We start from the raw sequence: 144,179 nt of genomic DNA on the forward strand, positions 1-144,179 counted from the left end.
TATCAAGGATGCTTCGACTTGTTATAATCAGCTCCACATGTATAACTCAGTGCTGCTGCTCCACCAGTGCAATCGGAGGTTCAGTGTCTTTTCCACAAGCATCCCATCACCTGGGCGGCAGTTACAGAGAAAGCAGAGACCATTTCTTATTCACTTTCAAATCTGCTTCGAAATTCCAACCATAGTCCTTCCAGTCACAAATCTACTTTTCAAAGGTTAGCGAACCTCAGGGAGAAATAACCATCTGTTTCACAGTTGTCTTGTGTACTCTGCTCGGAGATGTGGGGGGAAAGAAAATATAAGAGAGAAAGCTACACTGTCAGGTGCGAAAAACCGAGCTGGAATTCAGTCAAGCGTGAGCCTGGGCTCTACTTCACTTTCTGATAATGAGAAAACCCCCGTTTTTGATCTCTGCCAACGCACGCTTATCTTCTAAAGCATAGTCGTGGCCCTTTGATTTTTGCCTCATGGAAACATTGTTTATGTATCAGATCACCATACTGTATGCTGTGTATTGTAAGTTTTCACCGGGTGACAAATGTGAGGGTGGTTGTTTATTTCAGAAATCTGTTAACTAATAATGTCAAGAAAAGGAGGTCGCTTGATTTTTTTTTTTCCTGCTAGTACATCACCTGTGCATGTCAATGTCCAAAACCCAAAAATCCATCAAAGTCTCAGGATACATTCGATGGGCTGAATGATTTTGAAGTTTAAAAAAAACAAACCAAACACCTTGACTTGTCCCAGCATGTTGGCAGCATTGCTGGTGAAATGAGATCATCTGTGATGGTCTCCTGCTCTGCTGAGTGACGGGTTTCATCTGCAGGGGATGTCACTTAATGTGACGGGAGGTGACACCCTGGAACTAATTGATGCTGCTCTTAAGGGAGATTCCATCTCTTGTCTGCCTGTTGCACTCACACTAGTACACATCACATAGTTAGCAAATTATACAGACATCTCGGCGGCTGACCGGAGTGAGAAATGAAGTGCCGGTGTGGATGCAAGGAATCGGCCTTGGCGGTGGTGCAATTATTCCCGTGTAACGGAAATCTGAAAGTCATACTTTGAATAAAGCATGAGGCAGTCGGCTCATTCTCCAAGCGACCGCAAGCGGGGGCTGATGGCGACGCAGGTAAGCACGTGAATAAATGGATGTCACTTTAATAAATGTATCAGACTGTGAAATCAATTATAATTGATCCCCCATTTATGAAACTTGGCAGGGATATTTATTAAAGCTCTGAGGGTTTGGGGTTTGATTAAATGGGCCGAGTGGCTGTCTCTGGTTGTTTTCATGTCAAAACAACACTTAGTTTTGTAACGTGCTTTAATAGTGTGTCAGGTAACATTTGTTTGCCCGAGTCCTGTCAGTTTGTTGACAGGTGTCATCTCCAAGCAGTGCTGCTACTGTTCACAATCTCAGGTATCGTCTCACATATAGCATCATACGTTAACGAGGATAATTGCTCATTATATCACATGGGCAGTCAACTCAGTCTAGTCAGCTCGGTCAATCAAACGCAACACGTTAACGCTACGAACAAGCCGAGATGTGAGTGTAGCAGCCAGTCAACGGCGAGCACATTATTTTGTTGGAAGCATTTGCTTTTCGAGAGATGCAAAATGTCAGACGGGATTGACTGTATTTTCTGTGCTTAAACTTGAAAGAATTACTGTTAACATAAGCAGCGACTTGGCTTTTAGTGGCATTAGATTTGCATTAGTGCATTAGATTGCATTTGGGTCTCTCCCTCCCATCCTCTCAATCTCTCTCTCTCACACACACACACACACACACACACACACACACACACAACCTATAATTCAATTTTGCTAATCAGATTTATTTTCACCATAGACAATGTTGTTTCCGCCAGAAGCCGATGTTGGAACTTTTCGTCCGTATCTTGACACAATCACAAGTCAGTTGTCTAATTTACATTTGGCCACATGCCACTAAGCTAATTAAAGATTTAAATCCATTTGGATGGTGAACACAAATCAATACTTCTTCTTTTTAGACACTTTAGTGGAGTCATCAGTTGGAAAGTTTAGCACACGAGTTTGGTTCCGGGCCGTGAATCCCCTGTAACTTTGGCTCCTTCAGTGTGAAAATGGCTTCACTTTTCCGTGTGATCTCACCGTCCCACATGATCAGCAGCCTTTTCTACTCTTTAAGTGAACGTTGGTGGGTGTGCTTTAGTGACGGCCCCCCTTCGGAAGCTCATTTACTGGCTGTGAAAATGTCCGTTTCAGACTCAAATTAAAGTCAGCAATATACACCGTGTTAGTGTTCTTTCATTTTGCATTCGTTCGCTCGCCGTTAATTTGTTCTTTGCGTTGGGACAGTTGGTTTGTTGGCATACGGCTTGCAACGCGTAACTATAGGGTTACCTGAGAAATATACAGGTTTTAAAAGTCACAACTGTGGAAAATATTGGTGGAGGAAGTGACTTTTATTCCACGAGACTCTATCATGCAATGCCCTCGTTTAAAAGCCTGTAGGGTCCTCGAGGCTGCAGTGTGAATTTTTGTTATGGTCATTTCATGTCAAGTGTGTGTCCAGCGGCTAATGGATTTCATACTGTGGCCCGCTCGTGGGACGCGTCTCACTTCAGCTCTGCTCACATATGTGGCTTCAGTTTCAGCTGTTTGCACTTTTAGACTGGCCTTTATATTTGATCTCCGCGGCGCCTTTTGAACAGCGACACTGTGAGCGGGATCAGTGCGTCCTCAGCACCTGCAATTACTGCATTGATTTGGATCATGTTGTAGTTGTGCTTTGTGCAATATCGGGCCCTATGCACCAAAGTACCAGAGTGGTGTAACAAATGTGTACTTCCACACCCTTAGTCGAGACTGTAGCCTGTAATGCTTGAGTAGTTGGAACACAGAGACTCAATCCCTGCAATCTGCGCATCATTAAAATGTCTTACGTTTGATGTCCATAATTTAAAGACCAAAAAAATGGCTTAGGGCTTATTTATAAATGTGGAAAAGCCCACAGTTTTTAGGATGATGCAGACTCAATGGAATACAAACCCAGCCAATGTTTTTGGAAAAAAATTATAAAAGTTGCATTTTTTTGATTATAGGTTAAACATTTTACTTATTAGCAATAACTAATGTTATTTTTGAAGAAAGCAACACATTACATTTGTTGAGCAATGCGCCAAACACTGTCGAATGCAAACCTGCATTTTAAAGAGCATTAGCAGGGTTGTGTGGTGAAATCCGTTGCGTGGAGGCTACTTCCACTGTGTACTGTGTTGCCATTTTAGGCTCCTGTCATATTTAGCATCATCCCAGCGGGAGAAGAGCTGTGCGGTGTGTTTTAGTTTTGACGGACGGATTTTGCTCCAGAATGAACAAACATTTTTGACCTATCGTTGAGGCACATCAGGTTTTTTTGCTCTTCACTCCAGATTTACAGAACTACAAATACCAGGCTAATCAGTGTTGATTCATTCGTTCGGGGTTTGAAAGCCTGCTGATGAAGACATTTTCATCAGGACGAAGAACAACCTCTATTATTACTCAAATGTTTGTCAGGTTGTAAGGGCATACATCCCTGACAATTATTCCCAAAAACAAATAACCACCTAGCAAAGATTGTCCAGCTTTGTGCACATTAAGTTCACACGTGGTTTGGGCTGGGAATAAAGTAGTGTTTACAATAAACCGCCTATTTGATAAGAAGACAAGATGGCACGGCAGTAAATAAAGTCAAGCTGATCTTTAACTGTTGAGCCCGTCTTGATATAATTCGGAGGCTTTATGTCTTTATGTAAACGACCTGGATGAGCAAATTTATATAGAACAGCTGAGATTTATCATTGCTTATTTTGTGAAGCTGTGGGCTTGACCCTTCGATAAAATACCAATATTTCTTATTGGTACAGACTGTTCCCGTGTCCGTATTTAGAACGTGTTCTACTAAAGCTTTGATAAACGAAGGCCCTGGTTCATACGCACTGGAAGCATATTAGACAAATAAGCCAGTGCACGACCATGAAGTGCTTGAAAACAAGCAACGATAATTTTAAAATCAATACAGTAACTGACAGATAATCAATGGGGGGGACTTTAAAACAGGTGTAATGTGTTCTCTGTTTCTGGTCCTGCCCAGCAATTGGGCAGCAGTCTTCTGAATCCATTGACAGTGATTTATAACCTTTGTTTGGGTAGATAACATACAGTAGGAAAGCATTACAATAGTCCAGTCTGAATAGAAAAGCCGCCATTAGTTTCCCTGTGTAACTCAGACAGAGAAAGAAATATATGAAAAGTAGATTTCATGACAAATCCCGGACGAGTCTTGAAGTTCCAGTGTGAGTCAAAGATCACACCGAGAATTTAACCCTCTCTTAGGCTTTGAACCAGTTTGGTTCGATAGTTGTAGCTGTAAAAAAGGTTTGTGACCACTGTTATCTCAAATATATTAGTTGGTCATGTGTGATCAAAAAAACATAGCCTCATCAACAATAGGACAAGATTATTTGTTATTTATTAGTATTTATCCTTAACACCTTATGGTTATTAGCGTTGCTCATCATTATCTAGGCTATGTTGGGCCACCATCGTCTACTTTGTGCTGCACTAATCTTAAAGTCTTCAAATGAAAGAAAAAAAAATGTTTTTACTAAATATCAACTTAGTTTGTTGTATTTTTTTTTTTTTTTTTACAAAATGCACACTAAACATTAATTCTTCACTTGTGTGAACTGACACGACTGAACTTTTGCAGGGAAAAGCAGAAGCATTGTTGCCATGGCTACAGAGTTAGACTGCAACTCAGCTTGGGTTTAAAGCAAAGTTACCAAGCTTGTTTACATTTTGGAAAGCTACTGTAAGTACAACGACCATGGCAACCGTCCTCCATCTGTATCCTTAATGTATCTGCGTTGTGGAGAAACGCATTGATCTTCTTTTCACAACATTGGCATCTTGAAAAGGGACCCCCCACCCCAACCCAACCTCAGCCACGAATTTGTAAAATCCTGCAGAGATAACACGGATGTTGTCTGAGACCCCTTTAACACTCATAATCAAACGGGGCTGTTTGCACTGGTGCAGGAGGACCACGGACTTCAGACGGGCTTTTTTCATAGTCTCGAATAAACCCCTTCGAGGTCCGAACACGCTCAAGCCTCCAGCAACATCGACAACAGTGGTATCCAATTTCTAAACCTTCCCAGATGTTTTTATTTTATTCACGAGCAGCATCCTATTGAATTAGTTGCACGAGAAGAACGGAGTAAATGTTGCCCTGTAGTGCTGCACGAAAGCGTTGCAATGTGAGGCTGCACAAATACATAGGTTTTACTTAATCACTTGGACTCTGTGAGGCTTTTCATGGCACACAAACTAAATGCAGCATTTTATTAGAGCTCACATGTGACATTCTCATCTGTGGCCTCCTGCAGGGTTATATAACTCAAACATCCCTGAAGCCAGTGAGACAGAAAATGTCGTCTTCAGTTCACTGAGGCATACCAACCCCTGACAACCATTACTGTGGCCCCGTGCTTCCACTACATAGCGAGCATGAATACATTTCAATGACTCCCACATGCTCAATCTTTCATGACAGGGATGTGTGTGAAATCTTAAGCCGGCCCTGCCACCTATAGCGTAGTGTGAGGCGCACGGCTAGCAGCGGCATCAGGATACTAAGCTGACTGGCAGAGGAAGAGGCGTTTCATTTTTACACGCTGTCACAGCTTTCTCCACTTATATCCTGTGAAATTGTTTAAAAGGAGTCACCTATCTTTTGTGAGGAAGTGTCAAAAAGAAGCGCAGGATAAAATCTGGCAATGACAAAACCAAAGGGGGTGTAGGATTTGCTTCAGGCCCCATTGAAAAAGAAAAGATCCTTCTACTGATAATTACATTTTTGGTGAGTTTTAATAGATAGATAGGAAATGATATTCAACAAAACATTATGCCACTGGAGCATTAATCATCTCACTGTGCGGAATCAATTGTAATGTTGTCTCTTGCCACATGGATGGTGCCAGCACTAAATATGCAAGAAAGAGGGGAGGCTAATGATGCTTGCCAATGGGGGCTTGAGTTGATATTATAACAGATTGCACTTCAGTCAGGGTCTAGCCAGTGGGAGAAAGGGGCAGCTTCTTTATTCATGTAGAAAATTGCGAGCACAAAGAGGAGCGGTAAACGTCATGGATGGGGGAGACTTGTTTACACTCTGAGGGAAATTTTACACTTCAAAGCGTTGACTGCGTCTCGCTTTTGACAGTGAAAGATAAAGGTTATTTGGAATCCGTTTTTTTTTTTTTTTTTCCCTCCTTTATAAGTTCTAATCCAAGATGCCATTAATGGTCCTGTAGCATCGTGGTCGTGTGTGTGTGTGTGTGTGTGTATATTATCTTTTTTCTTTTTCTTTTTTTTTTTCAGAAAGCTCCTGTGACGAGTCTGCAAATTTGAACAAAAGTGTGTCCTCATCTGGGAATGTCAACTTCCCTTTGTCACTCCTCACATCGTGCCTAACACGCTGTGCGTCGCGTCAGAGAATGTGGATGTGTGATTCTTATTAAACGCGATGACAAATGTGTAGGGAAGATTATAAGTTCCTGAATATACTGTCGCTGGCATAAAAGATGATGCAGCGGCTGACAAGAGCAAATGAAAAGGTTCTAGATTTATGATCAGAGTGATGCCTACATACATTTCGGGGAGAAAAAGCGACGTGTTTGAATACATCCACCACTTGCTGCACATTTTCAGTGATGCAAGAGACTGTCACCTGTGACTCTGTCGCCCCTCAGCCCGAATTTCAAAAGCAGGACTGGAAATTCATCAAAATATTACACCAATCAAAGCGGTTCAGGAGACTCTGCTGACACCTGTCATAAAGATGAATTTGCCTCTAACGGACGGCTCGTAGACAGAACACACTCTTCAAATGATTATGACCCAAGTCTGAAAGTGCGTACGCTTTGTATGCAAAGCACTTTATCTCAGAAACTCAGTGCAGTATCAAGCTGTTACCTGGATGATTTGTCAAATAAGTAGTCCCATCCCTTCTTTTGATGTGCAGTGTTTTGTCGTCTTCCTGTGAGGGCCCTTTTCAGATCTTGCTTTCAAAATGTTCCGTCTGTGCTAATAAGACGAAAAGTGGTTGGAGGCACAGCTAGCATAAACATCCTCTTTGCTAAGATTAAAGCAGTGTTCCCACGATGAAAGCTTCACTTAGATGTGTTGCTAATTTTCATCTATTTTATTCTCAGCACTGTCAGCTCCTATTGTGAGGATTGTGTCGGTGTGGCAGATTTGGGTGTCTGGATGTGATCAGGAAATTATGGGGGGGGGGGGGGGGGGGGGAATACACAGTTGCTAGATCGGCAGAAATACTCAAATTCTTTTAATCCTAAAGTTAAGTAATGGCGCCTAATTGAGTTTGGGACAAAGTGCTTCAGGTTGTGTGCTTTCATGTTCCAGAGTCGCTAATGTAGCGCTGGTCCCCATTTCTCTGATTAAAATGCTTCGAGAGAAAGCAATTGTGAAAAGCACTCTCCTTCTCCACAGGGGTCCGTCAGGTACTGACCTCTGGGTTTGTCGGCCACTCGCACCGATTTCCACCCTGTTCTCCTGAAGTGTACACGACTAACGCAATCTCTTCCCCTTGTGTTTTTTTTTTTTTTTTGTCTCCGTCTTAAACCGTCTTGTATATTTGACATAGGCAAATGGAAGAAGAGAGTAATGAGCATGTTACAGTTCAGTAATTTCTGAATGTCTACCAGATTTCTTTTCCTTTGTCCTTGAGCAACATCAGCACGAGGCAATAAAACATCCAGGTACACCTGAGAGAAGTAAAAAGAAAGAAAGAAATTGCTTTGTGCTCGCTGGACCATAGGAATGAAACAGCAGCACATCGCCGCTGCCTCTTTGTGTTAGTAATGTGTGTTTACATATACGCCCTCTCATCTTTGGGGGTCAATCTCCTCAGCAACTGGAAAGCAGACAGGGCAGCTCCGCCCACACATCCTCCCACATGCTGTTACACACCAACGCATCATGGGAGTTCTTGACCTGTCAAATCTCTCTTGGGACTCGGTGTCAAGTCATGGTCGCTGTGTGTTCATATGCCGTCAATGACACGCGTCACATGTGGCGCTTTGCATGATGAATAAAACGGAATTGTGCTGTTATGCTGCTATAGTGCCATTAAATTGTTGCTCACACACTTGCAACAGATAAGTCACTGAAGCTAGAACTAAATGAAAAAAACGGTTGTGGTATCTGCTTGTCGTGCTTAATAAACAACATAGAGAGCTCTGAATATAAAAACCATCTAATTTTGAGATGATTACAGTTAAAATTTGAGCGCGGCTTGAGCAGCATGTAGACTCTCGTACGAGTATTTGCATTTGTGTCTGTACTGGGTGCGAGAGCATAGAGGAGCCTCCAGGAACTCAATAGACGTGAAGAAGCTGCTGTTCAAAACCTCAACAGAGCAACAACAGTGTTATCAGGAGGTGGGAGATTCTTCTGTTTCTCTCTGTTTGTTTCGTGACAACATGGCTTAACAAAACGCTGCGTTCATTAGCAGCACTGAGTAGAAGCTAGATTATTCGCTCCAGTTGTGTTTGCTAGATGTGTTTCTCGGTGTTCTGCGGAAAACCATTGGTTCTGGGGGACTTTTTGTAAATGCATTGTGTGCACGTAGCCTCAAAAACAGACCAGAAGTGTAAAACTATGCTTCAGGTCACGCCTACATGTGCAAAGCCCAGGCTGCACGCACACTGACACATGGGTGGACACTGCGTTAAGTCCTGGCATAGAAAAAGCTTGCAGGAGTGGAGCTGCCTGCGCTTTAAGCCGAAGGGGAAGATGAAGAGCAGAAACAACATGCATCCCCATATGGCTTTTAAAGTGACTTTAGTATCTCCTAAGACCTCTAGATGCTATAGACAAGGAAGTGACAACATTTTAGCAGAAGCTTTACACACGTTCACTTCCTGCTGTCGGTGAACAAAGCATGACTGTACTATATAATGTAGACTGTGTTTTTCTTAAGGTCAGTATTGATGCATGCACAGATCTGTTAAGGAGACTTTAACGTGTTAATCAACTGGGTGTAAAAACATCTTTGTCTATTATATATTCTACTTATCGAACGGAGGTGCTCATTTTCACACTCCAGCCCATTTATTACCGTGAAAGCCAGAGCTGCTCATCAGCATTCTGAAAACAATAGAAGCTTCCAAGAGAACATGAGGGGGCGCGTGCTCTCACTGTATACATCTCTCTAAAACTTGAAACATGCAAGGTAATACTTTAGTCTCTTGATCATCTTCGGTGCTTCCTCAGCGAGCGGCAGTTGACCCCGGGGGGCATTTCAAACACAACTACAGAGCAAACAATTCCTTTCTGTGAATTCTTCATCCTTCCTGGGAGTTTGCTTTCACAAACGGGCTGTTTAAACTGGCCAACGGATGCTTTCGTTTCGAAAACGTGTTTGTGCAGCGCAGCTCCACTACGGCAACGCGAGGATTATACTTTCATAAAAACGTATTTACATATTGCATTTTAATACTTCCCTATAATTCCGGTGAAGTAGAACCTTAGTGTTCCAGCAGGATACTTTTGGATCCCGCAGTATGAAATGATGTATTTCTGATTTTCACACGTGCATAAATAGCTTGGAGTGTGATGAAGGCAACCTACATGCGATGATGGACAGTTGTTTAATATAGCGAGATTCATTTATACAGAGACACCACCTGCCAGTTTGTGGCTCCTTTCAGCTCCCACTGTCTTTGAGTGTTATCGAGGGGAACGGGTTTAATATTTGAATTGACAACACGAAGCAGCGAAGTTATATAATCAGGAAATTTAATGTGCACTTTTGCTCAAATTTTCTCATTTAGCTGAGTTTACTGAATTTCATCAGGACACATTTTGGGCTTGTTCAGTGGAGGACTAATTTGTGTCTTCTTTCTCATTCGGTCGCCTTTGTTGAAGTTTTGCACTTCAGCAAAAATGATTTAAAATCTCAGCTATGTTGAGCTTTTGAAGTTTATATGTTTGATGTGCAGTTGAGGTGGAAGGAATTATTAAAATAGAGAGCTTTGCATATGGAAATCCCTGTTAATGAAACTGTAGTGACATGTTTTTTAGAAAAATGTTTTATTTGGTCTGTCGTGCGGCTTCGGCGAGCACCTGTCCCCTCATACACCTCTACAGAGATAAATGTTGCTTTACGTTCCATACATTCACCGCACACTTCTTATCCACAGGACGCCAGTCGTGGGCTGAAGAGCAGTGTTCCATGATACCAGAAGCTGTCATCATAAAAGTGTCTTTGATTCCTTTATGGATATGAAATGATACTTCTTTGTAGAGAAGAATAATCATTATAAAACATTCTAAAAATCATAAGGCCTCCTCACCACAGGGTCAAGCTGTGTTCCTCTGTCAAAATGCATCTACTGTACATTTCCATTTCCAGCACATAAAGACTGACATTACTTGAGTTCCTCCTACTATTATTCAGATAAAACCTTCGTGTCAAGATACAAGGATATTTTACTCTCCGCTGCTTCCTGACATCACTTTTTTGTCTTCGTAGGCTTTGTACCTTTTTTTTTTCTTCAGTTTTATAGTATATTGCTTTACATTCTCATAATATACAAACAATGTTCTCAACAGCTCAATTAGGCCTTATGTGATGAGTGCTCATGCCAGCTCTCCCCAAAGAGACAAAAAATGTCCAAGTGAAAATAGATATTGAGTTAAATGAAGATCGGCTGAGTGCAGAGTACAAATACACCTGTTTCTGGACCTGTGTCCAGCAAGAGCTCAGTTGAATTTCAGCCTATTCATGCTTGTTTTTCTTTTAATCCCACTTGTTTGTAAGGGAATTCAAACGGGGTTTGTTTCTGATTGCACGCCGCGTTACCTCTGAACACACTCAGCGTTGGTTTTAGTTTTCGTTAGGACAACAGTGCACAAGGAATTGAATTTGCATTGTAAATGCCTCCGGCAAATTAATCGGAAAACACCATAATCAAATCTACAGACCACCGAAGTGACGTGATTTATGCTGCTCTGTGTTCTGGACTGCGAGAAATCTTGTAAATAAGGCCCCACATCAAGGTGAAAATCAGCTTCTTCATGCCAGTGGCTCTGCTTAATGCAAAGCTACTACAGGAGGATGAGATCCTGCAAGATATGACCTTTTTGATGATGTTTGTCGTGAGAGAGGCACGGCCCCTCTCTCTTGAAGGTAAATGATCAGGTAACTATGTGGCAGAAGGAACCATGTTTCTTTAGTTGTGCAAAAAACTCGAGTATCTATTGCAATTATTCAGAAACCAGGTACAGAGAATGTAATTATGCTTTTAGCTCAACCGCTCAAAACCTTATATAACTTTAAATCTCCGTGTGCAGGTGTAAAACTAGAAAAGTTAAAAACTTGTAGACAGGCTCATAAATTTAATTTACACATGTGGACACGTATTTTGTTTATCTTGACACAATAACTGGGTTGAGCAGCACTAACAACTGACTGAAGCAGCACTTGTGCATCATCACATAAACCTGCAATTTACTTTCGATGCTTTGGGAGGTGCAAACATAAATTGTAAAGAAGAAGTTATCGCAGCATAGAGCTACGGTGGAGACAAATGTGCCGTCTCTCTTGATTCTGATTTTCCCTGCATGAATAAAACAAAACCAAATCAAGACTAAAAAGTGGAATCTAAGACTGTTTCCTGGAGCACTTACTCCAAACTCTGTAATGTCAGCTCTTCTGCCTCCCGCAGTTTGTCTCGGTATCTTTTGGTATAAAGTGATCATAGACCAGCAAGGCTGGTAAACATGAGTTTGCTGGGTGCAGTTCACTGACAGGATTTTGGACATTTTGGGGGTTTATTGGTTTATGGTTCATTCAGAAGTGCTCTTACTGTTGCCATTCAGTCAGAAATGTTGCTTAGCAATGGGTTCATGTCAAAACCTAAATTGGCCCCTAAAGGAAAGAATGACAAGGACTGTACTTAAATAATCCATTAAACACCAGCGCACATGTGAAAATATGAAATGGCATCCACGAGCCTCATTGTGAGCGGAGAATGCACCCTGCAAAGAGTATTTGGCCTGTGGGCAGGGGTAGTAGAACCCTCCATTACACATTAATTTGAGTTTTCGTTCAGGTTTCCACTTTGCGGGAAGACATAGCAAAGCTAGAGAAATGAGAAAAAGCTGCCTATTAGATGTACAGATATCTGAAGCCACACACCTCAATATCCTGAGATGTTTAAAGGCGTAAGTGTAGTTTGTAGCTGTCTGTGTAAAGTCCAGTTTTAAGTGCAAACATATCACATTTTCACCCTTGACTGACTCTCTCGGGGCTGCAAAAAGCTCCACAGTAGCTTAAATCAAAGGGCAAACATCCCCAGCCAGTAATTGCAAGGCCTCATCTGATCAGCTGGATGTGGAATATATTTGCTGCTGGTTCTGTCTCATCGCACTCATCTTGCTCATTGTTACAGGGGCAGCGGCGAGACGGAACCAGATTATGGTGTCCTCTGATGAATGCTGCTCAGATACCACCTCGCCGCTTTTTACGGAATTACAAATGCGGCCAGGCAGCCTGTGACAGTGCAACGGTGTGGCTAGTGGTGTGCACCCAAGTGAGGCAAAATGCGGCTAGATAGTAAATCACTGGCTTTGGCCCCTGGGCCGAGAGCACCAGTGGCAGTCACACTGTTGAGCTGCATTGGGGGATGAGGCACTGTATTGGCTGAGGATGTGTTTGAAGTGATGAATAGTGGAACCCAAACACACAACACATCTGGGCGCATCCCGTCTTGCTTAGTCAGCCAGGGTTTGGTTAGCGGGATGAAACCGATTCATCTTCTCAGCCAGACGCAAAGCCTCTCTGTTTTTTCTTCACGTCTCATGTTGCTCTTCAAATGCGAACACTGTCTGCACCTTTTCAGATTTGGAAATCTATAGAAAGGCTGTCTTTCAGATGTAACACGAGGACTGACTCTTGGATTATCCTTTGTTACCATTTTGCAGTTTGAAATACCTTCCCATTTTTGGCACAATCCATTTTCGTAATCCACCGTTTAGTGAAACATAAAACAAAAGGCAAAAGCAAGAATCTGCCTTTTGTTAACCTGCCAAGCCATTTCCCACTCGGTATCTGCAGAGCTCGCTTTTGTGATTGGTTAGAGCAAAGAAAAAAGAAAAAAGAAAAGTGTCTGGTCATCACAGTCATTGCAAACACAGTCAACGACGTGGTGACCTGGTCCTTCCAAAAACCGAGTCACGTGTCGAACTTGGCTCTGTGTCAAAATTCTTACTTCGAGTTCCCCATTGAAAGCTTGCTAGCATTTTGCTTGCTACGGGGAATAATTAGAGAGGAAAGACTCTGTCCATATCTAAAACTTTTCTGAAACTGTAATATCTTAGACCAAGCCTCAAAGGAAACCAATATCCAGATCTGTCTTGAGTGTTGAGTCTGTAATATATGTAATATAATGTAGGTGGTAAAAAACCAAACACACAACGAAAACACCTACGTCTGCATGAAGCTTACGGTTTGTGATCAGGCGTAAATGGTCTGCACTTATACGGCGCTTTTCTACCTATCGGCACTCAAAGAACTTTACACTGCTTCTTATTCACCCATTCACACTCACCATCACACACACACATCAATGGGGAGCCAACGCTCACCAGGAGCAACTAAGTTGGGCTTCAGTTTCTTGCTCAAGGACACTTCGACATGTGACCGGAGGAGACGGGGATTGAGCCAACAACCGCGAGATCGGTGGACGACCGCTCTACAACCGTAGTGTCTGTCTCTTTAAAGAAATAACAGGGAAAATATGAAAGGACAGCGTACAGACGTCGTCATAAGGGATTTATCCACAAATACGACATCCTCATGATAACAGGGACACGATGGAATTGGAAATGTTGTACCCAGTTTAGACATTTAACTAGCATATCTCTAAAATACCAGCCGTCAGATTTCAGTTTTTGACTCCGTTAGAAAACAAGCGCCTGAATCCTTAGTACTGCAGCACAGACTTCTGTGTCCTGGTATCCAGCTGTTACCACTGATATCTTCTTTCTTTGAACAACAGCCTAGCTAAAAAGCGCCTGTGTCTACCTTTAAAAAAAAACAAAAAAAAAAACACATAAAACAGACCCGAGTGCCTAACTTCACATTTATTTTTTAAAAAGATGATGATGTCTGCATGTGGGGAGAGTGTGAACCTCCTTGCAGGCCCCGTCTTTGGCCGCGAACACCCTCTTGGTAGAAACCAAAGTCCCAGGCACAGCATCCTAGCATCTGGCCATCGTATCAATGTGGGTAGCAAGTTTTTTTTTTAGACTTTAAAGCAATGAATACCTGAAGGGCTGTGCAGAGTGTGGTGGAGTGTAATGAGTGAAGCAGAGCTGCAGTGGAGTGAGGGGAGGGGAGGGGAGGGAGGGAGGGGAGGGAGGGCTGGGAAGAAAGTGAATTGATTTTGAGCCTTGTGCTAAGTGGTAACACTAGCCTAAGTTGCACATTGCAGCGTTTTAATTTGCAGTTCGCATGCGTGCAGGACCGTGGGTGGTGATCTGTGCAGATCATTGATCGACTTTGATTCGTTACTTCACTAGATAACATCTTCAAGGCGGAACTGCGAAACGTCTGAAAACCTTTCTTTAATCACATCTGTCCTGACTTCTGCTCTCTGCTAACGAGATAAGGCATTGTGTCATTTTAACCTCCATCGGTCTGTCTCTCGAAATTTAACTCAATTTAAATTCCACGCTATATCTCAGATTTACGTACACAGCACACACGCGTCACTATTCACGCCTTGCTTGGGTTTGACACGTGATTCATTCAGCTTTTTGCTCCAACATGTTGTGTGTGATTCGTATAAATCGTGTAAATCAGAAATGTGTTTCACAGATAAGTCCAGACACAAATTGTTAATACGGTTTCCCTCTATTGTTCCTGGATTATTAAAAAAAATGAAAACGTTCAACGCTCCCCACATGGGGCTGGGTGAAGGATGTACATTATCTTACGACTCTGCAGTCTGCTCTCTTGGCTGCCTCATCAAACAATGCCATTATCCCAGATCAGCATGTGCTACATGGGTAGATAAGAACTAGTAAATTATACAGCGGTTACATCCTGCAAGAGGCAGACAGTAAATTCTCCGCAGCAGCCACATTAAATCAGCTCCTCTCAATGGAAAGGTGTCTCCTTTGGTTTGAACTTATGTATAAGTCTTTTGCCGCATGGTGCCTCATCTCCCTTTCAAAATACCTCCCTTTTGTCCTCTGTAGAGTTTTTCCAACGTCCTGCAGCACATATTACTAAACACTGGAGCGCATGGACATAGTCCCTTGAAGATGCAAATTCTAATTATGTAAATTAACAAGACTGTATTTTAATATTCAATGCTGATAGCGAACTTTCCATCTTTTGGTAAAACTTGATTTTGCTCGGCTGGAAGGTCAGCCTCTTTTTTTTTTTTCATTAAATGTCCGGCCTTGAGGTGTTGCCGACAAAGTATAATCACTATTCTGCATTGATATGCTGATCAAATCGTGGCTTCCAAGCACAGACGTGGCTTTTCATCCTTGCCATCCTGCCCCCACATTTCCCATCGAATATTCAACATCAAATATGCACGACTATCATCAGTGCAGTTTGGGGCACACTGTACCTGCTACGACATCACACAAAGGATCATGCATCCTGACTGCCCACTTATGCATGGAGGGATGGCTGTCGTGGCTACGCCTGGTTGCAGACATCATCTACAATCTGTTCGGGTCGGAGTTTTATGCATTTTGCAGAGGGAAATTACCTCCTCCTTCAAAACGCTTAGCACACAGTCGCTCATTCATTTTTCTCTACAAAAACAGAAAAGTCCTACGGTCTCGACGTGTAATATGCGCAGGCTGTTGCTCTGCAGTGGGGAGAGCCACCGACTGAGCTAATACAGCTATGCAGTTAGGTAGAATCAATTGCCAAGATACAGTACAATGGTAAATAGTGCAGTTTGGGGGGAAAATACTTTTCACAAATAAACCACGTCTTGCTAAGCTTTGCATGGAAAAACGACAGCATGTGGTTGCAGTCACAACAAGCACATCGCGCCTTGTGACATCTCTATCATACTCGTAATGTAGGTAAAGACTGTCCTTTCTGTTAACACTCCTGGTGAGAATTGTGTGAAGGAAGGTTTCCCAACATTGCCAAAAAGATTTTGCATATAATATCCACTTAGATTGTATCACCTTTTGTGTAATTTAAAAAAAAAGTCCCCATCGTGCACAAATATTAATAGGGATGCATGAAATGTGTTAGCAAAGTGAAGAAAGCCCTCACAGAGACTATAAAGTCATTCCAGGTGTCATTTTCATAGCCACGTTTGAGTCAAGTAATATTGAACATATTTACAAGGCTTTGTTAAAACCTGCAGTTTTCCCAGATTTGTACTTTGCAAACCCCACAGTACACACAAATCCCTGAGCAGTGATGACTGTCATCGTGAAGGTCAAGGTTTTCAATAGCCTGTCTTCAGAATTCGAGATAGCCAAGGTATGAAGAGATGGAGATGGAATAAGAAAAAAATGATTATAGTGGAATCTGGCATTTTCTGGATGAATGCACTTTGGCACTCGGAGACTGATTGTGAGTGACACTGTATGACCAGCCTCAGCCTGTTTGAGCATCTGTGCTGTCAGGGACAGAGAGGGGGGTCCGGTTGTGTTATCCTGGGGCTGAATAACTTACAGCTCGAAGATTAGAGGCGATAAATATACACAGAGAATAAAGCAATTTTGGCGTAGTTTCCATTTCCAGCACAGGTCTGTCAGGTGATTTAATACATCCCTGGCAGCCATGTTTGGGTTTCCTTGCTTTCAGCTTCAGTGCTTTTCAACAGCTGATCATGTTTCTAAAAAAAAGTGATTTGCTGCTAATAAATGTGATTGATTTTGTATTAACGCGATGTCAGTTTGTGTGTGGTGGTGTGGTCTGTTACCATCACTGGCTCAACGCGTCGGATTGTCACTCCAGACAATTACGACTGCCACCACAGACAATTGGCCTCAATGTCCTGGGAAGGGAAAACACTTCTGAAATTGTCTGACTCATGGATCTGGGAAAAGAATTGCGTATGTATATTGTTTCAAAACAGAACTTGGGCAAATTCGGTGTGAAAGGGAACCGTTCCTCGAGTCACATCTCATACGTGGGATATGTGATGTCAAATTGAGTCACGGGTCTTGTCAATGTCCTTCCTGACTATGACTTCTAACACAAATGTACCATTTCCCCTCCGCACCCTTTAAAGTACTTCCTTTAGTTACGTAGACACGCAAAGATCTAATATGAGAAGTCTTAAGAAAAACAAAAAAACTTACAGTATGTAGAACTGATTCCTTAATAAAATTGTTCACGTGCTTTTAACAGTTACTGAGATGAAGAACACCGTCTTTACGTTTGCCTTGGAACAGAGTTTCCCCCCCGTCATCACTTCATCCTCAGCGAGCACACATTGGCACTTTGTTGAGCTGTGAGAGACTGGGTGTGGACAGATGTCTGCTGCTTGTTTTGTTATATCGGTCCACTTTCTCACAGACTAAGAACAGATCAGCCTTATATTTACGGCCGTTCAATACCAAACCATGTGGTTATTTCTCTGAGTGCTCTCACCCACTTGATGCTGTTGGACAAGATGGAAAAGCCAAAGGACCCACAGCACTCTAAAGAGCGGGTTAAACTGTGCCGGTTTTCAAAATAAATTAATAAAACTATCCATTATTATTTTACTGGAAGCCTTGGACGGTGCCACTGGATGGATGATGTTTAAAGAGCACAATCCAGGTATTGAGCTGAAAATGTTAATGAAATCAGATTAATGATGCTACACGTGCCTCTTATAAAAATACAAACCAAATATTCCACAACTATAGCTCGTGGCCATAACATTGAATTTGCCCACTCATAACACTGGGTGTCTTACATCTTTCAGCCGTCGATAGAAGGGAATTCTACATGACAGCAGTCTCTTCAGGTATCGTTTTCTGATCTGGCTGTTTGGACAGTTCTCCAGTGAATCTCCGCGTGTGATGTTGTCAGTCGTTGTTGCTTCCTGGAGATTTGTGATGCAATCGCACAGCCTGCGAGCTCAGGAAACAGTGAAGACATCGTTTAGCTTAAATTTCAGCCGCCTTTTGTTGGACGGAGACAAAGTGACCGTGAAATGTCTGAAGATATCACGTTTTGGCTCATCAAAGAAATATTGATGGCCTCTGCTGCTACATTGTGGTCTGTGGAGATAACGAATTTCCAAATCCACGATCTGATTGGAGAGCACGTAAGCTGCAATTGTAGCCGGCTGCATGAAACAAAGGTTTTGTGTGGCTGAGGGAAGCAGTTAGGCTGCTTTTGTTCTCTCTGCAAAGCTCCTGTTGGCCTGACCTAAGTCAGGATGACACGTTCACCTCCTATCCTCAGTACCTATTTCTGGATGACTGTAACTTACTCTGACATTGCTAGGGGCAGCACTTCCTCTGTATTACTCACAATAGAAAATCTCACTAATGTATTTTGGCTGTTATTTATCTCAGGCAAAAAAGCCCAGGAAAAAAAAACTCAGCAGTAAAAAGGGGGGAAAAAAACATGTTGTTGTACTGTAGCTGATATTGTGCTATGCATAAACGTTTGATCTGCATCTTTGAATGCATAAAAAGGTTAAAGAGGAAACAAATTAGAAATCAAGTTTGTTCACATTCAACACCAATTAGACGGAATTATAGAACACGAAGCGAAGACTGGGAAAATGTCACACACACACACCCCTCCCCCTCTTTGATTGAGCAAAAGTTCAGGGTCTGAAAAGTACAAATTATATACTCTATCGCAGAAGATGAAATGTTCATTTGCACAAACATGCACTAAAAAAGTAAATGATTCTATCTGCAAAGAATGCAGCTAATGTGCTGGTGTGAAGGTAACAGGACGGCTTTGTTTATCAGCTATATCACCGAATGCTTCAAATGCTCAAGGATCTTCATCCATTGTCAGCGTGTGCAAGCGCTTCTTTTTGCTACTTGAATACAATGGCATCCACAATTTATGCAATTAGAGTAGGAATAAAGTGCCGAAATGAACTGAAATTTCCTAGAGTTTGAGAAGAGCTTGTACGATTAAACACGTTATTGTGTTATTTACAGAACGGTCTGGAAACATAAAGTATATCTTTGCTACTTCCAAAAGTCTGAGGAGGCCTCGGGGCAACGTGCAGTGAGGGAACAAGAAGCTAGAGGGAAGGAGGAGGGAGAGTGAACTCAAAACTAATTTTAATCAGCCTTTTCTCACCACACATAATAGGCTACATTTTGCTATCTAGTCCATCAGGATAATCACCTTTGGTCTCTCATGGTGCAATCACTTTGACTCTGTATCAAAATTTGAATCGCAAAGCGTAGCACAAAGAAGTCTTTCAGAGGTCTGATAGAGAAGGTGGGTCCTGGCCACATGATCGTTTTGAATAATATAAGCCCGAAGATTAAAACCGGCGTTTGCCATTTGAAGGGAAACGGGGTCGAATTTCAATAAGCAAATGTGCTCGTATGAATGGCGCTTTGCTTCGGATTCCAGCTGAATCTTTTTTATTTTTCAGCACGAGGAAATTAGATGCAGATAACGTGCGACAAAGGCAATCACTTATGAGAGCGTGTGTTGTTTCCAGCCGCACAGCATCCGCGGAGGATTTTTCTTTTTCGGGTGCTCTCCATCTCATCATCGCGAGCAACGATAGAAAATATTGCCAATCAAGGTATTTCAAACAAAAAACCACTGAGTCAACAGCAAATCTGCCTTCAGCCGGGATGCAGCAAACACCATTTCGTGTTTGTGAATTTCGCAGCTTGTTTTATAATGTCGACTTATCTGCAGGAATCTAGAAGTGAGAGGCAAATTCTCCCGTAACTGAGACTAAAACCAAGTAAAACTCACACTTGTCTTTTTATTAGGCCGCGTTTATTGTGCCCTGGGTGTTGCTGCGTTTCGGAGAGCAAACCTGTAGCGACTGGCAAGATGCAGCCAGATCCTGAGCGTGGCTGAGAGCTCTGTTCTATTTATAATGCACAGGGCACTCGCCTGTCCTCATGAATAAACCTTCCCGGGATGAATACTTCCCACTGGGAGTACAACATGGAAGCAAATGGGAGGGTAATGTCCGCACTTCCATCTCATTGAGGCAGAATGCATCAACAACTTCAGCATGGAGGAAATTAACAGATTCGCTCACAAGTGGACGACACTGCCAGGTTCCATACACACTGCTGAGGTGTTTTGTCTAAATGTTAATGGTGTTTGTACAGAATAATTAGAGCCATGAAAAGCTGTTATCTAAGTAAGGCCAGTACATTTTTCAGCAGCAACAATAAAAGCACGTAGAAGATTGGGGGTGGGGGTGGGGGGCTTTGAGCTCATCTGACAGGGCTGGTGGGGATGTGTCAGACAAAAAGAGGTTGGGAAGCACCAGTTTAAATGATTCATGGTTTTAGGTTGTGCACTCGTGTGCTCGAGACTTTCACTGTCCTGAGTTCCACAGAAATCACCTCCGTTGCGAATGGAGTGAAGCCGTTCCGAAGACGTTCCCATGCATTGTTTGTGATGATTAATGAGCTCAATGACCTCCGGAGAACACGGTAGCAGGAAAGTGATGACTCAAGCATGCAAGCGGCACGATTCACTAGGATCCAGTGTCTCCAGCCATGAACTGAATATCCTGGTTTTGCCCCTTTAGTTCGAAGGGTGTGTTTCTTAGTGGCAACGTGTTAATTGCTGACCTTCAACTTGCAGCTGGTACCTAGTTCAAGTGGGCACCCGTGCATTTGTGGAAGTGGAAGCTCAGGCACTAGATGTCCAGTGGAATTATGGCAGTTATTTATTTATTTTTTAATGTCATGATCACACATTTTGAAATGAGACAACATGTCACCCAGTGGAGTGGCGTGACTGGCGGAAGTGTTCAGTAATATTGGAAATGAGATACTCCAGGTTGCAGACTGCCAGACACTAAATGCAATTCAGCGTCGGGTTTTCGAGTTTGAATGGTGGACTGCTAAAAAAAATACAACCAGTGTAGAGACTGACCAAAGTTACCATTTTAGACGGACTTGAGAAACTGCTCCACTAAAGTCGAGCCTAATTGATTGATGCCAACGCAGTGCTGATTGTTGTTCAGTCCAAGGAAATGTCCGTCAAAATTCACAGACACGTCGCTTCATCTTCATGTTTAATGCCACAACAGCAGCCCCAATTTACTTTTTAATTTCCATCCCCAACAACCGGCGAAACAGGCGCTTGAATTTGTAAACAACTGTCTGTGTTTTTTCCAAGTCAGTGCTTTGATGCGACCCTAAGGTGATGCCAACGGGATTGACAACACACTCCTGCAGGGCTTTCGGATTCGGAATAAATCACCGAGACAGGCTCTACCCTCTCTCTGCTGTGCTCCTGGACACTAATATATCTCCCGTATAGTTCCTTGCCCCCAGTCACTCTGTTCAGATGAGAAAGACGACAAGGTGCCTTGGGGGGAAATGAATTGCATGCATACAATTTACTAATATATTGGAGAAATAACACCTCATAAAGGTTGGTAGGTAAGGGAGCGGCGATGCAGATTTGACAGCAATTAATTTATTCCCAACGACGACGCTGCTTATAATGCAGAATGAAGAAGCCATCCCAAGCTCAACTCAAAGCAAATCGTGTAGAAACTGTCACGTGTGAGAGACACAACAGTCAGAAGAGCTCTTATATCATAGTTCAAAATCAAAAAAGAGTCCAAGAAAATCATTAGCATTATAATTCTGTGTGATTCATATGCAGCTCTGCTGGAATTGCCGTAATCTAACGTACTCAAACCGCAACAACAGTCAAAATCGTATTTTTAGCCATTTTCCGCAAAGGTGCATGAGAAAATTAACCCTTTTTCGTGTGTTATGTTTGATTAGCTTTCGCAGCAGGGGACTGCATATTGCATTACACCCAGATTAATGCAAAACCTGGCTGGCAGATTATGCTGTGGCTGCATCACATCTTCTTTCACGGGTAAATAAAGGATAACGAACACATTAGAGACTACTCTCGTATTTAATTAAGTTACAGCTGAACATTATTTGTGCACATGACATAATAAAATGTTTCGTTTCAAGTGGTCGTTAAGTATTTATGCTACGAATCACATGGCCGCTCAAAATATCTCTCTGCCTTTTTCATATTTTATGTCTCCTGCCTAATTTAAAGGGAAGAATTAGAGCATAAAATTACTTAGTTCTCTGTGGGGGCGGAACAGTGGACGCACACATGACATTAAGCTCATCCTTTTCCTCACCCCAAGCTGATAACAAAGGGGAGGCGTTCTTTATTGGAGGGGGTGTAGAAATATTCCATTTAAAGGCTCATATGTCTTGAAAGTTGGGGCCGTTTGCATTCGTGCATTAGGCTGTTCGGCCGCACACATGCAAAAACCCAGAGAATTACGCCTAAACAAATGGAGTCGGTGGTGAAGGATGGCATGTTGCAGAATTGCAATAACTCGATTAGTTCAGATGTAATCTGCTGACAAAAATGGACCCGTCTCACTTTGAAAGAGCCAATTTAATTCATAATGCACAAATGGAATTTTGAATTATACGGCCGTGAACACAAACAACACCGTTCACGCAGCGTCTCGTAATACATTTTAAGAACTTGTCCGTTTTATCTCCAATTACCCTGGCAACTAGTTGACCCGAAAGTGACAGAATTCAAATTATATGGCGACTTTGAGTTGTGCAGTGAATTATGTAAATCCATTTACAGACGCCGCACTGCCTAAAACCAGATTAACTGCATCTGTGTGTTTTTTTGTTTTGCTTTTTGTATTTGGAATTATGTGTATTCAGTTTCGCACTTAACACACAACTGAAACCAATGGCCAAAAAAATCCCGGCTGTCTTTCATATTGATGTCAATAGTCATCTGTACTGACACGTAGAGACAACATTATGAGTGACACCTGGGAATATTTTGAGCAGCATCAGTTGAAACAGTGCTGACTGTGTTTGTATAGAAAACACCAAAAGCCTGTGACACACAGCCATGATTTGGCTCAGAACTCCTCATTTCATTCACAACCGATATAAATAGTGATCACAGTGTTCACAACATGTTGTTTTCTTCTGCGCAGGCAGACCAGCCGAGAAACACACGCGCTTATACACACTGTGATCCGTCCAGTATAATGACAACCCTATATTCCCAGTGACAAATGATACATTTGCCGCCTGATATGCTACAGCCCCGTAATCTGAAACTCACTCTTTCAGACTTCTTTCATGTCAGACACGAGTGCAACTGGCACACTGTGCAGAGCGTACATGAGGAAATAAGCTTTTATTATGAAGATGGGAAGAAAAATACTACCTGCTCTTTTTTTTTTTTTTTTTTTTTGCTGTTGTCTTTTTTTTTTTTTTTTTTATCTCTAAGGAAAAAAACGATCAGTATTTCTGAGGATACGTGTGAAGCCCCAGGATGAAAACAAAACAAAACAAACAAACAAACAAAAAAAGTGTTTATATTCTGTAGATTGATTGTTGTGGATCTTTTTCATTTTTTCTGCTGAGTATTAGGTTTACACCCACTGACACACACACACTCGCAAGCAAGTCCACTGGATACATAATATTTAGTAGTGTAGGAGTCACCTCTTAGCTGCCAGAGGTTCTATAGTCCAATCTCAAAAGAGTGTAACGGGATGTAAAACACGCCTGGGTATGTCGTCGCATCGTGGGGCGTGTTACTTAAGCCGGCCTTGACACGTCTTATATAACAGGGACATAATAGGGAATGCAGTGTTGGGATGTGACTAGTCTTTTGGTGTCTTGCGAGCGCTGACTCCCTCACAGCTATTTTAACCAAAAATACTCCAGTTTGGCATCTCATGTAACTCGGCCGGGTTTGTCGTTGTTGAATATTTGGTTTTCGTTTCATAAATAAGCTACAGCAAATGACCTGCGCGCCTTAAGTGAACTTAGATGCACTGTGTTGCTCATCCCAGATGCACATAGTGCTCATTGCTCAGTCAGTCATTTCAAATGCGGGAAATCCATTACACATGCATCATTGATTTTTAGCTGCATTTGCATTGTGTGGAGCCTTAGGTGTTGACTGTGCTGGGGGGAAAAAAATGTTGTTTTTTTTACTAGCAAGCAAAACTCCAGCAAGAGCAGACACTAAACACTTGTTTTCCAGCTTTCCTTGAGTCTCTCATAATATCTTTTATGAGGTCGTAAAAGTAGGAGCAGATGAAAAGTGACATTTTACACTGGCTTTGATTTTTCTCAAACCGTGAGCAAATCTGCAACATCATTGCCATGGTGATCACAATTTCTTAAACTTTTTTTTTTTTTTTTTTAAACAAAGATACTTTTGGCAGATTCCCATATCAGCTTTTTATACAGCATATTTCTTTTAAGCTACAATTTGTATTTGGTTGCATGCACTGCTGGAGCAACACTGATCACAGCATCAGGTTGTGTGGGATGTTATGCATTCATTTGGAAGTCGAATGTGGCAGAGCCTGCAGCTGCACCTCTCGCCCTGTCTGGCTCGAATCCTCCGAAATCAAAGTAACAGCCAGCACTTTGGTGCTATATAATGAATTCCCTTTCCCCAACCAAGCTTATTTAGCTGAAGCAAAACTGAAACCGAAGGTGCGGGGGATGTAACGGAGAGCTGCTACCCGAAGTCCCAGACATTCTGCGTCCTGGTTTGCAACATTCCATTAATCCTGTCCTAACACAGGAAATCACTTTTAGAAAGCATTAAAACACCTAAACTATGATCGGCTCCTGGAATCAACGTAAAACACTAAGAAGGAGGCTTAAATCGTGGGAGCATGAGGATTATGCCGCTGATTGACCCCTCTGTTACGTCTTCCGCTCATGCATCAGCACGAGCCTCGCTTCCTGATTGCATCCACATACTGTAAGATTGATTTACATTTTGTTTACAGCAGGCATTAATGATGGCCCTCCAGTGACCATGACATTGCCTCCAAGAAGAGATGCATACTGGCAAGTTGGGAAATGAGACTTAAAATGGGTTGAAACCCCCGTGACGGAAAGCATGCGAGCTACTGAAGTGCACTTGAGCAAAGCTCAGCTGCAGGCGTTCTGTTGTGTTGCGGGAACCAGACTCTGACCTCCGTGATAAGACTCATTCAGGGATCTGTTGCCTCTTCTGCATGAGGGAAATTTGAACTGTGACAGCTTTTCCCTTTTGATTATAGGAATAAACTAGAAAATGTACAGAGGTGTCAGTAACTGAACTCATTTCATGAGAAAGAATCTTTCTTAGATAAGAGAAGGTTTTAGCAAAACTGTGGAAATTGCTCTCGACTGTTGCTGCAGTGATTAGTCTAAGTGCTATTCAGTGTCAGCTGTAATTACTGAATGTTGCAATGTCTGTTGCTTGGTGGTTTGATAAACTGCTTTCCTATCTCTGCCCACACCCATCACATTTTATTTTGTGTGGGGCTGGGGAGGACATAAAAAACTGGGCCGTTCCCAACCAGAGGGAGAGGACGGTCTCCAGAGGGAGTTTGCGACAGTCGCGATTATCATCCATCTGTTCAATTAACTGTCAGCTCTCTCAGAAATGAATGGAAAGTGTGCAAAAATAAAAGTACAACGATAAAGTCGGGAGACAAATTGAAACAGTGGCCTCATGCATTTGAAAGCGTGAAGTACAGAAGTGGACACATACAATGCAAACCGGGGGGGGAATCGGATGGACTTAGCTCATTTTCGACAAGAGCCTCACAAAATATGCAGAACATCGATATCGTGCCACTCTGACAAGTGATAAGGATAATGAGCTTTTCTTCTTCTGCTGCTGGATTCAAAGAAATCACATTCTCTGTGTTACAGATGTAAGTTTCATTATCTGACCTGAGTTTCTTCACTTCGATTCCCACAGTCTTTGCTCACTAAGCACATCAGACTGATTAAAGAACTTTTCTAGGAGGCTAAGCCTTTTATGCGTGGGTCCTGCGTTATCACACCACAAGCACAGCCCTCTGCTCTGCCGGCCAAACAGATAGTGTAGCCTACGCATCCCAAAGCTGGCTTTTGCTCAGGCAGCAGCTCATCACCCTCCTTCATTCCTCAGGTTCCCTCTTCTTCAAACAGCATCACACACACACACACACACACACACACACACACGAATGCATCCATGCGGTGAGCCGCAAAGCACCTCTGCAAAGCTTTACCAAGCACATTCACACAATAACAGCTCCTATTAGAACGAATAATATTTTGGTTCTGGAGCAAAAATCTGACAATTAATGATTTAATCTTGTCCGGGTAGAACTGTGCTGTGCGGTAATGGGATAATTGGTCCCCACAATAAAAAAATGTTGTCATTGATAAATGAGCAGTGTTGATGATGATGAGCTGTGTGGTGACGTGGTTATGTCCAGGCCATGACGAAGAGTCAGGGTTTAACATACACAAAACTGCAAGTGAAATCGGCCGTGTGCACTCGAATAGGATAGTGTTCACACACACTCCATGAAATAAACAGTAGTCAGCAGCAGGAGTCCGGCGATTGAAGCCGCGTTTGCAATTACGACGCTGTGATGTCAGCCACCTGCGACGGACCATGCCGTTGTCCACCCTATGACCCTAGGATCAGCTCCAGCATTCCCTGCAACCATGAATGCATCCCTGAACTAGCACAGGCCAAGAGTCCCCTCGGGGGGGGGGGTCCAAACCACAAAGAGACACAAAAACTACAAAAAGAGGCAAAACCACCACAAGAGATGAATAATTACTACGACTACTAAACAAACGCTGACACCCCAGAATGTCCCCTCACCGTATATAGCTGGGCCCTTTTTTCACATGTGCCGAGGGGCCCATTGTCTTTATTTTGTTCATGCCCTTATGAGCCTTTACTTGACCCTTAACATTAAAGGATCTAATGCGGTTCCTTTAATGGACCATTCAGGCTTCTGTTGTTTAAGGCCGTGCTGCTTTTCTAGCTTTAGTGTGAGCAGATTGTGGGCTTTTGCAGTGGTTTCTTCGCTTGGAAAGGTCGTTATTTAAAGGCTGTTTTCTAATCTAACTCTGGCTTCCGAAGACGACTTTGTGTCAACTGGGAAATGCTTGAGACTGTGTTTGATGAGGTTTCTGTCATGGCGTCTTCCCAATTCCACGGGGAATTACGAAATATTGTACGGTCAACTTATCATCAAAAGGAGCCTCAGACCAGCGGCATCTGGCAGCCTTGTGGGTCTGGCTCTTTGCCATTACAACAGAATATATGTATACATTAATAATTTGTTTAGTTTTTGGGGGGGGTGGCAGCACATTATGAAACTATCACTCGATATTCTGTATAGCCTGCAAAGCCGTGAACAGTTTCCAGCACATTGATTTCTAACTCGGGAGATTGGCCACATTTGAAGGCTGAAATACTTTTGCGCTTAAGTGACACTGTTTTCAGAAGTGAAAATCCCTTTCTGGTCATGTCAGATGATATCATCCTATTTTCAAAAGGTGATACAGTGCTGTGTTTGTCTCCCCTGAAGCTTTAGGACCACACATTCACCTCTCATTGACAGATACAGTTGTGTAAGCCAAAAAGACCCCACTTTGCCCCTTTTTTTTTTCAATAGCAGCTATTAAGTCCATATTTTAATAAGTTCAAGTTCTTATGTTCTAGCGACAAGTTGCTAGGCTCAGGATCTGGAGGAGTCCTGGTTGGACGAGGCAGGTGGAGCTTTAGCTCTCGGATCATATAAACTACACTTTGAAACTACTGTCACTTTTTAAATATTGCAAACTGTCCAAAACGTTCCTCCTAGAGACAATATGAGACAAATCTTAGAATATTAAATTTGTCATTTCTTAAGAATTTATCCTTAAAGTTAAGACTCGATCTTGGTAAGAATAAGTCATTCACAAACTTTCTTATGAGGCCAAAACGTTGAAGTGGTAAAAAGAGGATAAACAAAGGGGTAGAAAAAATATTCTTGAATCAAACGCTGACTGACAGTGAAGTGTGTTTGTCCCAACTGTCCATCAGCAGTTATCCCACAAACTATTACGATGCTTTTCCAGTGTCACAGTGACACAGTTGAGATCTTTCTAGCAGACCTTGCACAGTGGGCTGGTGTTGTACGTGTAACTTATGGGACGCACTTCTGGGTAAATCGCAGTGTTGACAAAAACAGGTTCAGTACCGCGGCATCGGTGTTCAGATTGTTTTCACTGTAATTTACATGCCCACCAGTGCTACATAGACCAGAAAGCACATCAACTGGTGAACGAAGTTGATGAGAAATATAACAGCATGTAAATTAGGCTACTTCTGAATTATATCTTGTACTTATTTCAATTTATTCAACAGAAATGTTCATTGCATAAATAGACAAGTTCTTAATGTACTTAATGTTTTCTGGCAAGTTTTCCTATGAGTCTTAGTTAAAGTCATAGTTTTGTAGCAATTCGCATGCCCTTAACATGACACAGCCTCAGGAAGATCCAAACACAACAACTGGAATGATGTTTCCAACGTGCGCACGTTGGAACTAACAGCCTGAACCACAATATAATTTATGATCAACCAATCACAGCTTTTAAAACAATGCATCATACGTAGCATCACATCAGTGCACATCACTCGCTCTCCCTGTCTTAGAGTTTCCTAAGAATATTTGTGAATACAGAATACTGTGCACAAAGGAGGGTAAACGGAAATTCCAGTTTATTTTAACTTGGTGCAGTCATTGTAAACAAAGGTGTCATGATCATTTTGAGCTTAGCAGAGATTGTGTCCAGACATGCAGGCCTCAACCTGTTGAAGCTTCCAGTGGTATATCTAGATCAGCTGCCAGATCTAGTCAGGCTCCAGACTGGAGAGCACCCTCGTCTCGATCATCCCCAGCTTGCGTGCTTCTCCCAGCAGGTTAGAAGCTGGGGAGGATGTGTGAAGAGCAGCAGGTGAGAACATGCCTCACGTCTCCTTTCCATACGTGTCAGACACATGGAAAGGAGCTGGATATGCTGTGGGATCAGTCAGGAAAACCTGCAGAGCCCTTCAATCCGCTCACATGTGATCCTAGAACGTATTTATTTATTATTCATAAGGAAACATTTATTCTGATTTATTCTGAATATTCTGTATAACTATCATAACATTTAACAACAGTGTTTTCGGCTCAGTGTTGAAAGGCTTGCATTGAGTTTTGTCCACTAAACTCCTGTCGCGTCCCAAAATTGGCCCTTGAACTAAGCTACTTGGCTCTCACAGATCCAGGATGTTAGAAGTCAAAATGTGTTCCTTTCTATTATATTGTTGTTTGCTACGTTTTGTTTGGCTCAGCAAAAAAATCCCATGCTGAGGAAAACGGGCCGTAATCAATTTCACTATCCTGAAGTCTTATCTGCTACAGCAGATCCTCCTTTTTTTTTTTACATTTATTTCAGCTATCTTTGCATTCTCTAATGTTGCCGCCACGGCTGGTAAAAAAACAAACAAACAAACAAACAAAAAAAAAACGCTTTTTCCACAACAACTTTATAAGACAGGTTGTTACCAGGAGGTGAAAGCTGATAACCCCCTGGCATGCTCACGGGGCATTACTCATGCAGGCGAAAAGGCGTCGGAGATACGCTCGCGGACTGCTGGCGTTTCAAACGGGTGCATGGGACCGACATGACAGGCTCGCGTTTTTGCCGATTGAGGGTGTAGATTTATTAATCGGCGGCTGTTGACTGGGTTTTATTTTCTGTCAGATGAGTTATATTCCTGCAGCATGCCTGATCTCCCTGGATCAGATTGTGCCTTATCACAGGAAACAGACTGTGCGGAGCTATCTTAAGATACTGCAGCAGGCTGAGCTCTCAAGTCATGCGTCGTTCGATAGGCACATTAGCCACATCATTATTGCAGGCCCGGTTACGCTACCCCTACTTTGAGGTACCCCCCTCCCTGTTGTTGGGCTTGCTAAATATCTAATTGAAAACCAGATGTTTCTCTCGCATAAGCGTTAAAGAGGATTGATCTTGAGCTGATTCAGTGCCCCCCACTGTGATAATATGAAATAAACAAGATGCACTAGAGAACTCCAGACACCAGCAGCGTTCAATCTCTGTCGGAAAATAAAAGTTTTTTTTTTTTTTCTAATCTTTTGCAAAAAAGATAAATGTTACACGTAAACATGTTAAATCTTTGTGTTTTTCTCGTAAGTGCCATGACTTCGTTTCCTGATGTTTCATCCTTGTTGCTCACAGCTAGAATGTGCTCAGAGTAATTTGGTCTTGTGTGCACCTCCAGAATGGTCCCTGTGATGAGCCCTGTGTCACTGCCCACCCATTTGCTGATAGCCCACTGGTCACTCACCAAGTCTTTCATTTTCTCTCTGCAGGCCTTTGAAGCTCAAGACTGAAATTAAAGATCTCCTGATATACTCTTTTCCTTCCAGCTCTTGGGTCTTTCACCATCTTTGTCAGCAGTTTAACTCAACCGAATTGCTGCATAGTATTTTTGTACAGGGTTATAACTTGTACTCTATTGTATGTTGAGGGTGTGAGGGTGAAAAATAGGAAACACCTTTGCCCAATTTTATTTTGATGATGTCATTGGATGCTAAACTCCAGCTATGGGAGAAGTTGCTAATGGACAGGCTGCTGAACTGAAAGCCGTCGGTTGAGCTCCTTGTTGCTGAGCGGACACCAAAGTCCCTTTCAGACAGGCACCGGAATTAAGACATTATCCAGACTTTATCTGTGTGTGATATATATCAATCATGTAACAGGCATTATTGACGGAAGAAAAAGTCAGACACACTGACCGGGGGCTGAGCTGCAGACACAATTTAAAATGAAATAGCCACTGACAGAACATTACATTATAGACTGTATGTGTTGGGTTCTGACAACCACAGCAGCGCTGATTACACCTGGAAATACAGTTCAACAACAGTGAAATAACACACAAGAGTCGACTTTTGTCTTTTACTTGCACAAGCGGAGCCCGGCGGGGTCTTAGTGACTTAACACTTCACCTGAACTCAGCCAACTCCACCGGGCTCTTCCTTGTTCACACTATTTATTGGCAAACAGAGATCAAAGCAGATAGAGAGCAAAAATGCAGAAAAACAACTCCTTATAAGTATAAGCCAATGAAAAATGCAATTCATCACATAATGATAATATAGCGTTGCATAGTTTCCTTGACCACTGTCAACAGACTTTAAAGGTAAACTACAAAGGCAACTATCAAAGGCAAACTATCAAAGCTACATGATGTCACTAATGACATCATCAGTACATAGACACATCACAAACATACATTACATTTAATGTTGGAAACAATTAACAAACCCTAACAGTATGAATATCCTTTTTCTATTGTGGCTTTAGAAATGTTACCCATCAAACTGTTTGGGGGGGATCTGAGCCCCTGCCCCACTCCCATAATTTCAATGCTGACATAAGTGATAATACAAACAAATACAAAGAATGCATTTTTACAGAATGCATACGTTAGATTATTGTCCAGCAGTAGTTTTGGGCTCGCTGAGATGAAAGTTACTTCTTGCCAATACATAAACTTTTTCATGTGACCAGTAACTACAGATAACAATCCCACTGAAATGACACAATCAAATATATCTCCTGTCTGCAGTGCATTTCCTGAAAGCTTAGCATAAGATCTATTGATTGAATTTGGATGAGCATCTGGTGGCTTTTAGAATTGTTAATATTGATGGCAGTGCCGAATATTACATTGAAATTTATAAACAGTGAAATTACTTTGTCTGCTGTCATGCTGTTAAACGCATTAAAATGTACTTATGGAGTGCAGACATTGTCTGTCTGTCTTATTATGTGTATGAATCATCAGACGGTCTCCTCTGAAACATTAAATCATAGCTTTTCCTTATATTCTACATGCATTGAGTGGCCACCAGCCTTTCCTGTGTTATTGTATTGCTGGAGAATGAGACATGGAAGGCGATTTTAGTTGGTTTTAATGATATGTAAATGCAGCCGCACAGAGAATACGAGAGAATAAAATGATGTAAAGGAATCTTAAAATATGTAAAATACAATGAAACAAACATGGCAGACTTTGTATGAGTTCGGAACCCCATGTATTTCTAAAAGTGTATTGTGTGGTGCGAAACTAATGCATGCAAAGTAATGTAATAAAACATAACACCTAATTGCATATTTTGACAGCCCAGGTGCCCTCTGAAGACTCCTGTCTTTGTCCATAAGGGAAAAGTGTAAATGCAACATCAAAAGATGATGTGCTGCTTAGTCAAAAATAGAATGAGGGGGAAAATGTGATATAATAAAAAGTGCTCCTAGAGAAATGGGGTTAGACCAAAGGGCCACTCTTTTGCATAAAGGTGGTGCAAAAGAATGGAAAATGCAAAACCATTTGAAAATAATCAGTGGCCAACTTTTTTCCGTGAACTGTTGGAGGAAGAAACAATTCAGCTGTATTGCAAACCCTAGTTTTTTAAAGATGGTCATAGGAGTGTGTACAATCCTTATTATTTCAAAGGCAGATTATTCCTAATAAATATACTTTGTATTAATTACCAGGACTGTGCCTAATGGTATTGTCTTATTGAAGAAAAGAGTCTCCTCTGTTTTTATAGTTTGTCAATCAGATGCAAATCACAGATGTTTGATTCACAAGTTCTGTCAGAGACCTGATCATATTTGTTCCACGAGCTCAAACACAAACATCACCAATAAGGAGGAGATCGTGGCAGATGTCGGAGCAACATCACGTTATGGAAATATTAAGATTTCTTTGGGGCACTTCTGCCTTTGCTAGACACCCGTAAAGGAACATTCAGCAAAGGGCCTGAGCCAGATTCCACCACAGGACACTGCAATTTTACAGCAGCCTGAAATCTTTCAGCAATATAATAATAATAATAATAATAATAATAATAATAATAATAATAATAATAATAATAATAATAATAAAAGTTTTTATTTGCAACTCTTTATTTGGATCTCACTTAGCTTATAAAGTGCTCACCAGTCTTTCTGGGATCCACTGAAACAAGACATAACCGTTACATTCGGATTAAGAAACAGCAAACCATTCAATAAAACTTTTTTTGTATTTAAATAGAAAATTGTTATTGTTTGAAATATCCCATCACATAAAGTCAGATTATTAGGTTGTTGAGGTTTTAGTACTAGTAAAAAAATGAATAATCCTCAAACGTGAGGGCACATCGTCAGTGTCTTTTAATGTAATAACACGAAACCTGTGCACTGTTTCCTGCCCTTCTGACCACACCCACCAACACAGGTGATTATCTTAGGTGTCGGAGCCTGTGCATATTTGATCGGGCTTTACTCGAAGGAGCAACCATGTTTTTAGCGTGATGCCATAACCTTTGATCAGTGGGTACAAAACTCAATCATATAATCAAACGTCAGCATGAGGTACACGCCAGCATCAGGTTGATTCCTGCTAAACGTTGGATTTGATGGCGAGCGCCTTAAAAGTTCATTTTCATTCTCTGCTCCCATTTCCACCTGCCAGCTAATAAGTGTTTTTTTTTTTTTCTGTTGCATCAATGCAAAACCAAAAGTGGCCTTTTGTGTCATGCCTCCGTGATAAATTTATGCTAATAAGCTGCTGGTAAATAAATCATGAAATATAAATGGAAGTTAATAGGCACCAACAGAAAGCTTGTGTCTCTCTGCAAACACTTTTAATGATGTATTCCTTTTGAAATAAAGAAATGAAATCACCCGCCTCAGGCAATAGACTGGAATAGCCTGAGCACGATGCAGCCAGCATTTCAAAAATGTCCAATCTAGTTTTTTGTACATTTACTTTGCATTCATTTACATACTCCGAGGAAAACAGCCTTTCTTACACTGTAAATCCATTTTGTTGTCATCATCCAATCTTTGTTGGTCGGTTGGCTTATTAAGTCCCTTCGCATTTGTGTGCGCGATTACTTCAGAACGCACAGAGATGCCGGTCTCTCCAAAATAGAACAGTAAACAAACTCTTTGGCAATAACTAATATTTGTTTCATACAAATAGCACAGTGGGATTGCAGAGTTCTGGAAACTTCCACTCAACAAGGGGTTGGGTTTAATGATCATATTGTAGGTGACACAGCAGATAGACAACATAATTACCCAAACACGTAATTTGGTTAACTTGGTGCAGAATCAGCAAGCATCACAACAGGAGGATGAGGACTCTGATGGTAACCGTGGCAGAGCAGCTGCGTCACCTTTGTTGGTCCTCAGGCTCTGACAGAAGGAAATTTCATTTCCAGTTATTACTTTGTAAATTTGCTGATGTAGCCCTTGTGCTGACAGCACGGTGGAAGTTTCTCCACATCACTTTTTGACCCTGCATTTATTTGCGTAGACTTTTCCCTCTCTTGAAACTGGGTGTAGAACCGTCGTCCAGACAATGTCCTGACCTTATTCTTTTCAGGATTTGTTTCACACATGCGGGACATTGTCAGAGATAGATGTGTTCTCACATGAGGAGGAACCGTGGAGTATGGTGCAGAGACCACAGCCTTTTGTTTCCGTTTCAAAAAAGTAGAGCCACTCACCCAACAGAAACATTGTCAACATACCCACTGGTTTGCTTTAAATCCTGCAGACAATGCGCTGCTCTATTTGCACTCCGGCTTACTCGAACATCATAGCGTACACTCAGACTTTGTTCAAAGGGGGCTTGCAGGATAAAGTTGGCCGGGCTGTGTAACTCAGACATTTGCGTTCTCAGATGCAGCTGCTCCGGGTAAAGGCTAGAAAAGTTTCATGGTGGCTGTGCATGTGTCCAGTGAGCAGCTTAGAAGTGTGTGGGTTTGAGGGTGTAGCTGATTTTAATTTGCCCCCCCCCCGAATATTTCTGTGGCATCTTGACGCAACAGAGGAGTCTCCCAGCTTCACTGGGGTTTATTTGTCAGCGTGGCAAATTCTTGTTGTATAAGACCCGGAAGGATGGCAAATGCATTTAGGCATTTCATCAGACAGGACAGGCCTGGAACATTTTCTGCGAATTTGTGAAGCACATGTGTTACACCGCGTCTTTGAATGCCTGCCACAAAAGCCGGATTTCAGTCGTTCTCCATTCAGCAATCAATACAGCAAAGTGAATATTCTTCAAAATTCATAAAATTGAAAAGCTTTTGGCATGAGAAGGTACACAAAAGCGGAGATGCCGGAATGAATACTTGACCATTAGCAAATGAGGCCGATTCTATTTACGCGTCGAATTGTTTGGACTGAAAGCCAATCAACCTCAGCTGGCACACATGGACACATCAGTGACAGTAACCTGCCGCCTGCTTCTTGAGAACGAACCCTTATGCTAAACCTTGTCTATTTTTAGCACTAATGAGTCAAATAAATGTGGCTTATTGCCATCAGGAAAAAGCACTCTGATTATGAAACCACGAGTGATTTAGGAACGGATGATAGCAGCCTCTGAATGCTAATTTATTTTTAATGGGGGAAGGGGTCTTGGCTGATTGTGTGTGTGTGTGTGAACAGAAACATACACATTTAAACAAGGCAGCCAGTCAAAGTGGAGACAGGGCTGTAGGAGGTTGAAGTGGCTTGAAAATGAGCCTGTTGATAGATGGTTAAAACCACGTAACTTAGCGAGCGCTGCCACGCATGTGATCCGCCTCATTATCCTCAGAGCCGAGATTTTATCTCGCTGTGCTGAGTTGGGGCTGCAGGATCCACAGTTTGCAAAGAGAATGCAATCACAATACTTTCAAGGAGAGCTGAGAGCCACAAAAATCAAGTGGGAACCGGTTATTATACCTCCGAATATGAAAAATGTAAATACCATTCCCTATTGTACTTGGTACTATTGAATTTGTGCTTGGGAAATAGGGCAGATTTCGGTGGTGAGAACATTCCTTAACATTTTAGGCAAATAACAGTTGGGCTTTAGATACTAAAGAGGAAAGTCAGCAAATAACAATTGTAATTCCAGCTTTATTTTGCGATGGCACGTACAGATATGGAAACCCCTCTCTTCTGTCGGCTCAGCTTCATACCACACTGGCTCTTTCTTTGCTTACAAGCAGATAAGGCTTATAGGCTAATGTTGAGTCATTAGTGGCAGCCAGCAAGCCGACAGAGGTCAGCTGTAAACCCCGGCAGCTCTGCAAATACCAATGCAGTGGCGAGTGGACGCTTGTTTACTCATTTGACAGCTACCTAGTTTGCTCGTCCACCGGAGCAGGTGACTAACAGGATGTGACTTAATCTACTTTATTACACATTGATTCCCGCTTTGAGTTGGAAACAGTGGCCTTTTCCTAAATGTTCCCCAAAGAATCCTCCCCCCTCCCCCCCAACACACACACACATACACGCACAAGTACACAATCTCTCCTTGTCTTGGAACTAAAGCATATAAACATTCATAAGTAAAAGACCGAGTACCAATGCTGTAGGCTACAGTACATCATCTGAGTTTTTCGGTTGGCTGTCGTCTTTGTGCTTCAGCTTGGTTTTAAGATGGGAGGGAAAAATCACAACCCTGAACTTTAGAGGCGCAATGCTTTTGGCTTGACAAAGACAAATACCCAGGTTTTCGCACGGTAACAGGGTCTTTTGTTATGATTAGGAGATATATAAGTTTGTTTCCATTATTAGGAATAAAGAATGCGGTAATATGTGTTTCTCCACATTAATAAGCACCTATTGTGATCCTTATGTTTCTGTCGTGCCCTATAAAACGTATCAGTGTGTATTGCTGCATCAGTTTCAACAGTTTTAAAAACCTTCCACAAGTTTTGGACGGCTAATACAGTAGTACATGTGTGTGTGTGTGTGTGTGAGTGCAGTTTAAGCATATGGAAATACAATTTAACAAAAATATTTGAAATAAATCGATGAAGGAAACCAGATCAGATGCCATATAAAGATATTAAACATGATCAGCTTAAATGTTTCTGTCTCACATCATGCACCAAAATTAAAGCTGTGCTAGCAAATCCACGGCTGCCTGGCAAAGGTCAAATTTACGTCAGTTCATTCCACTTTATTACAGCACTGCTTAATCTATATGGGACAGTTGCGGGGATCCCGTTAAATATGCAAGCGATATTAAACATGACACGTGAAATATATTGCACATTTCACATGACTGAGCCGAGGGGTGTTTCTATTTGCGTATTCGCCCTATCGCAGCACAGAACGTGGGCATGTAATTTCAAACTTTATCTCTGTCCACAGAGGTTCACCTTTGTCCCAACAATGGACTGCTGGAGGTGCAAGGAAGTTAAAGAAGTTTTCTGATCTTTTCCCGGGCCCTACTGAGAGTTAATCTCCGTAGGATTTCCTCCTTTCTTCTTGCGGTGCTCTTGGATCACACGCTGGCAGTAGCAGAGAGCCAATTTCAGATGATATTTGAAGAAAAAGACGCACGGTCAATAAAAAATAAGGTTGATGAGACCTTTCCACTCGCTTTGAAGGAGATTAGCTGCCGAGACCTTAAGTGATGAGAACATCACTTAAGGTCCTGGAGAAAGAAGACGCTAAGTGATGACAACATCATCTTTACCGGCTTGAGATAAACATAACATACATGAACAAATAATCTAGAATCATGCGAGTCCGTCCACTAACAGTTTAGTGAGACGGGCTGAAATGTAGCAACGCCTTGTCACTAGAAAATTAAATTATGCCACAACTCGGTTTAGGCTTCTGTGGCCATCTCAGAGGGAACGGAAGACATTGCCAACATAACTCAGTTCAGTAAAACAATTACCATCCACTGTATCAAGTCATTAAGTTAAATGGTCGCTAATTTGTTTGCTAGAATATAATTGCATCGTATTAAATGCAGAGGGGAATTGGTTAACAGGAGTCTGGCAGGGGTGTTTGTTGTTTCTAAATGTTAATACGGTGCTCAGGAGGACGTGTGCTCTCTGCCCGAGCATCGTCGCCTCGGTAGCAGAAAGTATAAGTGTTGGGTTCTGACAAACACAACAGCGCTGATTACACCTGGAAATACAGTTCAACAACAGTGAAATAACACACAAGAGTCGACTTTTGTCTTTTACTCGCACAAGCGGAGCCCGGCGGGGTCTTAGTGACTTAACACTTCACCCGAACTCAGCCAACTCCACCGGCCGGGCTCTTCCTTGTTCACACTATTTATTGGCAAACAGAGATCAAAGCAGATAGAGAGCAAAAATGCAGAAAAACAACTCCTTATAAGTATAAGCCAATGAAAAATGCAATTCATCACATAATGATAATATAGCGTTGTAGTAGTTTCCTTGACCACTGTCAACAGACTTTAAAGGTAAACTACAAAGGCAACTATCAAAGGCAAACTATCAAAGCTACATGGTGTCACTAATGACATCATCAGTACATAGACACATCACAAACATAGATTACATTACACACACACAGGCAAACATTACATTTAATGTTGGAAACAATTAACAAACCCTAACAATAAGATTAACACACTTTGAGATGAATTTAACATTGTACCGTACGTCTTTGTTCGGAACGACTGCAGATAACTGGAGACAGTTTCTCTGGAACACAGGTTTCTCTATCAGATGTTTTCCAGGCCAGGGACGCTAGCAGTTTTGGATCAAAAGAGCTGTCTGCTCTCCAGGGAGGCAGACTTGGGTCGGACCCAATGCAGATTTCATGCTATTCTGGACTGCTGAAAACCTGGATTCTGTTTTGCTCATAAGCACTTTGCCAAAGTTCTGCCATCATTTCTGTGCTTCCAATTACAAGTTTGTGACAGTGTACATTAGGTCACCGAAATGACAGATGATGTGTTGCATAAATCAATATTTGCGTCAGGGGTCGCGGTGATGACAGACCGTGGGACTGAAACCGATTTGACGCTCACCCTATGTCACAATTACTGGCAGACTTAAGTAGATTTGCTTATTTCTGCATGTGCGTCTGGTTAAAATGGGCCAAACGAGTTTCATGGTGCTCTAACTTACTACACTTTCCTTTTAATATTGTTTACGTAAAATAGTGAACAGCTGGTAAATAAGAACACGCAGTCATCCGATGAGAAGTACCAGTGACGGGAGGATGGAAGGAAAGAAGTTTCTAACAGTGCGTTTTAAAACCAATTCAATGCATTTGTGGTTGGAGGTAAAAATAGTATCGTGACAAGTAGCTTTACCTGAAACAGTCAAGCAAAAACCACATTGCTGCATCTATATTTAATATAAATGCCGTAATAATACTGTCATCAGGGAGAGATCCATTCCCTTGTGTCTGGATTGAAATGCATCATCACCATTTCTCTGAAATTGACATATTAATCAGAAGAAGCTTTATTGGGCCTAACCTACAATTTAGCCATCGCTCCTTTTCCTTATGCATCTCCAGGTTTTCATTATACAGGACGGTTCCTAAATCTTTACAGCGGCCCGGGTTTCGCCTTGAGCTCTGAAAAAAGCTGCAGTTCAGAACGAGTGTATCAAATTTCATCAGCTCGCGTTTACGTAAATCAATCGCCACCCCGGGCGCTCGATGAAGGGGGCACCGGAGTTAATGCGCCCAAAGGCAAGGGGGCCGTCCTGGACCTTCTTAGCCATCATCCCACGCGGGAAGTTTTTCCCCGAGCACGGAAGCTGATGCCGAGGTTTCGCCTCAAACGCACACGCCCTCACGCGCCGCCCAGAGCGAACCAATGCGCACCTTCTACGGGAACAGTTAGTGGTTAAGTGACTTGCTCGAGGGCACATTTAAAGTAGTCGCCCTTGAAGTAGAGGAGTTTATGTTCCCTTTTCGTCAGGCCCAAATTTCCAAGTCTATCAGTTTAGACTCTTACTCATCTCTCAATACCTCCAGGGAACTGCTGCTCTGACCTTTAAAGGTTCATGAAGTAAAGTGATTATCCACCAAATGGTAATATGTAGTGTAAAATTGGCATAGGTAATTCATGGTGTATATTTTATTCATCACTCTGGAAATACTCCCACTATCTTGCATGATACCCATGAATTTCCAGTCTCCATGTTTGGCTTGTCAATAGACAGTAATACATTTCAGCTGCAGACTACACAGTGCATTCACTTGGCATCATTCCATTTTTGCTAAGACCATTACTTTGGGATAAGCGTGCAGAATTTTAAGCAGCAGCACCCTTTTTTTCGCTTCTCTTCGCAGCTCTGCGTCTGACAAAACAAAATGTCAAGTCTCGAGTTTATCTGTATGCTCTCAGTATGAATGCACTCGTCTGCTTTTATTTGCGTTTAACAGGATTGTAGGTGTGTTTATTAACTGCGCATCCTTCAGGAAGAAACGCTCCATGTTAAGTGTGGTTTTCCACTTTGCGCGCCGTGATTTATGTTGCCGTGCCCCCAAACACACTCTGACCCTCGCGCTCTCGTGACACGCCGGGTAATTGCTTTTGCTGTTCAGCAGTGAATCATTATCAAACACGGGATTTTGTTCTCATGCAAACCTGCAAACTGGACCCACTCTGTGTTATTATGCATTTTGGTCCTTGTCTGTTGTAATTACCTGAAGAACGACCGTCCACAAGAGGGAAGTGTTATCACATCCGTCCTCATTTACAGTCTGTACTTTCACAGGCCCGATCCTGCTCCTGGAGAAAAAGGATGAGGTGTCTGAGGAGTGAGCGTACAGGAAGGAAGGAAAAGAGGGGCAGAATACGGTTCGTCATCCCTCCCAGCTGGCTCAGGAGGTCAAAACCAATCGTTGAAAACGTCCCCCTTACTTCTTTCTTTGCTATTTCTTTATTTCTTTTTGGCTGAGAGTCCTCTTAAGACACATCTCCCAAAAGAAGATGTGTTTTTAATTCAAAACACACATTGCCTCATTATGCAAATATGTAGGAACACAGGGTTCACGGTCCCACTCGGGGTTTTGGCCTACTTATAAGGGTTGTAAGTTTAAATGAGGTCTCCTGGTGTTGGGGGGGGGGGGGGGGGGGGGTCATTAGTGGATTCCTGATGGTGCCCTGCACTACTACTTTCTCATTGATTTGGTTATTGACGTAAATTATGTAATCATTTATCAGTTTTGTTGTTAGTAAGTGTTCCTGAATATGTGAGAACTCTTATATTTTACTTGGGCAGCACATAACGTCTAGTATAGTACAAGTCTATGATTTTATTGTTGGTGTAAGCGGTGAAGCTTAAGGTTATGATTCACATTTCCCTTTTCCCATAACACAGAAAAGCAAAGCAAAACTCCTCAGTTTCGGTGGCTTTGTGGGCCCCTCAAGGTATTTCAGCATAGGGGTTGTGTTTCACATTGCACAATTTCACTTCAGCATGACTGTACTTGACATTTTGTCATCCTCCCACCCTGTCTCGTCGACGGATCTATCGGTGTCTTCGTCCAACTGGTTTTCTTTTGCACACCGGGAGCTCAAATTAAAAGACCATTAACCGGTAGAAGAGCTAAAAAAATTGTCTTTAAATAAAATCGCCACCCAGGAAGGAGGCTTCCATGCCGCTTTCGTCCAGGCGATGCTATTGCTTTTTGCAGGACAATCCAGGCTCCTCCCTTGCGCAACGTCACCCGATCCCGATCTTCTCCCAAAGCGTCAGCGATAGTCAGCAACACACTCTGGTGGCGGATCAGCGGGGCGGTGCGCAGAGCTGGATAAAGCTTCGCTGTGTTTCATCCAAAAGGGGGAAAAAAGAAGGAAAGTAAAGGGGGGGTGGGTGTCTCCCAGCATTTCTAGAGTTGCACCAACTTCACCGGCCTGGTGTGCTGATCTCTGTGGCTGCAGACAGGGACAACCGGGAACTTGAGGAAATAAAACAGGAGCGGTGCCGGCAGATTATCTGTTAGGTGCTGGGACAATTTTACAGACGGAAGATAGAAAAAAAAAAAAAAAGGGAAACGTTTTCCCGCGGAGGAACTCTGCAAGTGCTGGAAACTTCCCAGCGCAGCATCGATCGAGGACCTCCCGCCCACTTTACCTCTGATCCACAATAGTGGAAAGAGGGGGGGGAGACAGAGAGAGAAAGAGGGAGAGAGAGAGAGAGAGAGAGAGAGAGAGAGAGGACTGCAGCCGCTGCGGTGGACGGAGCAACAAAGGCTACATGGTTAAAGTGGAAGAGCTCTTTTGATAACTCTTCGCTTGCCGTTTCCCTCTGAAAGACCTCATCGCCTTAACGGCAGCCCGGCAGCCGCGTGGATCTCGTTTTTTTGCGTCTTCGGAGGACGCCGTCAGGTTTTACTTAGTGCAAACTCTCTCCGCCAACCGCCGCAGACGTGAAAATTGATGCTCTGGCGCGGCGCGGCGAGGCGCACCACCGACCCCTCTAGTTTTGCTAAAGTCTGCTGCTGCTCAGTGAGGAGAGGTCGACTAGTGGGATTTTGCAGAAGTTGCATGCTTGGTCTTTGTCGTCTCGAGTGAGCCCCCATCCATCCACTCAAGAGAAGACCCCGGATAGTTGAGGCAACCATGGCGATGTGTGTGGCGATATGGATACTGCTGTTGGCGCTGCACATTCAAGGTAACCCGCAGCAGACCTGAGCAGGGAGTCATCTGAGACATTTCTGACTCAGTGACACATCACCTTCAGTGTGCGTGCGTGTGTGTGTGTGTGTGTGCGTGTGTGTCCGCGGGTTGCATGACGGACGAGTGCATCGTTGTGATAGTTGCAACAACATTGTGCAAAGGACTGGGGGAAAATCGGAAAGTGTTTGCAGTCTTAGAATCCAGCTCTGCCAAAACGGCTGCAGAATACTTATTTGACAGCAAAAATGAATGAACTTACTCGGGCAGCAGGCAGATGGCGATGTGTGCGAGCCCTGCAGGCCAGCACTCTCCAAGTTTCCCAATATCTCATTGCAATGGCAACTCGGAGACACAGAATGCTGTTGAATCCTAACTGAAACCTGTGGCCTGACATCCTCAGCTCCCCCGTCGGCCGAATAATGTAAATAATTTGAATTGAATGTCCAAAGAACTTCGTGCTTTTGAACAGGCCTGTGCTGTTTTCCACTGGAAGAGTAACACAGGGAACCGCGACGTTGTTCTTTCAGTGAATTGGCTCCAGTCACACTTGAAGAAATTGTACTCGATATATATATATATATTATAAGATTTTAGGAGGCTGAAAAACAGAGAGTGTGTGCTCTGGGTGTTTTGAACAGAGGTGCTGAGGGATAAATGAGGGATGATTCCACATTGATCATCCTGACATTACAGCTTCCCAAAGTGGGTCTTATCATTTGAACACAAGCTTAATTAGTAAGGAGCATCCGTTTGGTTATATGGACATCCTTATAATTAGAAAGCACGCCATCAATGAGACAAGGTGTGTGTGTGTGTGTGTGTGTGTGTGTGTGTGTGTGTTTAGGCTACCATAATGCCCAGGGGTTTTAAGGCTTAACTAAAAGTTTACTGGCTTGTTTACATCCTGGACTGGTAAAGTCTTTGTGGCGACCCCGTTTAAAGGAAGAGATGGAAAAGGGGTCAAGTGTGGTCAAAACCTGTCAGGAAAGGTTTTCAGCGGTGCTAATGTCCACATTGTCTCTGACGGAGCCGTTGAATGTGTGTTTACTTCCTTATCTAATGTGTCTTATGTGCGTTTCAGATTGATGAGTCATAAAACTGTTATTATTTCAGCTCCTTCGAGCCCAATAACAAGTGAAGGTGTTGGCCTTGTTTGCTGTGAGGCTCCGTGTGGTGTTACGAGTTCAAGACTGATGGAATACTTTGATCAAAAGCTCTGTCTGATTTACATTGAGATGATCCCTTTGCTTGTGGAGAAGATCAGGATTAACTGGTCCCCTTGGGATTCCTGGTGGAAATCGTTTGAAGCTGTTCAATCAAGGGAGTGGGAAATGTCTCCGAGGCTGCTCTTAAAGCATCCTGGAAATGTCTCATTTGAGAAAAGCGGGCCGCGTTTTCCAAGCCTAATTAGACATCATACAAACACATTTTGCTCTTAGTTCTGTTTTATTGCGGCCGTTTATTTAAGACCGAAGCAGCTGCATAATTCATTCTTTTTGACATCTCCATGCAAAGAACAGCTTGGAAGAGCTTTACTTGTGCAGTTGTTCGGGCCCATTTCTTTTGACGTGCAAAAACAAGAATTTGGTCTTTCACCCTGAGGTTAAAGGGCGTAGCCATAAATGCCCACCGTCTTTGATGGCTTAATTGATATACAACATGTTCCAGGCCCTACCCTCATTATCCAAGCGCAAACAAGTGGGAATGGGCCTAACACATGCAAGTTGCAGCAAACCCTGGTGCAGTTATCCGTCGGGGAAAACCATTTGTGCCTGTCATGGCAATAACCATTTGTAGAAAACACAGGAGTGCCAAATTCATAAACAGAAAATATTCAGAGCCGCTCGCCAAATAAACGATCAAATTAAAGGAACACTGAGAATAATGGAACTGTGAATAATACCAGCAGCTCTGTTCCTGCTCCAGTATTGCAGAGTGATATTTAATTGAGTGTGGATTGAGTTAGCAACCAGGTGGTTGTTTATGGCTTGGCTCCATCCGCAGGTCCTGGTGCTGCACGTATCGCCCTCAGTGGTGGGATAATTCCCCATCTTAGTTGGATTAAACATTTGGGAAATGAATGCTGAACGGTGGACGAGCACTGAGTTGGAATTCACCATTATTCAGGACTGGGATTGTGTAGCTGTGAGTTATAATCTTTGTAATAGCTTGGCAGCATGCGAGCTAGAATCACTGTGCTCCAGACCCCCGTTGTTCAGCCCTGTCAGTCATTTCACGCAGTCTCTCGTGTGAGTTTCTGCTGAATGTTCAGTTGGACGCCTCTCTAGTAATGTCACAGCACAGCTGCATTATTTTGCGTGGCACTGCCCCTTTGCCGTGTTTATTCGCCGTTTGATTTTCACGTGCCGCCTCCCAAGATACGTACACCATGGGTGACGTCTCCCGTTTCGCTTTGATGGACAGCTTTGTTGTTCGAAGTCTTTAGGGTTAATTGCGCCGCTAACTGCCTGATTTCTGTGCCACAGGCGCGTCACCGAAGCCCGACACAATCGCTGCCGCGTGCATTTGTTTTTCCGCACTCGGCTGAAGCGCGTTGAAGTCTACCTTTGTGCATGAATGTCACGTAATTCAGTTGGATTGATTGATTGATCGAACAGTCGAGGGGTCTAAAGGACATTTACAGGCTCGTTCATAAATAGACGTTTGATGTCGAGGAGTGAGAGCAGCAGTACATATTTCCTCAGAAGGGTCTCAGAAAGAATACTGCTGTCCCCTTTGGATCATTGTAATTAGCATTTTGACTTTACTCGTTTTTTTTTCTCTCTTCTGAAGAGAACTGTAATTGCTCGTCGGTGGCATTCTGCATTTCATTTGGATGACAGTTGGGATCTTGTGAAATGGAGAGAGTCACTATGGGATTGTTGGGCCTTGATGGTTTGAGTGTGAATGCAAATTGCTCTTGTCCTCATTCCTTTGGGGAGTCTCCCTTTGGTCCCTGCTGGGCTGATGGATGGGAGAGAGACTTCTGAGTCCTGGGAGACCAGCTTTAAGAGAGCTGACAAGAGATTAATCTTCACTTTTGCCATAGGAACTAATGGCGGCACTTGGCCACTCAGATTCGTCTCTTTAAGCATTTAGCTCATTGTGGTTCTGCTGTCAGGCCTTAAGCAAATCCTCCTCAAAACACAGTGTGAGAAGTTGCTTTAAAGCACAGTTTCTCTTTCTGGAAATTGAGTTACTCTCCACTAATTGTGCCTCTTCTCTCAAACAAGCAATGTCCTTTTCTTTGGCAAGATATTTGAAACAGCTTTGTTTCGTTCCACAAGCTACCGCAGTTGATCCGAGATGCACTTTGTCAGGTTCTTTTGTAAGATCATGATGCACATTTCCAGCCCCCGTGGTTTGTGCACAAAGGCAGTATATCACAAAACAGATGAATAAAACATGACGATAAGCACTAAACCTAAATAATGGAAAGGTTATGACAAAATGGAGTGTTCTGCGTGTAGAATGCTGCACAGGTGGTGTTACAGAGTGAATAGATGTTAAGTTCACCTCTCCGGTTGTTTGTAGTTTGTATGGAGATATTTTGTGTCATGATAAGGAGTAAAATGAATGTTTCAAGGCCTCACCAGGAGCATATAGCTATTTTGCATTTATCCGTGATGATGAAATAGCTTGGATTTGATCTTCATCACGGATTGAAGCTATTTTAAGGAATAAGGAGGTTCAGTCAGATCACGTCTAAGGTTACCAGACATCTTGTCGTGTCACAACATGCAGTGCGGTATCATATGCAGTGTTTTCCTTGGCTTGTTAGTTGGAGTGCGGTGTTTATTGGGTGTCACCCCTTGCTCCTTGGCTTTCTTCACGCCAGTCACCATGTTGGGCCAGGACGAGGGGGGGTGGGGGGGGGCGTGTTATCAGCAAACTGCAGCTACAATTTCATGCTTTAAGTCCTTAACATTCTTCTCACTTTCAACTCAAATCGCAGAATCAGCAAAGTAAGGGGGAAAAAAAAAGGGGGGGGGGGAGATCAATAAAAGGGGTTCAAATCTCGCCCTAAGCGCTTCTGATTTGGCATTAAGACGTCAAGTCGCTTTTCTTTCTGTTTAATCGATCCTTGTGAAGGGATTAAATGGTTAAATTCCTGTTGTGTTCTTGAGAATGAGAATGGCATTGACTGACTGCACTTGTTCCATATTTTCCTTGGCGTTAGTCAGATAGCTGTTCCAGCATCTGAGGAAAGGCTTATTATGCTTCCAGGGTTGATGTAAATCTGCTCCTTAAGAGAAAAGTAAATAATCTCACATGTTGGAGGGATTCTGACAGCTTGCACTGTTTTATGCTACTTGGCTTTGCCAATAGCTTGTATATTTTTTGGCACTACTTTTCCCTGGGTGTTCAGTTACTATAGTTACTACTCGTAAACTAATCATGCGATTTTTTTTTTTTTTTTACAGAAACTCCATCCGTTTCTGTGTTTTTTGAGCTGCTGTATGGAGGGAACATGGCTTTTAAAATGCATTGTTTTAATAATTCTATGCAGTCCTCCTGTATTTTCTGCTTCGCTGGTTTATGAACGGAAGCCAAATTGGAATAACGTTCATTCTCGATGTCTGGGTTCACAACTGGTGCATTTACTCACGGGCTGATCTGGGATTGAGAGGGGATAATTCCTAGTCTTCCCAATATGGCTGTATGTCTTTAAAATGGAGAAGATCTGATAAGTGCTGCTCTCCCACCCCTCTGCGACTGACTGAACAAGTCAATTTACAAGAGGCAGCTGGGCTGATGTGCCTCCATTAAGGAAATCCTGATAACCGGTCAGCGAACAACCTGCTGAGTCTGAGGATAAAGCTTGATTTATGGTCCTGGTTAATCTACACAGAGGTTACAACGCCATGGGCTACAAAAGTGCCCCCCCCCCCCAATTGCGAGCAGGTTATACTTGGGTACTGGTGGTCTTTGTCGCACGGCAATTGCATCACCAAAATGGTTTCTGTGCCACCATGTTGTTTGCTTTGCCACTGTGGTTCTACAAACATGGCAGATGTTGTTGAGTTGGCGCTAGCAGATGTTGAAGAGCAGTTACTTTTTATGGAAATTAAAAGATGGTGTGTACAACCACTGAACTGATTAAGGCAGAAGGCTCACGTGGACCAATCACAGTCATTATTATTTATTATTGGGGGGGTGAACATCAGGCTATGGCACAGGGGTCTGCATAGGGGCCGTGGCTATGAATGAATGCGAAGATCTGTGACATATGTTCAGCGCACAAGTATAATACAAGCTGAACGGGGGGAAATGGATAACGTAAGGCCGAGTTTTTACCTGCTGCTGGTGCTGCAGAAAAGCCACAGAGAAACACTGCTTGATGGAAACCTGACTGACTTGATTAGTGTTAAGTGTTTAAAGTGATCCTGGTCAGCTGTGTAAACACTTCATTCGTGGCTCATAATTTCTTCAACTTTTATTTTACAACTTGACGGACAAGTTGAAGCAGTCTTCTGCTGCTGATCTCAGTCTGTGAATTCTGTCTTGACTCGTGCAGTCTGAGCTGTCCATGTTCTGAAGATGAGCTCGACCTTTAGGAGGCAAAAACATTTCAATTAGGTAATTTAAGTATTATCACATTTTTCAGATCAACAACAATCGACTTTCTTCTTATGTTTTTAGTCGGGAGTATGTGTATCTATGATCCGGAGTTTTCAGTTCAGATTATGTAATCTGACTCTGGAGGAGCAGGTCGACCGCAGATGACAACCTCCATAGCATGAGCAACCAGATTGCATCATCTGAACTAAGATTTTCTTCCAGATAATGTGATCTGGAGGAGTTTTTTCAGCAAAGAAAGAGCAGAGAAATGTTTGAAAACATGGATGTCAGATGGAAAGTTAATACTATTCATATGCATGTGCTGTCCCAACTAGAACCATCGAATGAAATCTGCATCGTTGTCCTTTAGGTATGTGAACGAACCCTTTTATGCTGGTTCTGCAGGAGATGTGTTTTATTTTTAACACTCCACTAAATAAAAAAATAAATCGGGTTTTCATCCTTCTTGAGAAAAATTCTGACACTTTTGTAATCTGAGATAGGTCCACATGGAATGTTTGCAGAAACTATCTCCAACTCTGGCCTAAAAACATCCGCACTGCCTTAAAAAAAACCCATATCTGTCAATCCCATTACAGGCCTCCCAGCTTGCCCACTGCACACACCATCCACGGATAAATACTCCGGCAGGCATGAAGCTGAAATGGCATATTAGCTTGCGGAACACATTGGAGTAAAAAAATATCGAACATTTCGGAAATTTAGCAGCTGCTTCAATCTTTCGCTACAGAAACATTCAGAATCAAAGTAGTATCGAACTTTCCGTCATTGTGACAGAGCACCGGGACTTTGACAAGGCTCAGAGCTGATCTCCTGCCAGAACCAAACATTTTTTTCTTTTTTACTTTGTACAAACTTGGGTGTACCCACCCCCCCTCAACCCCCTCCAGCTTTTCGCTCTTCCCCCCCTCCCGCCTCTTCGCTCCGTCTTTGAGGACGGTGCATGCTGAGAGTCGACTTGGTTAGCACTTGATACAAAAGGAGGATTGTTTCATGAAATGTTTCCCTTTTTAATGAGTGATGGTGTTCGCTCATTTAATATTCCGCACTGATATCTCACTGGGAGCTGACTGTGCTTCAAAGCAACAGCGTGGTTGTAAATGGGAATGGGTGAAGGGGGGGGTGCAGCAGTGGTGCTGCTATGAGGAATAGGGAGGGGGGGGCTGCTTAGAAAACACAAACACAGGCTTATTTATTCTCCCTGACATATAGTTAAGCTCCCAGTGTGCTGCAGCGTGGTGCAAAGCTCCTTAGTGCCCTCGTCCTGTGCAGACTGACGGGCAAAATATGAGTGATAACAGGTCAGCTCTGTGTCAGTCATATTTCTCCCCGCGTGGCTCCGTGTGTGCATGGCTCCCCACGGTTTACACGCAACTTTAACCAGAACAACTTTACCCAGAACAACTTTTAACGATAATTGCTCATTTCTCAAGGATTTCAACAGCTTATATGGCAACGTTCCCGAAAATTATTTCCGCTATTATTACTTCCCTCCACCTGCGCCGCAGCTGACGTTGACGGTTTGTCAGAGCTTGACATTACAGTGAGATTGAGGTCAACACACGCGACTGGAGGAATTTCTTCATTTTCCCCTGATTTCTAGTGCACATGGCTCAACTTTGCCGCGAGAGCGATGAAGATAAACACAGCAATGTCCTGCAGTTTGGCATTGATCCCTCTGTTTTGTTAGGAGGGTCTATGCCAAAGCAACTAATGCAGGCTGCTATTGATTCCCCTGTTTCATGCCTGGCTGAATCTAACTCTGATGTTGCATTGTTTTCAGAAAGTCAGGTGTGCCAAATGACCTCTAGCTCCTTCCTGTATGTTTCTTTTTTTTTCCATGCTAGATGTGGCTATCAGTAGATTTGGTTTTTAAATGTGGGGGGAAAGAGAGGCGGGCGGGTGAGTAATCTAACCGCTAACCCCACCTTAGAGCAGGGGAGGGGTCCTGCTTATCCCTTTATCTTGAGTTGTAACAGAGTGAATCAGTGTCAGCGCTGCACCTATTTAAACTGTTGACTTGTGTGCATAAAAGCAAAGCTGTAGGGTAAAGCTGTGCTGTGCTTATATTTATCCCTCCGAATGCAATGCATTGTGTAACAGCTCCAGCACATCAAATGCCATTAAAAGGAAAAAAGAGGGGGAGCATGCATTCACTTCCCCTTCTCTTCATGCTTGACATTTATTAGGAGCAGCTGAAAAAAACACGGACCCCCGTGATACATACAGTTCCCTCCAGACGTGTGGCCCCTGTTACAGAGAGTCCACAGAGGGCTGCTGCAGTGTTTGGGATTGACTGGCTACAAATCAGGTTGTCCTCACGTGGACCTCTCACTTCCTCTAAGTCTCATTGAGCTCATTTAACGTGATATTCATGTCTGAAAGTAGACGACAAGTGAATTGTAATTGAATAAATCTGCTGACGTTTGTCTCTGAGTCAACGCTAACAAATGACGTGCATTTTTGCTGACGTTCCTTTGGCCTCGTGCTAAAAATACGCCTGGGCAGGACTAAACAATAATAAAGACGTCAACGCCTGTAACATATTTAAGCAGCGGGTCAGTTTAGAACATGGAAAAAGCTTTGGTTAAAGAACAATCCGGGTTGACCTTGATCTAACTACTGGTTGGCATTGACATTTTATCTGGGTTACCTTTTACCATTTCCCCTGAGGATCTCTAATGCAAAATAGTTGCATGTAAAATGATCCTCTCTTCCTCCTCCTCCTCCTCCTCCTCCTCTTCCTCCCCCCCCCCCCTCGTTACTTTTTGCCTCTTCAAGCCGAGTAACTTTGCCAGGGGTTCCCACATGGGAGCTTCCACTCTGGCAGCACACGTCTTGCTTGGCCGGGGGTTTGCAAGTGTAATTAACCAGTCAGGAATCTGGAGAGAGTGTTTACACCAGTGAAGGAATCGCGCGGGGCTACTTTGTAGTATGTCAACGTAACTGTCAGCTCAGCCACGAAGATGCCAATTGTCACATTTAGGCCAGAGAAACGGGAGGTTGGGGGAGGTCGAGGGTTCCCCCATCGCTCGCCCACACGTTGAACATAGGAGCTACAACATTTATATGATAAGTTATGCAGGTAGAAGTGGCCGCGTAAACACCCACTCGCTGACCCCGCACCCACGTAGCTCATTGTCTCCGATGAAAAGTGAGGAGGAACAGTGCATTCTCCTTGGTTTATCGCTCCATTTGAGTTGAATTTCTTCTCCCACTTTAACCACACGCTCTGTTCACGAGCACAAGCATCGTAAATATTTATCTCAGACGGATGCAGGGGCACGCAGTCGTTCCCAGCACTGTGTACCTTCTTTGTCAGCACTATGGAACTGAAAATAGAAGCTAAAGAGGAACAAATGTAGGAATGAGAAACTTGATATAGAGGCTGTTTAGCACCGCAGCAAAACCCTTAAAATACCTTCCCTCTTACAGCCTGCAGACTCATTCCCTTCAGGTTGCCAAGTTTTAAATTGTTCTGCAAAACGGGGTTAGGGACTGCACCTTTCTTCCCTAAAAAACATTTGCAAGTGGAAAATAATAGCTTAAATGTAAAGAGGAAAAGGGGAACTGCAGATTTCCATGTAGACGCTGCAGGGGATTGCAGTTTGCGGAGGGTCCTGCTGTTACTGAATGATGCTTTGTTTCAAGGGCGAGTTTAGTTTGCCTTGAACTGGTGGGCTTGGCTCAAGTTCTGCTTAAAGCACACAGGGAAGAAAAAGACTTGTGCAAATAAAAGTTAATTCAATTTTTTTTCCAGCTCATTACATCTTTTTTCTGTTTCTATGCGGGAAGCCAGTAGACCCCCAAACCAGCTCATATTCTCCATTAAAGCTATCTTCAACAAACGCGTTGCCTCTCGCATAATTGCGAGAATATTATGATACACAAAGCAGTAAATTAAATTAAAAGCTCCATAAAGTGCTAAAGATCATATTGTCTAGTAAATTAGTTTAATTAAAGCCTGCCTTAATTCAAGTAATGAGTGATTCAGAAGCTCAGTCAGATCTTTTGTATTAAGTGGGTCCAAGTCTAGATGAAATGGAAGTCCCACGTTTCAATAGACCACTCAATACGCGATAAAAGTAGTGAGGGATGAAACTGATTGGATTTTCCTCACATTGGCAAGCGAGTGTTTCATCCCTGCTGTTTGTGGAAATTTGGTGAAGCTAAAAAAAAAAAAGTCATTTGTGCCACAGTGAGTTGTGTCCCAGTGAAAGTAAGTCAAATAACAGGGGGCTGATTCCGTACGTGGTTATATGGGATTTGAAGGGTTAATCCTATTGGTTTGGTGGCGGGATTTGCTCGTGTAATTCCGGTGGAAGTTTCCCTGACCCCCTCGCCGTGCGGATGTGGCGCGCGAGACTCCCGGGGCAGTTTGTTTTGCGCTGCACAGCCCCGGTCTCCCCAACCTCCCTTTCAGTCTCACACTAATGACGCTTCACCACTAGCAAGGGGTGGGTGTTTGTTTTTGCCCAGGAAGGAGTGCACTGAAGCGTGGACGGGCGTGTGTGAGCGCCGCTCCGTACGCAGATACGTACGTCAGCTTCACGTTGACGGCCCTGCTCCCCCCCCCCCACACACACACACATACCCCGATCCTGACCCACTTTCTTTCCCCCGCTTGTGCTCCCTCTTTAATTGCCGCTCAGCACACTGAGGCCATCTGCTCAACCGAGGCCCGTCGCCATGGAGATGCTGGGAGGCTTTTAGGATTTGCCGCGGACTGACCAACAGGGAAATAGAGGTCAGCGGAATGGGGGTAGGGTGCAGGACTGTCACAGGGGCAACAGAACGCTGTCATTCGATACGTGTCCGACAGGGCAGTACACCTGTATGACACCAAATACATACAGTCAGATCGTATCCTTTGCTGTTTTAACAATCTGTATTTGTCTCTGATAAAGCAAAAAAAAAACACACTTTTCCACAAAGTCAGCTTTACAGGATGTATGATCCAGTTCTTTCCCTATTGGTCCTGACAGGTTTTCTAAATCAGAGGAGCACAGAACATTGTAATCCCTCAGTTTTAATTTCCTATGACACCAATGAAAACAGCCAAACAGGAAAACAAAGTTTCCTTTCTTTTTGCGAAACTTCTTCACATTTCTCTGAATGTTACGTGTCACACGACGAGGACATTGTAAACTAAGGGGCTATTTGTTTTTGTTAAGATTACTGCGGCGCCTCCGTCAGATGTGTAGTTAATGTTGTTTCATCTGCCTGCTCTAATCAAATTGAGCTATGTGCTTTTATCCTCACGAGTGTCTTTGTGTTTTTCGCTGCTCCTGCTTATTTCCTTTCCAATGACACGCCTCAGTGAAAAAGCATTTGTGCCGTGTTTCCAATTAACAATCGGGCGTATTTCAGAGCCGCAGTCTTCACAGCTAGGTCACCGCTCGCTCCTCAGTCTGTCAGCTGCACTCGCATCAAACCTGTCCTGTTTGTTGTTCGCGCATTCAAACAGTTCATGGCTGTGGCACAGGATCAATTGTCTAAATAGGTAAATGTGCCATTTTATTCCAGGAGAATGTCTTACTTAAACAGCTCTAATGGAGTCGGGGTATTGACCTCTGGCACGTGCACAGCGCCGGGCTTTCGGAGACACTGTATATTTACTCCTTTAAAGGTCAATATTGGTAACTGTCATTTCTGAAGTGCCATTTATAGGTCAATACCTCATTAGTAATCTGGTGGAGTTTGGATCAAATGCAGCTGCTGCCTTGTTTGTGTCACTAAGCTGCAACAGTTTCCCATCTCAAGTTCAGAGCAAAGCATCCGGATTGGGCACTGATGCAAAACCTGATCGGAGTACTGTCATTTAGACAAGAATTCCTGGCTTATTTTATTGTACCTGAGTAACTGTTTAACTGATGAAGCAAAAGACAATAACTGAACACCATCAAATTGCACGTTTTGTTCAACCGACGGTTCGTAGCCAAAGGTCTTCCCATTACATTGCATAATCTTTGCATAAAATCCTGCGTGAGAAGGTTGAAATATGTTGGCATTTTTGAAACGATGATAAAAAGTTCATTAGATTTCACTGAACTAAATTACAGCACCCGCTACTACTCGAGCTTTAGCAGGTGCTGTGACCAGGAATGTAGTCGCCGCGTCACGGCGGACAGACTAAACCGTGGCGCCATGTGTCTGTGGACTGCAATGTGATGTCTGAGTTAGTGTGTTTATACTGAGTTGCCTAACAAGAGCCAGACCTCCCATGAAGGCTGTCAGAATCCACCAACTTTGATGCCGTCTCTATCTGCATTGATGCCTCAGACGGCGTGTTTTGCTCCTCCATCACCTTCCAATGACATAGTAACACGGGAGGCTGTGACAGTGGAATAGGTAGCGCTGTCAATTTATACTGCAGCGAGCGCTTGATCTCTGAGCTGCCCAAATGTACAGTCGGAGACTCAGAGTTGAAGTTAACAAGACAATGTACCCAGTGCCCGTAATTGGACAGGGCCCTTTTCAGCAGTGTGAAAAGATAGAGGGGCCGTCTGTCGGCCGGCCGGCCGCCCAGTCAAGGTCGTGATGTCGAGTGCTGCCTGTGTTGTATTTGCTAGCATGCCCTTCATCCTATCGCAGCTTATCCAGCTGCTGCTGTGCAGGGGTGGGGTGAGAACTGCTGCCTTCTGTGTGCATCACCCTAGATTATATGCTCAGAGAGATTAATCAAACTGTATGATGTTAGGCTTTGAAAGAGGGACCAAGGAAGGCTTGTTCCAAGCAGCCCTGCCAACATATGTCCTTTAAATGGCGCTGAACATTGTTTTGTTTGTCCTTCGAACTGTATAAGGAACATGTCCTGCTGTGAGTATAGATCCATTACTCGGACCATAGGCTGGTACTGTGGACATGGTTTTCAGCAAAGTGGTGCAAACAGCGCTTAGTGTCTTTACTCTGAATTCTCAACTTGCCGATTCTTGCGCCTCAACGCACAACACATTATCAAAGAGCACAGTTTTTCGTATCTTGTTACTAATTATTGATTATTGATATTCCACGGTCTTTGTTGTGCCAAAGTACTGATTGCAGTTTGAATGGAGGCCACGCTGAAGCAGGACTCTAATTACCCCTCCGGAAGTACACGTGCTGACTGGAGGGACGGCCGCCTCCTTCTTGCTCCTCATTTGAACTGAGCTACATTGCTCCTTCTGGCATCACCCAAACCCAGGATTCTTTTCTGTAGCCCTGTCCATGCCTTCTTATGCTCAGACGAATTTCAGGGCCTTTTTTTTTTTTTTTTTGGACAGCAGGGGAAGAAAGCCTGTTCACTGTGCAACAGAAAGCCATCCACTCCACCATTCAGTGGAATATTTATTTACCCTCGCAGTGCCATTTTGGTCTGCAGATTCCCCGGAGAGGCAAATGCATTAAGCCACTCACTGTATTTACTTGTGCTGGATTGATGCTGATGTGTGAGGGCAGGCCAGAGGATGGAGGATGGGAAATTGATCATCAGTGAATGAGTGTCAGGGGAATCTTGACATCCACAACTGTTTTTCACACTTTGAGTTTAGAGAATCCATCAAGCAGAAACTCAGTGCCATCTGAGAATACAGCTACTTACCACATAGATTAAGACATTGCTGTTTGTTCCGGCATACACGCTTTAGTGGGGGGGGCTTTGTTTGATTGTAGAGGATAATTTACTCACCCTGCATGTTTGTACCTCCCAAGTTGTCATAAGTTGCCGTAAGCCCAGGCGTACATCCATCCATCTGGGTAGTGAACCCTGCTACAGCTGTTGATGTGATTGTTGTCATATTTCATATATGATGGGAACGTGTTCATGCAGTGCGGAAATCTAGACATTCCCCGTGTTACCCCCTGCACTTGAAGTTTGCATTTCTAAACAACAGCATTTGTCTCATAGGTCCCTCCAGTGTTTTATGGCATTGATATAGGAAGACATGCAAAAATAAAAAATCCGAAATGTTTTTTTTTTTCCCCAGCACCGTGCCCTCGCTAATGGTTTGCAGGAGTGGCATTTTCCGCATACAGGTTATCATTTTCATCAATCTTTCGCATTATATCCACTTGGCTGACTTGCAATAATTGCAAATATTGGGGATAAACACACAATGTAAGATGTCTTTCAGAAAGGACCTTCAGAAAATCTGTCCTTTTCAGTCACAATCATTACACAAACTAAATAATCACAGCAGGAGGTGAAGTACAGCTAGTAAGGATGGATGGCTCATTATAATTCCAAAAAAAAGTGGCCTTTTAGATGGTTAGTGATGGGTAGATTAGTAGTTTTTGCAAAAAAAAAAAAGCCCTGTACAAAACACTGTCATTTATATGATGGTATTATAGTAAATGTGCTTTGTGGACAATCTGTTTATTGAGTATGGGAATAACAATCATGCATTTGCAAGGTAATCCCTGAAGCAAAGATCTGGTTTATTTAACATTTACACAAAGAGCGTCTCCAAAACTAAGCACAGCTGAGTCTGTATTCTGCAAATACAGTTTGAATAATGAATGATATCCTTTTAAAATTCCCTGTGAGATAAACAAAAGCCAGGAATGAAAGGCTTATCTGTGTGCCTTTGAGGTCTGTCTTCCCACACACCTTGAACAGAGTTCTCATCTTACCATCTTCTTTTTTTTAATTTTTTTTTTTTATATTTAAAAGGCCTGCAGAAATTTAGGAGGAGAACCAATGAAAACTACCATTAAAGGATGTGTTATATTTTGAATTAGAGGCATTTCAAGGATGGGGAGCAGGATCTCCCAGGCATGAATAAGCCCTTTGTGTTGCATGTGTAGACTCATTTGTTTAGCTCGTCTAGATGCAGACAGTACTGATTTTCATGTGGTGAATGTGAAAGTAGACTTTATGAATAACGAGAGGATTACAGGAATTACTGTTTCATGATAATGCAAGTTTATTTGAATCCACATAATTGTTGATTATTTCTCGGTGTGTTCAGGAGTCTAAGACCTGCTCCTGCAGGTTTGATGCCTGACTATGCAGGTGGCACTTTCCTTTTTATTTTATTTATTATTTTTGGTTGAACTGCCAAGTCGATTTCGTTCCCAGCTGATTTCCATGGCTAAACAAAGGTTTAATCGATGGGGGGAAAAAAACGACATGCTGGATTAACGCACATATTTTGACGCAGTTCACACAAGTATTAATATTTGGGAAAGAAATCATGACTCTTCTCTGTGTCAGGTAAATGTAGCCATGGGCGGTTGAAGCAACTTCCTCTACGAGTTTATTCGGAGGATTAATTAAATGCAGTTAATTAATATTCCTGACTGGTTATGTCTTTCAGATTATTCACCACCGTGATTGAACATTAGATTTATGATTAATATTTATAGGAGACTGCCAAGAGCTGTCAGCCTCCTATGAATCAACAAGGCTTCAAGACCCTAGAACCAGTCGATGTGCTATAAATCAAAGGCTGAGCAGGGGGAAAAAAATCCCACCAAGATGAATAAAAATAAAGGAAGAGGGAAAAAAAAAAGGATCTAATTAGATATGCGTAACCTTTCTGCAAGAAGACTTTGAGATTTATTAGTTCAAAGCTGTTTGCTCCTCCCCTTCATAATATATGTTTTAAGTACTGGAGGAAATGAATATGTCCACGGAACTGAATACGCTCGGGCACCGTGACCACAGCTCATGCATCACAAAAGAGTGTGTGCAGGCTTCTCTTTCATGTAAAGTTGCATCATGCACTCGCCACTACGCTACACAATCCTCAGGAGTGCTTGCATGTGTGGAACTATTTTTAGCAACTCGCATGCACACATTGAAGCCCGTGTGCCCAATGCAATGTGTCAGGACGGCATCATGTTAAAGATTCAGTCAGATGGTCCTTAACACATTGCCCAGAACTCTGCAGAAGGGATGTGTTTGTGCCCAGCCCTGGAGGGGGTCACGTGCTGACCTCATTGTGTGCACGAGCGAGTGCACTCTGCAGAATCACTGTGCAGCTTCCCTCCACATAACGAGAAAAGGGACTTATCTCAGCTCTTATAGCTAATTGATTGATTTCTCTGGCACAAATATCCAAGACAGAAACATTTTTTTTCTTATCCGCTCAAGTCGGTTAGCGACGGCAGAGGGAGCGGTGAAAAATGAAAATGGGCCCCTTCTCTGAAAACGACAAGATTTAATATTTTTATCCCTAGAAAGGAACTGACACGCTTTATTACTCTTTGCCTTACCACCCCCGCCCATCCCTCATAGGGAGATCTGTGCCACGGTACTACGGCACGGCTACGGAAAAGCACTTTGCAGCGAACAAAACCACACCGCTCCTTCATAAACACAGAGGTTAATGTCTTATTTACAAGCTGCAGCCTCAACGGTTCACGTGTTTGGCACAAATGTCTCGCTGTCTTTTGGAGACAACGCAGGCAAAGGTAAATCCAAGACAGGCAGATCCATCTTAACGTCGTCCCCCCCCCCCCCCCTCAGTGTCCTAACCTTACAGGAGTCCAATATCCCCCCTCCTGGACCTTCAGAGATTGCAGCTGGCCCGCTTTCTTCTCTGGTACATTAACTCTTGCAGCCTGTGCTGCTTCACTGGAGCAGATGCCGCCAGAAGAAAACAAAGCTCGCAGGCCAGGGGGTTAATAACACTCATCTAGGGGTCTGTCATGCTGTTGCCAGGTGTGTCACACTCAAAGTACACTTGGCTTCCATTTGTTCCTGCCTTTTGACCTCTGCCTTTCACACAAGTGAAGGTTTGTGTACATGTTAAAAACCATATCTATTCAGGTCCCGAGTCTGAGAGATTCCAGTAAGCACAGACTGTCCAGTTTATGTATTACGTGACGCAGAATGGACCGAAATTAGACACACGTTTTATCGATGGAAAGTAAAATACAGCGCTAACAAAACACAAGTATTCTTTTGTCCGCTTTGAAGCAAATCAAATGGCTTCAATTGTCATAAAGGGCTGAGCTGCACAAACTGACAACAAAATACCAGTGTTGCCAAAGAACTACAAAACACCTTGAATGCGAATCTCAAATCTGTGTCATTACTTTGTGCCAAATATTGTGCTTGGTCTCGCTGATTATATTTTCCATCGCAACATTGTGACATTTGATTTCACATAATGTACCATTATGTGATCACGCTGTCTTTCATAGATCGGACGACAGTACACCAGGGCTGCATCAATTCATTTTTGAAAAGAAGAAAAAAAAAAAAACAGTCATTCCTGCTCCTTCACTGATGTGTAACGTTCACATTGTAACTCACATGGTATTGCTTGTGACAGATTGTGTGCGAGGAAGGCCAGGGTTGTACATCAATATGTCAGTGAGACTTTCTGTTTGGTTGACTCTGGGCATTATTTTTGGCTTTGGTTGCGTTTGAAGCCATCTGAGAAAAGAACTGGTCTTCGGGAAGAGAAGCGCGGATGACCAGCTTCGGCATATTTGGCTCATTTGAGAATGAGGTTGATGCATAATAAAGGAGAATATCAAGGTTGTCTCTTGGCCTTGTATTGTCACAAAACACAATGTGGAATTTTCCAAGCTTGTGTTTCCTCGGCTAAATTCTTGTTAAGTCTGTTATATGCTCCTCGTTTCTCTCAGTTCCCTGTGATGCATTTGTGTGGTAAAATGCCAATTTCCCTCTTTTGAATGCATCTCCTAAGACACAGCTGCCTACTTAGATAGCTAATGGCTGTGTTTTGTGCTGCAGCGCCGTGAGTTGAGGTTGTCGTGATGGCATTTGTTCTCTCTGCCCAAGGCCTGGTCTGTCATTGTGTATCAGGCCAGCCAGTGGCCATGACTCACGCGTGAACCCTCTGGGTGCTGGAGCTCACAGAGAGAGAGAGAGAGAGAGCGAGCGCGTGCGGGGTTTAACAGTCAGCACCTGGAAATAGATACATGGCAGTGGAAGGGGGGGGGGGGGGGGGGGGGGGGGGGGGGGGGGGGTGTTGGTGAATATTCTCACCTCACAACAGTTGGGGCTACGCAGCTATTTGAACAGTACAAACTCTGCCTTTTTTTTTTTTTGTTCTCCTTTCCTTTGGTGGAAAGCAGTCATCATGCTGATGATTTTGCAAGTTTTACACAGTTCCCTCCGCAAGCAAACAGCATGTCCAGCTCTGTGGCATCTGCTCCCTTTGGATTTTCCTGTTGATTTAGCTGATCTGTTTAGGCATTGGCCTTTTCTTTGTCTGCTTAGTCACTCTGCTGCTTACGCTAACCCCGTCGGTTCGTCTGTGTATTTCCAACAAACTGTTGCCTTGTGCTGCTCTGCAAACCTAAACCACATCGCTGTCTGCGCGCGGCGGACAGACCCGGAATGACGCAGCCGTTTAATTAGCCCGGCCTGGATTACATTTGTATTTTATGCATTAATGATTAACTCCAGCAAAACAAACATTTACATACAGTAAGTTAAAATGTCAGCGATAATAACTTAAACCTGTGTGTCTGTAATGTCTGCTGATATCATCTGGTTCCTGTTCTCTCTCAGCCCCCCCCCCCCCCCCCCCCTCCCAATTTGCCTGTCGTTCCACTTCCTCTTATGGCTTAATCTCACACACTGACATATTTTCAGAAACATATCCATCAGTAGACACCAGGGAGAGTCCCCCTCCCCTTGTTGTATAACATCATCTATCTTCCTGGGGCCTTTGTTCAGCATCCTGTCTCCTGCAGGGGGACGGCAGCCAGTGCGAGGGTGGCTTTCTGTTCGATAGGCCGGTGCAGATGCAAAATGACAGTGACACAAAGAGGGGGCCTGCCACGCAGGACCTGACAGGGCTGTTTTCCATACAGAAGAGGCTTCACATGACTTAAAGGCCCAACCCCAAATCAGATCACAGCGCCACACTCGACACCTCTTTGGCCTGGTTTGAATGTTTGTCATTTCCCTCAGTAGGAAAACGCTTCTTTTTGCTTTTGCCCAGAATTTGACAGCCAAATGTCAGACTGCAGTGTATTTTCTGAATCCATGAGTGGTTTCTTTGCCCTTGCGTTGCCTAAATATTGCACTCATCAAGTGCTTTTGTGTTCGCTTGTGATTGGAATAGATTAGAAAAGGTTCTTTTTGGCTCTGAAGGATTTAACAATTTGGTTTGTTTTCAAGTTTGGAGCTGAACCATCAAGTCGACATGATTCTGCTACAACTTATCTAACATGTAGCGTCAACTGTGTCTCCTGTTGAAGTGTCGTAGAGCTAGGAGCTGAGCCCATTGTCTATTGTCTTATTGTAAGTCGACCTGGAACCTTTGCCAAATGCCTCAAGAGTAAATGTAATGATAATATTCATTATTGCTTTTCAGTTTACCTTGTATCCATTTTCTCTTATGCCCCGCAGGTGAACTGCTGTCCCGAACCCTATTGTTACATACCGAATATAAAATATATTCATATCTGCAGTCATATCTGTTGTTGGGAGAGGGATCCATCAGCATGTCTTGTTGCCAGATTACACAGTCGTAGCATTTGCAAAGTTGTCTTTCTTGCTTAGGTGTGTCGAGGCTGGTGTTTGTACTTGTGAATTGTCGTCTGAAGACTATAATCTTTGAGGATTAGCAAATTGTAAAAGCTTTATTGTCTCCAATAAAGCCATTTTCAATGTACTTTCCATCTGTATGAAATGTATGTCGGAACACCTTAAATGTTTGGACAGGTTACTTCTTGAATGTGAATGGTGTCCACATAACAATGAGGACCCAAGGTTTCGATTATCAAAAGTCCAAAAGAACTTGGAATCACAATGTGTTGCAAATATGTGTCCAACGCCAGAAGGAGAAGAATTATTTTAATGGCCTCATTTCTAAGCTCTTTCTATGCAACTTTGATGTCCACTCAGTCTCATTGTGTGAGATCCATTAGCGAGAAGAAAAGCTTGCCTTAATTTGCCTCCAGTGGAATAAATGAAATATAAATGTAGGGGTATTTATAGATCTGAGGTGGCTCTGTGAGGATGTGCTTCTTTGAACCCAAAAGTAATAAGGCTGCAGATGAAGGCAAAAGACGTGGCGTGTTCCGCGCTCGCAGGTGACTGATTGTCCATCTGGAGCCAACACGTCGCTACGTGTAAGACTCATGGCTGTTATTCAGGTGTACGCTCTGCGGTCGCTCTAGGCAATCTGCAGAGCTTAAGGCACTTTGTTTGTCAGCAAGAAATCTTGACAGCTTCAAATTTTAAAGATAAAGGACAGACGGGGAGATGAAATGAGTGTTGAGCCTTTGTTGCCGAACCGAATGCTGGTTTTGAAAGAGAAATTTTAGACGCTAAACATTTGTGCCGTTGTCTCAAGAATGTGTGCTCTTGTTCAAATTATAGTATCCGTTAAAGGGATATATACTGTGTGTGTGTGTGTGTGTGTATAAAAGTAGGATTAGTGGAGGTATGGGTTCTCTTGGGGGCATAAGACAATTTGTTTAGTTTATTCATGTTGCAAAGGCATAAATCACAATATCTGGAGACTTTGTGTCTTCTGCTCTCAAATGAAATGATTGATCCACTTTATGATGCATGAATGATGCTACCAACCATTTTAAAGACGTGAAACTTCTGATGGCTTTTACAGGTGTCATTGAAGGGGTTAAACAGTCACCAAGGGGGAAGAGGGGGGGGGGTTTCACTTATAAAACAGGTGGTTTTGACTCAGCGTGGACTGAAGGCCTCCTTTTATTTCGCTTTGAACAGGTTCGCTCATGTCAGAGTCCCTAGTGCGTAGGTGGAATATCACACTTTTTTTTGCTCCGTCTCTTCTCGGTTAAAGACCGTTCAGAGACCATCCCTGGGCACGGCACAGCTGCATTTCTGCTCAAAAGAGGACTTCACACTTGCTATTAGCAAAGATATGGACTTAGTGTGCAGCCAGCCTGCAATTGACTATCGGGGAAAAAGAAGCCCCAGTATCTCCAGAGGAGCGCAGGAATTGCAAGTGTCCGTCTTTAGGTTTTTGTAGTCTAAATGCCTGACATTTGCTTCAGCATTTCCCACTTATGTGTAACTTTGTGGACTGTAGGGATAATGTACTCCGAGGCCCGTGTGCTACCGGTCTGCCATAATGTCAAATTGCTATAGAACTGTTGAGAAACTAAACTAAATGCCACTTCACTATGGGGAAGGCTGACTAATCAGACGAGGGCTCAGCTTTCTCCTTGGGGTAGAAGTTACCAATTTTGTGTGTCTGGCCTTCTGTCGTTTATTTATAGTAATAACCCAGGGAGACTTTGTAGTCCAGTCTTTTCTCTGCTTCACCTGATCCTTAAATGGTAACAGCATCTGTCCGTCCACCTTGCCGTTCTTTGCTGCAGAGCTGAAATTCCACCCTGCTTCCTCTGAGAACTCACTGCTCGGATCGTTTTTTGAAATATGCCAACGCACTTCTTCATTTCCATAAAAAGACACTGAGCAAGCAGTAAATTTTGTTCTAAGAACAAACGTATAGGCGATTAAACAGACGCCTTTAGATAAAATGCTAACAAGCTAGTTATTTTTTTATTTTATTTTTTTGTTTGTGTCACGAAATGAGGATTTCGAAAACTGCTGCCGAACACAAGCTGTTCCCTGTGACAGCTTCATCTGTGAAGCCATATTCTCCAAGGGCTCAAAGTCTGCCCAGGGATCACTGAGACCGTTTAAGATTACATGTCTGCTGGCAGGTAGCAGCAGATAGGTGAAAATAATTGGCTTCGTCACCAGGCGCCCCGCCACCTCCCCTCCCCTTTTACTTGTGGCGGTGGCGACAAACTGAGTGACACAGCGAGGTAAGAGGAGCCCAGCCCCCCTGCACCCACCTGAGCCGCTTGTCTAATCTGCACTGATGTTGCTACCCTGCTCTTGTGGCATATAATCAAGAGAGGGAACCCTTATGCCCCCCCACTGATTGGGTGTAAAAGAGGTTGCAGACCTAGTTTCATGCAATTAGTGGAGGAATGCCAGACGCTAATGGAACACAGAAGTGTTGGCAAAGCATTATGATGGGATTGTTGGGGCCACGGGAAGCAAAAAGAGGACTTTTGCCCAGAGGAAGAGTAGCACTGTACAGTATATGAAACAATAAACTGGAATGACGTCGGGGAAATTATCCACACACAGCGTGCGCTTGGGTGCGAGGCTTATTAAGGACGGGCACTGTGGGAAAGCGAGGCTGCTCAGTATAACATGATAAATATTACTGAAGTAATGCAGATGGTCGGGCACAGGGGAGCACTGTGCAGAGGAACAATAGTGAATGGGGTTTTCTGTAGTAATTAAGCTCTAATTTGCGTTGACGGCGTTGATGCTTTTGCTCGGCCAAATCTGATTGGTGACAAACAAGGGGAGGAAACCTTTTGTCTTGACACAAAGCTGCTCAGAGGAGGGGGGGGGGGAAAAAAGCCCAAAACAAAACAAGAAAGCAGGACATCTGAACTTGGGAATTTACTATTGATGCTTTAAATGTCACATTTTGAATATGTAGACTGAACATAAAAATGGTGAGGCTCGAGCTGAATGCTAATGCCGCTCCAGACTTTGGAGGAGCTGAGAGGAGAGGAGCTGGCAGGTTTGAGGATGGTGTAAAATTAGCGCAGAAATGCTCACGTGCAAGTCATTGGGCTTGTTTATGTGCTCTCGCATTAACAAGACGCCCTGTTGAGTCTGTGAAATGCTAGGGTTGACTTTTGGGCATAAATGTAAAGGATTTGGGGCAATATTGGAAAAACCCGTAAACGTATTTCCAACTAAAAGCCTCAAACCAAAAAAACAGTGAGTGGACTGAAATTTTAGAGGTCAGATTGATGTTTGGCCTTTTTCTTTCATACATGACTAATAATGGCAAGTCAATGAAATTGCCGGTGATTTTATGTGAATACACATACAGACTGGGATAGTCCAAAGCTGTCTTGTGTGTACTGTACTCACGTGAGGTCGTACTGTAGCCTGATTGTGTAATGTGACACTTGTGAGCGAGGTCGGCGCTGCTTAAACCTCCCATGTTTAATTCATGTGAGGTCTAGCGACTGCGAGTCAGGCGACCAGCAGATGCTGCAGAAATAAGGGAAGCTCTCTGGGACAAAAAGTGGAACACTGCTAGTCCGACAGTACTGTAGTGGGCTCGGTGGCGTCGGCTGTTAACGAACCCATTAGAAGACTCAAACCGTCACACGAAGTTTTACACGAACGCAGCACAGATATATTGGGAGATTAGTGTAAGTGGAGCAGATGCTGTGAGTAAGAAGGGGATAGTAATGTCACCACCTTCAAGTGAATCTGCAGCTGTAGAGAGCAGCCTCTCAGGTGTTCTTCCACACTTCTTGTTTTTTTTTTTTTTTTTTTCTGTTTGCCCTACCCCCCTTTCAAAAAAAAAAAAACAAAAAGCAGCACTGCCAAAGTGTCACTGGAGGTTTTAAATAAATAATCACAATATGCACTTATCAGATGACAGCTCTGCATGCACTGCACTCGCCGGGTTCATCTCCTGGAAGTTCAGGTTTGAGCTCTGACAGGAAGGACAAGTTCCTGCCTGCATTTACAACGCCACACCAACTGTTTCCTAGCCACTGTTGGAACAATTACTCATAACACCGGGGGCTCAGCCAACTGAATAGGGCTGTTGTTCAGCTGTTTCTATGTCAATATTTCACACATGAATCACCCTTGATGTTCCTGAACCTGCACAGTTTACAGAGTCCTTGACACTGCTTCACTGTCAACTCACAGATACTTAGGGGGGGGAAAAAGGTGGGATACAAAAAAGAAAATCGCTCACAATCTTGCCATTTTCTTAAAAGGACCAAACGGCTGAGGTGGTGAGGGGGTCCGGCACTGTGAGGCTTTATTATGGCCTGCACTGTTTTGCTCCAGAGGCACAGTGTCCTTGGTGCACATGTTTGGATTTCATGTGTTGGTTACAGCATTTTCATAGCCTTTCAGACGCACTCTTCCTTACGGATAATGGCAGGGGGGACGGTCACCGAGTGGCTTTCAAACCTTAGAGCCTGTGCGCACAAAGCAGAGACTGAGGCGTGTTTGGCTCGGCTGGCAGCGGTGCTGGTCGGGTTTCAAGCGTCTCATATTGGCCGTGTCGCGGTTAGTGAAATGTGTAGAAATTACATGTGACTCTGGCCAGAGAGTAAGCTGCGGCAGAGGCGGCCACACCCGGGTCGCCCACATGTCTGCGCCAGTTCGAAAGAGAGGGAGGGGGGAGGGGGGGGGGCAGTATGGTGACATCAGCTGTGGACCAAGCTGTTTAACCGGTCTGTGGATGGGAGTTGTAATGTAGAAAAAGCCGTTAAACTCACCCCCAGGTGGTTTGGACGAGTGTGTGTACGTTTGTTAAAAGGGAGTGTTTGAATAGTGTGTATTTCCATTAGGGATTTGTTTGAGTTTGGGAGAAGAGTATTGAGTGTGTTGTTTGGGCTCTGTGAAAGCTGGGGATTAGTATGGCCGGGTTTGAATGGTGGATCCTGCTTTTACTGTATAAAGTCTGGAATAAGTATGATGGCAACTAATGTCCGAAATGACAATCGAATCCATCCCGGAATAATTTGGACCCTTCCGAATATAATTTCTTAGATTACTAGAAGTTAAACTCATTCGTATAGAGACATGGGCTTAACTTATTTGCTAGTTAAACCTAAAGAACCAGTTCCATATAATACCATGCAATAAAAGCAGCAATGTGTGTGTATGTGTGTGTGTTGTTCAAGTCTTATTTGCATTACTGTTCATTGTAATATTAGTACCTCTATTTGCTTTTCACCTCTTGTCCCAAATTTGCCCCTAAAACTATTGCCATCCTCCCCGGTCCTACTTTTACCGGCGCTGAGACAACGGGACGTCTGTGTCTCACTGTGGTTCACTGTTACGCAATAAGTAAGCTCCAGCTGCTCTAAATAGTAAGCTGACTGTCCCTAAGATCATCCCAGGTGAGTAATGTTTAAAGAGAACGAAAAAAGCACATTGTAGAACAGAAGCCTTTTAAGGACCCACTTAACACATATAGGCTGCGAAATACTGTAGAAATCAGAGTTATATTTACCCCAGAGGTGTAAAACTCGTTGCCTTTGAGCCAGATTTAAACATCATTTTGACCTGCCAGTCACCAAAAATCCGTCATTTACTCCATTTGAGAAGAAGTAGCATTAGCTGACATGGTGTGTGACATCAACAACAGTGCACGGGCACTGTGTCAATGCCAGACTGACTGCGGTGAACAAATTCTTCTTAATGTGGGAGCAAAAGGAATCAGGGGGAGACTGACTGCATTTTAATAGAACTGTGTAAGCAGAGCCAAGGGCAACATGGACACAATTATTCACTTCATTATGTCATGCTGCTGATATGTTTACCTGAAACCTTAATGTGGACCTTGTGGTAAGAAGACACAATGAATGTCCTTCAGCTTTGAAAAGTTCGATTAGGATCCTTTAATGCCAGGAGTTTTAAGCCCGGTGTGATAATTGCTGTTATTATTTTTCTGGCACTTGCAAACCGGACGTTAAGATCATTTTCCTCCTCAGATGTTCGAGATGAAACTTTCACAGAAACTCCAATGCGCTTAATGGCAATTTTGCTGCAAAAAAAAAAAAAAAAAGGGTGCGGCTTTTGAAGGCAGGATCGGTTCTGACACCATTACCTTACCATTTTGAAATATCACATTTCCACACCACAGACCATGAAACAGCCTTATCAAACCAAGCAGCCCTCTCTGTCTGCTGCTGTTAGGCGTGCACTGCTCTCGCCTGTCTCATTCATAGTTGCAGGCTTTTTACTTCAACTGTATTTACCTTAATGGAAACCATTTGCATGTGATGTGTCATACTTTGTATGGGCTAATGTGTACGGGCTCTTGCTCTGTAGCCTCACCCGCTGTCAAGAAGCTGTCAGTGTAGTTTTTTTTTCTTTTTTGACCCGCACTGAACCCAAAGGCTTCCTTTTTCCTGAGTCGTTGAAGAATGAGAGACGAAACAATGGGGCACCCGTCCTTGTTGCTTGTACACTGAGCCCTGCTTGTTCACACGTTTTATTGGACAAAATTATTAAGCAGCCTGTCTGCAGTTTAATAAACATGTTTTATGTGTGCGAATATTGTAATCCTGTGGGCTGTTTACTCGTTCTTTTTTTTTTTTTTTATACCCGCATTACAGAGCGCTATTTCTTCTCAAGGGCACATCTGCTAACTGCATCTGTGAAGCAAGAGTCGGGGCTTGAAAGCAGGTGTGGTGCCGAACACAACCCAAGTATTACACAGAGTCCTCATTTGTCAGGCAGCATTTTCAACCTTCCCTCGTTGTTGACTGCGCACCCTTTCAGACAAGCACTGTGAAAATGTTCCGCCTTCTAAAATACACCGGTGCGTATATTTTAGAGAATTCAAAACGCTCGAGGTTGTCTTTGTTGGGCATTGATGAAGAAAGGCTTTGTCCAAAAGGTTGATGAAAGCCATTCGGATGTCAGTTTAACCTTCTGTGTATCTGTTTATTTTACACATGTCACTCGTGTCTTTATTTTTTTCTTTTCTTTTTTTATTAAGTCATTGTTGGAATTTGTCCACCAAGGACATTAGAACATTTCTGCAACAGTTGCTACCAGGCGAAAATGCACATTGAAGCACATTGGCAGGCAAAAGTGAACTATGTGTACTGGCAGGTTTGAAGAATCTGCTTATGTCGTCTCACACGCCAGATGTATAAACGCCCATATCTGTCCCATCGCATTTGAACAGATGCCCCATCTTTTTTTTTTTTTTTTCCATGGAAGAGACCCATGTGCAAAAAGTAAAAGCCATTACTGTCCCAGATAGTAGAAAAATAAAGGTATATTGCGTGAAAGGCCGGAAATTCAAAATGCCATAGATGCTTTTTGCAGTCTCCTCCATATGTACATGTCATTAACGTGGGAGTTTTCCCCCTCAAAATACCCTGGACCCCACATGCACACATGTGCGGTGCAGCCGTGTTTACCATCAACAGCGCTCCCAGTCCTGACATGTTGGTTTGTTTTTTGATAATTACCACAATGATCCCTATGGAGACATTTCAGCATATTATGTTTACTCAACATCAAACTATTAATCATGTAAGTACAACACTGGGCTAAACTTCTTTGCTCTGTTAACTGGTGACTGGATTAGTCCCCCCCCCCCCCCCCCCCCCCCCCCTCATATATTGTCAATATGTGCAAGAACATGAATGAAGTGTAGGGATAAATGGAAATATAATTACACATTCCAGAAAACTTGCATGCACGTTATAATATAAATACATATTTAGTTTGATGGCCCTTCACTGTGTCAAATCATTCAGCTGTGCCGTCCTTCAAGAACATTACAGCCGTTTGCCCCAGGTATCCTATTTAATTAGTGTTTATACTGATTGAGTGGAACTTTTTGTTCTCTTTTCTACTAATCCCACTGCAAACTGCGAGTCAAACCTTCAAATAAACGACCACCTTTAAAATGTTGTCCTGCGCCGGTAAAGGCCGGGCCCTGATTGGCTGGTCACATCCAAACAATGCAAAAAAACAAAACAAAACACGAGAACATGGTTATATTTTCCAGCAACAGGCAGAATGCACCTCACTGCAGTTATTTACAAGGCAAATCTCCATGGAAAGTTATACTTTGAAATTTCAAATGAACGTCAGTGATGGCTAATGTTTTCTCTTGCATTTCACATAGACCGTGGCGCATATTTTTATATTTTAATACATTCAGTTGAGTAATGGCCAGTGTATCCATGTACATATGGCACATTGTCAATATGTGCGAGAGGATGAATGAAGCGCAGGTATAAATGGAAATATAATCACACATTCTAGAAAAATAGCATGCGCATTATAATATAAATACATATTTTGCTTGATAGCCCTTCACTGTCCTTTAATTAGCTTAATTAAATCATTCAGCTGTGTTCTCATCGTGGGCTATAAATAAGCTCCATTTTTATTCAGCTGTTCCTCAAGGATATTTTCTGCTGCTTTGGTTCCATAATGCAGTTCTAAGCTGTGCACTGATGCTCATATAAAAATTTGATGCACTACACGCTTGGTTCTCCCCTATCGCTGTGCAGGGGCAAAACAAGCCTCTCTCTCCTGCATTCCCATTTGATGTGGCACCCCAGCTGTTTCTCTGCTCTCTGTGCTCTCCATCAACCTCCTGGGTCTTCTTCTCTCTCACCTTTTGCTTTATTCTCCTCATCTCCTCAAATGTGGGAAAAAAATGACAGGCGTTCGCGTGCCTCTGTAACACTGGTGCGGTACCTCTAGATTCCGAAAAGGAGCCGGCGAGAAGCTTATGTCTCCCCTTCATGAAAAATTCACCCCCGTCTGACCTTTTTGGTGTCTGGAAGTGCAGAAGCATTGGAACACGGTTTCTCGGCGCTTTTAAGAAACCACCTGGGGAAAACTGCCGCACTGTCCTAAAATGCACTTAGCTTGCAGTTGTTCTCCCCTTTGTGTGACTCTCTTTTCTTTTTTTTTCACCATTAGCTATTGATTTCCAGAGCCGAAGCCCGATAAAAATAGTGAAGGCGGAAAACGCTTTCATAGTGATCTTAAACACACCTAATTCCCGTGGTCTTTGAAACGACTTTCTAAAAGTTGCGACAATCCCTCACGCCTGCTTTGCCAAACACCTATTCCTTCATCAGGAACTTTATTGTTTACAGTGTGGGAGTTGCATATTCACGTGGTAGACTGCAGCTTCTTAAACACATAAAAGGAGACAAAGGAGAGACGGCAAATAGAAGCGGTGTCTGATAAAACGAATCTCTGAGGAATGAAAGTGCTCATCTCTCTGTTTTTCTTCCCCCCGTCCCACTGTTTGTCTATTTTTGTGTCTCTTCCTGCCTTTCTTATAAACCTCCCACACATTCTTCCAATATGCCATCCCTGTACTGTATTTTAGTAGTAGGTTACTCTCACCCTTGGATGTGACAGTGTTTGGGATGTGTGAATGAAAATTTAAACAAAGATCTTCTTCTGTTTTCCTTCCAATAACTGACAGAGGAGAGTTTTCACAGCAGGAGATGGATCTTTGTTCATCCTCCTCCTACACCCCCCCTCCTCCCCCTCTGTCAGTGGCCTCTCCGAGGATCTGCTGCAGGACTGTGAACTGTACAAAGTGGCCATATAGGCTGTATAAACATGTCACAGCCAAATGTCAGAGTGACTGTCTCAGCAAGGTCAGTCAAGGACATTTGTGCCTGAAGGAGAGGACGTACCCACACACACACCCACACATGGCTTACGATGCAATAAAGCTGAACCACGGTTTTAATAATGCTCCCACTGTCTTCAACATATTGAACATTTAGTCGAAATGAAATTTGAATGTATCTCGGCTGTTGTTTTTATTCATTAGCAGCTCAGGGTTTAGAAGCGGGCCAGCTCAAGTCAATGCATTCGAAATAGAGTGCAACTTTAATCCAGTCTGAAGGTGTTTAACTCTAAGTGGCTCTTTCATGGACTGCATGTAAAATATTTAAGTGGTAGTTGATCTACAACAGCACCAAGTGTGTTTCTGTAATCTGTAAACACGTTCTCTCTGTTCCTGAAAAGTTTGGATTCATGTGGTGTTATTTTAGATAGCAAGCTGGTTCAAGGGCATCTCTGTTAGATCTTCAAAGACGAATTGCAACAATTCTCCAAGAAAGAACAGAAATAGTAATCAGTTCTCGGTTCGTGGCATTCTGCTATGATAAGGAGGAATTATGGGAAGGAGTTAAGGTGTCAAGCAAGTGCTCGACAGCTACTTGTCTGATTGCGTTAAGCGTCAGCATGGCTAAAATAGAAATGTCAGCTCAGCCTGTGTCGAATTGTTGCCTCAGATGTGAGTTGAATGCCAAACACTGCTCCATTATATCATTCATGGCGCGGTTTGGAATTGTTATTACTTATAGTACATCCATAGAGCTAAACTGAGCTCATTTTATTGTAGTACCGCTCAGGTTCCTGCATGTGAAAACTTCTTAGACTTGGCTCGCTAACTCAGACCAGGTACCAGTTGATTAAAATGCCATTATTCTTGCTGTTGTAATCATCAGAATAACATTTACTAGGGAACACTTTCATATTTTACAAGGTAGAGCTTTATGAGTTCCTGTAAGTTTATTTATCGCCTCTGGCATTTGGAGTCTGTAGAAAAATTAGATCCCGTGATTGCAGGAATAGGTGCATTTTCAAAATAAATGCGTTTGCCTTGTGCATGTGCAGTGTCCTTCAAGAACATTACAACCGTTTGTATCTTTGTTTGCCCCAGTTATTCGATTTAATTCGTGTTTATACTTATGTATATATAAGTATATATATTTATGAAAATTCATATATTCAAATAAACAGACACCTTTCACCTGATGCTTTAAAATGTTGTCCTGCGCCGGTAAAGGCCGGGCCCTGATTGGCTGGTCGCATCCAGTGCAATGCAAAAAAAAAAGAGAACATGGTTATATTTTCCAGCAACAGGCAGAATGCAGCTCACTGCAGTTATTTACAAGGCAAATCTTCATGGAAAGTTATACTTTGAAATTTCAAATGAACGTCAGTGACGGCTAATGTTTTCTCTTGCATTTCACATAGACCGTGGCGCATACTTTCATTTGAATACATTTAGTTGAGCAATGGCCAGTTTATCCATGTACATATGGCAGTTTGATATAATAGTAAACAGTGGTGGATTAAATAAATAAATTACTTAATTACCAAAAATTACTTAAAGTACCAAAAGCGAGTGTTGTTTTTGCAGAATGGCTCATTTCACATCAGCGAGTACAATACATAAGATAACAATTACAGATGCAGTCATGTCTTCGACACTTTAATGCTGCAGCTGGTAGTGACAGTGCTCAGTAACCTTATCTGTTGTTTTGATAATCATGTAATTTATAATTATATTTATTCTACGATGATCATTTGAATTAGTTTACATACTCCTGGGTAACTGGAGAAATTCGCCTGGAATCAATAAACTACAAGTCAATGTAGTTGAGTAAAAGTATTATTCTTGCCTCTGTATAGATGCCTAAGTATAGATGAAGTGTTATTACCTTAAATGCTCGGCTTAAATTTTTTTGAGGGTAAAAAAATGTTTAATTGTAGAAAAACCACCTGGTGCTGCTATAACAGTCTTCGTATTAGTATTATTTGTGTTTGCTAGTTGACAAATCTCTTTTCCATATTCAGGTGGAAATGCTCAGCTCCTCTACTGTATTTCCTCACAGACAAAAACTATCCAACTGGTGGCCAATCCAATTAAACTGCCATCCACCCTACAGCTAATCAAACTCTTAATTCTCTTATGGTTCCTCATTCTGTAATTGGTTTATGTAGTCAAACTAACACACAGTGCACATCTAGACTGGTAATCTCCTGGCAGCCGCACATGCTGAGCCTGCTAAATTAGCTCTTAACAAACAAACAAACAAACAAAAAAAACTTCAGAAAACTTTAAGGAAATCCTACACTTGTTAGGGGGATGAAGAAGGCCAGCAGAGACCTGTCATGGAGTATTTTCGAAGAGTTAACAGCAACTCTGAGGGATGAAGTGCTAAGAAGAATGATTATACAGTGAAATAGAGGACTGCGACATAATCGCTTTTCTTTTGACTTTCTCTCCGTCTGCCTGCTTTGATTTTAACAACTAATTCCAGAAATATTTGTAGGTATTTGAAGATGATGAAGCAAGAAGCGGTTAGTCGATGTTCTTTCGCTCTCCTAATGTCAGTCTCTTGGTTAATCGCGTGGATTAACTGGAGTTTTAAAATGAACTTGCCTTCAGCAAAGTCTTGACAGTTGGGAACAGAAGTAGAAGCGGTTTTGATACAGTCCCAGGTGTTGGCTTCGTGCAGTTTTACCTGTTGTGCTGTATCGCAGGTAAAAGCCATTGGGTGTGAACGAGCTGTTGGATATGACTACCTGTGCATATGTTCGGTGGAAATTACGAACAGCAAAGGGAGCAGTTGGCATGGGTTTATTTTTCAGGAGGCAGCTCCCTAAACAATGTTTGACATTGACAGAAGTGTGTTCTCCGTGCCTTAACACGAACAGGAATTCATCTCGAGGGAATCCATCGCGCCATTTAAGAGGGTTTTGTGCATAATTAGCTCGAAGAGGTTTTGGCAGCTGTGCGATATTGTCGGGCTCCTTGCAAAAAAAATGTACAGTGGCCTTTGTGATTGGTTTTGCAGCAGCCCCGTCATGACCCTGGCTGTCTATTTCAGGGAGTGAGGCACTGTATGTTTCTGTTGAAAGAGCAGCACCAACTAACAGCCTCCCCAGCACACGAGGCCATTTTTTTTTTAACACCTCTCTGTTCTGAGGAGAGAATTATCACAAAACTACCAGCAATAAAGCTCTACGGTGTCCTTCGAGAGCCGTAAATGGTGGTGACTGGTGTGGTAGAAAACGGACTATAGATGTAATCTGGAAAGTAATTTTAAAGGAATCGCAATCTCTTCATGTGAACTTATTCACAAAGCTTTATGTGGATTGACGTGTGAAATGTTCCCTGTAGTTTGAGTGCTCTGTTGTGTGGGATCAGAGGGGTGACTCATTTTAAGTTGTGCAAGGTAAATCATGCCTGGGCAGGTTTGTGACACTGTTTATGCTCTTTTTTTTCTTTTTGTGTGTGTGTGTGTGTATTGAAATATAAGCAGCTGGCTGTAAAGCCTGCAACTCTTACATCCTGACAGCAGGGATCCTTCAGGTGTTCACTGTAGTGTGTCGCGGGTGCAGCCAAGCCAGCAGATATCAAGGTTCAACAATGCTTCACACTTTTGCTCTGACTGGTTTGCCTGAGAAGAAAAGAAGGAAGAACAAAAAAAAAAAAAAAAAAAAAAAAGACGCACAAACAACCTTGGAGTTTGTGTCCCTTCACAGTTCATCAGCCAAGCAAAGTCAGCCTGGCTGAGCTGTGGGAACGAGGGGAGTGTCACCCTCGGCCTGTCCAGGCCCGCTCACCCTGCAGGGGAGTGGCAGCACATTAACAAACGAAGAGCCAGAGCAGCCGTGGTCTGTCCTTCACCCAAGCTAATCAGCCAAGGAGGAGGACACAGACCTGGGTACAAACTGCTGCTAACAAACTGTCGATAAGGATCCCCCGTGCAAAATATCCTGCTGGATATGGCTGTTTCTGCTTGGCTGGTCTCACGGATAGAGGGCAGACGCGGCCTTGTCATGTGGAATTCCTCTAACTAGGTCACAACAAGTTTCATGTTAGTGCAGTCGAGCAAGATCTGGCTAGAATATGGGTATATAAATATTTAAAGGTTTTTTTTTTGTTTTTTTTTATATTCATGTTTCTCTCTCCACAAAAACAACATTTAAAAAAAAAAGGGACAAGATATTTGTATTCATTAAGTAAATTATAATTCAGCATTGGAGCAGAATGTGGTGAGCATGATAATTACTAAATAGCCAACTGTTTGGGGAGAAAGAAACACAATGCACTTTTCATTTGTGAACACCAAAGATGTTCCCACCTCCCAGGAAACTAATGTCTTTGATCACTGCCAGAATTAAAAAAAAACAAATATAAATGCATTTGCTATTAATGCAGGTTTTGGCTAATCCACTTTCATTAGGAACAATAAACTGATATCTTAATAAGCTGCTCCTGCTCTGAAGACTCACGCTGGCTCATGGCACAGTGTTGTGTAAAGTCACGGCTTTATAGACTTGCATTTACACGATGGCCGTCGTTTCTTTACTGTTACAAAAATTCAGAAATACAAGATGATATGATGTTTCAAAATTTGAACAAAGTCACACTCACTAATGCAAAATGGCGTCTACCTGAACCGTCACATTAGCATGATAAATGTACAGACACAGAGTCACTGGAGGGGCTGTTGATTCGTATAAAGCAGTCAAGCCTGATAAAACATTGGGGGGGGGGCTTGCACCAACTCGTAGCCTCAAGCATCTGCAGCTCCACGGTCACCACACATCTATTATGTATGAAGGGTCGACTGTGTGACTGTACAGCATGTGAGCCTGCGTTTCAGCTAAGTAGGAACAGATGAGAGCAGCTTTAAGCGTCCAGTCTCTATTGAAATCTTTCAGCCCACCACTGGCCTTCAATCAGTCAAGTGTATAGCTAGTGGAATTTAATCTAAGATCATAACAGCGTGTGATGGGTCTCACCTCTATATCGAGGCTGTAAAAGTTATTTGATTACATTCCTTTTTTTTTTTTTTTTGTGAAATCTACTTCCTGCATCCGTATTAAAGGTGTGAAGAACTACGTTTCATGTTCAGTCCTGCTCCCAATGAATGAAGAAGCAGCCAAACACGTGCAGTGAGTTTCCCTTGCTGTTTATGCTTGAAAACTAAAATGTCATTCGTTACTATTTATGTGTAGCCCACGTAGCGGGAACATGGAGCTTTGGTCTAGCCAAAGATAAAATGATTAATGTGATTATTTGTGTTGCTTTCTTTTCTGCTTCTAAACATATCCATCATTCAGAAATTAATACTACAGTAGCTGTAATTACTGCACGGCTATGCATGACAGATTAATGCACAACGGTCTGAAATTATAAATAACTTTAAACAAGATTAAATACAACATCATACCCACAAGGAATACACCTGTCACAGTCCGCTGCCCTTTATTTTTACTCTGGCCTGCATTAGCCCAAATGTCCAGCCTTGTTCCAAGTTCCGCGCACAACACTCACGGCGCGTTTGCGCGGCGGTGCGAGCCTCTCCGACCACAAATGCACAGAGGCAGTTTTGTCAGTCTTCGAGACACCAGCACTCAGCTCATTTCTGCTCCAAACATTTTCCACCATCTCTGCGAGGCTGGGATTGCAAGTGAATGAGTGTGGGAGCACAGGGTACACTTACAATCTGTGAAGGGCACAGAGAAGATGAAATATTTTCACCGAAGCTACTATCATTTCTAGGCAACAGATATGTGCACTACCAAATGCTCTATGCTTGAAAACACTGGCATTCATTGTCCCGGTGGCAGTAAGTCTTTCTCGGCTGTCTGTACGAAAACTCAGGCTGCGGAGCAAAGGAGTGATTGTTAACTAACAAGAAACTATCTCAAAATCTTTTTTTTTTTTTTTTTTAATGGTCACGGGAAGTTATTTATTTATTTGTATGCTTCAACTAGCAGTAAAGATAAAATACTGCATGCAGTGCTTCGTAAGTCAAATAACACGTGGCTAATCTAAGTACACATACAAATGCTTTTGATGACAGAATTGTCTTTAAAAGGAGGACTGGGTATCATTTTTAACTTTTGGATTTCTCTAGTTTTAGACGCTTGTCTGAGCTTCAGTATCAAAATGAGTCTAAAATGTGAAAGTATTATGCACATCAGAACAGAACATATCTGAAGTGAGTAGACAAGTCAAATGAGGCTTCCACTAACAAACTTTGGCAATTGACTTTTTAATTGTTGCCAGAAAAACACTTTTGTTTTTTGTTTTTTTACATATTTTGCACAAAATCCATCAATTTTATGAGTCTCTGTGCTTTGTTTCCCAGAGTGACTTCCACACCAAATTGCACCACAATTTGCCTTCCCTGTCGTTGTGACCTCTACTGAAAACCAGCCTTTAAAAATAACGAACAATATGCACAGTTGGAAAAAAAAAAAAAGGGGGCTAAAGAGCAGCTGCGAATGGAAATGTGACCTCGCACCTCACCGACACCTTCACCCTGTCCTCCTGCAAACCCAGTTTCACACCTTCTTCAAAACACTACCAGGGAAGTGTGAACTTGCTTCTTTCACCCACTACATTTTCATCAAATATCTAAATGTAGAACCCCAGAGTTTAATTTACAATGCAATCACGACATAAAACTGTAGTGGTGACTCACTCTAGCACCGCTAACACTTTGGATGCTTGTTTGACAGTGTCTCAATAACTCTTTTATGTCTATTAAGTTGGTCTAGTCGGACCTTTTATTTTCTCACGGCAAACAGAAACCCTTACAAACAAAACGATATCGATGCCATAAAAAGCTGCAGCACAAAGCACCAATGTTCTCAGCCATTGAATCATATCAAGAAAGACCAGCTAGGTGACTGTGGGGGAGGGATCCACAAAAGTAAATGATGAGTGTCGTGTGAGACACGGTCCGAGAGATGTTTTGGTGAAAGTCAGCCATCCCTTGAAGTCTTATCCCACGGCTAAAGCTGTAGTATTAGGTTTTTATTTATCAGATTATTGTGAGATACAATGTCAATAGAAGAGCATCTTCTCTTGTGCAAAGCTGTGAGAGGTAAGCCTACCAGAAGGGATGAAATCGGGACGGTATCCACACGAGCAGGTATCTTAATTCACCATCATCCCAACTCAGGCTGAAGTAAATTGAAATGTCCATTTCTGGATTTTCTGGATTATGGCTCCAGAGAGCATGACCAGCTGTTGCAATGTCTGAGGGGTTCGTTTCGAAATGAAAATCGGTTACAGCAATGAGAGAAAGAGTGCGGCTAAGTCACCATAAACTCTGATTCGGGGAACTTATTCGGAGAGGCTTCAAGTGAACTTCAAACATCTTTTTAATGATCCATAATCCTTTGGCAAATCTTCAGTGGGCATCCGGGCTTTGAGAGATATTTTTACCAGGATGATGAAATTCATTCTGAAGCTGGCACAAAAAAAAAAAAAAAGAAAAAAGAAATTATCAGTGTGTCTGCTCTGCATTTGAGTCTGGACATTTTGGCGAGCAACGTCTAGGCGATGCTGCGCGTTGTACGAAAATATGCCCATAAAAAGAGGAAGAGATGTGGGAAAAGGTTGTTTGTTTACAGTGTCAGGTAAAAGGGGGAAGAAAAAAAATAAAAGTCCACGTTGGGTCCTAATGGAGCCATTGATCCTGCACTGGTGGAAGACACACCCAGTAGGGGACTGGCTCACAGTGAGGAGACAGGTGTTCGCTCGATATCTGTCCCACTTCTCTGACCTTAAAGCTTTTAATCAGCTCTGCCAGGGAGCTTGTCAATCCTGTCAAACAATGAGCAGCTCGCAGTATAGACGCACTAAGGGAGGCCAACATGAGGGTAAGGGCTCCAAATCATTCCTCCTGCAGCCTGGAGGAAAAAAAAAAGTCTGAACATGCAGTGTACAGCTATTTTGTCTGGGTTCCCACTGGACAGGCCCTGTTGTCTTTCAGCCGGCTACAGTCTAAACCCTGTCAGCAGATTTCAAAGGCTATTAATGTCAAAGCGTAGGTGCTCACGTGAGTGATTTCATTTGGGATAAGACCTGTGGCTTGCAAAAAGGGTTGACTTCCACACCATCACTTAGAGGGATGCTGGCATCATGGGAGACGGCTCCCTCGCTTGTTCACAAAGTTTGCGGTCACTTTTCCCTGCTTCTGATCAATAGTAATATACTATCAGGTGTACTGCTTTTCTTTGTGTCATCAAAGCCATCATGAGCCAGGACCCGTTTATTCTCGCGGCCTCAATTCCCTGTTCATCCCCCTGCGTTCGGAGTCTGAATTGGCACGCCGGGAAGTTTAACTGAAGAATCTCTTTTAACAGGCGGGGTAATTACGATGCGGGTTTGATTGCACTTAATAGCTCAAGCTGTCAGGGAAGCAGTCACACAGCAGTCATGGAGTTACATTTTGGCCACGCTGAAATTGCATTGAACCAGACAATTATCTCCAGCCACCGGCGGCTCCCTTCACCATTGTTCCTTTTATCTGGATGCTGCCTAATGTTACGTTTTAAACTTAAATGTTGACCTTCCAGTGGATTGTTGGAGCCGCCGCTTGTGGTCTCAACGCGTTGAGTCCCATTCCTTGATTTTTTTCAACCCGGCAGCCACACTTGGGGGAGGAAAAATAAAGAAAAAAGATATGAGTTCATTTCCAGCCCACCCACTGTCGTCTATTCAGATGAAACCGAGAGAGATGTTTCGTGATTTTTTTGATTCCTGCAATTGATCTCCCCTCTCATTCTTTCTCTTTTCAGTCCCATTTTTAGAAGGGCCTCTCCTGTCTGTCTTGCCATGTACATCTCCGAGAATGCACCAAATGGCTTTTGTGCGCGCTGGGTCTCTGTGTCAATACACATTGTTAGACATCCAACGACAGTGGAGACTGGAGTAACTCACACCACCCGACTCAGTTTTCGGGCCCCTTCCTTTCCCCTTGCTGTGGCTTTGTGGTTCTCTACTCATGTCTCCTTGCCAGTCGCTTTCCTCTTGAAAGACTAGTGGCAAACTGTGCAGACATTTAAGTGCTGTTATTTTATGTGTTCTTTTAAAGCTCCCCATCAAATGGTCTGTCAATATGGAAAATGAAAAAAAAAAAAAAGCAGAGATGAAAAAATAGCTGCAGAAAATAGCTTCCTATGATTCTATTAACTCTCAACTCAGTTCGCCAATTATTTGTATTCCTTGCGGTCATAAAAAGATTTACAGATGGTGTCAGAATGACACATACGCTGGGATCCCAGATAGCTCTCGTTGTAGCCGGCATAGGCGTGATGTGGCGAAACATGCAGCATGGAAACATACTGAGCTTAGAGAAGGAATGGAAAGACAATGCTGGACTGCAGCTGGAAAGCACATGCAGAAGAATATGAACATGGTCCTGAGATGTGGTGAGCATTCCAATGGTTATATGTATGTGGAACATGGAGCCGTACTCGCCTTGGAAAGATGGGCTGTGGTCTTGGTTTAGGAAATGTTTCAGCCCCGGTCTCGGAGTTCTGCCTGGAACCGCTGAATTTCATAGAGGTTTATGATGAAAACACACATGAAAAGGGGGAATTTGGCGAAGGCCAGAAGCCAACATTCATGCTGAAACACTGGTTGTTCCCATGTTGCCATTGTTGCCACATGTTAGCATCAATCTTGTCTTTTTGTTTACTTGTCATACTCGCTGTTGACACTTCTACTGTAACTTCTGTGATTTCTGTCAGTCTTTTCGGGAAAGCTGCTCGGCGTCAAGGTTGCAGACATTTCGGGGTAAAATGATCCTGAAATTAAAAAACTGGCAACAGTGTAGTGAATGTCTCAGATAAACTGCAGCAAGAAATGCCTTTTAAAATGTACACGCATTACCAATGTCAGAAGAAAATATTCAAGATAAGATAACATGTTCAGGGATAAAACAAGTGTAGCATATCTGACTTTATCAGCTTAAGTAACACGCGTTCCTTCCTCCAGTGGCCAAAAACATGATATTAATCCGTGCCTAAAAGATGTGACTGCAGGGCAAAAATTCATAATCGTGTTTATGTGTGCTTAATTCCTTGCACACGTGCACGGAGTTGACTGCTTCATTACAGCGTTAGGTAAATGCTGCTGGTCTTTCATTGGTCCGCTTGGACCGTCCGACGTGACACGAAGGCCACCAATCAAGCTCAAGATTTGCTATTGTAACAACACTTGTTTTTGAGCAAATGCGCAGCAATTTTTCTCCGAGCCCCATGGTGATCGTGACTCACACACATACTAAGTGTGCTTGTTAATTGATAGCAGACTGGGGCTTCAGCCCACTGCCCACTCCAGCTGGAGTGTGAATTCCCTCTCCTATATGTTAATGGATCTGCTGTATAAATGGCCTGTGCTGGAGAAAAATAGCTCAGCGCAACACAGCAACAAGTATATGTGTGTGCACGTTGCCCCTGCTGGTCCTGTCTGTGTCCCAACCACAATTAGAGATGCACTTTGATGACAGCCAGTTCTTCAGTTTTTTTTTTCCTACTCATTTAGAAAAACAAACAAAAAAAAAGTATGTTATGCACAACATTGATTTCTTTCATGAAATCTGTAGAGGCTGCTCCAGTATAACAGAGCAGCGTGGAAATGTCTGAACAAAAAAAAAAAAATCACAAGTGACTCTAATCAAATATTGATTACACTGGCTTTTCTTGGTCTAATAAGCCACTGGTCATGGAACAATGCTATTCCCCCAGCTTTTTCCGGACCTATTTACCCCCAGAAGGCTTCCTCCAGCCCGCGTGCCTGTAAGATATCATCTGGCCTTTGTCAAAAAAACCTCACCGGTAAAGGTCGACATAGGTCAGACGCCAAAAAGGATATTCTTTGCTCTTATTGAGTATTTCTAAAGGTCACCTTGCAGGGAGTGTGGACTTACACTCATATGAAATGTTTGTCACTGAGCATGCAGAATGTCTCCATATCACATGTCCCTCGTGCACGGCCGATAATCGATCGTCCACTTTCAGATGGATAGCGGCGGGACTTTTTTGAAAATCTTAATGTTTTCATTCTGCATACGACACAACCGTTTGGCGTAATCACGCGGACGTTTTCGGTGTTTGTAGTACATGCAAGACTTATCTTTACTTGTGGACAATGGAACAGATGGTGTGAGAGAAGGATTTGTCATGCATGGGTGTCCGGGGCCAGACTCTTTCTCAGCACTTTTTGGCAGGAATTTATATGCATTTCATGCTGTGTTTGCTCAGTGCTTAGCAGAGGTGTATAGGGTGATGCTGTGGTGCTGGCTCAGACGGAGCCACCCCCACCCTATACGTCCCACTCCAAAATCATTCTTACGCCTAATCCTGTGTGCTTCATTGTCCTATGCATATTCAGCGATAAAGTATGCTGGGTTATGCTTTGAGCAACAGAGCCATAGCACTGACTCATGCAGGCAAAATGAGTTGGCATCAGCTAATTATTCTTGCTACCAATTTCTCCAATTATTGTTTTTTTTAAAAAATTCTATAAAATTCTCTTCATGTTTTTTTCTGTCAGCTGACCACGAAGAGCAGGAAAGAACTTGCATATTCCCGTTACACGTCAGGGAGCTTTAATCTGTCCCTGACTGTTAAAGGTTAATCTCAATTACTTTCTATTAAGGACAATTTCGGGCTGAACCTCTCTCACCTGCATGAACAGAAGCATGCTCCTTGCAGCAGCGGTTATTGTGTTGTGGTGTTGACTGTGTCACAAGAAATGTGGACACAGCCTCTGTGTCGCCCTGCGCTAATGCTGCGATTTCCACGGGAGGTGAGCTGCCTGCAGCGCCGTTTCTCCTCCACTTTAATATCCTGAGTGCTGTAATCTGCTCACCACGTCTGACCCACTATGTGCTGCTACCACTGCTTACCGTTTCCCCCGTAACTCCCCCAAATCCTCTGCATTGCACACTGATTTAACCCCACCCTTTAACTCCTGCGAGCTCTGAGCCCGCGCCCGCCAGGGCCATGGCATGCTCGAGACCACTGTGCATCAAATTGCAGCGCACGCATGCCCCCCCCTCTTATTTATTTATTTATTTATCGATCTTCTTCCTTCTATTAAGATGTCCAACAGCTGCCCTCATTTGAAAACCCGGGGAAACTTTTCCATTATTGAAAAATAACCAGTGCACATCATTGTGTGCACTGAGCCCATTCTGTGGATGAGCTGCTTTGTCGACTAATTGTCTGGTCTCTGTAAGTGCTCCCTAGTGTCTTGGCTTGAGATCAGTCTGCTAAAACATATGATTATCTAGCAGTTATTGCTCTCACACCACAACATTTCATTTCTGATGCCATACTTGGAGACACACGCAGTACCTGGATCTCTTCCCTGTTTTTTTTTTTTTCTCCCCCCCCCCCCCCCCTCAGTTTCAGTCAAACAAGCACCACTGTAATGTTTACAGTGATTCATTTGCCAGGTAGGGGAACTCTGCTTCCCTTTCACTTGTTCCCAGCCATTTGTTTGCTAACCGTTGCTTGCTCTCTGGTATCAGTGGGTGACGTCATCTCACCAGTTGGTCAGGCAGCGTCAGCGCTGTTTATTTTATGTCGTAGAACCGAAACCGTTGTTGGCCTCGTTTAGTTTAGCTGCAGGGGGAGAGCGGACAGTCGGAGCTGGTAGATACTGTGTTTACTCTCACCACATTCTATACTGACTCTCTCTCTCTCTCTCTCTCTCTCTCTCTCTCTCTCTCTCTCTCTCTCTCTCCCTCCCCCTCCCCTTTCTCCCCTATCCAAACACCCTCTCTTTCTCTCTCTCTCTCTCTCTCTCTCTCTCTCTCTAGGGCAGAAGCTGTATTTTTGGCCCAGCTTTATTTGTCATTGCCACAGTCAAAGACAACTAAAATCCCAGATTATTTCTTGAAATTTTTTCTATTAGACCATAATAAAAAAAAAATAAAAACCTTTATTAGAAGAAATCCACAGGCGCTGTTACCCACTGTATATATTAAATTTGAAGAGGATAGTAAGAGGCTCCAAAAAGCATCTAATGCACTTTACTTTGTCATCTGTTTGGTTCTTTGAAACCGGCTGATAGCAAAATGGAGTAGCCGTGTTTTCTAGTGTTTCATTTAGGGATGAATCATTATCCGACTGAACTAAGATGAGAAGCTCCGTTGCAGGCGAACTGATGCATCCCCTTGACATTTAAAATGCCTTAAAGCTGCTCGAGGGGGCATGTGTGTGAGTGTGTGTGTGGGATTGTGCTCTGACTCAGAAAAACGACGGCTGCAGCCGCATTAGCTGGGGATCGCGCGTACGGTCGACTGGCCGACGCCACGCGCGGCCGACCTGAGAGCCGTCGTTTTTATAACCTCGGAGAAAAACACGCGACTACTGTGCCGCGGCGCTCAGTCGTTATGCTTCCAAACAAACAGCCGTTGGGAACAGTTAAAAAGAAATGCTCTGTGCCTTTCATGGAGCAATCCCACACTGCAAACTTGCCTAACATAATAAATATTCCCGATAATCATTAACATTTACAGCGCAGCAGATGTTACATTGTCCTTATTGAACGAATGTGTTGTACAAAAGAGTATTTCAAATTCGAACCAGATAGTGGAAAATTAGGAGCAGGTCTACTAACCATCTGTTCCAGGGAGGTTTCGATTGCCTCTGCAGTTGAATGTTTGCTTGGGGAGACAGAGGGTAAAGAGAGCTGCTTTGGCAGGTACACCATTGTTTACCCAAGAGACCTGGCTGAAGCACCATCAAATAGTCTCTGAGTGTAGATTAAAACAAATTCTCTGACATATACTGCTCCATCTCAAAAGGCTTGATGACCATGGTCAACAAAAAGCAACATTAAATATACAATATGGCTGCTCTTGCTAAATGAAGTAGCCCATTTTGATGAATTAAACTCTTTAGTGCAGCAAGATATTTCCCAGTTATCCTTAAGCGTAATGCCATCATTTTTTATTTTTTTTTAATCATTTTGAAAAGCCCTCCTGCCTGTTAACGTAAGCAAAGTTCCACTGCTTGAGCTCTAAAATACTGGCTGTCAACAAAGTCATAAAAAAAGTTCCACCAGGGAAATAAACAAGCAACTAATGGGTGGGTTATGTGAGACACACAGAGGATTTGGACTCCCCCCTAAACGCCTCATGTGTGGTCATACAGAGGGGGAACACGCCATTGCCGTGGGAACTGGGCCTACGTGAAACACTCATTATCCCGAGTGGCTCAAGCAGTTTTATATCTATCAGCATTCCACTTAAGTAACAATGGAGGAACCCGAGAATATCACACGCAAGGAGATGATGTGTCTTCACGTGCTCTAAGCTCTAAAGCTGCGCTTGGCAAGAAGTTTATACCAAACTAGGCCCAATTTATCTGCTAGAATCTTAGAATAGAGCTGCAGTTGACAAGGCTGTTGCAGCTATAGAGGCCGGGATGTCAGATGTGATCTATTTGCCTACATGTAAATTCAGCGTCGGCGCCGGACGGGACGAGGAAGTTTTCCCCCCGTCTGCGGGAAGCGACAACTCTTCTTCATCTCCTCCACGAAAAAGCCAGTGAGAAGATGACATTCGGGTCCAAGAAGAGTACAGTTTAATGACATCACGTTACACATTTTCTGGGTTTTGAAGTCTTCAAACTTCAAACGGCGACGTTGCGCTGCCATTTGGGACTGACAGTGTGCCAAGTTGCCTGGTACAGCTTTAAATAGAAGACATTAATGAGTGCCTCTTCTAAAATATGCACTCAGTCCTGTTTAATCTTTGCCTTCCCCACATTGCAGCAGCTAGAGGTGAATTATTCTCAACTTCATTTCACTCGGACGTAAGTGGATTTCTCTTGGACGAACTGGGCCCTATAAGAGTAAACCAGCCAATTATTGTCTTTTGAAATATTATTGGTTGTTGGCCAGTTCATCTGGGGGAAAAAAAAGACAGCGCTATTACATATGCACAGTGAGATGAGCTGCCAAATAGCAGTTGTTTAATGGAAAAGAAGCTTCTGGATGGCGCCCTGGTTTTTAATTTAAGGTTTTACGCTGCTGTTATTGTTTTCTGTGTAGAGCAAAGCCCTGGTTTAACTTCATAGAGGAGAAATGTGTGGGAGCAAACAGATGAAAGTTGTATATTGGGTGTTGTAACTTGAATTCGATTTTTCTTGCGCTGCAACCGAGACAAAAAAGCAAATATTAAATGTTAAGGCCGTGTTTCTCATTCATTTTTGTTTAAACGAATCAAGATGTTGTGTCCTATTTGCTTTCCCACCTGGGCAATAAACTCTCTCATTCGTTCAAACATTGCTGGGCCTTTGTGATCACAATTCCTTTGCCCCGCAGCTCGTTATTTTCCTGGATATTGTCCACACACCATAGGAAGGCCGTTGGACTGGGGGCTGTTATTCGGTGCAGCGTGCCATGCGCATTGTCCAACGTGCCATATGCAAACAGCACAAAGCACATGCTTTTCCTCGCTGCCTGACTGACCAGATCTTGTTATAGTCGAATGTTCTGTGAGCGGCTCTGTGCCGAGGCCTCGGGAGTCTCTTGCTATCAGTGCAGGGCCAGACGGCGCAGCAGCTGTTTTAATAGTGCCCCTAATGTACCCCTTGATCCAAGTCAGCTCACCTGGTGTGAATCAAGCCACTCTGATTTTTTTTTTTTTTTTTTTTTATATCCTGCCAGCCTGGGCCTACTTTCTGCTTTGTTTGTTTGTCCCATTGCTTTTCCTTCCAGAAATAGGGCTCCTCTCCTCACTGCCAACTCTCAAGGCAGTGTCTAGCCTCAGGTGTATTAGAGCATGACTGCCCCCCCCAAGTCACTCTCTTGTCAGCGCGAGAACAAAGCCGCAGCAGCAGCAGTGCAGGCGACAGTACCGAGCCAGCCTCAAACCTGCAGCACACATACAAATCTCCCCCAAAGCTCCTCCTTTCTCTGTCTCCTGGCCAGTTCTGTATTTCCACTACTTTGTATCTTTTCCCTCCTCTGTTTATGCACCACTGGTTCTCATAGCCCCCACAAAATCTACCATCTTAATGCCTCTTGCATGTATGCGGCTCTGTTCTTCTATGGCTTTGCCTCTCTTTAGCGTAGTCTGTAATTACTGCTTTACTGTGTGCTCAGCCAAGGGCTCCTCTAGTCCTTGAGTGAAAGGGGTCCCCGTGGGCGCCCCTGCTCCTTCATGGAAGGGGATTTGGGCTCTGTGGCTATGCAATTATGCCTATTCCTCTGGTTTCCATTTGTGTGAACTGCTTTTTATTTGCTTCAACCCGAGTGAGACGCATCGGAATCAGACAAGGAAGGGCAGAGCGAGGGAGGGGCTGCAGCTTTTCCTAGAGCCAGCCCCCTGCCACTATTGTTTTAGCATTCAAGTAGTCGAGGTCCAAGCAGCTACATATTTATGAGTTTTTACAGCACCTCCCTGCACAAACAGCCCCTCCACACCCACGCAACATAAGATTAAACTTTAACTAGTGTTGTCAGACTGCAAATTGTGTTTGCGATTTCAAAAAATATCATACTATACCTGCCATAACTGGTAATCCAAGCCGTGATAAAACAGAGAGAAGCAGTGCCCCGAGGTGCCCGAGGACACAGGTGTTTCTCAAGGTACAGATGACAGGGTGGCCGGTCGTTCCTGTCAAGTCGTATTAGTAAATCAATCTGTCATCTTCAAGTCCCACAAGTTTAAATCTTTATAGAAAGGGTCTTGATGATGTGGCCAGAAGGAAATGAAAGGTGATGTGTACTCGGTAGCTTCAAAAGGTTGTTACCGTGTTTTCATATGATTCGATGTAGGCAGCAAAGGCTGTACTTGAGTGAGAGGATATAACAATGGAAGGCAATTGCCTGTCTCTGGTTAATGCACTGCTTTCCAGCATAAGCCGTTCGCCGTGAGAGCTGTGTGCCCATCACGAAAGATGGAAAGAAATGCACAGTTTGTCCTAATGGCCAGAGTCTGCATATGCTGGATCCCGTCTTTGTGCGAGCTTTGTGTCCCAGTGTCCTTCAGCTGAGTAGCTACAGTTTTATAAGGAAAATCTTCATAACAGTTACTGCTGCTGCTTAGACAGTTTGACAGCCTGTAAGCACAGATCCCCCCCCCCCCACCCCGCCTCTCTACATCAGATGCGTGTATAGTTGGTGATAGACTACATCTAATTTTGTATTCAACGGGTGTACACATAAATGGATCTCTCACATGTATGCTTATACATTTTAAAGCCCCCAGTAGAAGCAGCCATTATCCATCACTGAGCCACTGTGTTTGTGGTACATGTGTGTGCAGCCCAGGCCTCAACATATTTCCTCTCTGGCTGTGACTCGATTCATCACTGGATGCTTTATGAGTCCAGAGTGATTAACGGAGGAATCTCAGCCTTTCTTCCTGTGAGCCCTCACCCATCCATGGGAGATAATTATAGGTGCAGCTGGTTGTAAATACAAGCCCAGCCAGAGGTTGTCAGACCATCAGGGACATCATCAGGCTGCATCTCAAAAGAACCATAAATTAGAGCTTAGGAAAACAAAGATGCGTTAAAGACAACTGGATGACAATTCAATGACGCATCATTCAGTGACACATCTGTTGAGACTGGTTGTTTAAACTCAAATTGAAGGAACAAAGAAGGATGGCAGCAGTAGGTGACCAATAGCAGAGGAAAGCTAACAAGATTTAGTAAATACATTACTTATTGTGACTGACGGGTGCTAACTGCTAATAGGTAAACCCACCGGACATAAGACCGGTAGGGTATGTGGAAGGAGGAGGGGGTTTGTCAGAGTTCAACCTAAGGATGACGGACCAAACCACAGGCGAGTTGACTTAAGGGACGTCTTTGTTAACTGACCTTTGTTTTCCTAGCAAACACCTCATGGGCTTAGATATTAGGTGAGGGGCCGTAATTGCTTGTTTTCTACGTAGCTTAATGTGTGTGTCCTCATTGTTTTTGAGTGCTTACACGGGACACCGCATTGTTTCTCTTAACAGGAGCTACAGGCAGCAATTGATGTATTTGTGAGCCGAAAGTGATTAAAATTACAATGGAACAGCCAGTGGGTTGCTGGGTAGATGGAGGAGAGTGCAGGAGATGATGACTTGGCTCCAACTCACTGCCCTTGTACTCATTCATTAGTGATGCATTGGTTCTCGCTCGGCCCTCCCATCTCATCAGTAGCAGTACCCTGGTGGACAAAGACGGGGTGGTATAGATGTGCCCATTATGTTAATAACGGCTCCCTCAGCTGTCCCACACACCACAGCCATGTACTGACTTTTTTAATGCTGATGTATAAGGAGGAGTGTCGGGGGGGGGATCCATGAGTTTGACTGCGAGTGGTGTGCGTGCATGTACTACCTACAAGGCTGAATTGACTCCTTGACTTTCAGTGCATGTACTTACTATTGACTGCAGTGCTTTGCTTGGCCTGGGACGCTTGTTAATCGTAATTAAATTTTTTTCTCCCCCCCCCCACTCTCTGTGTTTGTTACTTCTAGCTGGCAATGGACAGATGGTACAAATGGACCCTAGTAAGTCCGGCTTTGTGGGCGAACAAGTGGAACTGCGCTGCATTTTCATCAACAGTAATCCACCCGTCAAGATCTCTCAAGTCACCTGGCAGAAGTTCCTCAACGGCACCAAACAGAACGTGGCCATCGCCAACCCGGCCTTAGGCGTGTCCGTTCTGGCGCCCTTCAAGGAGCGGGTCAGCTTCAAGCAAGCGGCGGTTCGCCATCGCACGCCCTCGCTGGAGGACACCACCATCGTGTTCTCCAACCTGCAGCTGTCTGATGAAGCCGCCTACATCTGCGAGTACACCACATTTCCTGCCGGCAACCGGGAGAACATGGTCAACCTCACTGTATATGGTAAGAACCTGTAGAGTAAGTGTTTGGAAGACTTCAAGTCTGAACTGAACTGATAACATCTTTCTTATTAAATCAGGAAGTTTGAGGCTTTTCAAACTTCACTTTTTACAAGTTGCATTAGGATTTACAGCAATTTCCAACTTGTGATGGATATTTGCAAAGTCCTGTTTCCACCTTTTTTCCCATAACTTCTCAAAAAGGGAATTTTATATTGTTTGATAAGGAGAAGTATGGAAAAAATATATTCAGAGATACTGACAGCGAAAGAGATCAGTGCTACGGGATCGTATGCCTTGGTCAGTGATTGTGGTTTCCCCCCCCCCCCCCAAGTTTCCACAAGTTGTAGAACAAAGATAGACTGTACACATCTGCAATTGCTGCAATGAGTCATGTATGAGTAAATATGATTTGAGCCAAGAAAACAGGAAAAAAAATCAGGTTCTGCATCTTAAAATCAGTTAAGAAGCTATTTCCTCAAACATGTTACTGCTGGCCCAGTGACTTGTCAGAAGCTTGTGAACCTCTCAACCAAATTTGGTTTCTCTTTGACTTTAGGCAGAAAAGGAAATTTTCTTAATCAGATAACAATGGGTCAAACTGACAAATCTTCATCTCTGCTCTACAACATTACGCTGCCACAGGGTTTGTTGTAAAGTAGGCTGAATTCTTTCGAAACACCTTAAACCCGATGCTCTTTCTCTGCTGTCTAAAGCTGTTAAACCTCCTGTGATTGGTGTACGTCCCTACCGACTGCCACTTCTCCGTGGTGGTTTGTCACGAACCTTGACATCAGCATATGCGGTCAGCGTTAAAGTGAACATCATTTTGATGGATACATGATGTGATGATTTATATCACATTTAACACCAATTGCAATTTAGCCCATATGGCTTTCATGAAACAGGAAAGAGCTGCAGAGACAAGTCAATAATAAATGGCAGGTGAAACACAAATCAATAAGGCCACTTCATGGGGTGTAATTTGACTCGAAAAATCTCATCTTGTGGAAAAAAAAGCAGTGCCTGAGGTCTGGTTTATCTTAAAGAGGCCGCTTTGAAAGGTTGTGTGTTGACTCTGATTAGAGATATAATTAGCAATTAAGTGCATTTTCCATTAAGTCCCAGTAAAAGAAAAAGCACTTGGATAAAAGAGTCCCTGTTGCCAGAGCTTCTTGTCAACTCTGGGTCCCCATTTTGTGCCACTGAGCCTCCCAGGCCCTTTTAGGCTTCTGTGGCTCAGCGAGCGTCAGGAACCTGTGTGCAGATAACCAACCGGCGGCGTTCAAAGAGGCTCTTCGTGGTCTATCTCTTTCAGTTGCGCATTCGCTCAAGCTCAAGCCTGCCTTTTGATGTGCTAAGAGTAGATTGCTAATTGGCAACTCACAAAGGATTCAAATTGGATGACTGTGCATTTGGGTAGGCAAGTGGGTTCTACATCTGTGAGTGCTTTGACAACTGCTGTAGCTTTGAGGAAGGAGAGCAGCGAAACTTTGCCTGATTCGAGTTGCAACGCTGTTTTTTTTAACTCAGCCCTTTTGTTTAATTTACTTCAAATAGCTGATCAAAGTCTGATTGTACGTGAAACAGACACAATTTGACGTTGAAATAAAATGCTAAGTGAAAGAAAAAAGACTTTAATGAGCTTTAATTGTATTTCAGCAATTTGATTCCTTCAAACCTTTCTTCTCCACAGCTCGGCCTACAACACGCATGACCTTAACATCTCCCACAATTGTGGCCAGGGCCCAGAGACGCAAGATGACCGTGGCAACTTGCGTGTCAGCCAACGGGAAGCCTCCGAGCGTGATCAAGTGGGACACCAGGTTGAAGGGCGAAGCCACTTTCCAGGAATCCCGCAACCAAAACGGGACAGTGACAGTACGGAGCAACTATGTGGTGATACCGAGTCGCGAGACCCACAAACAGAAGCTCACGTGTATCGTGACCTACCGGAACGAAAGGATCACGGACAGCGTGGTGCTCAATGTGCAGTGTAAGAACAGGATGTCCTTGAAATAGGTTTTGATTGAATTCATGTTTAATGTGCAACATGTAAGAATTTTCTGAACTTACACTGAGTGTAAGTGTTTTGTTCATGTGGAAAGGTCCACGCCAGTTCTAATCTGAATTTGTTAGGCCACCTGCAACTTGGTGTCCTGTTTCAAGAGGACACCACGGTTTACAGTAAACCAAACTCATCTCTCCGACATTAGAAAGTGACGCCCAGAAGAGTAAACGCATGAGTTCCAAGTATGCGCAAAATTTGCTCTATGGGAGGAAGATTTGTAAATTTTTTACTTTTATTCATGAATGAATACAAACAGTATTCCATTACTAAATATATTGATTCATTTCAAGGAACACATTACTGAAACATGGCTTGTGTGTAGGATTTGACTACTGTCTGGTCATTTCATTCCTTTACGCATCTGACAGCTTTGCAGTAGACTCTCTCTCTCTCTCTCTCTCTCTCTCTCTCTCTCTCTCTCTCTCTATATATATATATATATATATATATATATATATATATATATATATATATATATATATATATATATATATATATATGAGACTTATTCGAATGAAAGTGCCACACAAAAATAAATACAAATGGAACCTTTTCATAACTGCGAGCATAGCTAGTACTACGCTCTAGCAGGGAGATGATGCTAAGTGTTTTTGCCCAGTGAACTGACATCAGCGTGTCTTCCTTGCAGATGAACCCGAGGTGAAGATCGAGGGCTTCGATGGAAACTGGTACCTGAACCGCCAGAATGTGCAGCTGACCTGTCGGGCTGACGCCAACCCCCCTGTTACAATCTACCAGTGGAAACTGTGAGTCGGACATGGCTACATGTTGTTGCGCTCACGTTCGATTTCTGTGAGAGGCGGGGGGGGTTTGTAGATGGCTTGCTAAATCACAGCGAGGTAGTTTTACAGGATAACGTTGAATGGAGCCTGTTTTGCCCCTACATTTGTCTTAAGGTGTGTGTTTGTGTATATAATAGAAAGTAATGTACAAAGATAAAAACAGACCAGCTTCCTTCCTGCTCCAGAAATGTGTGGCCATCTATTTGTTTGTTTAGAAAACATGCAATGAAGATAAGACTATGACTCCAAGCAGAGCACAATGGGCCTATTAGGCATCAGCACACACCCCTATCTGCCTGATGGTCACAGATACTGGGAGATAAATGCAAACAGAACACGCTTTGCTTTGCTCCTGGGGCTTTTCTTTGAAGTTGCAGGACAGGTATGCAGGTAGAGGGGTAAGAAAGCATCATTGTTAGTGCAGGCAGACTGTTTGTCACTGACACACAGAGCAGAGGGCTGGGGCTGTGGATTAGGCCAGCGCACTGCGGGGCTGACATCAGTGTTTGTGCCTCGGAGACAGCCACTCCATAAATGCCCCCCAAAAAAAAGAAGAGATGCAAACGTGTTTTCGAGTCCTGTGGGAATCGCCAAACGGCCGTGGGTTTGATTTACGTTGGGTAATGGCATGAAAGTTGCTCATGCAGAAATAATGGAGTTTAAATGTAAACACTGAATCTAGAACGCCGTAATTTGAACCCGATTGAACTCCTCAGTGCATTTTAATGCAGGACTAAAACAAAAAAGAAAGAAAGAAACGCGGTGCCCTTTCGTTATTAACCAACTTTTCGTGAGTGAGTGTATCACGGCTTTAAATGAAAGTGTTTTATTCGAAAATTGAGAGATAAATGTCCTGTAATTGCACAGTCAAACCTCGGTTAAGAAATGTGTCACTGGACACGAGTGGATGTGGAATAATAGACCATTGTGCCCTAATTGTATCTACTCGATGGGCCACTGTCGGATTCTAATGAGGCCCGGTCAGATTTAGTTACCACTTAGCTTTCAGCGTGGAATCTGTGATAGAAACATAGAACACGAGAAGAAAAAGCCAGTTTGTTTGTTTCTTTTTGCAGTTTTTATCAGAGGCAAAGGGAGATGAGGGGAGGAGGAGGGTGAAGAGATGTGATCTAGAAGGACGAGGGCACTGTGCTGACAGATAGGAGGGGACGGCCATTGCTGCACTGAAAATGAGATGCCAAATCTGTTGTGAAGGTTCCCCTGGGCTCCACTGTGGAGGTCAGCACAAGGCTGTGACGGAACGATCCGGAACAGGGCGGCAGGATTGCGTCACACTGAAACACCCACACACACACACACACACTAGGTGTAGCCAAATCCAATAAATATTAATGTGCTTGATACAGATCCACATTACTACCGGAGACAATCAGATGTATATAGAAATTATTCATTATTCATTGAGTTCATAGATTTTTTTTCCCCCCCAAATTCTCTCTGCAGCTAGAAATTATTAAAAAAATATTTTCCACGATCTCTAATCACTTTTTCACACTTTTTCTTTGTCTCCCTGCATTGTGTGGAGTGTGCAGAAAGCCTTGCCGTGCATAGAGTCCTTGCAGGAAGCGAGCGGGCAACTGCGATTTAGTTTTATTTCCTTCTCTTTCTTTAAGCACAGTGCCAAAGCCATTTTTCTCAAAATGGGTTAATGGGGAGCTGGGCTGAAATAGCGGAGATTCGACTAAACGCGGGGACACACCCAGTTTGAACCCGACTGTTTGCTTTGAAAAATGTTTGTTACTCGCTGGGCTCATTTGTTGACTCTGTTTTAAGAGCGAGCCGTAGCATTGAGTGGGCACCGAAACAGTAAGTGGTGAGGCGGGATGCTAAAGAGTTGTTTATCATCACAAATAACACAATTACTGTTGTGATTTAAGACGCACCATCATCTTTTTTTTTTGTTGTTGTTGTTCCTTCTTTCCACAAAAAGCCATTTCCTTAGCGCACACATCCGCTCACTTGCCCCAGGATATTGACTACTGCTATAAATAAGTAGTATAATGCTTATTATTGCATTCTGCAGAGTGTTTACCTCCAAAATCTGTTCCGATTATCCACCTGATTTGTCTCAAATATCAAAATTTGAGTCGACTTGAATTCGTAAGTACAGCTACCTCGACTTGACGTGAAGTTGACGTCGCGCTGTATTAACTGTTGGGCGTGCGGACGCCATCTTGTGAGACTTTCCCTGCTTTTCTCTCGGTGGTTTTTGAGACTGTGTTTCGGACGTTCTGCAGTGATTCTGATAAGTGATGCCAAAGTGTGTCGGAGCCGCGGCCATAGTAGGTAAGCAGACAGGTAGCCTGGCTGAGTATGACTGGTCTCTGGAATCTTGCATGAACCCACTGGAAAACTGTTCATGTATTTATCGTTATTCTGTTTTCCAAATCCTGTTGCTTGCTGTTGTGATTTGCCGTAACATCTGTATGTTGGGTCCCTTTTCTTCCCCATCTCTTTCATTTTGATCACTTTTGAACATTTTAAACTACTTTTTATTCATAAAATTCCAGAGAATTGTAGTGGTTACTATAACATCATCTAATCAGTTCCCTGTTGCCAGGGTAGAGGGGAAATCACACAAATTCACATGTTGGCCTTTAATCACGTACAGTGTGTTTTCCATCAAATCTAAAGCCACGTCTATCAATTACCCAATTTGAAAGGGAAATCCAGATGACCGGTTGATGTGTAGTGTTTTTGAAATCAAACAGTCCAAATCCACATCTGTGCTCACCCATAACATACTGCACATGAGCCGGCATCAGATAATCTGCATCACTTTGAAGCTGTTTGTTCGGCTTCTGTTTAGCTTCCTATTAGGTTCCACACGCGCGCACGCGCACGCACACAAACACACACAGACGTCTCATACAAATGCAGACATCTCTGGTCTCTGGCACAGTCTGTGGTGAATCGCAGTTTGCCAGCCTTTCATTTCTGCAGCAAATCAATTGGGGCTTTGCAGAACTCAGCATTTGATATCGGCTCACAAGGCAACTGATTATTGAATCATGACATACTGTTTGAGGCCTGTTTGCAGTTCCATTGTGAACCTGTCGCTGAGGTGGCCAAGGAAAAACAACTCAACCATAGCTTTTTTTTATTGCCTTTGTTCTATGGAAGCTTTTTACTGAGGCAAAAAATACTTTTTATCTTTTATACTGGCTCGTACTGAAAATCTGCTCGGTGAAAAGCACTGATCCACGTATGGATCAACTGGTTGCAATTGACATTTTATGATTTATTAAATTTAGAAATGGCTCATCAGTGTGCTTTTTTCTCCGTAATTGAAAGCCTGTTTAGTGTAGCTCGAGTACTTGATGTGTGGCCATTGTTAGCATGAAACCTAATTTTGTTGCCTCTGTGCAATGTCATTTAGTTTTTCTCTAGCTGTAATAAATGGAGCATTTCAATTTGAAATGTTCTCACACACCAGTGGATTTCAAAGTGCCTCTCTGACATAGAGCAAGGCCAGGAGTGTAAGAATAAAGTCCTAACAGGATCCTTATTGTTTACAGAGACCGAAATGACCACCGGTGCCCAGCAGCTCACCACAATCAGACAGGGGAGCTGTTTAACATTATCGCAGCCGTGTTTATAGCTCTGCTTAAGCTGCGTCCATTCAGAGCAGCTGATGAAGCTGATCGAGCTGAAGGCAACAGGAAATGGCTAATTGTCCCGAAATTTGATACCAGTTTTCAGCCCGCGGGCTCCATAAAAGCGTTCCCGATAACAGAACAGAGGGGCGGTGCGCTCGTTATGCGTGACCTCAAAGTGTGCTGACCTGATCAAAGCACGTGAGCAAGTCTGAACACGGGAGAGAGAGCGTGAACCATGAAGACAAACTCCTCGGGCGGGAGAGGGATGCTCCAGCTCCCATTGACAGCCCAGCATTTGGTAGATTCTGCATTTATCGCTTGATCAGCTGCCTCTCTTGACAGCTCCCCTGAGTTTTGAGCTCAGCTATATGAGCTGTGTTGTAGTGGAGGAGGGAAGCCCCCCCCCCGCCATTCCTCACCACCCACCCCTCCTCCTACCACTGTATGTTTTGTATTCCACATGCCAAAAAAGCCAGTGTCCTCAGGCATCAGCTATGTTTTACCTGTCTGGACCTGCTGGGATTCCCTGTCCTCATAATTTTGTTTGGACTTGATGGATGATGGCTGAAATATAGCGCTGTCAAATATTCCTGGTATTTATCTCGCGCACACACACACACACACACACACACACACAAATCCAGGTTTGTTTGGCACTAGAGACTGTATTTTTTATGAAGTTTGAATTGCCTGGCGCTCCTGGGAGAGGGATTTTCCCCCCCCCCCCCTCTGTGGTCTCGCGTAATTCTGCCATTTTACGGTGTCAGTATTATTGCCTCTCTCTCCTTCTCTCCCAACAGCTTGAATGGCTCCCTGCCCAGTAACGTGGAGATCAGGAACAACACCCTTTTCTTCAAGGGACCGGTGACCTACGACCTGGCTGGCACGTATGTCTGTGATGCGACCAATGGCATCGGGACTCGCACCGGCATCGTGGACGTCAACATCACAGGTAGGTTGCTGTACGGTCGCTGATGTGTGTCTTCAGTAGCTCCGGCATGGCTTGTATCAATACAGTGCCCTGTCACACATTTTGTAAAGCCAGCCCCCCCCCCCCACTCCATTTAAACCCAATTTCATGCAGATGCACAGACCGGGGGATTGTAGTAGATCACCTGTGTGTTTTGTGCTGCAGCTCCCACCTGCCCTCGCTCTGTGACAGTTTATTTGAGGGACCCCCCCCCCCCCCCTCAAAAAAAAAGCTTCTGAATTTTGTATTAGAGGCCTTACATGTATTGTTATAACCGCCCTCCACCTTTACGCACCCGCACACGTGTGGAAGCGATATAAAACAGGCCTGTCATCAGCACCTAAACTAACACCGAGCAAAATGGGGGTTTGAGGCGAGGGTACTGTATTGATCATAGTTTGCTCACATCTCGCTCACATTTCTCCAATCAGCCGCCTCCTTTCGAGTTGAGCTCTGTGTCTTCTGGGCAAAACAAAATGCTGAACAAAACTGATTCAGTTTCCTTTAGGCACACACACTGTGGTTCCTCTGGATTCTTATCCAGAGTCGACAGCATTGAGCACTCAAAGGCCTTCTCACAGTGTACACGCCAGATCTCACTTTGCTATACGTACTACAGATGTGGGAACCGTTTTCCATCGGTTCCAGCTGTGTGTGTGTGTGTGTGTGGTATTGGGAGACTGTCACAGTTTTGCTCTGGCCGGACTGGAAAGACTTTACCCCTCTACTCTTTCAGCTGCTTGGTTTCTGGGAAGCGTGGGCAGGTGGGGGGGGGGGGGTGTTCTAACTCGCACTGCTTTGCATGTTGACTCATGTTGTGTCTCTGGGAACATTGTGCTTGGTGTGAAGTGAACAGCTGTGCCTTACAGTATGACTGCAGAGTTCGTTTCCAGTTTCCTCTCTTTATGTGTTATCCTCTACCAGTGAGTGTAATGATTAGACAAAGCCGCTTTGCAGGATGTGATGATGTCATTGCCTGCATTGTCAGAAGTTGCCCGGGTAGGCAGGTTATCAGTGCAATGATCGAAATATCAAAGAGGCATGACCAGCTTACGAAACCGGAAAGTGAGGAAGTAATCTGCTGTCAGGAAATCACCCGGCAGCAGCTTCAGTAATTGTGTTCCAGGGAGACTGTACTGTTTGCCACAAAATACCCATTGGAAAGGCAAAACAAATGCGCCAAAGTCATTTTCTATTTCGGCTTTTTCATTGATTATTTAAATTAACATTCAACATTGCTATTGTTTCCGTAGTCTCTCTGTTTATCCTCATCATTTGTCTGTATAATGTTATTGAGCGAGTGAGGCGAACGTCATTTGAGCACATTCGGTTTCAATTTGTCTGCACCCGGATTTGGAATCAATTTTGAATTATTTATTAATTATTATTATTATTATTTTTCATTTTAAGCTATGTGAAAGTGTGCAGAATGTTTGGCAATTGGTTAAAGGGTTTTTTAATGATTGATGTGCTGCTGTGAAAACACTCTTGGGTCTCAGCTGGAGATGTTATTTTTTTTCACCCTATTACTCCGTATGTTTACAGTAATTAATAGAGTTACTTATTGCATATCACTCAGCAACATGTAATTATGCATTAAAGCAAAGTGTATTTCCAATTTTCTGCTCGACAACTTGATTGTCACTTCTCCTTTTGCTGAAAGAACCCCATTCTTCATCTTTGGATTTGTATTGATTCATGCCAAAACATATCCTGAATATTAGATGTCACAAAGCACTTGGTGGTGTGTTTGTATCCTCAGCAGCAATAAGCTGGCTGCACGCTAACCATGTGTGTTATTTTCTACTGTTCGATTGCTAAAGTCCTGCATTTCTGTTTAGGATACATCCCCAAAGCATCCCGTACAAGCTTTAAAAGCATGTTGCCAGTTCCCATAGTAACGAGTTAAAGGGAGAAGAGCCAGCCTCTCCTCCTAAAGCACAGTTCAGAGCCTCAGCTCCAACATGGCGCTCAGTCAGTTTGCAGAACAGCACACAAGCAGCCAAAGCTGAATGTCGGGCATTAGTCTGGTTTGATGCTTTCGGATGCGGAGAGGAGTGCAGCAGCGTGTACAAACAGGGACAGAGCTGTCCTGACCTTGCGTCTGACGCAGGTTCAACATGGATTCATTACAGTGGTATCATACAATGCTTGTACTTATCTGCTCTTTGCTGATGTTGTGAAATGCTAGCCGATACTTGTCTTATTGTGGGCTTGTCAGCGTAATCTCCCACTATACTAACACAAAGCACCATTTAGCGTCACATCCATGTGCAAAAGGAAATTTAGCAGGCATCTCTGTGAACGTGGATTAGCTTGCGGTAGCCTTTGCATCCGTTGCGGTGACATATGAATGAAAGAATGTTTGGGTGAACTTGAGGCTGGGCGCGGCATCTCCTAGTAATTCTTTGAAGTGCTCTGCGCAGCGTTGACGTTGGCTGTGCATAATGGCCTGGTGATGGCGGTAAAGAAGTGGGATGATGCTTCGTTAACTTCAAAGAGCATCCTTGTGCCTCCCAACAGCCTCAGACAAGCCCGGCAGAGACGTGGCAGGTGAGAGAGCCCACTGCTGGCTGCTGTTCAAGGCTGCAGCATTGGTCCTCCGTTACATTAGTGCTCTCTGCAGAAAAGGAAGGTGTTCACACCGATAGCTGCGGTGCCTTTGTTCAATAGCTCACAGAGCTGTCAGTTTCTAGACTAGTTGTAAACATGAGGTCATTATTTCTTTTCCTTTCTAATAGTGTTGGAATTTAAAGGGACTAAGGAGAGTTCTGTGATTCCAGAGTCAATAATTCAGCCGTCGTGGCCCTTTTTAGCCTGCAGTGAACTACATCAGAGCGATGACAGATTTGACACTTTGACAATCTATCAACCACCGCCTAACCTCTATTGTGCATAGTGTTGTCACTATCCAGATTTAGATTTATCCAGATGCACTACTACGGGCTGCATTATGCATGGATCTGGCAGTAACACTTTTTGTTTTCATTTCGAAGTTGATTTTCAGATTGACACAGCAATATACACCTGCCAGGGAGACAGGCCTGCCTCCACTGTAAGGAAGATAAAATGTCCATGACAACTTGTTTGCATCACAGAAAAGCTATTTTCTCCCACTGGGAAACAACACTGATGGAGCACTTAAAGAAGGCACATTTTAATCAAGCTCCTCAGTTTTCATGGATGGATTTGTGGAAGCTGCATAACTGTCACTTTGGCAGATAGCGGGGCCACGGAGCACCTTGTTTCAATTAGTTGGGGGATAGTGTTTGCTGTGGAGATGGCATCGACTACGCCGAGTCACATGGGCTTCAGACAGCTTTCTCCAAGGACACGTGTTCCGCAGATATGGTGTCGCTTGTCAGAATCTAATGAACCACTCTCCTGTTTTAATCAATCCTCGCTCTCAGAAAAAGAGGTGATGGCGAAAGTCTGAGAGAAAAAGAAGGGAGGCGCGGAGGGGTGGGGTTGGGGGGGGTCCATAGCAAGAGAGACGAGCGTCGTGTAATGGGCCTCCGTGTTGAAAACACCTCTCACATTCACATTCAGTTCAGAAAGCTCCAGAGGCAAAGTTGACAAGTAGTCAGATCTGATTAATCAGCTAATTACTAAGGGGCATCAAATGCCATTTAAAAAAAAAAAAAACAGACCCAATTAAACCCCTCACAATGAACGTTATTTTTGACGATAGGTTCTTGGCAACTTTTACCCATCTAATGGGGGAATGCCTGTCAGCCAGCGACTGCTGTGAAATATTGCCGATGAGGAAGCTACAGGAAGAGGGCTGAGCGATGTGGTTAACCCTGAAAAGATCAAACCTCCCCAACTTGAGAGTCTTTCATTAGGATAATCAGCTTTTCCACAATCACAATCGTTGCTTTTTGTGCTCAAAACAAATCGATGCTGCCATCTCAAATTTCTTTCCAGCGCATAATAAGACATGATAAATGGCCATTTTGTCAAGATGGCCTTACAATTATGTCATTATCACCCCTGAGAAAGACTACGTGTGGTTTTACTCTTGGCAGATCACAGTAGTGCGACATGTGGGAAAATTTCCCCTCAGTCAAGCAGCACATTCACTACAGAATTAATTTGTTTACACACTTGAATAAGCTTTCAAAATTGATTTATTTTTTTAATTTTATTTTTTTAACCTTGACTCTCCAACACAACAACATTAGTAATCTTTGCTGGATGGGGGCTGGGCTGAGTCAAAGGCAGCACATAATTGTTGCCACATTTGCATCTGATCAGCTGCAAGTGATGATATCACATCAGATCCGGGTTCAGCCAGAATGCAAACCTTTTAGTGGCACCAACTTTCATTTGCCTTTGCTGGAGCTTTGGCACTCAGCAGAGGTGCAGTCAGCTTTGCTACGGGGGCTCTACCACTCGGGCCTAAACAGGATCGAGTGAGAGCGTTCTCTTCAATTCAGCAAGAAAGCACGAGGATGGATCCTTCTGTAAGCAGAGGCGGCCAGCGCCGACATCTGTTCATGCTCGCCTGAACAAGCAATAGTTCACTCCGGTGTGAGAAGATGAAGCTGAGAACGAAGAGGTGAAGGGGGAAAAAAAAAAAAAAAAGATACATCGCAACCACAAGGTAAAAATGAGTGGAATAAAACAAAGACAGGCCAGTGGAAATAGAAATAATTAAAGGTATCAGCGTGAATGACGGACATGCCTCAGTGGGTCTGATGCATGGAATTTAGTTAAAATGGATTCTAGAAATGGGCTTCCAGGCAAACAGAAACTGGGAGCGGTGCAGAGGTTGAAGCGAGGGCACGAGGCTGTTTACATGACTTTATGTAACAGCCTGTGTCAACTCCCCGTGTCCCCTGCTTTTCACTTTCTCTTCCAAGTCCTGCAGTACAACGGCGTTCAGAGACAGCGAGACGCACTCGTAGGGAGAGGGGCTGACATTCTGTCCCCAAAAAAAAAAAAAAAAAGGACTTGCATGCACTTCTTCACTGTTTACTTTTCTATCTCACTGTGGTTTTATTGGCTCCACGTAACCAGGGCAAGCAAATGAGGCCTCTGTGGAGAACATCAGCTACGTCTGCATGATGATTCCAAAGGCTTTGCCACCACAGTGGTGTGAAAGCAGGAGCGGGTTGTTGGCAGTTGGCAGAGCTTCCTCAGCATAAATGTACTGAGCAGGAGATGTTATAAATGTCCCCAAAGGATATTACAACTACAACTGGATGTATAACACACATTTGTATCGTTGGCAGATTATAGATTTTGGTGGCTACATGTAGATGTTTCACTTCTTTATTAGACAGGTAACGAGATGTTTTTTTTTTTTCTCAGCCACTCTCTTCTCCCTGACAGATGAAATACTCCAACCCCCCCAAAAAAACAATCCAGTGCTGCTTATGGTGCCAGCTTCCATGATTTAATGTGCACAAACTTTGGACTCTCTACCCGGGTTTTTTACTACCAGCGTCTAGTCCCACCTCACTGGTCTTCGCAAATGACAGTAATTGTTGATGCCATGGTTCATTTTTATCCGCGGGCATGCGGCCCTCTCCGTCACAGTAGGGTCTGTCGGCTTCCTTAACGTGATGGCACCCTGATTGCTCCTTGTGATAAAACTCGCGAGGCTGCGGCGAGGATATCCTCTCGCATAAAACACGGATCAAGCTGTATATTACTGACATCTAACAGCAGAGCCGCTCCACGCAGCCATTTGTCTCTTTCTTTTCTCTGACAGAGACAAGAGACATTATGATGTCGGCTTTGCAAAGGCTCCCCTAGCAATGTGAAATTTGTTTGTCTTCGCCTGTCATGGCGGAGTCTGTCTCAATCGGTGGGCTATGGCACGTTGCATTGTCGCCATCTCGCACCGCCGCCTGCGTTGTTCATACATTCAAAGGCCACACGTGTGTATGTTTCATATCATTACACCCTCATTTTGAGTTGAGACGTGATGTCAAGCAGGTGGTTTCATGCCCTCCTGCTGGGCGTTCACAAACCTAGAAGGATTTGGGTCCATAGACTGGTAGAGCAACTTTCTAGCCCCCGCTTCCTCACTGCAGGTGGGGCCGCTCAGTACTCGGATCCTGCCAAGATCACACCTCATTATCCAAATGAGACATTAGCATGAGCCGCTCGCTCGCGCTCACACCCTAGGTCGCCCTGTAAGAGCCTCTCCTGCGCTGTTCGGTGCCAGGAGGAAGACATTGTGGCTGCAGCTTGTTTTGCGTAACGCGGAGGAGGGCAGTATCTCAGTGCTTCTTATTTGAAGAAGAGATAGCTTAGCTGGAGGAGTGAAATGAAAACGTCACCGGGGGAGGAGCGCGTGTAAGAGCAGAGCAGCTGAGATCATGGTGATTTATCTTAACATTTTGTTTGTGCACGGCTTGCTGTTTCTGCTCTCCGGAGGATATGCACAGGAGAGGGATGTGGCAGACAGATGGAGCAGGGGGATTGGCTGAGCCCCCTTCGGCCCAGCTCCGCTCCTCCGTCCTCCTCCTCTCTGTCCACCCGTGTGGCGCTGGATCTGTCACGCCTCCCTGAGAGCCTGATGAAGTAGGTCAGACGCTGTCCCAGGGTCTGACCACTGGCTGTAGAGTTGCTGCTGCTGCTGCTGCTAACGATGAAGATGCTGTGTGGTGATTCAGTCATTACACACACGGCTCCAAAAAAACAACAACAACAACAACAAAACAGAACAACAGAGGAGAAGCAGCGGGGAGGGTGACGTGGTGAATAAACAGCTGCACGACCTCTCCCGGCTTAATACGTACAAACATGCAGATTTGTTTGCTGCTTGTCCGCTGACCCAATAACTCATTCTTACCGCGCTTCCGTAGCACTACAGCCACATGCAAATGTAGCAATGCATTAATAATGGAAACCTTTCGAAAATCATTAGTGTTTTGATGCACAAACGCAAATATTCCCGGCTCATTCCAAGGTTGGTGTAGCAAAGGTTTTTACAACCCATTGTAGCACAAACTGAGCGTAAACCACGAGGATTTATTCTGCAGTCGCATCCAACAGAAAGCTACGACTTGTGCACGCGTGTGCACTTTTAAATCACCGTGCATTTGCCAGACGTGGCAGCGTCGTGGCTTCCCGGTCGCATCTAGAGAGCAAAGAAACGAGCAGCTTCTGCCGTAGGCAGATGAAAAGAAGAAACGGCGCCTGTTGCACTTGATGGGACCATTCTGCACGTTGCTACGTGCCACAGATCATGTCATCTGTGTGTTGATGCCTGTACACCACAGGCTTATCTCCTCCAGCAGATCCCGTACCTATTATCTGTCGGCCTATTTATTTATTTATTTTTTCACAGGGGAATGAAATAATAGTCAGGAGGTTTTAGTGGCGTAAGCGGCATTTACCTACATATGAGGCAACATCAAGCCACCGTCAAATCATTGATAGCAAGGAAAAAGGAAGAAAAACAAATCTTGAGAAATGGTTTTGGAAAGGGAGCATGCAAGTAGGGTGAGGAGGAGCTTTCCCTCCACGTCGACTCCCCGGGCAGCACGTTAAACTCCTGTCAGCGACGAGCCTTTATTCGTTACGGCAGCATTACATTTCCATGACTTCACAACCACTGGCAAAGTCAGACAGGGAAGTAATGAGAGTCGTTGTGCCCGTTCCTCTCTCACTCATTATGCCATTCTTTATTTGCCATTGTCACTCCCCGGCCCCTCAAAGGCACCCGCTCCATCTTCTTTTTTTATTTCCTTGTTGCCACTCCCTCACTTCTCAAAGTAGCCTATCTATCTAGTTTCTCTTCATCTTCTGTTGTCTGATGCTTGTTCCTCCATTTAGTCATGTGAAAACACCACTCCCTGTACCACTGTTTGAAATCCTCTGTCATTTTCCCAATCTCTGTCATAACACCTTGCAACTGATTGCACTAAGACTCAGGAATGTTTGTACGTGTCTCACTCCTTCGCTTTTTTTTCTTTTTCTTTCGTGTGCAGACATGACTGGAGCACACCCAGAAACACTACCTGCAGGACAGAGCGGTGAAACAGTTTCACTCACTTGAAAGCCCCTTCAGTGTCAGACATTCCTCTCCTTCAGCATCTTTGAACATTTGCTGCTGGTGCTGTTTGTACTGTAGTTTTAAACTGATGAACAAAAACCCTCTTTGTGGGTTATTTTTTATTTATTTATTTTTTTACAGTAGCCAAAAATCTGGCATGGACATGATGCGTCGTTCCCAACAACAAGATGCGATGTTTGGTTTAGTTTTTTTGGGGGAGAATGCGCTGCATTTGATTACCATTTGTTTTCCTTAAAGATGAACTTCTGCTTCACACAAATGACTCAGAGGGAGAGCACTTATCAAGCTGTGAAGGAAACAGATTTTGTCACTAAAATGTTTGGAGGTACTAAATCATCCACTCGATCAAGTCAGACGTGGGAGTTCAAAATAGTATGATTAATGCAACACAAAATGGCATGGCTGCAGCATTTGAATAGCTGCAGTATTTCATGTTATTCATTACCTGTGTAAATCCATCATGCTTCTGGATTGAATTATAGCCTTTCACAGCACATCTCGCCACCTATTAATCTCAATAGTAGACTTTAGTCATTGCAACTGGAGGTTACCCCGCTATCTGCATGTTTCCAGAGTGGCTCTGGTAGGCGCTGCCTGGAACAGCAGCAGGGCTGTTGTTGTGCTGCTTTCGCGCTTCTTTATATCTGTCTGTTGGCGGGTGTTGCCGATAGCGACGGGGTACCGGTGGAACACCTACTTCCGGCCTACGCACCCCAACCACCTCCAACGGGTTTTATCATTAGCGCTTCTGTCATGTGATTAGTTCGGACCGTAGCAACTCCCCCTGTCCCAGTCTTCGTGGATCGTGGCATTCCGGCATTCTCCGCGTAAGCACAAGGCCAGCGTGGCGAACGGAGGGCTGTGATGCGATGTGACCTTGCAGCGGCCGACCTGTGTTTTTTGTGCGTTTCGCCGCTGCACTGAAGTGATCTGAGGAGCCTTTTTTCTGCTGTTTGTGAGCAGCTTTTCCCGCTTTTGAATTCCCGCCTATTACACAGGTAGGGCCACCTGAACCCGCCGACATTCCGACTGCAGTAAAACATCACAAGAGCACCTTTAGAAAATGTGTGGTTTTCAGCACAAGCACTTCCAAAGCTTCCCCGCAGGTGAACGCGCCGACCAAAAAATCCCTAATGCACATAAATATCTGTGCCTGCTCTCATGTCTGTAGTGTGTATGGACTGTGACACGATTTTTTTCCCCCAGTCATTAGTGTTGACATTCACATTCTTCACAAACAGGTGTGTAGGTGGTGTCACTTGAAGGCTTTGCTGCAACACCTTCTTCTACCACTTCTCTGCAGTTTTTAATGGCCTCGCCTCGTGCTTTGCCTTGTGGGTTTTTCATCTCTCCGAGTGGTAAATATTGGGTCTTCGCCACCTTAGAAATGCAGGACAAAAAGCCGCCTAATTAAGGTTGAGCAAGAGGACTGATGAGAGCTCAGACAGATCGAAGCCGACGAAGGCAGTGAAGGGTAGAGCAGAGGATTACAGGAGGACCCTTTCCCCCCCCCCCTTTCTCTCTGCCCGTTCGATCCTCCGGATTTTCACCCCTCTTTGGAGTTGGTGGGGAGGATGTGTTCTCGAGTAGGGGTGACCTGGCTCTGCTCTCTCATTCATGTGTGTAATGAAGGCCTGTGTCTGAATAATCCCATTAGGTGGTCAGATTAAAACCTGAGCTGATATTTGAGACTGTGCCCGGCACCGCTTTAGAAATTGAAGAGCTTTGCTGGCGGCCCTGGGAGGAAGGGCGCGGAGTTAAAAAAGCGACTGAGCAGAGTGGCCGCGTTTGGGAGGTCTCTCCTTCAGACCAAAGGAAGCGCCATTGTAATTAAAGCAGAGAGGACGGCTTCTGTAGCTTCTGCACTTTTAGCCAGAGTTATGCACGAGATGCAGAAGATGTGTCATTTCCATTAAAAAGCAGTTCTAATTGAGGCTAATGACTTTGATTTAAAAGTTCAGGGCAATAATTTTGAAATGATTTGAAGCTCGGTTCTTTCAGTATTGCTTAACACAAAGCTTTCATGAATGAATTTCCAATTTTATGAGGACATTTTCAATATTTACCATAATAATGTGTGATAAGTGTCATCATTTCCAGTTTTGGAGCTATTTATACAGTGTGTATATATATGTGTGTGTGTGTGTTATCTGCCAGTTGTTGCTTTTTACTTTGCAACATCCCCCACTATTGACACATCTCCACAGATAATCTGTGCAAATGTTACAGCCTGCTTGTGAAAATATGTTGGGTTTAGGGTGGGACGTTTTAGAGAAATATAAATACTCATCAAAGCACAGCATCATATACGTTTCAGGTAAACACTGGTTATCAGATCCACATACTGTGTTTTCCACAGAAGTCACCTGATGAACAGTGTGTAGAGCCGTGATAATAGCTGGGCAATAAATCAGCACAGCCGTGTGCAGAAACAGTAAATCTCGACTGTGTGTCATTTGACATGTCTCGTCTTGTTTCACAGTGTTCCTACGAATGTGTGGTTTGTCGTGCATGAACAGGAAGCTCCCTCCTTTCTTCCCCACGCCCTTTGTTTAGTCGATGGCGTAACTCGTTCGGTCCAGGTTTCGGCGTGAAGTTGAACGTGCCTGTGCTCTACCCGCGCGCCTCGCCGCTTTGATCGCGTCTTAGATAAAAGCCTTTTCCCCGCCCTAAGTGCCCGAATGAGCTTCTCGCTCACTTTGTGTTTTCAAGTGCAGATGTGTATGTTAGGGACACGGTCTGCAACAACTAGTTGTACTGTAAGCAGAAGCTGCGCCTCAGCCGTGAGCTTTGTTTCTCTCCTGTGAGGAGGCTTTGTGCTCTCTAAAAAGGGTGGCATGAACGTGATGACTCAGTTTAGCTTCAGACGGTGTGGTCGTGGCAGTTGTGCATTTAAAACAACATATCTTTCTTTTTTTTTTTTTTTTGCATGTTGCAATGAGCAAATCCCAGGCTTGAGCCCTGGCATAAGTTGCCGTCTCTCTCCACCAGGCCATTAGTCACTGTCACTCTGTTCCACGTTACAGCGCATCTTTGACTCATTTAATAAGTTTCTTTCTCTTCTCCAGCGGCTCTGCTGAATAATATAGATATTTTCTCCTCGAATCGTATTGTATTTTTCTGCCTGAAAAGAGCTGCCTCATATTTATCAGCTTTCTTGGTGCATTGTGGCTGCATATGCTTGGCTCCTGATAATCATCTCTGGCGCTGCGCTTTCATGTCATTACTGTTAAACCGATGATGAATATGGTTCTGTGTCATGCTGTACAATGTTCTGCTGGACTGTACTGCAATATATCATTCAGTATGTTTTACTTTGACGTGTGTCAATCCTCCAGATTTGAATGAGAATGGCTTGAAAGGCCAAACGGCTTCATTGTTAACCTGATGGTTATTGCATGCTGTCGAAGTTCTCACTTTACTCTTCGTACTCTTTGATGGTGTTGTGTTGTCTTTCTATGTCTGAAACTGCATGTGACTGTTAATGACTGAGCTCACTGTTGGTGAGGGATCTGCGGGGGGGTGGGGGGGTGGGGGGGTTGGGAGCTCATGGGGCCTGGGGGCCTTCCTTTCCCCTTTGCTTTTCCGTCCTTGTCTCCCTTACTTCATCTCTCCTTTAAAAAAAAAAAAAAAGAAAAAAGCACAAACGCACCTCCTCCCACCAGAGCACTGACACACTCCCTTCCATCTGTCTTTTCCTACCCAGAATTCCCTAACAACCCGCCAACTGGGGGCCATGAGATCAGGCAGGAGCCACACAATGCAGGCGCCGCCATCGGGGGTGCTGTGGGCGGAGTCGCCCTGTTGGGTATGGCGGCCATACTGCTCTTCGTATTCCTACGCCGCCGCCAGCGCACCTTCAAGGGAGACTACAGCACCAAGAAGCACGTGTTTGGAAATGGGTACAGCAAGGCCGGCGGCCTGCCCGCCCACCCCCCCATGCCCAAGAACCTGCAGTACCCGGAGGACTCGGACGATGAGAAGAAACCTGCTCAGATCGGCGGCCCTGGAGGGTTCGAGGCGGGCGAGCGTGATTTTGACCACGAGTCAGAGGACCTGAAGAGGCCCTATTTCACTGTGGACGAAGGAGAGAGCCGAGATTATGACGAGCGGACTCTGGCTTTCCAGTATGACCCTGAACCTGAGATAGCCGATGATATGATCTCTCAAACCGACGGCTCTGTCATTTCTAAGAAAGAGTGGTACGTGTAGTGGCATGCAACAACCAAACCAAACGACCCTCTGTCCCCCACCTGCATCCCACCACACCCTTCACCTCCAACACCACCCCTCCCTTCCATCGGTCAAACTGCACCAGTCACAGTCCTCCCCCCCCCCCCCCCCCCCCATCACCTCCCACTCACCCCACATCTGACCCCATCTAACTAATCTCAATTAAAAAAAAAAAAAAATCCAGAGTCTATTTAAAGTGCTAGCGACATCAGCTTCTCAACGTGACAGCGTTGGGGTCAGTTCCATAAGGTGAATGGGCAAAGAATGCAAACTAAGGTATGTAAACGGACTTATTGTCACTGACCTATGAGGCCAGGGAGGAGATTTATTAACTAATACTGGTGTATTATTCTTTTTGTGTAATTTTTCATGTTATAAATGTATTAAATGTATAAAAGAGACTGCAGGTTGAGGTTTGCTGAGCACATTTGTGAAAGTCCTACACTGGATGTATGATTCGTTTTTATTTGATCGATTTTCCATTACCATTGCCGTTTTGTTATTGTTGAGATTTGTTTTTTTTTTTGTTTTGTTTTTTTTGTACTTTTGTATGATTTTTAGGTGACCAGAGAATTGAGAGATAAAAGTCTGACCTAATTACAGGTGGAGTTTCTAAGGGTTTTTAATCAAGTTTCAGAGAAGCTTGGAAAAAAAACTGCACCTGTACCTTTTTTATTGTTTCTCACTGGGATTAGCATCCATGAAATTACACATTTATACATATTTACCATATTAAAATCAGATATGACGTTAATGCCCCTCCACGTGTTTATATGCTTGATTGGTTTGTTCACTGAGAGTCCGTCTACTGAGCCGCGGGATAACAGTTATCAAGTGTTTTTTTGCAATTTGTACCCTAAAGTCTGATCAGAAGGGGAGAGAAGGGCTGCGGTCGTATCACACACAACTATTGTTATTTTTCAGTGATGCATCACAAAAGGTCGAAAAAAGGTTTGTCGAGTCTCACGGCGAAAGCTTCCATTGTGCTCTGAAATGTCACGAACAGGTTCACCTGTGTGGACGAGCTCCAAATCTTACCACTATACTGAAATGTCTGTTTTGTTTGGGTTTTTTTTTTTTTGTGTGTTGACTTGTCATAATTACTGTATGTGTTACTCTTGATTTTTTTTTTTTTCCTAATCAAATGGATGTCAGAGGAAAGTGTCTGGGAAATTTCCCAACAATGACTCTGCCTCTCCTTTGGCCTAAAGCCTCCCAGCATACAGCAACAGCATTTTCAATGAGGAGTCGACCATGGACACAAAGGACACAGACAGGAGGAAAATGCCAACTAATGCTTTCATTTACGTCCACTGGCAAAACATTTGAACGTGTAAAGGGAATTGAAAATATTACGGTGGCCATGCTGGATTCTAATAAGTCACCTGCTGCTTTCTTGATGTTTTTTTTTGTTTTGTTTTTCCCTCTCTAGCTCTCTCTCTCTCTAAAGTGAATTTAAGTAGCTGTTTGCAGGATTTTCGAGGAATGAATTGTTGTCCTTCCCTTAATGTTGGCGTGTGAATGTGCCAATCGGGATGCAATGACCCCCGTGCGATGGCTTTTTAAATCACTGTTAGCAAGCGCCAGCGGATGCTACAATAGCAAGTGACTTGCTTCTATCCTCAGCACCGAGGTCCATTTTCACAGCCAGCGGCTTCAAACACACACACACACACACAAAAGAAGTTCAATGTGAAATATCTGCTAAAACAGAAGCAAAGGAGTGGATATAAACCACACATCTGACTGGCTCCGAACAATATAAATACTGTATTAAGCCTTATTTTATGCATGTTTTTTTTTGTGTGGGAGTGGATGTGCGTATGTTGCTATTTTTTCTGTATGGATTCAAGTGCGGTCGTCCTCATTTGCAGCTCAAATGACAGCGTTTTGTCAGTTTTGTCAGTATTGACAGAGGTTTAAGGGCACACAGTACTCAGCAACAATATCGCAGTTAACACAAAAACGTCTATAAATATAATCTATAATAATAGAAATAAAGCTGGAAAAAAAAATAACTCCGTCTCCGTGACGGCAGATCTCTCTCTCTCTCTCTCTCTCTCTCTCTCTGCCGAATGGAGACATGTGTCCATGCTTGTCTACTGAATGTTTTTAGATGAGCATGTTAATCACGAGCCTCAAACTTTTATTGTATTGCCAACACAATTTAGCTTTACAAAGCGAGAGAGATCATGTTCTTACTAAGTCTGTCGATTTCACGTTAGTTCAGTTTCATTTCCTACAGGTCTCCCCCTACAGATAGAGAGCAAACACGGGAAGTAGACAACTGGAAACTTCAGAGTGGAAAAAAAACAAAGTAATCTGCAGTAGCTGCAAATGCAGTTTGCAGCTGTGTAGCCTTTATTTTGTTGTTCACCTACAGATGAAGCTGCTTTGCTCTTATTTTTTACTTCCAGTGGCAGTTTGCATCACTGCACAGTAGTGACAAATGGATAGAAATCATGTTTTTGTTCTTGCATTCAGTGCCTATCAAGTCAGGAGACATGAGGTAGTGGAAACAGTTTCTGCTTCATCCTTTGTTACTCCCGCCCAGGATAAGAAATAATAAGAAAATTGTGAATGATGGCTTCTTCGCTTACAGTGAACTCCAGCTAACATAATAGGGGCTGTTGTTGTAGCCCTGCTCTAGCACAGTAACTCGCAATGTATCAATGCTTGATCTTTATATCTGCTGATCTCCTGCAAAGCTGCAGTCAGTATCAGTTTGAAGGTGTAAATCGTGGCTAAATGGTGATACAGCACCTATTTACAGTCAATACTGGATAGTTTAAGCCTTTGGACAGATGTAACTTTTGCAACTTAGTCACACGTTGCTGACTTTTCAAGCACAACAACTGAAACTTAATCCAGTGGAAAGGAGATTTGACTTGTAAATTTAAATTTAAAAGAAACTTTGCAACTTTGGCCCAAAGCGAAGCTCAACTCTACAGCTCTTTTTAAAGCACAAGTTTAAAGGGTTTCATTCGAGTTGCTCTATTTTTATTATTATTTTTTTTCTGCAGCCATTACAAAACCACACTGCCACACTTGCTTTTCAGACATGTTGGAGAGAGAGAACGCCCTCAGATTTGAGAGGACATTTCTGTATACTGGTAGATGTAAACATTGTCTTCATGTTGTCGGGGTGTTATGAGTTTTTTTGTAATACTAACTGTAACTTCATTCCATCCTAATCTACTTTTTGTATTCAGTATGTTCAACATTCCACTGTAAATACTGTACATACGGTTGAGATTATAGTCTGGATTTATTTAGGGACTGCTCCGTAGGGACCCTCTCCAGGTACAATATACCTATTTTGACTGCAAACAGAGACTTGATGATTGAGAGACGACGTTGATGCATAGCCTATTTCCAAAGTCCCACCTGAAAACGCTCCTCCGGTACATTTTTAAAACGCCACTAGCGGCTTCACTGTCATACAAATGGGGGGTGGGTGACGCATACAGTTTGATGGTTTAATGTCATTGAGAGAAACTCGTAAGAGAGAAATTGTCTGTATGCAGCCATGTGAATGTATATTTTTAAGGGTGTTACAAAAATGGAAAAAAATCTCTTGTTCAATTGTGATGACCCAGTGAAGTAACTTGTATTTGTTTTAAGCATTAAATGAGTTCAATAGTCAACAATGTTCTGTCCCGGTTCACTGAGTGGATAGATGTGTGTTAGTATGTTACCTGATTGAATATGGTTCATGTCTGCAGCACATTTCTTATCACTGTGTATTGATTTTGGTAATTGCAGCTCTCTGCCAATATCTTTGACCGGTAATGTATCACCTCATGCGGGTGCTTATTTTGGATTTCTTTTTCCAGCTGTATCACTTCTTGTGAACCTTAAGTGTAAGCGATACAAGGTTTGTTCTGCAAATAAAAGTTTTCTTCAGTTTGAACAAAGGCATTCCTTGTTAGAACGATATTTAAATCCAGATGCGGCTCTGCTAATTTCTTTTTTGCTCCAAAAGTGTGTTCGGGCACCCGGCCATCAGGCAGACTCGTGCATTGCAGCATCCGATCTTCTGCAGCTCCAGTTTTCAGAATTAAAGGCAGCTGAGGCGGCTGCACTGCTGAAGAAGGATGATTCTCTTTGCATTCGTCCCATTGTCTGTTCCAGTTTTGTGCCCGTGGATAACACAGACCTATAAAAAGTAACATCAGCACATTATCACGAGATAACACATAGTCCAAACACGGCATATGTTACACGTGAGGAAGAGATTTTACCATCGTTACAATGTTTTTTTTTTGTCCAAAACAGCTTCAACCACAGAGGTTATTTTAAAAGCTGAAAGGGTCCCAGCACAAGACAGATGAAGGCATAATGCCAGTATAACAAGGTTGTCCGTTGGTTAGTGCTGCAGCCTTTTGGAACTTATTCCTTTAATTGGTAGAGCAAAAACTGTCAGACAGATGTTGATATGGAGTTCATCGCTTAATGAAGCCACAGCGATATGATGAGAGAGGCCCAGTGTGGAGCGAGAGAGATCTGTCTCAGACTGTGGGACTCAAGTGCAGACATCTGCACTGTGCACATTAAGAACAGCCCAGAGTTTGCAGCTGTTGCCATCCATTTGCTAAAAGAGCCCTTTGTAGCCCAAAGGGGCTTTGATGGCACATAGGCTTTTAACATGCATGGCCATCTAGTTGTTTTTTTTTGGGGGGGGGGGGGGGTTTCTCTCCTAACAGGGCCGCGAGTGGAATTCTACAACATTTCCTCTATCAAAGTGCTCTCAGGATGAAATATGGCTGGATTTGGGTTCTAAAATATGCTCCTCGTGGGCTGCAAATTCAAAAGCCTCGTAAGCTATGTGACGTCACGGCATTCAGCGCGGCATAAAATGCCTGAGATGACTTTATGCTGATAACTGTGTTTGTAGGCCCGGGAATTTATTGTTCCACGATACCCGGAGGTTAAAGCAAACATTTGAACCTAAAAAAAAAAAAAGCTCTTACTTTTCTAAGCAGCACCGTCTCTGGCGAATCATTGCTATGCAGTTTGAGTTTCTTTCAGAGTCGGGATTGATTTTAGGGGCCACGAGAGGCCACTAAACTCTGGATTTGTTAGGTAGCATATGTCGGAAGAAACTCTTTGATACCCTTTGAATGGCTGTGCTGTCGATACACTAAGAATTGGGAAAAAAAAAAAATCTACGTGTCCAAATGACTTCACAAAGCTCACGTACAGCCAAAGCCACGAGTCATTAAACTGCAGTGATTAAACCAGCGTACTGTACATGCATGAGAACAAGACGAGCGTTTCATTCACTGGCCAGCGGCTTTATTCATTCACAGCCTTGAGGAAATTCTATACCGATCCAAATATTGGCAGAAAAGAAGGAATATTGTCAGCTGTCTTCACATGGCTGGTGTGTCAATTTGAGATGTCTACTCAATGGGCCCTGTCATGCGAGTCGTACTTCTCTCGGCCTTGGAATTGTTATCAAAAACCCAGCAACTTAACCTGTGTCCAATCCTGTAAAAACGAACCAAAAGAAGGTGTTTGTTTTCTTTTGTTTTTTTCATTATGGCACTGTGTGTTTATGCATAGTTCTTCATAAAAACAAAAAAAACCCCAACAACTTTTTGGGTAAACAGGCTTCCAGGGAAATGTTCTGTTCCTCTTGTCTTATACTTGTTTCCAGTGACGTCCATAATAAAATGTTACTGCCCTCATGTTAAAGAATCACCACAGCTTTAATCGACTGTTATTATACTAACACGGTCACCCCCACGGACTTTGTGAGGTTTATTATTATTAATATTATTATTATATTTGTTATAAGTGGTATCAAACTAAAAGCATATGTATTTTTCTCTTTCCTTTCTCCGTGACGATGCAGATGCCTTTATGCTGGTGTTGAGAAGCACAATCTTTAAAGTGTTCATCCCAATTTAGCACGTAAGCAAACACATGGTATTTATATTAGTACACTAATACTAATATTTGTGACAGTTTAAGACTTACAACAACTAGAATGCGACAAAGTACACGTACCTTTACATCCGGTGTGCGTATGTATAAACTTATCCTTAATGTGACCTTATGTTGGAGCTTGAACCTCAAAGCTGATATTGGTTTGTTGTCAGGTTTTAAAGGACTCCAGGAACAAAGAGCAGACAGCTCTTTCTTTCCCCATTTGATTGCTTATGTAAAACTCCTTGTTGTCTCCTAAACTCAAAAGGTGCGAACACATCAGGGAAGAGTGCTCACTGCAGCAACGTTGCTCCTTTAAGGCATTTTCTCTGATCATTTGATCGGGGACGTCCTCAGACGACTCGTGTCATTTCCGGCCTCCATCGTCTGCCTCTCTGTTTGATGTTTTTGTCTTCTCAGATTCGGTCTCCCGGGCTACGAAAAAAAAAGCACAACTGGAGTTGACACGTGTCTCTTGGAGCACCGTCCAAAACCAACCACACGTTTCACAGTTCGGACACGTTTGATCGGCCGGTGAAGTGAAACAAGAAAAAAAAAAAAAGGGCAGCGTTCCCACCGGAGGCCGAGCTCGCGTCGTTCCCTCCGTCTACTTAAAAACGTGCTCAGCAATGAGCTGTTTTTGCTGTTTTTGTGTTTCGGAGCTGATGTTGGTGTTTGCCATTCATCTTCTTCAGTGCCTGTGCATGTGTTTCACATTAGAAAAATACATTTTGTGAAGACACGCAACATTTAGCGTCTGCATCCACACATTTGGTGTGTTTTATGAACCCCTCTCACTGCAGCTGGGTGGAATGGACCTAATATCTCATGCCTGACCAGCAAGCGGACTGTCAACCCCGTCTTCTCCTTTTGCCTAACCAAAGACACTGCAGCTGGGATTTAGCCCCAGTCCCATGGGTGCTCTACTTCTATGGTCTCCACTGGGACACCCCCAGTCCCCGGGAGCATAAAATAAAAGAGTGCGAGCAGCTTTGAACCACGTTTGTAACGTGTGAACGAATTCCTGTATTGTTTCAACAATAACCCAGTGGGAATTAAGCTTTAGCACATATTAGCCCCCCCTCCCTTTGATTTTCAACTATAGCCAGCAACCAGCAGTATCACATTGTTCAGTAAACCAAACACTGGCTGATTAAATGGAAAATTCTGCAACAAAAAGACATGAAAATACATTTAACAGTAAGGTCGGATGGCTGGTGTCATGCTACTCTTTCCATTTAAAACATATCAAACATTCTATCCGAACATGCACATAGATTCATAAAACGCTGCATATCTGGGCCTCGTCCTCGTGTCTTTGAGATTCGGTTCATTGATGTCTGTCATAAATCACGACTCTTAAGACTCGGCGGAATCCACTGATCATCCAGAAATGAACAGAAGGTTGTTTATGGAAGAGGCATAGTCAGGCTCTGTTATTTATAACTTTTTAACCCGTCGGAGGACTCGCTCAGCTTTTCGATGTGTCACAACCGCACGGCGACGCACTGACTTCCAATTCGTTTTCTACCGTGCACAGTATCCTCAGACTTTGTTTGACAAAACATGTTTGGCATATAACCCGATCGATTGGGCATGCAGTTTACACCCGACTGATAGACAGAACAAATCAATTCTATTTCCAGAAAATGTGAAATTATAATGAATTGGCAATTATTTGGATTAACCCCCGATCAATCTGCTGAAAATATTATTGCCTATTATTTTGTAAATGAGACGCCTCATAAACAAACTGCTCGGATTCTATGAATAAATTTGTCGGCATCTTGAGGGATGCGAGGCTGCAGTAGCTGTCGGAGACACACACTCGCACGCACGCGCGCTTTCACGCCCTCCCATTTTCAGAGCCAGTCATGGCCTGAGCAGCTCTGCTATCCAGCTGTGTATTAGCGGTCTCCAATTAAACTCAGCCATCCCAGAGCAGAACGAAAGGCCTAAACCCTCTGGTGAGAAAACTGCTGACAACCATCATCTACAAAGTCCGACTGGGAATACTCTGTCCCTGTGACCATTTACGCTGCCTCAAAGTTGTGTGTGTGTGTGTGTGTGTGTGTGTGTGCTTTCGAGAGGGAAGTTGTGTGCATACCCTTCATCCTTTTGTTGACCCATGCTGAGCCTGATTGACCTTAGACACACAACAACAGCTGAATTACAGGTTCGTGTGCATGACGGCACAGTTTTCATTTCAGTGAGAAAATGTTTGAAGGATTTCTTTTCTTTTTTTTCTTTTTTTTTTTTATGGTATCCACTGTGCATATTTGTTTGTAAAAGGATGCTGATAGTTGTTTGTTGAAGGCAAAGTTGCAATGTTCTTCTGGCTTCTTGACATTTTCTTTGATGCAGTGCATTATACCAGTCTTGTCACAGGCTAAAATAAAAATGAGAAAACCTTGAAATATGAATTCCTGAAGGAGCTGGATGATAAAACAGATTGCAACTGGCATTCTCAGAGAGATACTCCGCTGCATGACGACTGGGCGTGGCTGCAGTAAGAAGGAGATGCGTTCAAGGACATGATTCAACCTTGTAAATTTAGAGTGCAGGATGCCGCAGTTGTAACAAAGTACAGATACTGATCCATTTAGATGTTCTAATACATGTCCAATAAGTATATGTACTTACTGATTTATTTGTATTATTAAAGGGCGTCTTCATTGATTTGGTACTTGCTTCTTTCGGTCCTAATTTGGGTGGTAAATGCGTAAAAATGCCATTAAACTTCCCTCTGACTTCCCTACATTAAAATATCTGTACTCCAATCAGAAAAATGCCTCCAGATGACATCACTTGGGGGAACCTTCAGTTAAAATGGTGCCGTCTTGTTGCTCACAGTACAGTTTGTGAGCATGATTCAATGTGCTTTTCCAGAGCTCCCCCAGATGACATCATCTGAACTCCTACCGGTGATGTCATCTGCTCGAAGTAGAGGAGTATTTTAATGTAGGGAAGTCAGAGGGAGGTTTAAAAGCATCCAAACTAAAGCCATAGACAGTTGCAGAGCAAGTTGCAAATTGGTGAAGTCGTCCTTTAAGGTAAATCTACTGATTAGCTAATGATTAGCTTTGGCTTTGTTAGTTCAAATTCCTAGGTGTTTATTTTGAAAGAACAACATATGAAGAACTACCGTCCCCAAGATGAGCACAGATCTGAGCCCTTGTCCTTGGTGACTACTACCCTGCTCCAATCTACTCCTCTCACTGGCAGAGAACCTGTATCGCAGGATTTGGTCAAATTTCACTCTCCGTCACTCTGTCAGTTAAAATCTAAATGTCCTCGTCCTTCAGACCCAAAGCTTGACACCTGTTAAGAATCTCTCGCTCTCTACAGCGAGAGCTCTCCCATCCGCATGCACAATAATCTATCAGTCCAGTTACCACTGGCCACTGACAAATGGGGGCAAATTAAGAACCTAATGTTTGCCGCCCCCCCAACCCCCACTCCCTCTTCGCTGACTATTGACTCTCACAACTTTATCTGTGTACATTAGTGTCAGCGCCCTTCAGCACATACAGCCATGGCTGTCATCGTGCAGAGCCAGTGAGCCTTTGTCACAACTAATCTTCATCACTGGAGCCACCAGGCCGAGGCTGCGGCATCCAGGCCTCAACAAGATTGTCCTTAGCTTAACTCCAAGTGAGGGGGGGGATTGTTATGACTGAACACCATCAGTCCAACGTATGGAAAAGTGCTCACTCCTTCAAATCCAGATGCCAGAGACATGATGGAAATTCAAAAGTCCAAAATGAAAGTATCGGAAATATAAACCAGTGACAGAATAATTCCAGGCAAAAATACAAATTCAATGCTTAATTGCCGAAAACACACCATACATTCTAATCATGTGTACAGGTATTATGATAATGTGTTGACTCGTTGACATTGGTTGTCGAAAGAGCAGCGTTTTTTTTGGAATGGATCCTTTTTTTTTAATGCGCACTAATAAATGTGAGGCGCAGACTTATTTGTGGAGAAAGAGACGCAGTGGGATCTGATTTTACGCCAGGAGAGACACACACTCAGGTAGCTGCCGCCAGAACTGACTTAACCACTCAATTATCTTTATGCACCAGGGGTCATTGGAGATTGTTTCATTTCGGAGTTCAAAGTTGCACAATGCCTCACGTCTCAGGGAATCTGTAGCTGTCGACTTGCCGGCTTTCAGCCCCAAACTCCGGTCTTTGAAGGTGCAGAATTACTGCAAACCGAAATAAATCTCCTAATCTGCTACAAATGCATATTCGGAGCCAGCCATCGATTGGACCACAGCTCAGCGTTTGAAAAGTTGATGTATGCAAAAATGCAAACAAACTAACTGATCCTCACAACACAGCCAGTCGGGACTAATCTCCCTGAAGTCTCGTGGCCAGTTGCCATGACGAGTCACAACTAATTAGCTGCCTCGGGAGGATTGGCTTCCTCCAGCAGCAGGTTCCAATACCCAAACCTGAGGTCAGTCACTGAGCCCACATCAACAGAGCCGGTATTGCTTTGTTCTGTGAATGTGTCAGTGCCATTTAAATCTCCCCATGAGAAATGGTTGTTCGAATGAAAAAAAGGAAAAGTGGGGATTTTTTTCCTGCATCTGGCATCCAATTGATAAATATAGTGATCAAATTCACGCAACTCTGACGTTATCTACTGCACTTCGCTTCTTTAGTCTGCATCCTCTGAGGCAAAAGTCTGACTAGATCCTGTGTTTGAATATTGGGTTTAGTTAAGACTAGACAAACATCACTGCCATGCTGGAGGGAACCAAGGTTGACCACCGAGCGAGGCAGGACACGAATTGTGTTACTGACATATACATTTTACCTGAAAAACACACCAACAAACCAACTGATGTTTTCAAACTGTTTTCACAGATTTAAGCTTTTCCCACACTTTATTTTGTACGTTGCAGGAATTTTGCTACGACATAGGAAAGTGTCTTATGGAAGAAGACGTTATGGAATTCGTGATGCCATGAGATTTTTACGTACTTCAGAGCTTTAGCTTGCTAATCAAAGTTGAAAATGTATTAGCATGTATTTTAATATTCTCTATGACTGATGACATGTTTATTTATGTTTGTCTCTCGCTGAAGATGATGAAGATGTACGAGCTGATGATCACTCGAGCTTTGTCATCTTGCTTCGCTGAGAAGTTGGCGGAAGCCGTGGCTTTTCCGAGGCGTTTTCTGATTGCTTTTACTACTTGTTGCTCATCGTTGTTCATTAGTTGCAATGTGCAGCTTGTGGCGTTTGCTTTGCATTAACCTCCCTCTGTGTACTTCATCAAACTGCTTTTATTGCCGTTGCAACATTTTTAGACAATGGGGATTCTCAGGGCTTGAATTTGTTACTAGAAAGCCATGTACAGTAAATCTCTCCATTCACAGGATTTGTTTTCCACCACTTTTATAGTTCACATCTGCGATATGACATAATACTCCACAGCTTGTCTAATTGCAGTAGTACATACAGTAGTCATTTCTCAGTGTGGTACGGGATATAATTATGCTTGCACTTGCACATCCATCTTCAGGCCCCGGTAGCTACCTTTCAAAGCAGGACAAAAAGCAAGAAATGACTCACTCTCCGGGCACAGGTATTAACAGAAGGGCTTCCTGCCACAAGCATCTCGTCAAAGGGAAATGTTATACACTTGTTATTCCTGTTTGAACTGGAGGTGTGGAAAACAAGCGGCCACTATGAACCTCGAACTGAACAGCAGCAGCACGAAGCTTAACTCACATCCAGGGAATGAGGAAATGCTTCATGGTCGTTTCACTGATGATGCCTGCCTGCTCTCCGCTTACACCAGCAAAGATGAAACCTCGACGTTGTGGCCTTGTTCACAAAGGCGGTTTTAAGCCTTTTTCACCGACAGAGCTGAAGGATGTTTTCTTGTGACTGGCCCTGGGGCTTCGTGCTGTCAGCGAAAGCCCCAGCAAAACACATCTATCAGCTGGCTTCAGTGTATGTGAAGTGCTAGAAGTTGAAACACAATTCGTGGCCTTGATTTGCGATTGTTTCTTAGGTCTATGACTCGTAGCTGAATGATGACCAGAGTGACCGGCCCACAGAGGACATCAGTCCACACAGCGTTTCATCTGAAGGCACTGCGTGGTGTCATAAATAGCACATGCTTTGATATCACCGAACACACACCACCTCAGCGTGCAAGGTGCGTGGAGAACTGCCATTTTCAAAGCCAGTTTAGATTTCAAATATTTCATCTAACAATTAGGCTGCACACACACACACACAAAAACACTCAGAGGGATTTTGCTTCTCAAATAAATTAATCGAATTAGCTCAACATGCTTTATACAGACAATAGCAATGTTAAGATTGTACCCACTTGTGCAGCCAGTTAGCTTAGCTTAGCAAAAAAAAAAAAAAAAGAGAGAGAGAGGGGAAATAGCTGGCGTGGCTCCCCTCAAAAGCAACCCGGTCTACTAACAGCGATGTTTCTGCACAGCTGCAGACACAGATGCATTTTTGTGGGGAGCATGATTGCAACCGGAAATCATAACTTCGCTAAACCTAAGCACACACAGCACTCTGGTACGTAGTGGTGCACGTGCACGTGAGGCCCAAACCCGCCGATTATATACCTGTTTGTGCGCCAACAACACATTTAACAGGCAAAAGAAATCTTCCCGTGTGAGAAAACAACAAAGCAGATAAGAGGTTTAAAAATGTTCAACTATTCTCTTAAATAATCTTTGTTTTAATTTTTTTGTTTATTTTGCAGCTTTTGTAGCTGTGATCAAGGTAGGAGATCCCACTGTCACGTATCAGAGGAATATGAAAAAAGATGCAGCTCACAACTGCCAGCAACCAGAGAGAAACTGTTTGGTTCAATAAAGTTTATTCGTGCCCACAGGCAACAAACACATGCTACAGTGTACAATGCTGCATCAGCTGTACACAGTATTTACAGACAGTGCTACATTAAAACTATACCCTCCAGTGGGGCAGTAAACGTGTTGGAGGTTATTAAGGAATTGAGTTCTATTACATTTATTGTGCTTAAATGGTGTTTCAGTACTTGGGAGTGATGTTATTTTACAAAACACGAGGCAAAGTCTGTTTGTGTTAGTGTTTGGTGAAATTGATAAACCTGATTAAAGATGTTGTATTGCAGGAGACGCAGTATGATTTGGTGTTATACCACAGTCATAGTGTCCGTGTGTGTGAGCGCTTTGAAGAGTTTGGTGTCAGTGTTAAACCACTGTCACGACTGAAACATGTCAAAACCTACTCTCAAACCTGCCGACTCTGTCTTTTTTTTTTTTTTTTAAGGTCAAAGAATGTAACCAGGTAGCATTAATGTGGAGCCGCACACCGCTGAGTGAGGCCAAAGGTCAATGAGGAAGAGTAAAGAGCTGTCGAACATCAGCGCGATGAAGGGGAGCGATGTGACACTTTGAAAACATCTACGTTCTGCAGAAAGTCGAGTCGAAACATAAGGCAGCTTTGAGATGAAAGAGGAGCCGCGTATGAATTATTTAGTGCGATTTGTGTTTTTACTCATCAGGTTTACGGCCTGACCCGTTACAAACTGTGTGTTTGGTTACACGACCGCAGAGCAGCTAATTTAGTCGTCAGCACTCACTTCAAACAGGAGCTTGTGAAACGTATTTACCAAACTCTGTCTGACACGCTTTTAATTGAAAGCCAAAATCATGCTGCTCTATTTGGTTTTTTATCGAAACGAGTGACAACAGAGCTGCAGAGTAGGCTGAGAAAAGTACCTGCAGGGCTCGCGAGGAGCAGAAAACAAGTGGATGGCGGACAGAAAGCCCATTCACGCATTTCTTAAATATGATTTCACAGGCAAACCTCTTATCTGACCTGGTAGTCCCCCCCCTTTTTTTTTTCCATTTTGTGAATAGACTAGTCCAATTTTTGGTTATGAAATGAATTCTGGCCTTGGCATCCTCTCAGGAAATTGAGATCGGTTTCAGAAGTGGCTCTTGTGTCCGAGCTGCTAATGTGATCGTTGGAAGTTAACGGATCGTCGGAAACTGGCAGAAAAAGGCCATTTCGAACTGGCTGGCAGGGGGTTTCTCAACAATCACACATTTCTGTGGCAAAAGACTCGTTATTTAGTAGAAATACTCACATGTTTTCACTTTTTGCTTCGTTCTCTTGCTTGGCGGCTGCTGATGCCGAGAACATAATGATTAGATTTTTGAACATAAAAAAACTGCGATTTTGTTGAACGACCACATCCACCAAAGCCAGTGAGGCTCACATAGAGTAGGCAGCATTTGTTATCCAGCACTAATGCATTAAATTGCATAATTTTGTTCGTTTTATCGTGTCCAACCTCTATAATCATTTGCTATTATATCTCTATGACAAAGACTTGTACCAGAACAGGTTTGAACAGGAAAGTCTTTGAGCAACTTCATTGTAGAGGGGCTTGATATGAGTCCACGTAGCTCATAATTAAGTGCCCGCTCATCCATCAGGCGATGGCTTTTATTTTTGTGGGGCCGTGCTGCGACTGGTGTTGTAGCAGTCCTCTCCTGTCATCTATTTTCAGGCCAGAATGAATCAGCCTCTCCTCTTTTTTTGTTCATTTTGACACCCGACAAAACTCATCGCCTCTAAGGGAATTGGAGTAGAGGGTCTTGTTTTGTTCTGGCAGTTCTTTCAGGAATGGCCATCAATCAGGTGATCTATTGTGTTAGAGAGGGACCTTTCTCTATTGAATTCATGACTAGCTGCAAAAAGCAGATGCTACAAAGGTGCTGAAAGTTTGCAGGGTACATTATAATCTGACGTGAAAGAGCCACGGTGAAAGACGAGGGGGCCGCACTTCATAATGTCTGTGTGTCAAGATGAGCTGACCCCATTGATTGGGACTTCCGCTTTGACAGAATTGGTATTATATCAATATTTTGTCCTGATTATTGTCCATTGATCATGAGTGAATGAATGAAGCAACCCAATTAAAAAAACCAACAACACAATCGTCTTTTGAAATGACTGAACACACAGCTGTTTGTCAGAAAATTGGGCAATCTTTGTTTCGTTTTTTTCCACGAAGCAATGAAATGTTAATAGATTAGGTAGAATGTCGGGATCCGTGAACAAAGAGGGAGAGAGAGAGAGAAAAAGACTACGGGAGTTGATTTGGATTTGTCCATTTGGCCTGATGCTGCAGCTGATCGATGCGAGGAGCAGTGGTTTAGCTAGTGCGAACACATTTAGCTCTCGTTTGCAGGAGGGACGGAGCAGTTTGTAAGTCTTAATTTGCTGGCGCTGTCAGTCGGCTGCTGTGCTGTTCTGCAGCCTGGAACCGCACAGGCACGGCATAAACAAAGCGTGGGCTCTGTTTAGAGGAACCAGACACAAAATAACAATCAGGTGAAATCTGGACTTTTTTGGGACAATGCGTGTTTGTTTTTGGTGAAGACGTAATTATGAGGCTACTCCAAGCAGCCTCTCGGTTTGTAATCCCTCAGACCATTTCTCTGAAAACCGCACTGATGTCACTTTCTCAGAACTTCTCAGCATTTGCAATGTTGTCTGTTTTTTTTTTTTCTGGCCTACTCAGAACTAATACGGACTTCAGCCCTAAAAGACACAAATGGAAGCCGCAGCAACTACTGCGTGTTTATTATGGGTCCAAACACAAAGGAGGAACATTGTGAAATACTTTTTTTTTCCTATCTGAGTCACCTTTTGTCCTTCAGTGTCCTTTTCTTTCTTTCTTTTTTGAACATTTTACGGTGTATTACAGCATTGGTCACACACTCTATTTCCCACTACGCCTTTAAAGGGCTGTTTCTGTAGCATATGACCTGTGGTATGATACTGACAAACAATTGTCACACGTATCGACCCTTCATTCTACATATTCTTTTCATCGCCCACCTCCTCACTTCCTCCTTATGTTTTCTTCTTATTGAAATTCTACTCAAGTCATCTGCCTGCTGATTTTTGCACTACACTGATTAGTCAGGACCCCCGTAATGGCACCAGACTGTGTTCCACGCTGCTCGTTAGGTCGGCGGTGTCTTCCTCAGACGCTCGGCAGTGGCTACAAAAACATAACGTGGTGCGTTCCCACCCCCTCCCACACAGTGTCCGTTCGGAGGTCTCCCGTGGACCAGTTTTGTCAGCTGTGCGGCGTAGGAGTGGGTAATGACATGCTTACTACAGATGTAGTAAATGAGTCACGACAGGCAAAAACTGGATCCCAGCTGTGCTTATTAATTTCACTGGACATGGCTTGATTTGAGAAGTTGTACTCCGGATGACATGGTGAGCTGGGTTTTAAAAAAAAAAAAAAAAAATGAAAACGCTGTAAAAGCAATATCTGATCACACTTGTTTTTTTGGTGAAACTAATACAGACTCACCTATTACTTTTAGAAGCTGTTGCCGGCGCAGAACTATCAAAATAGTTTGACATCAATCATATCCCACAAATCTAAACACAATATGTCATTAAGTCCTTTCAATCATTTGAAACTGCTACAAAATTGTCCAGAAATTAAAAACACAAAATCTCAGCCGACTCCTACAGGGAAATGTGGGGGTCTGCAGCACCCGATTTGAGTGTTATCACGCCACTGAAGAGCCAGTAATTATCATCTCATAGTTATCGCTTGGCAGGCCACCTACCACCTACTGACATAAGCAAAATGAGCAGGATGTGTGGGAAATTGGCCTAAGTAACTACGGCAAGTGTCATTGATTTTCATTTGGTGACGTCACTCAGAACGTTTTATAGGGAGGAGGTTGGGGTGCATGGGTAACAAAGGACAAGAGACCAGTTTGCACCAGTTTGTGTCCAGTTTGACATTCCCTGATCGTCAGGCGACTCTGTCTCCTAAAGAGTACGTTTCTATGCGACCAACACAGAAATGCAATTACGATTTTTTGTCGCGAACGTACCGAGTTAATCATTGTGTTTCGATGCAACGTGTTTTGCGAGCGACTGAAAATGTACTTTTGTTATTGGGGAGGGGAGCTACAAGAAGGTGGTGGGTGCACCAGCACTGTCGAGGCACAGGAGAAAAACCGCTAATCTGATCTTTTGGCTGACAAAAAAACATTTCGTTCATATGTTCAGCGTCAACATGTTTGCGACTCACCATTTACATTACACGCCAATATATTTCTCATTATGTTCACAGGAAACTTAATGCGATTGTAATCACATTTCTCGGGGAAAAAACACAATCGCTTTTGCAGTTTAGTTATGCTGGAAGTACATTTTTGGGAGACCGGGCCGTGTGACCAAAGTGCGAGTTGCCGCAGCGAAAATCAGAAACACACCGGACCATCAAGTAATATATGTGTGTTACTTAATGTCATTCATCACTGGATTATTTGAATCTCCAATATTTCTATGCAAAGTTTGAAGCTGAATAGTCAATTGGAATTCATGGCGTGTATCTGAGAACCCTGAAGAGAAATACGCTTTGGGCATGTTTACATGATTGACAGGTGTCTTTGCCAATCATTGTTAACTGCTTGCTTCACCTATAGGCTTCCCCTCCTTTGAACAACTCTGAATTTTCCACTTGCTGTAAATACTGCAAAGATGTAAAAGAGCGGTCGACACCGGAGACGTGACTTCCATGCTTTGCTAGAGTCTGAGAGAAATCCTCGATAGACTAAATAGAGGAAGATTGGTGGCCACGGTTTCATTGGCCTTCTGTGTGAGCCCAGACTGAGAATAAGAGAAAGGTTGTTCTTTGAAACATGCGAGATAGAGTTTGTCAGGCCCGATGCCCACGAGAGACTCTGCAGAAATGATTAGGTTCATGTGCCACTCAATTATCCGTTCCCTTAAAGCATTTTCTTTGAGGTTGCAATTATGCAGACTGGATGTGAATTCAAATGTTGGACACTGTGATGTGAGGCTGGCTGGTGGAGGAGCCGTACAGTTTGCCAGCTTAATAGATCACACATGTTTGTATTTTCAGGGGGGGGGGAAAAAGTAGAAAAAGTGAGTAGAGAGCATGAGCACAGGCCCCACTTCTCCTTTTACTAATGTACCTTTAATTGGCAGTGAAAAGTGCTTCTTATGCTTTTTGAAATCTTTCTGTGTTTTTCTTTGCCTTTCTTCACATTCGATGACTGAACAACGAGTTGGATGCCGCTGCCTTTCTGGTAAAGGCATCACGATGCTGTTGTCACGGCACTAACTCCTGGATCTTTATGGAGAGATTTAACCGTACGCGGCCTGCCTCACCAGATCAGGTTTCTACTGTTCCCCAACTGAATCTCCCTCCGGCCCAGCTGCCTGGCAAAGCGTTCGCGATTTAAATGTGAGACACGAGCCGTCCTGCCAAGAGAAAGCTGGGGGAGGGGCTGCTGGCTTAGGACGACCACAGTTTGGAATTTCTTCGCTGTTTGTCATACACACAGAGAAAAATGAAAGCAGATGTAGGAGCAGAGGAAGAGGGGAGACGAGGGGCGGGCTGGGGGGGGGGGGAGGCAATCATCAAAGAGAAGAGGTCTCTCAGGCAATAGATAGTGTAGGAATAAATCTAAAGCAACATTTATGAAGCAATGTATGCTGCAGACAGCACATCCAGCCAAATGGGCTTTTTATTATGCATTTAGACCCCATTTCTCACATGGCACAAACAACGTTATTAGCTGGGCTCAACCGCGATAGGCGGGTCCGAGGAACTTCAGGGTTTCTGCCTCACATGCTAACTTACATTAAAGCTCCGCTAATGTTTTAATTAGGTGGTAAGAAGATGAGCTAATATTCAATGGCTATGTGTAATGTGTTTGCAGTAATTAACCCACAGAGAACGATCATCTCATGTTGCGCATTAGCCCCGCGACGCATTTTCGCCTCTTTTGGCTCGCTGTTTACTCCCCCAGCTTCCGTGTCCCCGGTTTGATTCCCTTTTTCTTTTTTTTCTTTTTTTTCACCGCTTTTAACATCGTCACTTCCAGCAGCAGCTGTAGCAGCTGCAGGCAGCTGTTTGCGACAAAGCGCAGGCAACGTTGGCAAAGGGGCTGGTAAAAGAACTCTCAGACTCAGAGACACGTTTTAGGACAGGCGTGGGTGGACAACAAAAAGAGCATTCATCCAGTGGCCTCCATCTGTTGCCAAGGACCAAAGCTTGTGGCCGGTGAGTAGCTGCTTCACATCCTAGTAGGCTCAGTGGGTCATTATCATTCACAGTTATGGGCAGTTATTGGTTGGTTTGGCTTATGCACAAAAACACAAAAACTCCCTTTTTTGACTCTAAATTACAGCAAATGAAACTCTGACAAGTGTCAAATGTAACTCTCAAATGTAAAGCTCAGGTGAATACTGTAAATATTTTCCCACCTTTAGAGCTGCTGCTCATGCATGTACAATGTGTGCGTCTTCCGTGCGGCACCAGTCCAGCCGTTGGTGTAAAACACATAAGTGCTCGTTATCAGCCTGAGATTAATCAGCGCACATGAAGAAGTCCAAGACACGTTGGGATGCAGCAGGAACAGCCTATTATTAATGTCCAAACACTGAAAACTTATGACAGATTTTTCACACGTACCAGTCTATAATCTATTTTTAATGAGGCTGAAGACGATTGCGCTGTCAACATGAATATTAAACATCCTTTTATCAAAGAGAGATATATTCCGTACTTTAAAAATTAATCAGACAGAAACTATCAATATACATAATGTCATACTATGTCTCTTTTATACACAGCAGACCTCCACGTTGCTTTAAAACGTATTGTCTTATTAATTATACTCCTACTTACAACGCGCGTTTTTCACTCAGTCGTCTCACGGTTGCTTCCTAACTGTAGCCCACGTTTCGTCTGAGTCCATCTGGGCTGGACATTTCTTGGATCCTAGTGTGTAAACCTCCGCATGTTTGGGTACAGTAGCAGTAGTTTGGGTACGGTGAAGCTGGAAACTGTGAGGAAACTCTATGAATAGCCTCCGTACCTGGTCCGACTGGCCGATGCCCCATGTGCCTCAGCCTTTTCTGCTTATTTGTTTGCTTGATTGGTTGGTTGGTCTCCATTTCTGCTCCGAGGCCTCTAAAGTCACTACATTTTTAATGATTACAAAATTCTGGTTTTTTTCTTTTTCACTCTCAAATATCACATTGAGTACATGTCCCTTGAAACTTTCAAGGCCTTTTTTTAGATTTCTAATCTTGTCCCAGTTAAGAAGAGTTCATTTGAGCTGTGGTGCATCATCAAAAACAGAAACCTGAAATATATGTGTGTTACCTGTGTTAATCGAAGGTGGCAAACTACCAACTTTGCTGCTCTAAGGTGGAATAATGCCAGATTCTGTAATGCTGTAAATGTTTTAGAGAGAAAAAAAAACCCTGATGTCTCTTCCAGTGTGCTCTCACCTCAGTGGGGGATGAAGTACTCAAAAAGTGTACTTAAGTAAAAGTTCAAACAATAACTTACTCTAGTAAAAGTATCCACTGAAATTTCGACTTAAGTAAAAGTAAGTGCATGATTTATATTTTACTCAAAGTATTACAAGTACGTTTTAGTACTATTAGTACAACTACAAGTCGTTGACTGTGGACCAGTGTTACTTGATGTCTGGGGGAACAGGAGCTAATTAATGGTAATAGACATAAATTATGGGTGCGATGCTGTTTTCGACACACTTCGTCAGGAAGTGGTTAGAAAAAAAACAAGATGCTCTTGAACTGTACCATAAAGCCCACGTTCAAGTCGGCCTCCCCGGGATGGGCCCACGTTGCCGGGAAGAACAACAGGTGAAAAATCCGCAGCCTGATGCACGCGACAGTACAAACGCTGCTCCAGCACAGCCTGGGGGGGGGGGGATTCACGGTTGCATGTGTGGTCTTGTTCTCCTGTTGTTTGCTAACTTTACTGTGGAGGTTGTGGTTGCTTGTGTAAAGCCTTCTGTGATTTTGTTAACCACCTTGAGAACATAATTACATGTTGACTTGAGCCACTTGTGTTGTCCTGTGTGTTTTGGATGTGGAATGTGCTCTTTAAAAATCTGATGTCACGCTGTCGGTTGGGGAGCTGAGAGACTGAGGGGAGAGAGAATTGTTAGAGAGACAAAGAGGGAACAAGTGGCGGCGTCTGATTGAGGTGTTTGATCCGGGTCACGCTGCGGTCTAATCATTGTCGCTGTGGATAGCCACTGTTGGTGGGTTGTTTTATAAAGGATAGATGGTTGTGCAGACCTTCTCTCTAGGACCTAATTCAATTGAAGAATAAATGAGTTCTCTTGGTAATTTGGAGATAACCTGTGCAGTGGCTGAGCTTAAAGGGAGATAAGAAACGACACAGAAACGAAGACAAGAAAACGAGACAATTTTTCACCCTGCCTCGGCTAAATGAAACTTTTCCCCACTTCTCCTCAAACTTTAATTAAAACACACACTTGCATGCACATTGCGCACACAGGTCCACACAGTCGCACGTCCACCAGATAATCCGAGAGGAGCAATCGAGTCGTTTGAAAGAGATCAGCAGACGGTGAGCGGGGCGTCTAACCGGACCACACTGACGCTCCTCTGTCCGTCTCTCTGTTGTGAAGATTAATCAGCAAGCTGCTCTCTGAAAGTCAATGGTTCGCTTCAGACGTGGAGCAAACATGTAAAAAGGTTGGGGCCGCCCAAGGCACAAAAGCCATGTTTCCTCGGTTTACTCTAGAGGGGTATAGTTGGTTTTATTTGTGCAGGGTTTACGGACCCTCTCTGATCAGCCACTTCGGATGTTATCACAGCCCTCAGTGGTCATTATTTGTTGCCACGGGACAGTATGTACCTGCTCCATCTGCTCGTCGGGTCAAAAGGTGGTCTTCTTGTTACGCCGAGGCACAAAAATGAGAAGGCTTAGCGTAAAAATACAGAAACAACATTGTCTAAATGAACAACGCTGGCTAACGGTATGAAAGGAGACACGATAGAGCTTCACGTCACTTTTAGAGACAGTGCCACTTGTGTTAAATCACCAAAAAGCTTGATGATCGGCCTTGACGTGACGTGACGATTCACAAATCGGATCAGCCTTGACAAAACACGTCAAGTGAAGAATCTCATCTCTTTAGACTCATTCAAACGGATGAAGCGTTCGCACCCCAACACCAGATAAACAATCCAAAGGAAATGTTATTAATGCACTGACGTACACTGACTCGAGTTAACACAACTGCAGGCAGTTGACCTCGACTTCACTGCTGTGAGACTGTTTGTGATTTGCTTCGGTTTCAAATTGTCTGTGATTGGTTTCATTTTTATTTCAAGAAAGGCGCTGTTGCCTCTTAGCATAAATAGCACAACAGGGTTCCTTCTCATCTAACAAGACTACTCATAGAGCCATTACACTCACAAAAACAAGTTTGAAACTTCACAAAACCCAATATTCATCTAAACTGAATGGATCATCTGTGCATCTGGTTTGTGAAGCAAGTTGCCCACCAGGGAACTCGCTTCCAATCCTCCTTGCAATTACACTGTTGCAGCTCCACTGAAACTGAACAAAGAGACATTTGGTTGTAAATGGCACTGCAAACCTCCACATGGTAGCACTTTGTGGATGAGCCCATTTAGCGACTTGTCTCCAGAGGTGTCTCCCTTGAGTCCCGCACGATTACCAGTCGGAAAAGACACACTTTGCTGCCGTTGTGTTTGTCCTCCTCGCTCACAGTTCAGCGAGGTGCTTGGTTGCTGACATTGTGATCTGTAATTAATTCAGTGTGGAGACGTCGCAAGTTGGGAGATAATGTAAGAGCCCAGATTTTACAAAGTAGGGCTGTGTCAGCTTTGAGTTCAGCCTTTTGTCTTCCGTCTCCGAGGTGTTTGTCGGCAAATAATTCAGTCATTTGTGCACTTTTTAAATAGGCGCTGGGCTCGGCTGTCACACACCGGCAACGTTGGGATTCACGACATGCAGCATCGTCAAAAATTCACATGGCACATTTTGCAATCTGCACAACCAGCAGGTAAAAAATGACTCCTCTGTTTTCTTTAAAAGGACGTCTGAAGCTGCGGTGAGTGGGATCATCATGTGTCCGAGTTGTCGCTCAGTCCTGAAGGACTTAGGTAAAGTGCGTCTCTGCCGTCAAGGTAGGGTTAAGGTTAGACGTGTTTGCTTTGGATTCTGGGAGGAACAGTGTGTGTATGTGTGTTTCCTGGGCTCTTGGAGAATAATAAAGTATGTTTTTGCTTTTTTCGTTTCGTTTTTTTTTTCTCCCCCCCCCCCCCACCCCCCCTTTCCTTCTTCTTTCTTTTCCTTTTGCCACAACTGAGTGGTTTCCAAAAGTAACAAACTGAGCCCAAAGACAGCATATGTGTAAATGTTTAAACCTGGTAGCTTTACAGTGTCCAGTGGGAGAGATTATTTTCCTAAACTCCGTGTGTGCATTTTTGTGCATATTTGTGCTGCGTTTAATACCCACTTCTGCTCAGCCAGAGGTAATTGCAACAGTAACGCAGAAGAGAAGACATTTTTCCTGCGACTCTGCTTTTAAAATAATTATTTACAAGGACTTGAGCAACTTTAATTTCTTGTGAGAGGCTTTTTCTTCTTCTTCTTCTCCTCCTTCTCCCTGTGCTCTTTCCCCTACAGATTTCCCACCACAGATAATTTTCAGTGACCACAGCAGAGTCTCGAGATTCCCCAACAGTATTTAGTGGTGGAAGTAAGTAGCTTCAGCAGCTTCTGCTGCTCAGAGCAGAGCTGCACTCTGCTCGAATGAGGGGGCCCATGGTATGCGTGCAGAATCACAATCGCCACCTCCGTTACGTGGTCTGCAGTCGATCTGAGTTCAGTCAGCTCCTGTGAGTGAAAGGACAGATTTGTGTCTTGTCTGTCATGAAGAGGACACAGTCTTTCTTCCAACTTTAAAGCCTGAGCCAGACATCAGAGGGTCAGGTTTACATTAGCCCACTTCCCTGGAATCATCACTCTGTCACACTGGCTCAACGGTGTATAATTCCTCGTCGGAGGCAAGTTAAAATATTCCAAATTGCTGAACTTTTTGGACTCATCTGTCTTTTAAATACCATCACAGTTTTAATATGATTAGGAGGAGACTTAAATCCTCTGTTGAGATTGCTCAGTGATATTTGTGGCTGACCTTCATGGCAGAAAACTCAAATAGCTCCTCTGCTCATTGACTGTAATAACCATAAAATTGTGCTTTGTGGTGAGAGGGGTGTGGGCTGGGCTGGGGGGGGGGTCATATTTGGTCATTATTTGCAGCGTCAGCACAGTTTTTAAAACGAGCGTAAAGGGCCCTGATCCAGCACTGTAACTTGTCGGAGCCGCTCGTGTTCACCGCCTCATATCAGAGCACAGATTACAGCTTCACGTGGCGATTTGACATTTGAGATAATAGCCCCCATTGGCATCGCGAATGCATTTCCCTCACGCTGAAGGTGGGGGGGGGGATTGTGGAGATCCGGAGAGGATCCCCCGTGTGAATTCTAAGGGCTTCATTTCCACTTGCAAAATTCAGTGTGCACCCATACTGTGTTATTCTTTTTTAGCTCCCTCCTCTGTGGCAGAAAGGAATCCAGGATGAAAGCATTTCATCCATCCATCGATTGCTCCCTCCACCGTGAGCCGCATCATGTTTTCACTGAAGTGTTTGCCTGAACTCTCAAGCGCCGGGAAACAGCCAATTGTGGAGTCCTTATAGCAACCTAGCTCTCCATAAACCACTGTAAATTGCACATTAGTACCAGTCTGTGGAATCTGCATTCCGGTGGAGCAGCGGGGAGAGTGTGCCTACCAGAGTAATTGTTCTGGCTTGGTTACAGCCACGATATCACTGGATATTGATTGTTTTTCCGTGTACAGGTCGACATCGTTTGAATATACACAAGATGAAAGGTGTCAAAGCATTTTGCCTGAGCATGAACAAATCTCCCCCCGCGGTGACGTCATCTAGCGGCCTCGTACTGAGTCAGCACGCTGTCTTTGTTGGCACGGGGGCGTATTTTCAGATTATTGTCCTCTCACTCACACGGACTCTATGCGCCGCTGTTACTTATGATCCAGTAAAAGTTTTCTTGGGCTCCTCCCAGAGCATCATCCACAATCCTCCACTTCACTTTCCCTGCAATTTATTTTTCAGTTCAGAACCAGAACGGCATGACTTACAGCAGCACTGTAACATTCTCCATCTTCTATCAGGCAAACTCAGGCCTGATTTCAGTTTCTTAAGCATTTGTAAGTCAACTTACTGAAGCACTACATGGGAAATTCTAACCTGTTGTTGCTTTTTCTTATTGTTTAAGTGCTTCAGGTGAAGACGTGTGATCTCAGTTTATCCCGTTGCTCTATTTGGTCTATTTCCACTAAGCAGACTGTCAATTTGTTTCCACGTTTAGGTTAATGCGACACAGATGAGTCTTTAGCTCTAATCGCGATCCCAAAGCAGTGACACTCACACTCACACACTTTTTACTCTGTTTAAGTGTCGGTGTAACTGCTAGTTAGTGAGTCGTTCCCGATTGTGGACAAATCATTTAGAAAATGAGCAGAATTATTCATTGATTAACTAAGTTGCAGTTGCCACCCTTAAAATCAAATTCAGTCCTGCTGCTCAGTTTTGAAATACACTGTTAAATAGATGTAGAACATGATAAAGAAACAACAAAAAAAGGGGGTACAATATGAAACTATGTTAGATTACCACTGGTCTATAAATAATTTTTGGAAATATGCTGCATTTCATTTATTGTGCTATTTTTGCTCGTAAATTGAGGATGAGACATCATTTCAGCAAAAACAAATGGTTCACAATTATATACTATTTCGTTTCTGCATCTAAGCCCAGAGACTTTCTTATTTTCCAAGAATTCCAAACTCTCAAGCTTGGAAAAGTGTCAGCAGGCGGGTCTCACCATGTTAGAGAGCATGTTTGTATTCTTCTGTCTGCTCTAAACTGATGAGGACAGACAGAGAGACAGACAGATGATTATCTCTAAGATGATCGTTTCTTCAGTCTTTTTTTTTTTTTTTTTTTTTTCCAAGGAGCTTTGTCTGTTTTGTCTTTTCTCAAAAGTTGGAAGAAGTCATGGCCTTTGGATGTTTTGTTGCTAAGTTGCAACTTGCCTTTGCACTGATCAATCCAAGAGTTACATAGTTATGGGAGTCATTTTATTTTGGAGCACACTTTTGACATTTGGATCATCCCTTTGGCTACTACGGTTTCTCTTTGTGTTACATCACCTCTGACGCACACGCCCCTGTGCACACCGACCAGCCACAGCATTACCACTGGTCCTCTTAATAATGTCATGGAGGATGAGGGTCAACGTGGCCACTCTGAGCAGTCTGCGAATACACAGCGAAATGTGATACACTTTGTGCACAGGTGGTACATGTACACGAACTTAAGTAACTTAAGCATTGGCCTAAAAAATGTCTCTAAATAAATACAGTTGAATTGAATTAAAAAATAAAGCAGACTAAGCACATTTTACTTCAAGTTTAAAAGTAAAAGTACTTCACTGAGACAATACTGATTATGGTAATTGGGGGCATCCTGGAGACACCCGAGGGACTGTCACCCACATTTGCTTCAGTCTTTTAACATTTTAAGTGTAGACTTTGAAGGCTGTCAATCACAACATTTAGTAATTGTAATTAAGGCATAACTAATAGTTGTTTTTTTTTGTAATAAACTTGATGATACGGAGGCGCTGAGAGCTCACATCACTGCAAACTTGAGAAATGAAAATGAAAAAAACATCATCAGCTTGACAGCACAGGCCCAGTATTAAGACACAACAAAAAGGTCTCTGGGAGAAACTACAAATACAGGTATAAATGTGAGTGTCCATCAGTTTTTAGTGGCCCCTGAAAACATTACAATGACAGTTGTCTACAATGGTTCCGGGGGACACAAAAAAGTTACCACTGTCTCTCAGTGTCTTGAACTGGGTAACATAAGTTTTCTGATTTGGATTCAGATTTTTTCTATGATGACTACTGTGTTAGCTAGTGTTAGCATTTTGCTAATTATTATCCTGGTGATGTCATCAACCTCAGAGTCGTGTCAAGGTCATGTTAAACACCACATGTAATAAGACTGGGATTTTACATTCCAACAAATACATACAACCTCTGCAGAGTTCACGTTAGTCTTTTTATCTTCTTTAATCTCAGGGTGCGAGCACACGGCCACAGTGAAATGTCCCAGTCACAGAGACGGAGGAGTCTCCCGGACCGAACCATCAGTACTGAATCTGTGAATGCCTCGCTCTTTCGTACGTGTTATGGGTACCTTGCTAATTGGGTTAATTGAAGGTAAATTCAAAAGGCTCTTAAAAATGCATAGCGAAAAAGCAAATAAGAAGCAATTAAAAGCTAAACAGAGCAGCTAATGACAGATACCCTGAGACAAAGACGCAGTGGAGGGGAAATATAAAATGAAAATGTCAGGGAGGAGAGAGGTGCTCTGCAAATGAATACTGAGGAGTGAATTCGTATTCCTGCACTGAAATCTTGAGGTCTGCCAGTGTGTACAAACCAAACCGTGGTAATTTTCCAGAGAGAACACAAACAGTCCAGCCCAGGCATATAAATATATTGTATTTCAATGTAATACTCTGTCCCACAGAGGTTATTTGAATACATCTGAGCGTGTGCGGTGCTTGAGATGACACACTTGCTTAGCACGGGGGGGGACAGTGAAATACGCCGGCCTCTGGGATGAGATCGGCAGACTCACCAGCCCAAGTGCTGCTAAATTGAAAACCTGCTCTCGAACATATCCAGACTGACTGGGTTCTGCTACTCTGTCAGCTTTTAACCAGGCGGAGGAAATTACAGCAGTGACCTCACTGTGGCAGAGAGAGAGACAGAGAGTGTAATTCTGCTTAGGCGAAGAAGAGGCAGGATGAGGGAGGAGACGAGGGGTACAGATCTGTGGGAGCACTGCAGCTCCTCCAGTTCCGAGGCGGGAGCAGCCACTAAATTAACATTCAACACATAGAGGAGTTCAGCTGGGGCATGAAAGGCCCCGAGAGTGAGAGAGCGGCTGCTAAAGCAGACTGGGAGCCCCTATCACCAGCACTGTGCGCTCGGCCAAAAGCTAGCTTTCAGATTAGAGATGATGCACATCAGAGGAAACTGCAGCGGAATTACTACACGCTTCACATCTTCCCATAAAGCAGAAAAACTGCTTACTGTGTGCACCGCTTTATGTTTGCAATTTTTATTTTTTTTTTCTAATTACAGCACTGTGAACAGGCCAATGGGCAGAACGGCTGAAAAGTTGTGCAGCTTTTAAAATAAGCTATTACATATTGACAGCAGGTAGCAGCTTCTTGAAGGTAATAAATGAGCGCAATTCACTTCCTGCAGCGATGCTGTGGTTTATTCCCCCATTAGGAGCCAGTGGTCCACCCATTCCAATCATTCTTTAATTAGAACTGTTGTTATTTAGGCTGTCACGGGAGGTAATACCTCATGGCAGCGTCAGCGTCAGCATCTCATATTCACTGACAGGGGCTTCGGTGCTGTTTGATGTCGCCCCATCTACCCCATTGGAAGCGTGGTGACGTGCAGACATGGCGCTCGCCGCGCCGGTGCTGAGTGTCGCCCGTTGAAATGTGGAAACACGCCAAGTGTTTTTGATTTGGATTTTTAGTCGAAGGCTTGTGGTTATTTCCCCCACATCGCCTTAACATAACCACAGAGTCACAGAATGTCTACCCAGGAACGGACGAGCCCGTGAAGTGAAACGGGACGGCTCGGTGGGCACCTAGTCAGCCATGCAGTGACATCCATCCATTAGTGTCGGTTTGATCCTTACCTATGAGTGACTGCCTGAGAAAACAGAGTGAAACTTAAAGAAACACAAGCAAACACTTTGGTAAGATACTGTGGGTTCAGGTGTTTTGCACAGCGGGACTGAGACAGCTTGCTCCATAATGGGCTTGGTTTCATCCTAATAAAACACATCCCATGTGTTAACAATTTGGGTTTAATGAAGTGCTGGCCTCTGTGGTGTGCTGCAGCACAGCAATCGCACACCGTCGTGACCCCTCTCTCCCTTTAGCTTGCGGCCCCCCCGTGTCCATTTTGACACATTGGATCTGAGAGGTGGTGCAAAAGCAGACCATTCGGTGTGCGTCTAGGTGAAATAGACCCGGAGCTCTCCAGAGGGTAAACTGCTGTGGAAAAGCGGATGACATCAGGAACCCCACCTCCCAGAAGAGACAGCTCTGGAAACACTGAACTTTAACGAGATTACCAACTCGGGGAGGGGTGGGAGAGAGAAGGAGACGAAACAGCATGTGCCGCTTCGAGTTGGCAGCATGAAATACAGATTTATGAACTCCATTAAACCGCATTTCTTTCTTTTTATTGGGGCCTGCAGCATTTACCCAACGTGGAAATAGGGAGTCGAGAAAAAAATGTCCTCCAGATAAATTACTAACAGCCTGGGTATTTACTTCCACATAAGGTAGCTGTGCAGCTCATGAATAGAGAAATAAAAGCATCGAGACACCTTGACTGTTTCACTGTGTGGCCGACTGGCAACTTGCGCAACCTGAGGTAGGAAAGCGCTCGCTGTGGTCTTTGGAACAGGTGGCCGTCTCGGACTGGCATCGGCGGCGCGGAGCTGGCGTGGTTTAGTAGCCAGACTCTCAATCTGTCCACTTGAAAACTCCCCAGTATCCTGGAAAGTATTATGGCCCCCGTGGAGGAGATAGCAATTACAATTTCTGATGGGAGAGAGGGAGAGCGCCAGGAGCCACATTCATTCTTGGAATATGATCAGACTTATGACTGGAACATTTTTACAAAGCACCACTACACAAATGTCCTCTTAATAATATCCCTGTGATACCTTATAGTTACAGGCTTTCTATATGCTTCCTTTTTACCGTCATCCGACAGATTGCCTGAGGTGACTACATTTAAAGACATCATTAAGCTGTGAATTGTCTTCCCTGTGCCAGTGTTTGATGAACCACACCAGGCCTCGGCAGGTACATGGCAGCAATTCTCAGGACCAACAAAAAAAAAAAAATAAAACCCTCCCATTTAAATCCTGCGTTGCTGCATTCTGTGACAGATTGGATTTGGAGTGGGCAAGGCCTGCTCTAGCTGGAGACTGCTCACCCTTTGGCCTCTCACCTGAACTCCTCCTGCTCTGGCATGTGTGACTAACATGTTCTAAGGGAGAGCAGTAACTCCAGGGTCCACATGTTTTGGCTTTTTGAGCACAGCTGGCACTTGAGAATACACCGTTTTCACACATTTGGATGGTCCAAGCTGTGAACTGGTGTGTGTGTGTGTGCGTGTGCGCGCTCTGCATGTAACTCGCATTGACTCACAAAGGGCCACGAGCTGCAGCAAGCAGGTAATCAATTTTCAGACCACAGCTACAGCTGATCAGTCCCTCCACGAAATGTTGCCAGATCTAATGTAATAGTGAGCGCAAACCCACCCTCTGTGTGCGTCGCCCGAGGAACGAATAAGTAATGATCACATGCAAAGCACTTATTCTCTGTGTGCCCTGAATCCCACGAGGCCTCTGGTTGGTTGCATGTCTGAACTCCGCAGCAAGCAGAACAACCTGCTGTGGAGAAGTTGCACTGAGCCAACGTCGCCTTCTTGATGGACTGTCAGGGAAATTTGATTCTCCATGGGCTACCAGCTGACATAAATGTAATGCCACAAAGCCTATAAAAGCTGGGTGGGGGGGAGGGGGGTGGTGTCTACGTGCAGGCCTGTGACTGTACTCAATGTTTTCGATGTACTGCACTGCAGAGAAAAACAACAATAGCTCATACATCTGGTGCAGCTCGATGAACACTGGCGAGCAGAAGTGACAAGAACGAAGGTTGCTGCCACCTCAGAGGCAGAGGCAGCCGCAGAAGTCCCAAGGTCAAGTCTGACAGCTCCAATGTGCCACAGCGGTGGAGTGACAGCACAGAGAGAGCCACTGCATGGATGGGTGCTTTACACTTATTGAAAATCAATAGCAATCTTTCAGTGGCAGCTACGAGACATATTTGAACAACAGCCTTTACTCAGTTTGGTCAGATTTTATGCAGGTTTTTCACTGGCGAAAAATCAAAGGTCAAAGGGTTATTTGAACGTATATGTCACAGCTATTCTTAAGGTTCCCGGGATCAGAGGTCATGCTTGGCCACAAATACTGGCCCCAGGCATTGAAATAGCCTAGACAGTGATTTCTGTGCATGGATTTAGCTTTTCGTAGTTCCGACGCGTGTGCCGATTATTATTAAGTGATTAAGTAAACGGGAAAGAGTTCGGTCGTAGCACCAACTCACAGCAAGTTAACAGGCAACTCTGCAGTTCAATGGAGCTGGTTTGTTAACTGATTTTCATTTATACACGAACCCACCCTAGACTATCTGCTCATTACCGCTCAGTCCCCACCCAAAAGAATTACCTAGCAAGTGAGGAAAGAAGAGCATTTGCTGTTAAAGATACCGCTATTTGAGGGAGAGGTAAATGGAGACCAAAACAGAATTAATATTGGATTTGTGAGGGTAGAAGCAAAACTCCTCTGGGATTTTAATGTTGCTGTGTGTCCACTGGGGGGAAAAGTAGGTAAGACCTTGGCTAACAAAAGTTTTAAATTTCAAAATGTTGGTTTTCCAGTAGCTAATGTTCCACACATGGCCATGAATGGAGTTTTTAGAAACAAAATCCTCTACTACAGATCCCCAGGTAAGTAATATTCAGCAAAACTTGCTCGTCAAGCAGGATTGGCTGACAATTGTCTGATGAATATGCTGTAAATACAATTTGTCGCTGTGGTATTCACACTTTGAACAGCAGAGGATGCAGAGTGGTGTGTAACATTGTGCGCTGCTAGAGGTAAAATATGAATATTTCTAAATGACATAAGGCCCAACACACACACATTTATTGGTTAAATGTGATCTGATGTATCCATAGAAGGTTCCATTCTGTGTTCTTCTCGGGTTTAGGGTTCTGTGAGCCACAGTTAGGAAGCATTTGTCAGATTTTAACAATGTTATTCCGTAAACAAAGTACATTTAAAGTTTGATATGTGAGCACTTCTGCGCACTACACAGGTGCCACTGCTACGTTAGGTACTTGTTAGGTATTTGTTGGGTATTTTGTGCCACAGCACAGCATTTGTATTTTTACTTTAATTTTTTGTGCCTCCTATTGGTGCTGGAGCTGCAGTTTTTCCTTTCTTTCATTTGTTCGTTATTTCTTTCTTTCTTTCTTTGTTGTTGAACACAGTTTTTCCTCTAAGCTGGAACAACTTTTGCTTTTCAGATCCAAATTTGGGGGAGAAAAGAAGCACGAGAAATAAAACAACTGCGAGCCAGCAAAAGTTCAATTTGAAGCTCAGAGTGTCATTTATCTCAGCTTAATGTTAGAGAAATTAAAGCAAAAATCTTGCACTTTTCCCTGTGAAATGCAGTTGCATGGAAGTACATATACAGAACACATTGTAGTGTTTTTTATGTTTTTATGGACAGAAAACACTTATCTTTGGAATAAAGAAACATTCATGGAAAAAAGAAGCCCCACCCAAGCCCTTCAGAACAATTCGCCAGCATGTAAATTACTAATAGAAAAAAACCTTTGTATGTCTTACACCTTGCTGTGCAATGAGTTTCTCAATGACGGTGCTGAAGGTGAAGATAATGATGGCGGATGTGAAGACGGGAAGCAGAGAAGTGCTGCATACGGTAACTCCATCCCCATGTCGATGTTTACAGTACAACACGCACAAAACCCTCTTCGTGTACAGTACTACTGCCTGTTGTGTGCGGCGGGGGGGACTTTCCCAACGGTTACTTCCATAGGACTAAAGCATCACAGACTATAGCACGACTGACACTTGAGTATCTGCTAATCATTAAAGCCACAGTGCAGCGACTGAGCACAACTTAGGTTTGGGTTTAAACATCTGTCGTGTTCATCAGATCACTTAATGGTGGTATTTGGGAAAGTCCAGATTTCATGCTTGACTTTATTCCTCCGTAGCACCTGTTCCCGAGTACCCTGAGGTTAAACTCCACCTGAAGACTAAGATGCTGTTATGTGAAACTTTTATTTCCTGTAAGGTTTGGCCGAGCGGTGGACGACACACACACACACACACACACACACACACACACGTGCAGGAGTGTACTTGACTCAGTGTGAGATTTATTTACAGACAAACAGCGGTGCAGATGATTTTGTGGAGAAGTGGAAACTATATACAAAAAATAAAATAAAATAAAAATTCAACAGAAAAGAAAAAACAAAGCTAGGCCCATCGCTACTGGGCAGCTCTGAAGTACAGCAAAACAAAATCTCTTGAGGGGGCTTCTACTCCAGGCCTTATATACCTGAAGCCCCTCCCACAAAGACAAGCCACTGCTAATTAATACAATCAATTAGTTCTTTTCTATAGAAACAGCACGAACGTCCTCAATATATTATTCTAAAACTCCCCTCTATTTCACCCCAGGAAGGCACAGTCTAAGGTTGCCCCTGCTATAAAAACCTTTCAGGCCTCCCACGTCCTGGTTGGTAGTCAGGACCTGTGACGGAGTGGGGGCACACACGGACATTTGGGTAAGTATCACCTTGAAGATGTGTTAATAGGGTTATCTCTTACACTGAATATGTCCACACAACTAAATAACAACAACTCTACTCTGCCGGCTAGATGGTAAAAGAAATCTGCGACGATGCCGTGCAGGGCACGGGCGAGCGCCATGACAAGTCCCACCCCCACGTTTCCAAATTCCCACCTTGCAAAAGCACATCCAGCAGCAGGCATCAGTTATCTGCTACAGCTAGACTTTCTCCTTTGCATTAACTGGATGTAAAGGTGTTTTGCTGGCAGCTTATACCGTGTTCCCAGCTCAGCGTTACCGTACGCTGTGTGGAAGCGATGGTGCTGCCCGCAGGTCAGCCACAGAGAGCATGTGACGCTTCATTGTAAAACGCGTGTACAGAAGGTCGGCGTTTGGATTCTCCAGCCACTGTATGTAAAGAGTCCGACTAAGCGCTCAGACTGTGCACCAGATGGCTCACCGTACCTTTATGTGCGAGGAGGTGACAGTCTAAAGCCTGTGTGCACAGTGCCTTAGGCTCCACAACAGGGAAATTGCATTTTGATCCGGTCCACTCCTCTGTGTGTTAGTGTTATACAACGGGCTATTGTGTCTGGCATTTGCATTAAGGCCATGAAATTCAGCCCACTGGCTTTGACTGTGTGGAGCGATGAGACAACAGTAGGAGTTCTAGCTTATCTGTTGCCATGCTACAGCGAGACCACATTCACGCCGGCGCCTTCAAAGCTACTCCGCAGCCTTTTTACTGAAATGCATCACAAGAAAGAAGTGTGTGCTACACGAAGAGCTATTTACTTCCGTTTGGT

General features: G+C 43.5%; 1 protein-coding gene across 1 annotated transcript; it reads left to right on the forward strand.

The window, feature by feature from the left end:
• The first annotated feature begins 41,489 nt into the window (after nucleotides 1–41,489).
• nectin1b (nectin cell adhesion molecule 1b) lies at nucleotides 41,490–113,537 on the forward strand. Its single transcript, XM_067506757.1, has 6 exons — nucleotides 41,490–42,608; nucleotides 89,786–90,157; nucleotides 91,850–92,149; nucleotides 92,874–92,991; nucleotides 97,448–97,599; nucleotides 109,359–113,537. The coding sequence occupies exons 1-6, from the start codon at nucleotides 42,557–42,559 to the stop codon at nucleotides 109,862–109,864; spliced, it is 1,500 nt and encodes a 499-aa protein (XP_067362858.1). The 5' UTR covers nucleotides 41,490–42,556; the 3' UTR covers nucleotides 109,865–113,537.
• Nucleotides 113,538–144,179: the final 30,642 nt, after the last annotated feature.

This window comes from Channa argus, chromosome 6, assembly GCF_033026475.1.
Source record: "Channa argus isolate prfri chromosome 6, Channa argus male v1.0, whole genome shotgun sequence".
Taxonomy (NCBI): Eukaryota; Metazoa; Chordata; class Actinopteri; order Anabantiformes; family Channidae; genus Channa; species Channa argus.

Excerpts from the sequence above, each read along its gene's own strand:
- nectin1b (XM_067506757.1), top strand. The coding sequence starts at position 42,557 with ATGGCGATGTGTGTGGCGATATGGATACTGCTGTTGGCGCTGCACATT. Across the intron at positions 92,150-92,873 it reads CGTGGTGCTCAATGTGCAGT|ATGAACCCGAGGTGAAGATC; the intron begins GTAAGAACAGGA and ends TCTTCCTTGCAG. Across the intron at positions 92,992-97,447 it reads ACAATCTACCAGTGGAAACT|CTTGAATGGCTCCCTGCCCA; the intron begins GTGAGTCGGACA and ends CTCTCCCAACAG.